Source organism: Leuciscus leuciscus, assembly GCF_965113295.1.
Source record: "Leuciscus leuciscus genome assembly, chromosome: 14".
Lineage (NCBI taxonomy): Eukaryota > Metazoa > Chordata > Actinopteri > Cypriniformes > Leuciscidae > Leuciscus > Leuciscus leuciscus.
In genome coordinates, this window is record NC_138738.1 from 26,663,043 (window position 1) to 26,780,237 (window position 117,195).

A 117,195-nucleotide genomic window follows, 5' to 3' on the forward strand; every position below is an offset into this window, starting at 1 on the left:
AAGAGGCATTTGCAACAACGCCTCGCTCTTTTAGATGCAAGCGTGTGTGACGTAAATATGAAAGGATATCGGCGCCGGATAGCACAGCAGGAACGGCAGAAGAAGCGGCGAGATGGCCGGCTTGAAGCTCGTCCCGCTGAAGGCTCTTCGACGGCGCAGCTTCTCCGGAGAACAGCGAGGTGAGTGTCCACTTCGCTGAAGAGTTGAAAAATCAGAGAACAACCTCACGGGCCTGCTTTTATAGCCTGTAGCCACGCCCATTCTGGCGGGACGTGACGCGCACGGGCGCCCGCGCCCTCATTGGTGCTTCGTCACGAGCAGGCCCTGGATAGGTTGCAGCAGTTGCTGCTGAGCAACCAATAGGTGCGCGAGTCGCTCTGCCTAGGTCTGCTTATGCAGCAATGCGTTTTAAACTAATGCAAAATTAAGGATAATTTTTGGCTTCTCTCTCTCAGGCGCTGTGAGATATGTGCCACACACACACAGCGACAACAGCCCGCACGTTATTCTCCCTCTAGCTTTTCACATAAAGGCATGGAGGGAGCTGCCGGGCGTGTCAGAATGGGTACTGAACACGGTAGAACGAGGCTATTCACTACAGTTCGCTCGCAGACCCCCTCGCTTTCGAGCCAGGGTCGAAACCACGGTGAACAGCGAAGTAGCACACCTACTTCGCGCCGAGATTGCGAAACTGTTAGAGAAACGAGCCGTAGAAACCGTCCCTCACACACTGAGCGAGTCAGGTTTTTACAGCAGATATTTCCTCGTTCCAAAGAAGGATGGCGGTCTCAGACCCATCCTAGATCTCAGACGGCTGAACAAAGCCCTTATGCAGAGATCGTTCAAAATGCTCACGACCAGTCAAATTCTCGCGCAAATTCGCCCGAGGGACTGGTTTATCTCTGTGGATCTGAAAGACGCATATTTTCAGATTCAAATAGCGCCCCATCACAGGCCTTTCTTGCGATTCGCCTTCGAGGGTCTGAGCTATCAGTACACCGTCCTGCCGTTCGGTCTGTCCTTAGCACCCCGTACATTCACGAAGTGCATGGATGCAGCACTCGCTCCCCTGAGACAACGGGGGATGCGAATACTGAACTATCTGGACGACTGGCTTATTCTAGCCCAGTCAGAGTCAGAGTTAATAGCGCACAGGGCTCTATTACTCGACCATTTACGGGATTTGGGTCTCCAAATCAACTGGACCAAGAGTTTACTGTCTCCCAGCCAGAGAATCTCTTTTCTGGGAACAGACTTAGACTCTGTGTCAATGACAGCGCGGCTGACGTCACAGCGCGCGCTGCAGATTCAGCGCTCAGCTGCAGCTTTCAGGACCGGCAGCATTTTTCCTCTCAAACGTTTTCAGAGGATGCTGGATCTTATGGCTTCGGCCTCGGCAGTGCTTCAACTGGGCTTGCTTTTCATGCGCCCGCCGCAGCACTGCGAGCATGGTCCGCTGGCCGCGTTCGCCTCAGGGTAACTCAGAACTGTGTCACAGCACTGAATCCCTGGAAGGCGGCAGACTGGTATCAGTCAGGAGTGGATCTGGGCATGACTTCGAGACGAAAAGTAATCTCGACAGACGCATCCAACTCAGGTTTGGTCTGTGGGCAGCCTCAGAAAGGCGCCTACACATAAACTGTCTGGAGATGAAAGCGGTCGAAAATGCCTTGAGATACTTTCTCCCCCTCCTCAAAGGCCACAACGTTTTGGTCCGCACGGACAACATGTCAGTGGTGTCATACATCAACCGCCAGGGCGGTCTCAGGTCACGGAGCCTTCACAAGCTGGCGGAACGCCTCCTCTTGTGGGCCCATCACAACCTGCGCTCGCTGAGAGCATCACATGTCCCGGGCTGCCAAAATGTGGGCCCAGACATGCTGTCCAGGGACAACGTTCCCCCCGGGGAATGGTCCCTGCACCCTCAGATAGCCCAGTTACTATGGGACATCTTCGGCAGAGCGGATGTCGACCTCTTTGCGTCGACGGAGAAGGCGCACTGCCCAGTATTCTTCACGAAACAGAGAGATGCGCTGGCCCACGACTGGCCCACACGTCCGCTCTATGCGTTTCCCCCGATCGCAATGTTACCACAGGTAATCAAGCGCATCAGGGAGAGCAAATGCTCTGTGCTCCTCGTGGCGCCGCTCTGGAGGAATCAAGTGTGGTTCTCAGAGTTGATGCAACTGACGAGCACGGCCCCGTGGCCGATTCCGGTGAGGAAAGATCTCCTCTCCCAGGCCAGGGGCGCGATCTGGCACCCGCGCCCCGACTTATGGGCCCTGCATGCATGGGCCATCAACGGGTACCCGCTGACCTCCCAGCGGCAGTGTTGAACACAATTACTCAGACTAGAGCACCCTCTACGAGAAGGCTCTACGCCTCTAAATGGTCAGTGTTTTCCGGCTGGTGCTCGGCCCGAAACTTAGACCCACAGTGCTGTAGCGTTACAGAGGTTCTCTCCTTTCTGCAAGAGCTTTTGGACGAGGGCAGGTCCCCCTCCACGCTCAAAGTGTATGTGGCGGCCATTGCTGCGTTTACAAAACCTTTGCATGGCCGGTCACTGGGTAGAGACGACCTCATTGTTAGGTTCCTAAGAGGAGCTAGGAGGTTAAATCCTCCTCAGCCCCCTCTGGTTCCAGCCTGGGACCTCTCCTTGGTCCTGGATGCCATGAAGGGCGAACCCTTTGAACCCCTTCAGTCCGTGGATTTGCGGTATCTTTCACTGAAGACCGCTTTTCTCATGGCTCTCGCTTCAGTTAAGCGAGTGGGTGACCTTCACGCGCTCTCTGTGAGTGCTTCGTGCTTGGAGTTTGGGCCTAATGACTCTAAGTCATCCTTAAACCGAGGCACAGTTATGTCCCCAAAGTGCTTTCCACTCCGTTCAGATCACAGATCATTTCACTGTCAGCTCTTCCGAGATCTGAGGGTGAGGACGATGTGAATTTTCTCTGCCCTGTCAGGGCGCTGAGAATATATGTCGAACGGTCTGATGCTTTCAGGCAGTCAGAGCAGCTCTTCGTTTCGTTTGGTGGCCGCACTAAGGGCTGTCCAGATGGATAGTTGACGCTATCGCTATGGCTTATAGGTCTAAGAACCTTCATTGCCCTCTGGGCGTCAGAGCGCACTCCACCAGAGGCATGGCCTCGTCGTGGGCGTGGTCTCGCGGAGTTTCACTCCATGATATTTGTATGTCGGCGGGCTGGGCCTCTCCGTCTACATTTATCAGGTTTTATAACCTGGAGGTGCCTGCCCTACAGGCTAAACTGTTGTCAGTCTAACATACTAGCTCTGTTCGCTCTCGCTGCAGATCGACACAGACTGTGTGTGGTTTGTGTTATACACAGGCTCCAGATCGGCAGACCAGGTCTTCCTGTCTGTGATCGATTTTCACCTGTCCTTCGGGTTCAGGTGGCTGACAGGCAGTGTTATCATTCTTAGTTCAGCCCACGGATGTACCTGGCTGTTCTACTGTATTAAGCACCCATTCCCACACTCTGGAATGGTTATCACTCCCTGGGCCCACCCCTCGTCGGCCCAGATATTACCACTTACGTTTGTCCCCGGGCACATGCCCTTGGGAACGTGCATGTGGACCTTCTCTAGCACGCACTGCGTTTTACATTGCTCGGTTCTCTCTAGATGAGGGAACGAGTGTTGCGTAACCCTGCCGTGCTTGTGCTACTTCTGGTTCGCTTCAGATTGAAAAACCAGAGAACAACCTCACGGGCCTGCTTTTATAGCCTGTAGCCACGCCCATTCTGGCGGGACGTGACGCGCACGGGCGCCCGCGCCCTCATTGGTCCTTCGTCACGAGCAGGCCCTGGATAGGTTGCAGCAGTTGCTGCTGAGCAACCAATAGGCGCGCGAGTCGCTCTGCCTAGGTCTGCTTATGCAGCAATGCGTTTTAAACTAATGCAAAATTAAGGATAATTTTTGGCTTCAGTATTCTCGAGAAAAGGGTTTTTCCCGTAGCGTAAGCTAGCTTACGCAACACTCGTTCCCTCATCTAGAGAGAACCGAGGTTACGTTAGTAACCGAGAGCGTTTTACCAAGTTCAGTTCTGACAAAGGGCACACAAAGATTGTAATTCGATTGAGAATGTAAAGAGTATTGCCAGGCAATTTCCGTTGACGTGCTCTTTTATTTTATGTGAAACTGGCATCAACAAGGTATTTTCGGTCACAGAACTGCTGCTCACTGGATATTTTCTTTTTTTCGGACCATTCTTGTGCGTGAAAATCCCAGTAAATCAGCTGTTTCTGAAATACTCTGACCAGCCTGTCAGGCACCAACAACCATGCCACATTCAAAGTCACATTCTGATACCCAGTTTGAACTTCAATTATTCATTTTTTTGTCTACATGCCTAAATGTATTGAGTTACTGCCATGTGATTGGCTGATTTGTGTTAACACAAGGTGAACAGTATCTAATAAAGTGGACTGTGTGTGTGTGTGTGTGTGTGTGTGTGTGTGTGTGCGTGTGCGTGTGCGTGTACGTGCGTGCGTGCGTGCGTGCGTGCGTGCGTGCGTGCGTGTGTGTGTGTGAGAGAGAGAGAACGGAAGTGATAAACTCTTCTGACTCTGGCCTTCTCTGTCCCTGGGTATCGCTTCTCTTTAATGGGGGGTAGATCATTCAGTGTGGTTGCACCCAAACTATGGAATTATCTTCCTTGGTCACACTGTTGTGTTAATAATGTATCTGAATACAAATAGCAACTCAAAACTTGTTTTCTGAATGTTATCATTCTTAAGTTGTGTTCTGTTTTTCTGAGTTCTGTTTTTCATTCAGCTTGATTGTACTGCTGTGTGCTGCCCTGTTTATGTAATGCTCTTTTACTGCTCTGTATTCTTGTTACTCTAACCTACTATTTTTTAATATTCTACTTACAAAAATTACAAAAAATTCGTACAAAATTAAAAAAAGATAAATTTACAATAAACTGGCAAGTGTCAGCTTTCCAATGAGATCATACTTGTGCTTTTAGTGTAAAGGGTTCATAAACTGTATCTGTTTTAGTTTGGGTATGCCATTTCTGGAGATTTTTCAAAAGTGGGGGTGCTGGCTAACAGGTTAACTGCAAAAGACTTTAAGAATTAAGGTGAAAATTTTGATGTGAAACCATCTGGAACCCTTTAGTCTCCAGTGCCACCATTTTCCAGAACTGTCTCACCAATCTCCAGAAGACAAGGTGTCGAGTACTCAAAAGGCTTTGCTAAAGAATTCTGAAAAATGTCCACTCACTTACAGTTTTTTTCAATTGCTAACATCCTTTTGTCCAATCTGTAGTCCCATTTTCAAAACTCTAAACACAATAAGCACAACATCTGTCTGCTGTGACCATACCATTAACACAATTCATGTTGTTTTCACACAAAATTAACACGTTTCTAGAATGCCACATTTTCTATATATATAAGCATACCCAATACCAAAATCATGGATCTTTATAGTCTTTTTTAATGCAGCTTGCCAGAAATGAAGACCTAATGTTCCAAACCATAGATACAGTATAAAGTCTCTACTTCTGCAACAATATCAGCTCAAAAGTATTGAAACAAATTAAAAAATATACTATATATTCAAACAGCTGATAAGCATTTTTAAATTACTGATCATTACAGTAAGAAATAGTTGATTCCAATCTCAATCAGAGACATAGCCAGGTGTTGAAGACTTTCCATTACATGGACATATACACAATAAAAAGGCACTCTTTGGATTAGTTTGTTCAAAGTAACACAGAACAACACAGAGGAGCAGAATAAGAAAGAAAATGTCTGGTCGAGGGAGAGGACTACACTGTTAAAAAAAACCCGTGAAATTTACGGTAAAAAAACGGCAGCTGTGGTTGCCAGTATTTTACCGTAAAAAATAAGGTAGCAACCTTTTATGTTTTACGGGATTTAAATTTACGGGCAAAAAAACACAATGTAAAAAAAAACCTGTGAAATTTACGGTAAAAAACATCAGCTGTGGTTCCCAGTACTTTACCATAAACAATACAGTAGGAACCTTTTAGTTTTCACAGGACAATCGTTATATTACATAAACCGATAAATGTTATCATTAAATTTCACTGAAGTATTAAAGTCTGCTTTATATCTTTGTAATATACTGATAACCATCATAATAACACAAGTGGCAATAAAGAAAAAAAAACACGATGATTTAAGTATACCATTAGTTTTTCACAAACTGAGGCACATGATAATATTGAGAAGGTGCACAGTGTCATACACACAAACACAAAACACCATCATGGTGACACACACACGACTCCAAATAATGCCATAAACATTCATTAAACAATATATGATGTAATATAAACCCCAAATGTATAAAACTGATAACAAAAACCAAGAAGAAACATAATTATTTAAATTAAATAGCATCAAATGTGAAGTGTCACACAGGGAATTCTGGGAATGTCCATTTAGAGAAACAACAGGAACAGAAAAAAGAGACGAGCAGAAACACAAGAACTACAACTGACTTCAGCCACAGCCTTAGATGAAATCAACTGAAGAGAAAAGAAGACATTAAATCTGTGAAGATCTCAGCAGAGGAGGATTAAACAACTCCACAAACAGCATTACCAGCTTCACTTATTACTAACCAGACTGACTTTATTTCTGTCAGACGTCTACAGTTCTGTTTGAGAATTAACAGAGGTTTAGATGTTGATGATTTATTGTTTCATTTGAAGTCACCATGATGGAGATCAGTGACTGCTTTAGTTCGGCTCTTGACCCTTGACTTTCTATCTTTAGTTTTTCTCTGCCTGCTGTAACTCTGTGTTTATAAGACATATTGATTATGGCTAGGAAATCAGAGAGAAAAAGAATCGTGTGATGGCAGTTGTGAATCAATGATGGCACACACAGATGTCACTGAACTCATTAAAATTCTTCTTTCTGACTTCGATTTATGTTGTTGGTTAGTGAATCTGCATAAATGGCCAGAATTTTTTATATAATATAAAGGATTTCTTAAAAGTTGTTTTAAAAGACAAATCATTCATTAAGGCACACACAGATGTCAAGATTCAGTCTATGCATTTCAACAATGGTGAGGAGCAGAAAATTCAGTTAGGAAAAGTCAATTACATAGACAATTCAGATCATAATTTATTCATACCGCAATGCATGATGGGAGCCATTAATGAGTTGTGATTGGTGGCAGCCACTGCAACATGCTTTATTATTGTCACCATTGTTGAGATTCACAGGCTGATTATTGATGTCTGTGTTTTAAATGAATTTATCTGAAAGTATTTTGATCAGAACAATGTTTATTAAATATTTTGAATTATAAGTACTGATAATCATAGGCTGAAAAATCATTAAACTGCTGCTAACAAGTTAAACCAAACTATCTCAATAAGTTAGCTTTTTCAGATCACAGCATGATTATGTCAAGACATAACCAACACTATAAGATAACATTTTACTTTGTTCAATTAACTGTTATAAATTAATAACAGCAGATAAACAATAGTAATTAAAGCTGCAAGCAGCGATGAAAGGGCCCTCGCACCCGTGCCATCGTCACTCGTTGGCTTTAGGAAGACAGAGCATGGTTGGGCAATGTGCTTTTAAGGAGGTATACAGTATATTGTAGTTGCTAGCATGTTTAGTATGTTTTTAGCATGCTTAGTACACAATAGGTATGTGGTTAGTACTGCATTACTGTGTTAACCAGTTCAGTTTCTGTTGGCAGTAGGTGGGGTTATATATCTGAATATTGCTTTGTAGATGTGTTCAGTGCAGGACTTTTATGAAGTATGTGAAGTTTGGGGCAGATTGGATATTGTATGTTTGAGTTACAACAACTTCCTTTAGCATTTCTAACATGCTTTAGAACTTAGCTATGTGTTGCTAGCATGTTTCTTGCATGTTACATATTAAGTTTGGGGCAGATTGGACATTCAGCAATGTGTTACAGCAAATTCCTATTTAATTGCAGCAATAGCATGCTTTAGCACTTAGCTAAGTGTTTGCTAGCATGTTTTAGCATGTTTCTAGAATGTTGTTAGCATGTTTAGCACTTGCTGGCACTTTTTTATATGTTATTAGGAGTCCACAACAGTGTTTAACATGTCACTTCCTGTTGCCAGCAGGTGGCGCTTTGACTGTAACTGAATATGAGCATTGTCATGTGTTCAAGACAGAACGCTTATCAAAAGTGTGAAGTTTGGCGCAGATTGGACATTGCCTTCTTGAGTAACAACAACATCCTGTTTCATTGAATTAGCATGCTTAAGCACTTAGCTAAGTATTGCTAGCATGTTTTAACATGTTTCTAGCATGTTTAGAAGTCAATGGCATTTTTAACGTTGCTAGAACGGCATCAACGTGTTAAAAATGACACTTCCTGTTACCAGTAGGTGGCGCTATTACTATAACTGAATATTCTCATGTAGATGTGTTCAGGCCATGACTCTTATCAAACGTGTGAAGTTTGGGGCAGACTGGACATTCCGTGCCTGTGTTACAGCAAATTCCTATTTAATTGCAGTATTAGCATGCTTTAGCACTAAGCTAAGTGTTTGCTAGCATGTTTTAACATGTTTCTAGTATGTTGTTAGCATGTTTAGCACATGCTGGAACTTTTTTTATATGTTATTAGGAGTCCACAACAGTGTTTAACATGTCACTTCCTGTTGCCAGCAGGTGGCGCTATGACTGTAACTGAATATGAGCATGGTCATGTGTTCAGGACAGAACACTTATCAAAAGTGTGAAGTTTGGCGCAGATTGGACATTGCCTTCTTGAGTAACAACAACATCCTGTTTCATTGAATTAACATGCTTTAGCACTTAGCTAAGTTTTGCTAGCATGTTTTAACATGTTTCTAGCATGTTTAGAAGTCAATGGTATTTTTAACATGTTGCTAGAACGGCATCAACGTGTTAAACATGACACTTCCTGTTACCAGTAGGTGGCGCTATTACTATAACTGAATATTCTCATGTAGATGTGTTCAGGCCATGACTCTTATCAAACGTGTGACGTTTGGGGCAGATTGGACATTCCGTGCCTGAGTTACAGCAAATTCCTATTTAATTGCAGTAATAGCATGCTTTAGCAATTAGCTAAGTGTTTGCTAGCATGTTTTAGCATGTGTCTAATATGTTGTTAGCATGCTTAGCACTTGCTGGCACTTTTTTATATGTTATCAGGAGTTCACAACAGTGTTAAACATGTCACTTCCTGTTGCCAGCAGGTGGCGCTATGACTGTAACTGAATATGAGCATGGTCATGTGTTCAGGACAGAACACTTATCAAACGTGTGAAGTTTGGGGCAGATTGGACATTCCATGCCTGAGTTTCAGCAACTTCCTGTTTCATGGCGAAACATCGAAATTTGTCAGGCCGCCGAGGACCCTCCCTTCGACGAAAACTCAAGATCTTCGCAATTTAACGTCGCAAAGGCCTTAAGATTACACTCACCAAATTTGAAGATGATCAGATTAAAACTGTAGGAGGAGTTCGTTAAAGTACGAGGCATGAAAATGGCAAAAACTGCACAAACATCTGAGAGGAAGTTGAAAATGGCTGACTTCCTATTGTGTTTAGGGCTACGCTCCAAGAGACTTTTTTGTAGGTATTAGGTCCTTACATGTATGTACCGAATTTCGTAAACGTACGTGGAACATAGCGGGAGGCGCACTCCGTTGAACTTTTATAGGTGGCGCTATCGAGCCATTTTGCCCCGCCCAATTCTGAAACCTATATCAGATGTAAATTTTCGCCAGTTCTGACGCGTGTGCAAAGTTTCGTGAGTTTTCGAGCATGTTTAGGCCCTCAAAAATGTGATTAAATGTACATTTCCTGAAGAAAATGTGAAGTGGTGCTTGCAGTGGCAAAACTCGCCACTGGGCAGATGCTAACACAATTAACATGTTGTGATACCATGATATACCACGTTTTAGCATTATTTACCACGATTTACCACATTCCAGCATGATTTACTATGATTAACATGTTGTTAGAATGATGCTAGCATGATTAGCATGTTGTTAACATGATTAGCATGTTGGTAGCATGATGCTAGCATGATTAGCATGTTGCTAGCATGCTTTTAACAAGATGTTAGCATGATTAACATTTTGCTAGCATGTTTTTAGCTAGATGCTAACATGATTAGCATGTTGCTAGCATTATGCTAGCTTGATTAACATGTTGTTAGCATGATGCTAGCTTGAATAACATTTTGCTAGCATTATGCTAGCTTAATTAGCATATTGGTAGCATGATGCTAGCATGATTAGCATGTTGCTAGCATGATGCTAGCTTGATTAGCATGATGCTAGCATGATGCTAGCTTGATTAGCATGTTGGTAGCTTGATGCTAGCATTATTAGCATGTTGCTAGCATGTTTTTAGCTAGATGTTAACATGATTAGCATGTTTCTAGCATGATGCTAGCTTGATTAGCATGTTGCTAGCATTATGCTAGCTTGATTAGCATGTTGCTAGCATGATGCTAGCTTGATTAGCATGTTGGTAGCATAATGCTAGCATTATTAGCATTTTGCTAGCTTGATTAGCATGTTGCTAGCATGATGCTAGCATGATTAGTATGTTGCTAGCATGTTTTTAGCAAGATGCTGTTGCCAGGTGGTTGCTAGGGTTTTCTGGGTGGTTGCTATGGTGTTGCTAGGCAGTTTGCTAAGGTGTTCTGGGTGGTTGCTAGGCGGTTGCTAGGGTATTATTGGTGGTTGCTAGGGCTTTGCTAGGCAGTTGCTAGGGTGTTCTGGGTGGTTAATAGGCCTTTTTATTCACCTTATTCCGCCCCGCCCACTTTTAATACTTCGCGCTTCCGCATTTTGTCATCCGACTTCCGGTAAACTGACACGGCACATCCGGTAGCTATTTCAGTAAATAGAAGATTGTTTATAGCTAGCTAAAACTTGACAAAAATGACAAATAACATTAATTCTGTTTTAAATTGGGAGCACGGAGAAAACTTGCGACGATCAGATGGTCTCATATTGTCCCATCCATCGTCATTGTTAACGTGGATAGACGATATGAAGAAGTGGCCTGAGGTAACCTATGGGGACATATTTAATTACTTCGTCCTGTCAGAAGGAGTTGATGGAGCAGCCATGAAAAACTATAAAAGTACTGAGGCATATCAGTATTTACACAGTGGGAAAGTGGGTCGTGTACTCTTACACATTGAGGGTGACTTTGTATTTTTAAAAGCAAACGTGCACCCCAGCCAGTCGAGCAGTCCACACCACTCTGCGTGGGTGCTAGTTAGCAGCCTGGGATCAGTGGAGACTACTGGATGTTCGTGCATCGCTGGTTTGGGAAGGTCCTGTAGCCACGCAGCCTCTATATTATGGAAGGTAAGACTATATCACACTCATTATTAGTATTTATTATTCATGATAATATCTTGCAACGTTCGAGTTGTTAACATAAGTATGTTATAAATGTATATATTTAGGTATATTAACATAATGTTTGTGACATACACAGCTGATGATGACCTGATGACCACCGGCAGGCTAAGTATCTTGTCAAATCTCTTGATTGTACATTGGAGTAAGGTAAGTGAATGGGGGCCAGGTAAGTACAGTGCATGCATCATTATTTTGCAATTTGATTTTATGATGGCACATTTTACCAATTCCAAACCACATCAATCTTAACAACTACTATTAATTGTGTATTTTAGATGTGCATAAATATTAAGCAGGTTTTCTTTTTGCACATATGAATAAAATGTGTTTTTTATATCACTTAAAATAATTACATACAAAATTAATGCTAATTATTACGATTAGTGTGGTTTGGAATTGGTAAAATGTGCTAGGAAAAAAATATGCATGCACTGAAAATGGAAAAGGAAATGTAAAGATACATTTGGTAGGTCTACATGTATAAGTGAACATTAAGTCTAATTACGCTATCACCTGATGTAAGGAATAAGGTAGGTAACATTACGTGTAATAATAATGAATGATTTTTAAATAAGACAACTGTGAAAGTTTTGAAATATCTTTTAAGTATTCAAGCTCATCAGTGCATATGTTTGGTCTCAGGTGGAAAATGTCACCTTTTCACACCACCGAGCCACTGATGTACTGACGTCAGAGGTAATGCCCAACATTGTCCCTCTACCTCCCACTCCTTCATTTTGCACCCAGGGTGAGCTGAGAGAGGGTCTCAAGCATCTTCGACTGCCTGTGTCAAGCCTTCTGCACAAATGTCTGAGTGCTGCTCAGACACAGGAGCCAGAAAAGCCTGCATCCTCCTTACCACATGCTGACCATGATGGCACCAACATCTGCCAGAGGTGCATGGTGTTTTATGACAGTTTCGTGGCCATTGATCTCTTCAAGCGTACAGAATTGGAGCGTGTAACTCTTGAACAGAGTTCCTCTCACTTGTGGCATGACTCTCGCAAAGTAAGAATCACGGCAAGCACAGCAAAGAAGGTCCCCAGCAGAGTCAACCCTCAGACCTTCCTCAGAGAGCACCTCTACCCCAGGTTCCATGGGAATGCGGCCACTTACCATGGCTTAGAAAGCGAGGCGTCTGCGATACAGTGGCTTGAGGGTTGCGGGTTCTCAGTCAGCCGCAGAGGCACAGTCGTGTGTGCAAGCGAGCCCTGGCTGTCATCAAGCCCAGATGGAGTTTTGAACTCGGAGGAACTGCTGGAGATCAAAGCCAAAGTGGCGAGACTCTGGAGGATCTATCAGAAGTCAGAGATATGATGTGAAGATGGTGGAGGGGACACCTCAGCTGCAGCCAAATGGTCCACGGGGCTTCTATGTGCAAGTGCAGCTTGGCATGTTCTGTACAGGGCTGAGGGCCTGTAAGCTGCACATCTGGGTTCCATCACAGCAAGTTCTGCTACAAGTCCCATACAATGAGCAATTCTGTGCCAAGACTGTAGATAGACTGAAAGCATTTTATTTTAAGTATATGCTCCCTCATGTGTCAGATGAGTTTCAGGCAGGCCGTCTTTTGCTATCCACAAGATACATGCAGCTTTGTAAATAAGCAGGAATGAGAATAATTAGGGTTAAAGGGATAGTTCACTTTAAAAATAAAATTCTGTCATCATATACTCACCCTCAAGTTGTTTTAAACCTGAATTAATTTATTTCTTCTGCTGAACACAAAAGAAGATCATTCTACAGAATATCTTCATGTTCAGCAGAAGAACGAAATTCATACAGGTTTAAAACAACTTGAGGGTGAGTATATGATGACAGAATTTTATTTTTAAAGTGAACTATCCCTTTAAGGATAGGATATTAGATAATTGGGGTGGGATGCATTTTAAATTGTTTGTGATTTTTTTTGTGATTTTGTGTTTTAGAAAATATAAATGATTAAATAAGTTTTATAAAATCACTTGTGTTTGATGTTTTCAGGAAGCTAGAGACACCTTCTACTGACCTTCATGTAGATATATTTCACCATTTCATTTTCATCAGTAATAAACCAAGATGGTATTCATGTACAAATTTGACATGACTTATTCCTTCTAACCAGAAGACTTAATTTAAGTTTTAAGGGGAAATCTACAGAGCTCACATTATATGGTTTTATAATAAATTACTGACAGGTAACATCTGCTCACACTGTAAGGGTTTATTAAACATCTGGTCACACTGTAAAGGTTTATAAAAATAACTATTCACAACAGGTAACATCTGGTCACACTGTAAAGGTTTATAAAAATAACTATTCACAACAGGTAACATCTGGTCACTGTAAGGGTTTGTTAAACATCTGGTCACACTGTAAAGGTTTATAAAAATAACTATTCACAACAGGTAACATCTGGTCACTGTAAGGGTTTGTTAAACATCTGGTCACACTGTAAAGGTTTATAAAAATAACTATTCACAACAGGTAACATCTGGTCACACTGTAAGGGTTTGTTAAACATCTGGTCACATTGTAAAGGTTTATAAAAATAACTACTTACACTATTTACACTGATTAGTTAAAGCAGAATGAAAGCAAAAAGTATAGACAGATATGGAACACACCTACAAATAAACATTTATTCATCCTCAATCTCAGAAATGATGTCGCTTCGAAGGTTGCACAGGGCTGCACAAATTCTTAGAATTTTATCAATTTTAGGGGTGAGGTTAATTGGAATGGTTTGAGACAGGACTTTGAAGTTTTTAAGTCGGCATATGACCCGCTCAACGTGGACACGTACATTGGCGATGCGCCTAGTGTTAGTGGTGTCTTCTTCAGAGAGTTGCATGCCTCTCTTGGTGAATGCTGGAAGGACAAGTTTCACCTTCCTTTCATAGAGGAGATCGGTAATGGTGAAGCCTCGGTCTGCCATTACTTCATCGCCTGGACGAAGGTATTCCAGGAACCCTGAATTTGCGGTTATGAATTTATCACTGCACCTTCCTCCATATGCTGGTGAAATGAACATGATCAGTCCACATGGTGCAATGGAGACCAGGTATTTAATGGTGTTCTGGCCGTAGTAATGGCTGTAGGACTCACCTCTCGAGTCAAGGTTGCGTGGCTTTTGAAGGGGTGTCTCTGAACAGTCGATCACACATGCTGTGTTTGGATATTTCTCTCTGAAACACTGAGGCATTGTTGCCTGGATTGTCTCCCTGGGAAGCCATGGTATGTAACATCTCATCTTCTCCTCCATGATGTCAAGCCAACACGAAATCACCTTGCTAACAATAGACTGAGACACACCAAACCTTTCAGCAAGATCACCCTGCAATAAATTAAGACGCAGCTTCATCAGAGTGATCAGGAGCTGATCCCAAGTGTGTAGCTGAAAGCTGTTGGTGTATGAAGGGGTGAGGTGCTCGGCAACTGAATGGAATGCATCCAGTGTCAAACCTGTGTAGAGCTGACAAAGGTGGTCGTTTCTCAGCAGAGTTATGTACAATGGCGCTGGCTCAATGCATTGTGTTCCCATTTCAGATGTAGATGGCTTCACGTTGAATTTAGATTTTGGAGTGTAGTTGTGGTCAGAGACAGATGGATCCTCCCATTGTGTTTCTGCATCACAGGTCTGGGGCATGTGGCTGTGATCATCCTCACAGTTGTCCACTGCATCACTAACGCTCATTGATGCATCTATGGAAAAAAATTAACCATGCAATTTTTTTAACATTAGTACTTAAATTAGATCATGAGATTTAATGTATGATGGACCCATAGTTACAGAGAACAGTGTGTAAAAGAGAGATCCATTAAAAACACAAGACAGTATACTTTAATAGGCACTTGGACAGTGGGCACTTTAAGTTTAGCGCCTTCCGCCATTGCCTCAGGTGCTCCTCGTCTTTAGGTGGTGGGTGTAAGTCGTACACTGCACCACAACACTCAGATCGCATCACATTGTGTTCGTAACACAGGTTGTTCAATTGTTCTCGCCTCTTGATCCAATTATTATGGCAGCCCTTAACTGAACATATAATACTCGACATATTGTTTACTTCTAGAAACTAGCGTACCGGTTGAAGTCCCGCTCAGCCGGAAGTAAGATGACAAAATGAGCGTAATGGCGCCGCCCTTGTTGTCATGGAAAATAAGGTGAATAGAGTTCTTAAAATCTTTAATAACGGGGCCGTATACACAAGCATGGAGCGATATCGCAAGGCTACGAGTGTGATATTGCTTTAAAAATAAAAAAAATACAAAGAAATGTTTTTTATTGGTTTAGGGTGGTTGCTAGGGAGCTCTTAGTGGTTGCTAGGGTGCTGTAACTGGTTGCTAGGGTGTGGCTATGAAGATTTTAGGCCATTACTTATTGGTTGCTTGATAATATAAATCCTCTGAGGGAGAGAGAGAGGGAGAGACGCAGGGGTGTCAGGCCCTTTGGAGTCTGTGTGTGTGAAAACGGCAGTTGGGATTCAAATGTTTTTAGAATGCCCAATGTTAACGAACATCGTACACCCGATCGCTTAGAAAAGTCATAGCACACCTCTCCTCAATGAGCCGGTCGATTTGACACCTCACTCAGGGGTCTGTGACAAACGGTGCGGGGCAAGTTACGCGCCAAACTTTGTGTATAATAAGTATTAACAATAACAATAGTGTTGCTTTAAAAAGCACCACTAATAAGAAGAATAATAAGTTTAGTGACAATAACACTAGTGTTGCTTTGAAAAAGCACCACTAATAAGTTTAAGTACAATATCAGTAAGTTGGCTCTCTCAAGCCAACTTAACTAGATGCGAAAGTTCGTCGAGACAAACTTTAAGTTGGCTTGAGAAAGTTTGGACCAGAAAGTTTTTTGCTAGGCGGTTGCTAGGATGTTATGGGTGGTCGCTATGGTGTTGCTAGGTGGTTGCTAGGGTATTCTGGTTGGTTGCTATGGTGTTGCTAAGCGGTTGCTAGGGTATTCTGGGTGGATGCTAGGCGGTTGCTATGGTGTTGCTAAGCGGTTGCTAATATATTTTGGGTGGTTGCTAGGGTGTTTCTAGGCGGTTGCTAGGCGGTTTGCTAGGCTGTTCTGGGTGGTTGCTATGGTGTTGCTAGGCGGTTGCTAAGGTATTCTGGGTGGTTGCTGGGTGGTTGCTAGGGTGTTATGGGTGGTTGCTAGGCTGTTTTGGGTGGTTGCTAGGGTATTCTGGGTGGTTGCTAGGCGGTTGCTAGGATATTTTCAGTGGTTGCTATGGTCTTTTGGGTGGTTGCTAGGCGGTTGCTATGGTCTTTTGGGTGGTTGCTAGGGTGTTCTGGGTGGTTGCTAGGCGGTTGCTAGGATGTTATGGGTGGTTACTAGGGTGTTCTGGGTGGTTGCTAGGCGGTTGCTAGGGCATTTTGGGTGGTTGCTAGGGTGTTCTGGGTGGTTGCTAGGGTGTTATGGATGGTTACTAGGGTGTTTTGGGTGGTTGCTAGGGTGTTGCTAGATGGTTGCTAGGGTGTTCTGGGTGGTTGCTATGGTGTTGCTAGGTGGTTGCTAAGGTATTCAGGGCGGTTGATATGGTGTTACTAGGTGGTTGGTAGTTGTCACAGATGGTTACTATCGAGTTTTTATAGAGTTCTTAGCATGATCTTGGCATGATTTAACACTTCACTAATCGCTATTAGCATGTAGCTATTCACTGCTAGCATGTGTAGCATGTTGGAAGTGCTGTTTGCTAGCATGAGTCAAAATAGCCAAACCTCATCTCTATACGATGTTCTGATACAGAGATATAGGTCTTGCTAAACGGTTGCTAGGGTACTCAAGTTTGGTTGCTAAGGTATTCTGGGTGGTTGCAAGGTGGTTGCTAGGATATTTTCAGTGGTTGCTATGGTCTTTTGGGTAGTTGCTAGGCGGTTGCTACGGTATTTTGGGTGGTTGCTAGGGTGTTCTTGGTGGTTGCTATGGTGTTGCTAGGCGGTTGCTAGGGTGTTCTGGGTGGTTGCTAGGCGGTTGCTAGGGTGTTCTGGGTGGTTGCTATGGTGTTGCTAGGCGGTTGCTAAGGTATTCTGGGTGGTTGCTAGGTGGTTGCTAGGGTGTTCTGGGTGGTTGCTATGGTTTTGCTAGGCGGTTGCTAAGGTATTCAGGGCGGTTGATATGGTGTTACTAGGTGGTTGGTAGTTGTCACAGATGGTTACTATGGAGTTTTTATAGAGTTCTTAGCATGATTTAACACTTAACTAATCACTATTAGCATGTAGCTATGCACTGCTAGCATGTGTAGCATGTTTAAAGTGCTGTTTGCTAGCATGAGTCAAAAGAGCCAAACCTCACCTCTATAAGATGTTCTGATACAGAGATATAGGTCTTGCAAAACGGTTGCTAGGGTACTCAAGTTTGGTTGCTATGGCGTTGCTTTGGAGCTGGGAGCTTTAAACTTAAGAAGTTTAAAGTGGTTTGAAGTATAAAGTAGTTTGAAGTTTATGATAGATAGATAGATAGATAGATAGATAGATAGATAAATAAGTTAGATTGATAGACACACACACACACACACACACACTAACTCGCTCACACACTCACTCAGACACGCACACTCAGAGTTTGAGTTTAGAGTTTATAAGTGTATAAATTGATGAGTTTAAAAGTGTACGAGTTTTTGAGTTTAGAGTTTATAAGTTTAAATGAGTTTAGAGTTCAGAGTTTATTCATTTATGAGTTTAAGAGTTCATAAGTCTATGAATTCATGAGTTTATTAGTTAATTAGTTATTCAATTTAAGTTAATTAGTGTATAAGTGTATTATTTTACAGTTTATTCGTTTAAATGAGTCTCATTGGCTAATATAGTATATAGAACGGCAGTTTGGTTTAGTCTTCAAGGTGTTTAGATTAGAATTTTTGTCGGTTGGAGAGTTTAAAAAAGTCAATGGGAGTTTTTCCGAGTTTTGATCGTCATTTTTAGGAAAACCGTAAGTCCGATCAGTCTGAAAAGGGAAAGCAACTAACTTCAGAACAGTTTGAAGGTCTGAGCCGAGTTTGGAGTATGTAGAGTTAAAGCTCTAGGAGGAGTTTGAGGCAACAGTTTTTCACAGAAGAATAATAATAATAAGTTTAAGTACAATATCAGTAAGTTGGCTCTCTCAAGCCAACTTAACTAGATGCGAAAGTTCGTCGAGACAAACTTTAAGTTGGCTTGAGAAAGTTTGGACCAGAACGTTTTTTGCTAGGCGGTTGCTAGGATGTTATGGGTGGTTGCTATGGTGTTGCTAGGATATTTTGGGAGGTTGCTAGGGTGTTCTGGGTGGTTGCTAGGGTCTTTTGGGTGGTTGCTAGGGTATTTTGGGTGGTTGCTAGGGTGTTTTGGGTGGTTGCTAGGGTATTCTGGGTGGTTGCTAGGCGGTTGCTAGGATATTTTGGGTGGTTGCTAGGGTCTTTTGGGTGGTTGCTAGGCGGTTGCTAGGGTGTTCTGGGTGGTTGCTAGGGTGTTTTGGGTGGTTGCTAGGGTATTCTGGGTGGTTGCTATGCGGGTGCTAGGATATTTAGGGTGGTTGCTAGGGTCTTTTGGGTGGTTGCTAGGCGGTTGCTAGGGTATTTTGGGTGGTTGCTAGGGTATTTTGGGTGGTTGCTAGGCTATTTTGGATGGTTGCTAGGGTCTTTTGGGTGGTTGCTAGGCGGTTGCTAGGGTATTTTGGGTGGTTGCTAGGGTCTTTTGGGTGGTTGCTAGGCGGTTGCTAGGGTGTTCTGGGTGGTTGCTAGGGTGTTTTGGGTGGTTGCTAGGGTATTATGGGTGGTTGCTAGGCGGTTGCTAGGATATTTTGGGTGGTTGCTAGGGTGTTTTGGGTGGTTGCTAGGGTGTTCTGGGTGGTTGCTAGGCGGTTGCTAGGGTGTTATGGGTGGTTACTAGGATGTTTTGTGTGGTTGCTATGGTGTTGCTAGGGTATTTTGGGTGGTTGCTAGGGTGTTTTGGGTGGTTGCTAGGGTCTTTTGGGTGGTTGCTAGGCGGTTGCTAGGGTGTTTTGGGTGGTTGCTAGGGTCTTTTGGGTGGTTGCTAGGATATTTTGGGTGGTTGCTAGGGTCTTTTGGGTGGTTGCTAGGGTGTTCTGGGTGGTTGCTAGGTGGTTGCTAGGGTGTTCTGGGTGGTTGCTATGGCATTCAGAGCGGTAGATAGATAGATACACACACACAGAATGTACATTTCCTGAAGAAAATGTGAAGTGGTGCTTGCAGTGGAAAAATTCGACACTGGGCAGATGCTAACACTTGTGATACCATGATATACCACGTTTTAACATTATTTACCATGATTTGCCATGTTTCTAAGATGATTTACTATGATTTACCACATTCCAGCATGATTTACTATGATTAACATGTTGTTAGAATGATGCTAGCATGATTAGCATGTTGTTAGCATGATTAGCATGTTGGTAGCATGATGCTAGCATGATTAGCATGTTGCTAGCTTGCTTTCAACAAGATGCTAGCATGTTTTTAGCTAGTTGCTAACATGATTAGCATGTTTTTTGCTAGCATGATGCTAGCTTGATTAACATGTTGCTAGCTTTATGCTAACATGATTAGCATGTTGTTAGCATGATGCTAGCTTGATTAACATGTTGCTAGCTTTATGCTAACATGATTAGCATGTTGTTAGCATGTTGTTAACATTAAGCTAACATGATTAGCATGTTGTTAGCATGATGCTAGCTTGATTAGCATGTTGGTAGCATTATGCTAGCATGATGTTAGCTTGATTAACATGTTGCTAGCATGTTTTTAGCAAGATGCCAGTGTGTTCTGGGTAGTTGCTAGGCAGTTGCTAAGGTGTTCTGGGTGGTTGCTAGGCGGTTGCTAGGGTATTCTGGGTGGTTGTTATAGTGTTGCTAGGCAGTTGCTAGTGTATTCTGGGTGGTTGCTAGGCAGTTGCTAGGGTATTCTGGGTGGTTGCTAGGCAGTTGCTAGGGTGTTCTGGGCGGTTTCTAGGTGATTGCTAGGCAGTTGCTAGGGTATTCTGGGTGGTTGCTAGGCGGTTGCTAGGGTATTCTGGGTGGTTACTAGGGCGTTGCTAGGCAGTTGCTAGGGTGTTTTGGGTGTTTGCTAGGCAGTTGCTAGGGTGTTCTGGGTGGTTTCTAGGTGGTTGCTAGGCAGTTGCTAGGCAGTTGCTAAGGTGTTCTGGGTGGTTGCTAGGCGGTTGCTAGGGTATTTTAGGTGGTTGCTAGGGTGTTCTGGGTGGTTGCTATGGTGTTGCTAAAGGCAGTTGCTAAGGTGTTCTGGGTGGTTGCTAGGGTGTTTTGGGTGGTTGCTATGGTGTTTCTAGGCGGTTGCTATGGTATTCTGGGTGGATGCTAGGGCGTTGCTAGGCAGTTGCTAGGGTGTTCTGGGTGGTTGCTAGGTGTTCTGGGTGGTTGCTAGGCAGTTTCTACGGTATTCTTGGTGGTTGCTAGGTGGTTGCTAGGGTGTTCTGGGTGGTTGCTATGGTGTTGCTAGGCAGTTGCTATGGTATTCTGGGTGGATGCTAGGGCGTTGCTAGGCAGTTGCTATGGTGTTCTGGGTGGTTGCTAGGCAGTTGCTAGAGTGTTCTGGGTGGTTGCTAGAGTTTTTTGGTGGTTACTAGAGCATTTCAAGACGTTGCTATGGTGTTACTAGGTGGTTGGTAGTTGTCAAAGATGGTTACTATGGAGTTTTTATAGAGTTCTTAAAATCTTTAATAACGAGTGCCAAATAGGCCAAATAGGCACAAGCATGGAGCAATATCGCAAGGCTACAAGTGTGATATTGCTTTAAAAAAATTAAAAAATAATAATAATTTTTTTATTGGTTTAGGGTGGCTGCTAGGGAGCTCTTAGTGGTTGCTAGGGTGCTGTAACTGGTTGCTAGGGTGTGGCTATGAAGATTTTAGGCCATTACTTACTGGCTGCTTGATAATATAAATCCTCTGAGGGAGAGAGAGACGCAGGGGTGTCAGGCCCTTTGGATTCTGTGTGTGTGAAAATGTCGGTTTGGATTTGAATTTTTTAGAATGCCCAATGTTAAGTCAATGGGACTTTTTTATGGAAGCAGATTAGTCTCAAATATAATTCACGCAAAAAACATGATTCACAAATGCATAGACAATTTCACATGCATGAAACCTAATTCACGTGCACACAAAAAAAATCCACGTGCGTGAAAAAAAAATATATTCACAAAAAGCAATTCACATGCGCAAAATAAAATTATATACTCATAAAATACATTTCACAAATGCAAAACACAATTTGTAGATATACAACTGTGCACAAAAACCTTTGAATGTTTAAAATGTACGAGTGTATTCTTGCATTTGAATGTGCAAATCGTCATTCACGTACGAATCGCCTTAGATATGTGTGTGTGTGTTTTTGAGACTTTGCTGGCAGCATAACACTCGTAACACAGAGCAGTCGTACTCTTTAGCCAATCAGATTTAAGCTTATCAATCGACCAATCAGTATCACGTGAGGGCGGGCCTACCTACATGTTACGTCATCAGCTTTCGACCAGTTCATGGCTGAGCAGAGGTAAGTGCAGTTAATCGTTCATTTCTGTGTTAACTGAAGTTAATAAAGTTTGAGATCAGTTGAAGCAATAGTTTATGAACTATTAACTGATGTAAGCAAGTGTTGTTGTAATCAGATGTCCCATATCGTGTCAAAAATGAAGAAGAATGATGCTTGTTTTGTTGTATGAAGGTACAGACAGCTCTCACAGTACAGCTACAATCAAGCTAATGATTGCAAAACAATCATCTATGGTCAATACCCATCGAGATTGTTCTTTAAATAGTGAATAGACCTATTTTAATGAGCACCCAGTGTTTTTGCCATTTGTGTATGATGTTAAATTATTATTAACACTTGTTTCCCTGCATTTTATCAGGATTACTCACCTTTGGTGTGACATCTGGATAGCAGTCACGAACATCTTAATTCATGTTGTTTCTTAATTCTCTTTTATACTTTTTTTTTTTTTTTTTTTTTATGTCTTAATTGGTAACAGTTTATTAAAACGTTTCATTAGTTAACATGAACTAATAATGAACTGCACGTGAACAGCCTTTATTATTTTTTATTAATGTTAACATTTACTAATACTTCATTAAAATCTTGTTAACATTAGTAAATGCACTGTAAACTAACAATGAACAGCTGTATTTTTAACTAACGTTAATAAAGATTAACAAACACAGCAACAAATGTATTGCTCATGGTTATTTAATACATGAACTAATGTTAACTAAGTTATTGTACCTTATTGTAGAGTGTTAGCAATATATTCAACATGCATTTCCTTATGTTTTGTGCTGTATTGTCATCGCAAGGTTTTTAAATAAGGTTTTTTATTGTCATCTTAAGGTCTCAGGACAATATTGTGAAGCATTAATTTTACTTTGCCTATAGTAAAATAGACAAATCTGATTTTATGCTGATGAGACAAAGGTACTTATCATAGAGAGGCAATTAAGATTATGCGACTAACCCCTAATTTCCACCAGATGCGGAACGGCTGCGGAACGGCTCCGCTGCGTGACAGCTCCGTGTTCCGTCGTCCGTCAATACCCACCAGGTCCGGATTTGTTGCGCAACGGCTGCGGTCATGACTGACAGCTGACGTCACGAGGCCCCATGTAATCTCGCGAATTCTGGTCTGATCGCGCGATATGTAGTTTCTATAAACAGAACTACCAAACCAATCACTTCTGCAATAGTTTTCCACGCTGCATCTTTTTTAATGTTGTCCTTATAAAAATGATGTGACGGGTCGTAGATGATGGGTTGATTCTGTACCTCAAATCAGCATTTCTTCATCCATCGTGTCAACGGGGTTAAAACTTCAACAAGCCTGTCTCCGCCCATTATGACGTTTTCAAGGTGTAGTGTAGGGAAATATGAGCGCGGTGTATTTTATTTTGAAAATTAAACGGATCTTTTATTTTGTTTCTGGCTGTTCTGTTTTGTCACTCGACTTCCTGTCCTGCGTACTCTGCCCTGTAGTGCTGCTGAGCGCTCCGGCATCCGGCAAAAATAGAAGCTCTGCGTATCTGCTACGGAGGGCTGCGGATTGCCGGAGTCGGAACGCAGCTGTACCGCATTCAGTGGAAATACACTCATTGACTTTAATGGAAACCTATTGACTCCGTCGCCGTGCCGGAGCCGTAACGCAGCCGGTGGAAATTGGGGGTAAGATTACTCAGTAAACTCTATTCAAATACCATCACTTAATTCCCCACGTCCTCTGTCTGCAACTCTTGTACTATAGGGTTTTAGTACTTTAAATATCAGGACAAAATCTTATATGTCCTAACAGAGAGGTCTACTGATGACCGGACTGAACACAATTCATTTTTTTACTTTTCACTTGATGTATTGCACTTATATTTATATACTCTAAAAGCAAAGTACACTCTGACTGGATCTCACAACTCCTGAAGAGACGTATATTTCTCTGTACTGAATATTGTGCTTCACAGTTTAGACTGTCAGTTCATGATCTTCATATGTAACAGGAACATTAATCATGATCAAGTCATTTTATATATTTTATTCCCAAAGGATTCAGAAACTTTCAAATTAATAAAACGTGCACATCAAATTGAACTATGTCTGAATCTTTTAATTCTTACAAGAACATTTAATAATGCATGCATAGCAAGGCTTTATTCCTAAAGTGTGTACATATAGTCCGCAGGAGACAAATTAATACAGTAACAATGCATCACTTTCAACCACTTGTTGAAACAACTGTCAAAATGGATGGCTTGCAACATGACTGTTTTCAAAGAATTACAGTAGAAATGGTAAGATCACAGTACTGGTTGTCTGCAACTTCATACATCATCTGTCTTGGAAATCTGAAACAATAAAACTACATAATATATGCAGATCAAAACATGTCTCCTATATATGCACGTCATTACATACATTATCATAGGTTGAATGTGTGGTGGACAGGACATGAAAATCCATCAATACTAAAAATAAATGTTTATATTCACATGTGGACTAAACAGCAGTTAATAAACTATTGCTTCAACTGATCTCAAACTTTATTAACTTCAGTTAACACAGAAATGAACGATTAACTGCACTTACCTCTGCTCAGCCATGGAGGATTCAAGATGGCGGAATGAGAGGTCTAACTTTTGCGGGCTCTGTATATTAGTTGTTATTTAGTTCCCAGATTTTGACATTCAAAGATGCAGCAATCATAATTTTCATCGGAAGTATTGTTTTTATACTTTTGGAGTAATTATCACTCGCACTGAAGGTTTTTTTTAGTTTTGTGAAGATGGCTGATGACAACTATAATCTGTTAGCCCTACACGAGGCTTGCGACGAGAGTGATTTAGAAGGCATGGATGTAGCCAGCTCAAAATCTACCAATCCTACTCACACGCCGATTGATAGCCCGCTCCCGAAAAGGTTGAGATCCGTGGAAGAAGGTGAAACTAGTATGGCTATTCTCAGTGCCTTACAACTGTTAACCAAAAAAGTGGATGAGCAGACCGAGCTGTTGAAAGGCTTTGATAAGCGTATTGAAGTTAACAAGGGCGCCATCTCTGAGAACAAGGTAGAAATCTCCGTGCTGCAGAAGAAAGTCGCTGAATTACAGTTAGTGAACAGCTCTCTCAAGAAAGCCCACGAGGAACAAGCTCGCTACAAACGAAGATGGAATCTGAGAATGATTGGTCTGCAAGAAAAAGACGGAGAGGATGCAAGAGAATTGGTGATTGGGATTTTAACCAGAGTGGTTCCGCTTTCTGTTGATCGGCTGCGAGACACGGTGGATGTTGTTCACCGTTTGGGGATCAAGAGAAGTGATGGCACGCCAAGGCCCATCATCATTCAGTTCGGAATGAGGAATGTACGTGATGATGTGTGGAGAAAGTCCAAGGACGCGAGAGTATGCAAAGATATGCATATTCGGTTCAAGGAGGACTTTTCCAAAGAAGACAGGGAAGCTCGGGCAAAGTTATGGCCGTTGGTTCAAGAGGCTCGGAAGAGGGGGAAGCGAGCGTTCCTTAAAGAAGGTTACGCTTTGATTGATAACCGGCGTGTGGACCCTGAATGACTGATTTAATGCCTTGTAGTCTAAGGTAATGTTTGACTTAATGACAATAGTGCTTTTTTGGTTGTTGCATCTTCTTTGTTGCTGAGAATTTAAAGGAACATATTCTTCTCGTTCCTGCGCATCGTCCTTATTGTTTGGTTTATTGAGACACATTCGATTTAATGGTGTTATCATTTCTTTCTTTAAATTGTAGGGGGCTAAAAGATTATTTAAAACGTAAGGCTATTTTTCTTTATTGCAAGGAGCAAAAGACGAATTGTGTTTTTTTACAGGAGACTCACTCTCAGGAAGTTGATGTTAAATTTTGGAAGAATCAATGGGGGGATTCAGTTTTTTTTAGTCATGGTACATCCCATTCTGCAGGTGTCATGGTTCTGTTTAATAGGCTGCCTTGTAATGTTTTATGCCACCTAAGTGATTCAAAGGGTCATTGGCTTATGGTAGTAATTGAACAAGGAGGTATTAATTTTATTTTGCTGTGTATTTATGGATATAACCAAAAAACGCTGAATAGAGAATTGCTTGTTTTTCTTAAGGAGTCTGTCAAAAAATGGAGAATCACCTATGCTGTTGATAGAATTATTTTGGGAGGGGATTTTAATTTGGTTCATGATCTTTGGTTAGATCGTTCTCCTCCAAAAGCTAATTGTCATTGTTATGAGGAAGTTATTTCAGATTTGATTTCAGAATTACACTTAACAGATTATTGGAGATGGAGAAATCCTCACAAATCACAATTTACATGGTTCAGTTCTTCTAATAAGGCCCAATGCTCAAGACTTGACTACTGGTTGATATCTAATAATCTAATTAACAACGTATCGAAATGTGACATTTCAGTTTCTCCCTTAACCGATCATTGTGCAGTTTTGTTATCCTTTTCTTTCCTTAAATCAGGTTGTGAGCGCAGTGTCATTTGGAAGTTTAATGACAGTCTTCTTGAAAATGAGGGTTTTTGTGAAAAGGTTAAAGAAGCTTTAAAAGATGTTAATGCAATGGAAACGTCACCCCTAAGTAAATGGGAATGGTTTAAATTTAATGTTAGAGGATTAGCTATAGAGATTGGTAAACAAATTAGCAAATTTAAAAGTATGAAACGGCTTGAATTGATAAATGAAATGCACAAATTTGGCAACAAAACTGATTTAACTATAGATGAACAGATTCAGTTAAATAATTTACAAGCGAAATTTGACAATTTATACTTGGAGAAGGCCAAGGGAGCCTTCATTCGCTCTCGAGCCAGATGGTTAGAAGAAGGGGAAAAAAATTCTTCGTATTTTTTTAATTTGGAGAAACAAAGACAAACTAAAAAGAAGATTCAGAAATTGTCAATCAATGGCTTAATTATTGAAGATGATAATCAGATTAACGAAGAAATTAGAACTTTTTATTGCAATTTGTATAATTCTAAATTCTCCGGTATTGAGTCTTCAATATTTTTCACAAAGATAAAAGAACTAAGAAAAGAGGAAATAGAACAGGATTTCAAATCATTTTTGGACGAGCCCCTTAAAATAGAAGAACTCGACAATGCTATTTTTATAATGTCAAAGGGTAAATCTCCAGGCTTAGATGGTTTATCGGTGGCATTTTATCAACACTTTTGGACAGACATAAGACTTTTGCTTTATAATGCTTTTTTAGAATGTATTTCTAGTGGCAACCTTTCACCTTCAATGAAAAGAGGCATCATTACATTAATCCCTAAACCCAATAAAGATCATTTGCTGTTGGACAACTGGAGACCCATAACTCTGTTATGTAATGACTACAAACTATTAGCTCATGTTTATTCGAGAAGGCTGGATAAAGGTTTGGCAAGAATTATTGATGAATGTCAATCTGCCTTTATAAAAGGTAGAAATATTCATAATCATACTAGATTAATACTGGATATTTTAGACTACAGTGACTTTATTAACACAGACAGTTATATTATGTTTTTGGACTTTTTTAAGGCATTTGACACTATTGAACATCCCTTCCTTATAGAATCTTTACGTTTTCTTGGTTTTGGAGAGGAATTTTGTAGCATTATCAAAATGTTTTACACTGATATTAGTAGCTATGTCTCATTAAATTCTGGTATGACTCCTAGTTTTATAGTGTCAAGAGGGATAAGACAAGGTTGCCCCATTTCTCCAAAACTTTTCATTTTGACTACTCAGTTATTAACATTACTAATTAATAATTCACATGATTTACAAGGTATTATTATATTTGATAAAGAGTTTAGGTTAAGCCAATTTGCTGATGATACATCTATTTTTTTAAAAGACAAATCTATGGTTGAAAAAACAATTAATATTATTCAAACTTTCTCCAAAGCATCTGGCTTAACTCTCAATTTAAATAAATGTGAATTACTTCCAGTTCATACGAGTGTGGATTCTACCATTAGTAATATTAAAGTTGTTCAAGAAGTAAAATATTTAGGAATCACAATATCTAAAAATCCAATTAGAAGACAAGATGTAAATATTGGCAATCGAATCATTGACACGGAAAAGTCTTTAAGTCATTGGTTAACCAGAGATTTAACAGTATTTGGTAGAGTTCTTCTGTCTAAAGCTGAAGGTATATCCAAATTATCTTATCCTTGTCACTCTCTTTATGTCTCCTCCAGCAATATTAGTAAAGCCAACTCTGTTTTATTCCATTTTTTGTGGAGAAACAAAACCCACTATATTAAGAGATCTCAACTAGTCAGGGATTATAATGAAGGTGGAATTAAGGCCATTGACTTTGAGGCACTAGTAGGTGTGTTTAGGATTAAGTGGATTAAAGAGTTTCTTTCTCAACCAAATTCAATGTGGTTCCACATTCCCAGAAGGTTGTTCAATAAGTTAGGTGGCCTGGAATTTCTTTTAAGGTGTGATTTTGAAGTTAATAAAATCCCTCTTAGAATGTCTAATTTCCATAAACAAATCCTTCTTTTTTGGAAAATGATATTTACACACAATTTTACTCCCCATAGATCCACACTCTGGAATAATAGGGTCATTTTAATAAATAAAAAATCATTATTTAGGAGGAATTGGTTTGAGAAGGGCATTTTATTTGTGACTGATATCCTTGATCGCAGTTGTAATTTCCTTAGTTTTGAGAGTTTCAAAGAGAAATATGACGTGGCTTGTACAACAAGAGAATTTGACAAAATCTGTAAAGCCGTTCCTCTTCCCCTTTTACAATTAATTTGTGGTACTTTAAAATATTACAGTAGCGAGCCTTCTCTTCCGGCCCTACTGATTAGTGGTCTAGATTTAGTTGATAAGAAATGTAGTAACAAGGTAATTGGTTTGGTGTTAAAATCCAAAATATATACAGATTTGAACAAACCACTGCCGGTTCCTGAATTTTTATCGCAGTCCACTATGATAAAGGCTGTCTCAAAATTTATTAGATGGCCTGTTTCTCCCAAAGTTAAAGAAACTCATTTCAAAATAATACGTAATATTTATCCAGTTGCTGAATTTCTTAAAAAGCGATTTAAATTCGTGGTGGACGCTTGTGTCTTTTGTGGAAATTTCGAGGAAACAGTGGAGCATTTATTTGTCCTTTGTCCGGTTACCAAAGAGTTTTGGAAAGATATAAAGGATTGGTTGTCTCTAAAAATAGATGGTGTTCCTTTGCTTGATACTGTTGAAATTCTGTATTTTGTGGATAATTTGGATCTGTCCGTATCGGACCTAATTAATGTGATCATTCTTCTGTGTAAATATCATATTCACTGCAGTAAATGGAAAAATTCTAAGCCGTCATTTAATTGTTTCATCAATGATTTCAAACTTTATTTTTCATCTCTCCAGAAAATTAAAATGTACAAGTCAGCCAAAAAAATACTTTGTGACATAACAGAATTTTTACTGTTTTGAGTGATGTACTGCTCCTTTGTTTCTATAGGTTGTTGTACAGGTTATTTTATAGCTCCCTTTTATTTATTTATTTAATTATTTAAAAAAAAAAAAAAAAAAATTTTTTTTTTTTTATGTGGCTGGTTTCGGTCCTTTTCTGAATATGCCCTACTGTAATCGTTTGTATTGTTTTGTTTTTTGTTCCTCTGCTAGAGTATGTATCTTGTTGTTGTGTGGTTCAATAAAAAAAAATAAAAAAAAAAAACCTCTGCTCAGCCATGAACTGGTCGAAAGCTGATGACGTAACATGTAGGTAGGCCCGCCCTCACGTGATACTGATTGGTCGATTGATAAGCTTAAATCTGATTGGCTAAAGAGTACGACTGCTCTGTGTTACGAGTGTTATGCTGCCAGGAAAGTCTCAAAAACACACACACACATATCTAAGGCGATTCGTACGTGAATGACGATTTGCACATTCAAATGCAAGGATACACTCGTACATTTTAAACATTCAAAGGTTTTTGTGCACAGTTGTATATCTACAAATTGTGTTTTGCATTTGTGAAATGTATTTTATGAGTATATAATTTTATTTTGCGCATGTGAATTGCTTTTTGTGAATATATTTTTTTTTCACGCACGTGGATTTTTTTTGTGTGCACGTGAATTAGGTTTCATGCATGTGAAATTGTCTACGCATTTGTGAATCATGTTTTTTGCGTGAATTATATTTGAGACTAATCTGCTTCCATACTTTTTTGGCCGCTTTTTCGTCCGCTGTGCAAACATCGTACACCTGTTCGCTTAGAAAAGTCATAGCACACCTCTCCTCAATGAGCCGGTCGATTTGACACCTCACTCAGGGGTCTGTGACAAACGGTGCGGGGCGAGTTGCGCGCCAAACTTTGTGTGGAATAAGTATGGAGGATAACAATAGTGTTGCTTTGAAAAAGTACCACTAATAATAAACAGAGCAATTCCAAGAGGGTCCTCACACCATCGGTGCTCGGGCCCTAAATATTAAAGTAAACATATAATGGTCTAGAGCCCAACTAAAGCAAACACACCCATCACCTTAATGGTAACTTACAATTTGTGATTTTCTTCTTCAGTGATTCTGCTTGTTAACATCAGGTGTCTTCAATAATGCTCAATCATCACTAAATTAATCACTTAATTATCTCCTCAGCCCTAAATGCCGCTTCATCTGAAAGCAGGTGATGGTGATTTACTACTAATCAAGGAACCGGCTTTACTGATGAGATGCGCATAACAATATCGCGATTTAAATCACCCAGCCCTAATTGGTCCGTGTACCTTTGGATAATTAGTTTTTTCGTTTTTGTTTAAAAAAACGGAAAAACGAAGAAACCGTTAGTTTATCGCATATTCAAACCTTCTCGTGGACATACAAAACAAGTTTCAGTATGGTCCATGTACGTTTTGATAGTTTGTTTTCCGAGTTGAAATGAAATAAGCAAAAACGAGAAAACGAGCCTTTATTCGTTTTTCGTTTTTTCAAAAAAACGAAAAATATGAGATTTCGGCTTGATTTTTCGTTTTTTGGTTCACGGTTCAAAAACGGATAAATGACTTCAAAATCCGTTTTGCACATGTGGGCGGTCATGAGACGCCCCTTTCACCCGATTGGTCAAGCAAATCTAAGCCTGTGACGTCATCAGTAGTTCCCCGGGTCTGTTCGACAAAATAATAGTCCTATGGCTCTGCGTATTCCGCGTCTTAAACTGTACAGGGCATGTCTAGAACGGGCTTTCTTCTGTGCAACTTAACCCGTTTCACATAAATATTTATATATCAGAAATATTAAATATTAATCTGCATCCAGCCGGTTTTATTTAATTGTGCTGTGCAGTGTTAAATGTGTGTGTGCTACGCCTGCGCTAGACAGCGGGTGAAGTTCAGTCAAGTATACGCAGCTGTCATAACTCTTCTTTTAGACAATACGCTCAGTTTTGACAAGATGTTATTGCAAATACTTTAATGCAAAACTGCTAATGGTGGTATAGGCTACCGATGAGGGTAAATCTTTTTTTTTTTTACTGTTACTATAATCATAGCTGCGAGAGTGAGACAGCGAGATGATTGACAGGTCGATAGCCTATAGCGGAGGAAAAAGCGCAAGATAGCCTATTTTGTTAGTAAAAAATAAATAAATATTTGTTTACTATAAGTGAGTTTGTCTTTGAAAACAATAACAACAAAACAATCAAATAACACTGAACCACAAACTGAGCGTTCATTTTAAAGGGAAATTTCCAAATATCTTTTATTTATCTGTTATAATGCTTTTGTTTTATGTAGGCCTGTTGCGTCTTAATCGTTTTGTTAATACATGTCTAATATAGGCTACTATGCGCCCCGGGAGTTTTTTTTATTGTAGCCTACTAGGCTATTTTATTGTTGTTGTGCTTCCATTAAAATAGCATTGAACCAATTCGTTATACAGCCAGCACTGGAGTTGTCTGGACCACTGGGCTCCCATTTGGGTCCCAGACTCCCAGTAGGTGATCCTGAATTAACAGATTGATTGAACGCATGTTCGCTTGAGTTGTTCAGTTTATCTCTGTCACCAAATTTAAAGAAACTGAGATTTTATTTTATTTTAAACAAATATTTATTTTCATGATATAATTAATCGGCTAATGTCCGTGACGCCACCTGTCTGAAGAGCATTTTTGAAACCCGCTTGCTTATGGCTGACTTGCCGCCACCTACTGGCGGTCTTTCATGTTGAAAGTATTGTTACATGTAACTTCATATTTTTCACTGTTGCATTTAATAGTCTCTTAGTATGCAATTGAAATTGCTAGAAAAATGCACTAACTGTGCCACCTTTGAGCTGCAAAAAAACTGTGTGTAAATACATAAATCCCATGTCAGATACAGATTTCATCAGACAGCCTATAGGCTATCTACAGCAATTTGTGTTGATTGAATATTAAGAAAGTTATGACATAGGCTATATTTCTTAACTTTCTTACAAAAACCAAATTTTACTGGACAATGTCTATTACAGTACAACATAAGGGTGATAACAGAGTGAAATGATTTAAGAAAAGTTTATTTTCATCACACTGTAATGTGATCAAAGATTTAAATATAAACTCTGTATGCAACACAGCATAGGCTACTACTATGCGTCACCTTATTCTGCTCTAAACAATGGGCGCCGCCATGACGATGACTCCGGTTGCCTACTTCCGGTTCGTAGAGATACCTGTCAATTTTGATGGACGTGTCTCTGTACGTTGTTAATTATTGTATATTGTTTTATTGTGTATTAAGGGGAATAGGCCTTACATCAAAATTGTCTCTCTTAACTGCGTCTGCATAAGTGATTCTCAGTTGTAGCGGGTAGGCTATATGCGGTGAGGTGAACCCAGGAAAAATTAGGCCCTTTTTAAAAATGTAGGCCTATAACCTAGGCCTATATTTTATATAAAAGTTTTAGGCCTATATTATATTATTATATACGTTTTTTTTTTGTTAATATATCTTCATTGGATATAATTATACAAAATACTAGTGAAAACGCCATCTAACAGAACATAAATTATTTATTTATTTACACTATTATCTGCTTATTTTAATTAACGAAATGTCAATCTTCATCTTTATAACAGAAGATACAATACAACAACATCTTAAACATACAGTACAATTAGCCTATCAGTATCCAAAAAATAAAAAGTAAATAATGTCAACTAAATATTTATTAGAGTTCCCATAGACTTTTTCTAGTCGACTAGTAGTCATTTATTTAAGCAATAGCTAAGTTGACTAATCGCACGTTTATATTAATTAAATACTGGGTGGAGGAATAGGCTATCCTATTCCGCGCTCAAGCACATGCATAAATCTTGCCGCAAAAGTAGGCTAATAAATGTTTCTGAAAAAATAAAGAGGCATTTTAATTGTTTATTAATAAACTACTGTTTTCTAAATCAGTGTCGGCTGCAAATATCCATACATCTTCGCTGTATGCAGATGCGCATTTAGAGAGAAATCCACATGGGTTACAAAATCAGATGCTTTCGATTCGAATTTGTTCATTTAAAAGTGTACATTTCAAGCTTTAAATAGGTAATAATTATTATATAGGAATATTCCTGTCTGTTAGGCAGTATACACTGTTTCAGTTCATTTCTGAGACGCACTCCAGTTCATTTCTGAGACGCACTCCAGTCCACGGAGATCATGAAAGTGTGCCTGATTGTTTTATTTTACAAAAGCACAACGTTTTCTTGTTATTGAGTTTACACAAATAAAAGTAGTTGCGAATGATGTAGGCTATTATTATTTTCAGTATAACCAGAAATTATAGAGTATTTTATTTTAAGTTGTTTCCACTGTTGATAGGAAAATGCAAGTTCGCGCCGGCGACTCCGTGCCATACAGTGCGCGCTCCACAATGCCACTCGGATATGCGTTAAAATCTTGTGTTTATTTGTAATAATCTTAGCCCTGAATTATTCTTGTCTAACCTGTATTATGACTGACATTTGCTTTTTAATTTACCCTCATCGGTAGCCTATACCACCATTAGCAGTTTTGCATTAAAGTATTTGCAATGACATCTCCTTGTCTAAAACTGAGCGTATTGTCTAAAAGAAGAGTTATGACAGCTGCGTATACTTGACTGAACTTCACCCGCTGTCTAGCGCAGGCGCAGCACACACACATTTAACACTGCACAGCACAATTAAATAAAACCGGCTGGATGCAGATTAATATTTAATATTTCTGATATATAAATATTTATGTGAAACGGGTTAAGTTGCACAGAAGAAAGCCCGTTCTAGACATGCCCTGGACAGTTTAAGACGCGGAATACGCAGAGCCATAGGACTATTATTTTGTCGAACAGACCCGGGGAACTACTGATGACGTCACAGGCTCAGATTTGCTTGACCAATCGGGTGAAAGGGGCGTCTCATGACCGCCCACATGTGCAAAACGGATTTTGAAGTCATTTATCCGTTTTTGAACCGTGAACCAAAAAACGAAAAATCAAGCCGAAATCTCATATTTTTCGTTTTTTTGAAAAAACGAAAAACGAATAAAGGCTCGTTTTCTCGTTTTTGCTTATTTCATTTCAACTCGGAAAACAAACTATCAAAACGTACATGGACCATACTGAAACTTGTTTTGTATGTCCACGAGAAGGTTTGAATATGCGATAAACTAACGGTTTCTTCGTTTTTCCGTTTTTTTAAACAAAAACGAAAAAACTAATTATCCAAAGGTACACGGACCCTAATTGAGCCTCCAATCAAAACTCATCAGTATCTCCCAGCATGCATTGCAGCAGGAATACATTATGCTGAATTGCCTTAGTATTTTCTTTTATTATTATATCTGCTTTTATTTTTTATGTTGTTTTTGTTGCAGCTTTTTAGTAGCTTGTTTTGTGATGTTCAGAGTTTTATCTGATTATTGTGTTGATTGTCACCGTTGTTGAGATTCATACACTGAATCTTGATGTCTGTGTTGGTTTAAATCACGCAGTAGTACAAAACCTATTTTCTACACTATGTATTTTTAAAGTTCTTCAGATTATCTGTTGCTCATTTGCAGAAATATTATACTCAATAATATGAAATATTTATTTTTAATATTATAATCAATATTATCATTTTGCTCAAAGTGAGAGATAAGACTCTTTATGAGGTCAGTGAATCAGGCCACAATATGACAATTATCTCATCATAAACCTGCCATCATCACCTGATCACATTTTCTCTCTGATTTTCATGCCATAACATTTGTGTTATATAATCACACAGCTAAGGCAGTCAGAGTAAATCTAAAGTTAAAAAGTCAGAGAGCCCAACTAAAGCAAACACTCATCTCCATAATGGTAACTTCAAACTTTATTATTTTCAATAAAACATCAATGTCTAAACCTCTGGTAATTCTCAATAATTAGATTACAGGAAACCACAGCTGGCAGGTTTTTATTTTAAATTTTTTATATAAAAGTTCAGTTCAATGTTCAATGCCATAAAACCTAAAATATTACTACCGTATTTTTTACGGTAAAGCACTCGCAAGCTGCTAGTTTTTTACCGTAAACTTTAGTTCAGTGCCGTAAAAGCAAAAACAATTATACCGTATTTTTTACGGTAAAGTACTGGCAACCACAGCTGCCAGTTTTTTTCCGTAATATTTAGATCACTGCCGTAAAACCTAAAATATTACTACCGTATTTTTTACGGTAAATCGCTTTCAACCAGCTGCCAGTTTTTTACCGTAAACTTTAGTTCAATGCCGTAAAACATAAATATTTATACCGTATTTTTTACGGTAAAGTACTGGCAACCAGCTGGCAGTTTTTCACCGTAATTTTTAGTTCGATGATGTAAAACTTTGTAAAATTAGTAAACATTTGCTACCGTATTTTTTACGGTAAGGTACGGTAAATGCAACGGTAAGTTTTTTTTTTACAGTGTACTTCCAAAATCCGTACATTTAACAGTATATTAATGTAAAATTACATGAAATGTCCCGTGAGAGCTATTACAGTTTTTCACTGTATATAGTAAGGGTACATACCGTTAAGGAATTAACTTTTTTTTTTCGTTGCTTTTTTACAGTTTTTTACTGTTAAAATTACGAACATTTTTAACAGTGTAGTTGGACCAGGACAAGGGAGAAAGAGAAGTAGGGGGAGAGGAGTAAGAATGTGTGCTGCTGTTCAAAAGGAGAGTAAGAGCTGTTGTCACGGATGAAATAAGAGCCACCATCATAGACCGTGTGATAAACCATGAGGCTGGTGAAAGAGTCCAGCCTATTCTCAGACGGTCAACCGTTGCTTCCATTATCCGGATTTTTCAACAAATCAACAGGTAAGTCATGCATTCCATGAGGGCTATCAATGCAGTTGCTATTTACTGTATTACAGTAACTGCTGGCCACCAGTAGTTACAAATACAAATATGTTGTATTTTTGTTCCTCTAAAGGACACAACAACTTCCTCGCAAATTTTTGGAATGAAAGATCAAAAGGATAAACGATGCAGATTTATTTTTACAGCCATCTTTGATCATATTTACTGGGGTGCCAATAATTCTGACCACAACTGTATGTGCTCAGACCCCCCAGTACTGTTCTTGCGCAAGGCGGTCTTGCAACCAGCCAACATGCAGCATATTTGCTTTATTCTGTGCTTTTATCATTGAAAATTGACTTGAGCTTGGAAGGGTGTGTATTTGCTTCCAATAATATGCAAAATGATTAGCAGGCTGTCACGTGTCAGTGTATGTTTGGACTTTCAGTTTGTGTTTTGATTTGTTCCTGTTTTCCTTTGTTCTTTTCCCACCCCTCCTTCATTTCAACGGATACTGTCATTATCAGTTCAATTTTATCACCTGTTTAGTCATCGTCATCTCACCTGTGTTCTGTTAATCAGAGTAATCTGTGTTTGTATTTAAGTTCCGTCTGTTCTGTCAGTCTTCGTCTGATCTCTGTTATGTTTAGTGTGTATTGCTACCTGTTCTGTGTTTAATTAAACCTTCATTCTTGGAATTATATCCTCATCTCCGTCTGCCTTCCTGCAACCACCCGTGACACAGGCTATGAAAATGGGCATTGTATAAATGCAACATCAGAAGTGTAATTTACAAAATATTTAATGTAGCCTGCATCTTATTTCACTGTAAAAACAACAAAAAACAATTCCAACTGCTATTTTGTTAGACTTACTGTATTTTAAAGGTTGAGTTAATTATAGGAAAAGTTGGGATTAAAAAAGAATGCAAGAATGTAAAGCCAACTTTAACATTTTGTTTGAGCACATGTCATTTTATACAGAAATGTAATATATGTAAATATATGTAAATTACATATATAATGTCAGTGCCCATGTATGTCTGCTGCCTATATGAGAATATATGCAAAATTCATATATGTAAAACACATAGACATATATGAAACATATATTTCAAAATATAGCAAAAATGGCCGTTTTCATGTAAGTGCCATATATTTTCCTGTATATGCACATAAATGTGAAATGTAAGACAATGTGTATAAATGTATTTTTAATACAATAATGCAGTGTTTTCTTCAGTAGCACCTCAATGCAGTACACGAGATCCGGGAGGCGGAGTTGGATCCAGATATAAGGGGTGGAGATTGGTAGGTTTAGGGGTGGGTTTAGGGATTAAGGGGTGGAGATGGGTAGGTTTAGGGGTAGGTTTAGGGATCAGGGGGTGGAGATGAGTGGGTTTAGGTATATGTAAGGTGGGAGGAGTTGGATCTAGATCCGACTCCTCCCCGTGGATTTCATGTTCTGCAGTGAGGACCATCTCGTTTTCTTTGTCATTTTTGACAAATACATCCACAAAGTACCATAACCATATGCCACAGCTTTAAAAATGCATCAGTATCACATGCATGTATGTTTACATACATTTATTAAATATGTGGAAAACAAATATGTATGTCACATATTTATACTTAATGTTGTCCATATATGCAAGAAACCAATACTATACTGTAATATATGCAGATATATGGTATCATATATGGATGAACTCAAATATTTTTTTCACATGTTTGGACACATAAATGTTCATATATGTTGCAGGCATATATTGTGGTCTCAGATAAGTCAAATATATGTATAGATATATGTCATGCTATTTAAAATATAATTACATATATGGCCATATATTACATTTTTGTATGGGGTATAATAACTTATGTCAAGTTTGGTGGTGAAGGTAGAATTCACTGAGCATGCTCAGTTTGATCACTGATTCTCAGTTCTGCAAAACCATTTGAGGCAAAACAGTTCCACCTTGCTTTTAACTGCCATTATATGATTATCACGGCTGGTTTTGACTTTTTGATGAATAATATTTTCATTTTTAATGTGAAATGTAAATAAGAAATGTAAATTTTGTAATAGTTTGGGTTTGCTTCTTATAAGAAGACTACAACGGACTGTTAGGACAGCTGAAAGGATCATTGGTGTACACCTCCCCAACCTTCAGGACTTGTACAATGCCAGAGTGAAGAAACGGGCAGGGAACATCATCACAGACCCCTCCCACCCCGGCCAAAACCTGTGTGCACTTCTGCCGTCAGGCAGACGTTACAGATCTCTGCGCACTAGAACATCTAGGCACAAAAAACTGTTTTTTCCCCCATGCTATCTCCAGCTTAAACAGCTAAAACAGCAATTAACACCTGCTGTATAATTCATTCAGTACTTGACAGAGAAGCAAGAGGGTTTTTTTGTGTAAATACATATACAAATTTTATTTATAGAGCTGTACACACAATGTACAAATCTGTACATAAGTCTTCTGTTTCAGATGTATACTAGAACTATTATTATTGTTTATTCTATTTATTTATGTTCTCATTTAAATGCCTGTTCTAATGTCATATATGTATGTATGTACCAAGAGTTCAGTTCAGAGTCCCAAATCTCAAAAACGCATGAAGAGGATGAGGACGAGGAAGAGCAAGGTGTGGAGAATGTTGTCAAGGCTGGATCTGCTTTAGGGTTTTTCCCTTTGCCTGCAGAGATGACATTGTCTGAGATGTGGAGAAACTCCTCCTGCCGGACCAACATGAAGACATGATGCTGAAGCAAAATAAAATCTCTCTCACTGACCTTGATTCTGCAGTTGCACAACTCTTCTGAGTGTACTTTACTGTAACATGCTTTTCATTTAGAATTTTTTACTGTAACCTTTTTGGCTTTTGCAGTTGGGTCACTGTATTTTCACAGTATGCAAGTGGTGAAAATACAGTATGCAGACCTACGACAGGCCTACTATTCAATATTTAGTACAATACTATACTTGCAGTGGATACAGTATACAATTTATTCATCTTACTACTGTAAGTTGTCATAACTATACTTTTTTACATAATTGCAAAATTTGTTTACTTTGTTACAATATACTTTTTTTCTGTAACTGCATGCCTTGGATTCTGTGTTCTCTATTTTTTTATGTAGTGTCTAATGAATGATCTGCAGTGTTTATTTTGACTCGCTGTGTGTACGATCTGATAGCATTGTTTGATTTTGAGCACAGATAAAATGTTTTTGAGGCAATTGTTTGATTTTGCCAGAAGAGTCAGAGGTTCAGTGAATGTGGTTTGAAAATTTGGTGCATGAAAGAGTGCATGAAATTTGCAAACAGTGTTTTACCTGAACTTGTTTAATGGTTTACAGGAAGAGTGATTCATTCGACAAATTGGTTTAGGCTATTGAGAATTTGGTTCAGAGAATGGGGGTTAGTGTTTTAGCAATTCAGAAAAACTGTAATCAAAAGAATTTTTTTTTTTGTTTTTTTTTTGTTGGTCTTTTCTCTCTTAGTTTAGAATGGAATACATCACATCCTGTCAGGCAGTATAATCTTGTCACACAAGCTGAAAAATGTAGATCCATCGAAGGATCTAAATTGGATCTGACAATTCCACAGTTCTAGGCATATGAACCCAAATTAGCCTCACAGACAAACCACATTCTCGTGTCACACGTTTTGCTGTAAAACCACGACTCAAGAACACAAGTGGCTACCAAATGTACCAAAAGGCCACCATGAAAATTTGAAAGACACAATCAGTTAATCTTTTTGTACAATTGTAGTTAAATGCATCATATGAAATAAGTGTGGTTTCAAGGTCATGGCCAAATAATCGTAATGTATAGTTTTATTTAATAAAAAATGCAGAAGTATTTCTGTAGTTACAGATGTCACGTGTTTCATCGCGAGATTTGGGTCTTGTGATCTCGGGTGAAGATGGCGGCTCCGCCTGACGAGCAGAGCTTAGAGTCCCGCATCAGTAAGTCAAACACATTTAAACTACAAATTAATTACCTTCTAATGTGACAGTGCGAATATCAAGGACATGCATTAGCCTAAGTTGATGCCTTGGCGCAGGCGCTTTGTTAAACGCAGATGCGGAGTGTCATGTTGTTGTTGGCAGTGGAGTTATTAGCTTGCTAACGACGATATACTAGAAGTTTCTGACACAGTTTTGTTTTTAGTGTGTTTTGTGCGTATATCTTTCCTGTTGTGGAGTGTGCGTTCTGTGATGGACAGGTAAAGAAGAGTTGAAAAATTGCTAACTATCTCTTTGTGAGTCAAAAGGGAGGAGTCTCGCAGACTCATGATCAATAAAATGTTGAATGAAGACATTCAATGACAGAACATTTTTTTATGCCTATATAATGTAAAGTCCCCATTTAAACCCTATTTCCGTTCTGCCTCCCAACATGTCAGTCAAGAAAAGATGATTCATTTGCCTTTTCCTTAAAGGGGCCATATCCGATCTACACTTTTGTCAGTTTTATGTTGCCCACTTGTGATGCAACTAGTAAAGATTACTTTCTCCAAAAAAGGTAATAATAATTAAATTAATTTTAAAAGAATACACAACGACCTTTTCTACCCTCCAACTCCTTTGAATTATTGTCTTGGACTCTACATCAATAACATTACAGATTAGGCTACATGTGCACTCAGTATTTATTTTTCTTTCAGAAGTTGTACTCTAATTAATAGATTTAATAACATCAAATCAAAAGTGATTTCTATTTATTGTCTTTAATTATGTCACTGGTCTTATTGTGAATGATTTATGATCCATGCACATGTTTTTTTTTTTACCTCGTATTAGGCTAGTCTTTAATAAAAATGTCAAAAGTTGTTCTTCCTGTGATTTGACTTCACTTCTCTCTGCTGATATTTGCAAGGTCAAACTGCAGTTATTATTGTTTGCTTTTTTGTCTTATAACTCTTGTTTTACAGTTCTTGTGATCTTTATGCATAGGCTATATGCTTGTCATAGGTTTGTATGTAGTTTTTTTGTGTGTGTGTGTTTCTGACTTTTTTTGCTTAACTGTTCTGTCACCTGTAGACAAAGCAACCAACCCTTTAAATCGAGAAACTGACTGGGAGAGTATTCAACTGTTCTGTGACCAGCTCAGCAATGAACCTGAAGGGTGCGTCAACAATTCAATCATTTTTAAACTTAAATGTATCTCTTAAATGTGCACAAAAAGGATCCTTTCACACGGAATGTGTTTTTGCATTTTACTGTACTGATTTACATTGTTTTTTTAATGTAAACATGCTAGACACGTCTTTGCATCTCACATTTCTAAACGCAAAACGCATTCTTTGTGAATGTTCCGAGAGACATTCCTGTACATATTTAGCAGGTTAAAAGTGCTCACAGAAGCCTCAAAGTATGTGAAATTTATGAATATGTATGTATTGTTGAGCAATTCATAAACCAAGGTCCACCCTCAGGGGTGTAATGTTGATATCTCACTAGCCTGTTTTCAGTCATTGTAAGCCTTAAACAGTAGCTCAATAGAGTGCTGCAGGGATGATGTCAAACTGGGAAGACTAATTCGCCTTATTAAAATAAGGCCTGTGGTAAACATAACTTGACATATTTGAATGTTTTCTTCTACAACGTAAACTGCACACACTCACACCCCAAACATTATCTAGTTACTTATTAGAAACATATGATTTTTTTTATTTTTCAAATAAAAATGGCAGCTTCTAAATTTGTGGTTTCAATATGGTTGTGTACAGCACTTGAGATTACTAGCCACTCAGCGTTTTCTCTGGCCACAGTTTTGTTGTTTTTACTTTTTAATAGGGGTGCGACGATACACTTATCACACGAGACGACACACGAGAACGAGACAATATTTTAACACTATTTTTAAGAAATCTTCAATGATGAAAATATATGACTGGAAAAATAGTATTTTAATCAACTGAGTCACAAAATGCAAAATCAAATAATCAGTCAATTATAATCGAGTAATCAATTACTATATTATAATCTGTTATTTTTTACTTTTTTTAGTAATTGGCAAATGTTTTCCCAACAATGTGAATGTCTCAGCAGTGCATTATTTGTTTGTATTCGGTGTATTTCACTGTGGATTATTTGGTAAATTTCGGCAGAGGCTTTGCAAACAGACTTTTACGATATGGATCTGCCAGCAACGCCACAAACATGTAAGTAGTCATGTTTATTCTAATGCCTGATCTGTGATCAGTGATTTCTGATGTAATTGTTCAAGTTCAGACAGATTATCTCTCAAAATATCATTCAATACTGTTTATGCATCAGTAAATCAAGCCAGTGACTAAACAATCAACTTCACGTCTTAGTAGGATGAAAATAATCTATTTAAACTGTGATTAAATTATATAAAGAAAGTGATCAAAGAACGCTCCCTTTCCAATTGCCCAAGCTGTCAATCAAACAGTGCGAGTTTATCTGGACACTTGCCAAAACTCGTTGAAATCAATCATCACAAAATGTCATGACGCTGTTACAATGTACAGTACAACAAAGCTTTTACTGTATTTACATCGTGTTTGCATTGTTTTTTGGGGTGAAAGCCAGAGGTGTAATTTCATACGCGATCAACTGACTGTCATCTGCTCAATGCTCATCACTGCAACCTTTCATGTGATTGGAATAGATCATTATGATCAATACTTATCACGATTCCTTAATCTCGATGGCTGTTATTGTAAAACCGTAGTAAAAGTTTTAGAGAGTTCCACATGTAATACTAGCTATTTCAAATGCAAACATGTCAGCCAATCACAGCAGTGGGCGTTTACACTGAAGTCTCACAGCAGACACGCCCCTTAAAACAGAGCGTTCAAATCTGAGGCTAAAATCAGGCTTGGAAAAATGCCTTTAAATTATGAATTATAAAATGTATAAATTATGAAAATTTTTGATGTTAAATCCATACTAACATTATAAGGGCACTCCAGGAAAAATAATCCAGTCTATGACCCCTTTAAGTTTACACAGAGATGATAACAGTATCTCTTTCAAAACTCGTTTTCGGAAACTAGCACTTTGAAACCTTCAAAGTTTGCGTTCTCCCTTCTCAGGCCACCAAAACGCTGTTGTCGGGTAAATTAACAGCCACAACGCATTAAAAGTTTTCTGATACTAATGATGACTAATAACTAATGATTTTTTCAATGGAAATATTTTTTTTTTTAAACTTACTTAAGCTAGACAATGACTTTCTTCATAGAGCTTCTGTACAGCCAAAACAATTGTTGTTGCATTAATTTCCTGTTATCACTGTAAAGCTGCTTTGAAACAATCTGTATTGTAAAAAGCACTATATAAACTTACTTTGCTTGACTTCATTGGACTTCAAAGTGATTAGTGGGAGTGAGTGTGGTACCGTACACGCCACTGCTGAAATCCACCCATATTTGGCAGGTTAGTGGGTGTTAATGTCAAGCCTTGGGTGTGTGTAATTTACATTGAAGAGCAAAATTTTCAAGTATTGTGAAGTTATGTTTACCACAGTTTATGTTCCTTATTTTACTCATAAATTGAAAAACCCTGTTATAAAATCCCCCAAAGAAAATCTCGAGGGAAGCATTGTTGAATTAGTCTTTCGGGTTTTGACGTCATTCCAGCAGTACTCTATACCTTGCAGAGATATTGGTTTTAATGACTAGAAATCAACTTCTGTCCTGTTAGTGGCAGTTGAGCGAGCTTTCATTACTCTTCTGAAGAGCTGACAAGGATTTAATTTTTCTTCAGCTGATGCAAAACCATATGTTGTTTGAGCACTGATTATTATACATGATGATAGATATGAATGGGTTGTTAAATTTAAACGTTGGGTTTACTTAAATTTAAATGACTCGTAAAATGAGAAAGTATAAGTAGGACCTTTTGTGTTTATACTGAATGTGATTATTTTTGTCATTGTGGCTGTGCATGGTCATATAACAGTACCAAAGGCAGAAACACACAATCACAGGGTAAAGTTACACCTGTCCTTAATTCAGTGAGCTTCACATGACAGCGAAACGTAGAGAAAGCCAAGTAGTCTGTCACCCTTCTGCCATTTTTTATCAATGTGTGACAGACCTCTGAAAGAAGAGACCTAAGGAAAACACATACGCTCAAACTTGAATAGGATCATAAAAATAAAATGTATTAGGATCACATATCTTACTTTTGTTGTAATAATTCAACATGTAAATGTTCAAGGATCCTGTTTTACAGATTGTTCTTTTTATTGTGCATTGTGTGTGTAGTCCACAGTTGGCCACCAGGCTTCTTGCTCACAAGATTCAGTCCCCTCAGGAGTGGGAGGCCATGCAGGCACTCATGGTAAGATTGGCATTCAGGGTGTGTCCGAATATGCTGAAACCTATTTTATTTGTACTTGATTTTTGCTTATTTGCTGCTGAATTTTGATTTATCAACGTATTGCAAAGATATAAGCCAATTAAATTGTCTGGTATCGCACATTTTGACTAATTGACTTGCTGAACGCAAGGTCTAATATGGAAGTGAAATAATGACAAATGTTTTTGAAACAAAAAAGCTTGTTGAATTGCACTACTTGAAAAAAATATGCATTGCATTAACCCTGCTTGCATTTTAATGCATTGTATTTTCAGGGCTTGCATTTTTATAGGCTGAAATTCAACATGGTTGTATATTTAAGCTGTGAATATTTCAATTCAAAACTTTTCACACATTAAAAATTCAATAATCCATATTCACCTTTCAGATTTCACTTCCGAAATGTTCATTCAATGTTCATCGAGTAGTGGAATTCAACAAGCTTTTTTGTTTCAAAAACATTTGTCATTATTTTACTTCCATATTCTAAACTTAATTAAAAAACTTGAACACATAGACAACAGGAGATTGTGAGGATGCACACACATTTTTGTCCAATTCTGCCCATAGGGCGTGCTACAAATAAAAACTTCAGAAATCAACAACCGTTTGATCAAGGAAAATGAAATTTGACACGTATCTTAAGGGCAAGTGGAAACCAAGCCATGAAAAATTTATCTATCTATAAATTACAGAAACGTCTGTCTATCTGTCAGTATGTCTGTGTGTCTGTTATTCGCATATCTCTCGAACCGTTAGTCCGATGGATTTCAAACTTGACAGGTGACTCGCTACGGGCACGAGTAAGTGCAGTGCCAAGTTTGACGTTGTTTGGATTAGAAATGCAAAAGATATCATTAAATATATCTGTAAAAGAAGCACTTAGAAGGTTGTGGTTTAAAAATAAACATTCTGACATAAACACTCTCTCAGCTACACTGTTTACTTCTGAATATTATATTTTATGCACAGCCATCATTTGTAGTAACCTATTCACAAACTGTTTGCTCAAGCGTAGCATTTTTTCGGAGTTCACTGTGTAGCCTGCTCCCTGAATCGTCGAGTTCACTGAGTAGCCTGCTCCCTGAATCGTCGAGTTCAGTGTGTAGCCTGCTCCCTGAATCGTTGCGCTTATTCATTTGTGGATGTTAACTGAATCTGTAAGTCACCTACGCTGTTTACTTCTGTATATTATATCTATCTATAAATTACGGGAACGTCTTTCTGTCTCTGTGTGTGTGTTATTCGCATATCTCTCGAACCATTAGGCCGATGGATTTCAAACTTGACAGGTTTCTTGCTACGGGCATGAGTAAGTGCAGTGCCAAGTTTGACGTTGTTTGGATTAGAAATGCAAAAGATATCGGTAAATATATATATCGGTAAAAGAAGCACACACTGGCTTTTGCTGCTCTAGCCGCTGGCCACTCCCCTCTCATACTGCACACTGAGTGAGCACAGCTGGCCCCTCCCCCTCTCACACTGCACACTGAGTGAGCACAGTGCAGGACCAGAGGCCACTCCCCCTCTCACACTGCACACTGAGTGAGCACAGCTGGCCACTCCCCCTCTCACACTGCACACTGAGTGAGCACAGCTGGCCCCTCCCCCTCTCACACTGCACACTGAGTGAGCACAGCGCAGGACCAGAGGCCACTCCCCCTCTCACACTGCACACTGAGTGAGCACAGCTGGCCACTCCCCCTCTCACTTTGCACACTGAGTGAGCACAGCGCAGGACCAGAGACAGAGAGGGTCGAAGAAAGCAGCGGAGCTTAAGTAGCGTTTTCTCAGAGTTTACTGTGTAGCCTGCTCCCTGAATCGTGTAGTTCAATTTTCCACATTTATTGTATGTCATTATGTCAGTATCAGTATTTGCTTTCTACCATGCACAAATAAAAATGTCACTGAACTTTTGCTGTGTAATTGTAACAATGAGCACTCAAATATACCAAACCAACAATTACTAAAAACGCACACAAAAACTGATTTTACACGGGCACTTTGCACTGCTCCCTGAATCAACGCGCTTATTCATTTGTGGATGTTAAGTGAATCTGTAAGTCAGCTATGCTGTTTACTTCGGAATATTATATTTCATTCTGGTGCGCTTAACGTTATCGCTAATGTGTAATAGTAGTCTATGCTGTTCACCAACTAAACATATCCTATTCAATGCGTTCACAGTCTCTTTCACGGGCATCATTATAGTTGCCTATTCACAAACTGTTTGCTCAAGCATAGCGTTTTGAGTGCTCAAGCATGAGCACTCAAACACACCAAACCTACAATTACTAAAAACGCACACAAAATCGGATTTTGCACGGGCATTTTGCACTAGTATTACAAATAAACAAAAATGCCCGCCAGGAGCCAATCAAGTTTCAGCAGCACTGTTTAATTTGAGTCAACCACAAGGTGATGCTATTATAGGTTACTTTACACTTTTTTTTCTAATAACTCTAGATCCATAATGACTAGAACAATAAATTAATATTTCCACTGAATCCTATCGAATGTTCCATTTATTCTAACCATCAAGTTTTTAATATTAGGGGAAGATTAACCATCCTGTTCTTTTTGTCTTAATCCTTTTTCCCTAAAGCATGTTTTATTAGATTGTGATGTTTCAACCGTTTGAGAAACCTTTTTAATCAGTTAATACTTTCAAAAATTTTTTTTTAAAGCTGAACTAAATATAGTTTTAGAGTTTTTAGCAAAAATAGATAGTAAAAACATGATATAGTTTTTTCTCGCTAGAAGCAATACATAATACATATTTTCTTTACATCTTTAATACATCTTAATCATTATTTTTTAAATGTTTTAAAATAGGGATGTCAAGGTAAAAGGCAAAGAATTTTGTTCATAATATTAATTATTAATTCATAAATGTCCTTACATTTTTGGGGAGTTGCACGACATTTATAACTTTGCCCCGTCATAAAAAGATCCAATTATCTGATATTTTAAGAGACTTATTGACCTTGACAAACAGCAGTAACATGCTTTTTTTTCTGCTTTTTTTATAAATGAATTGATGGGATATCACATCATTGGCTCATCTACAAATTTGTCATAATTCAAATGTTACTGAGAGTTTTGTTGACAGTTTCATTGATTCAGGGTGTAAATGTTCTGAATGAACCATACAGCTGATATTGAGAGATGATCTATCTACATTATTATTCTATTAGAAATTATTTAAATGTTTGTCACTGTGTGTTTGTGTCTTAAGGTTCTAGAAACCTGTGTGAAGAACTGTGGGAAAAGGTTCCATAATGAGGTGGGGAAGTTCCGTTTCCTGAACGAGCTCATCAAAGTGGTTTCCCCTAAGGTTTGTTTGGTCTCTGTGTATACAAATGAGCAATGTTGTTTAGTTTAAATTCACTCAAAGAATGTTAGTGTAATCACACAAAAAAATATCATAACATTGAACTTTTTTCATTTTGTTTCTTCACTGTAATGCATAATGCTGTGAATCCTTAACCACTGCAATTAAGATGGAATCTGAGCATGGGCAACAGCACTTCAATCTGTATCTTTAAGCAGTTCTGTAATTTGACAGCTAAAGTTATTTGGCCTATACATTTTTCATTTTCGGTGACAAAAAAAAGCAAAAATAAAGGTTACAGTATTAACTTATTTAACATTCAATGCACGTGCACGAAGTGTCAAACAAAAAGGGCATATCCTTATGAAAAGAAGAAAACACGAATATCGCGGTTGCTTGCATTCCTCCACGGTTGGCATGTCAGTATCGCAGTATTACAGTATAATACCACCTGTCAATAGCCGGGTTTCTATTACAGAGTTGTGCGATATTTTCTTAATGTCAATAAAAAAAAAAACTATTGCGAAATGACGCCGCTTCCATTAAAGGCAGGGTAGGCAGGTTTTTTCTAAAAAACTTTAGCCCAAATTTGTTTAAACTGTCTTTATATACCAATACATACCAATACATAATTAAAATGTAAGTACTCTGAAAAAGAGAGTATAAAAATCGAGTGTCTGTAGTCCTCTCAGGGCTGCAATAAACACAGCTACTTATTTCCATTCGGAACGAATATAATGATTGGCTGGGCGACTGTCACTCTCCCTCGCTACCATGGCTACCACCCCTGCTGCTACAGGAGCTGCCCACATGCGCGCACCCGTTTGACTTGAGGAGGGGAAGAGGCACGGAAGCTAGAAAGAATCACAATTATGGCAGAGAAAGAGCAGTCAAAATTCCCAGTGTCTGCATACAGTCAGCAAAGGCAAACAAGGCAAAAAAAGGAAGACAGTATTCGAAAAGGCTATTACCAAAAAGGCCTGTCCTTGAGCCGACGATGCGGTACTTGTCTCCGGAGTGTAGTCCTCATCAGAGCCAACAGTGCTTTCATTGTGGAAACTCTTACATGCAAAACACCGTATATGTTATGAATCTTACACGAAATTCACCTTCATCACAGTGTAACTGATGGTAATGGGAAAACGTGTATCAATGCAACCTGTTTTTAGCTTTGCCTTATGTTACTAGCTCGTTACTGAATCAAACTCAATATATTTTAAACTTTACCAGTATCGATATGCTAGCTTGATAGTGAGTACTAACAGCCATGTTAGTTGTTTATATTCATAATGATAAAGTTAGGTATGTTATTACATGTGATTCTGACATGATGTCACTACATGCACTGCGCTCCTCTCCGCTCGGCGCTGGCAAACGCGTCCTCCAGCTGAGCGGTCGGCATCGCGCTCATGTGTTTTGGGGGCGTGGCTTTGGAAGGAGCCCAGAAGGGAGGGGGTGGGAGTGAATGGAATAAGTAGCTGTGTTTATTGCAGCCCTGAGAGGACTACAGACACTCGATTTTTATACTCTATTTTTCAGAGTACTTACATTTTAATTATGTATTGGTATATAAAGACAGTTTAAACAAATTGGGGAAAACGTTTTTTTAGAAAAAACCTGCCTACCCTGCCTTTAACATGTTATGCGACTAAAACTGATTTTTTTCCTCTCATAATAAGTCATTACAAAAATCATGGCAGCGGATGTTAGTATGTTTATATCGCAGCCAACTGCACTAGCCAATGTTTTTTATCGAGGGAGACATTATCCAAGCATTAATGGCAAGGAAAGCACTTTACAGTGAGTATGTGTATTAATATAGGTCCTCAACGATATCATGGGCTGCTTCAATTAAAAATGTTTATGTGCAGTTGTAAGTTTACATACAGGATCTGCAAAATGTTAATCATTTTAACAAAATAAGAGGGATCATAAAAATTGCATGTTGTTTTTTAGTACTGAACTGAATACGCTATTTCACATAACAGATGTTTAAAACTGAATTAAAAATAATTTTTAAAAAGCTGACCCACATTTGTAGTACATAAAATCCAGAGGTGGTGTAAACTAATGTTAAGATTACCTGGCAAGCCACCTACACTTGATTTGTGGTACAAACCCCAGGTAATTTGTCAGAGCAGAGAGTTGTTTTTCCCCCTAATCTGCATACATCACTACATCCAACGATGACAAGTGTATGCATTTATTGCACATCCTTATTTGTTCAAATCTGAATAAATTGCACGAGGAACTCGAAGAACTGGAAAAACATGAAATCCAAAGAGAAAACACTAGAGCAAGAGTGTGATATGTCTGAGCTATTCCTTTAACTTGTATTGAATATTTCCTTAAATGTGATGCTAATTAACATAACTAATCAGTTATGCTAATTTGTTGGATTGTACATACAAACACAGCCCCTAAAGCATTTGTCAATAACTGTCCCTGTACCCTATTTCTGTTACAGTATCTTGGTTCTCGAGCCCCAGAACCAGTGAAGAAAAAAGTTTTAGAAATGATGTACAGCTGGACTGTGAGTTTACCAGAAGAGACAAAGATTTTGGATGCTTATCAGATGCTTAAGAAACAAGGTAACCTTATGTGCAGGGTCCTGATTTCTCATAACTGACGTACATATTTAGCTACGTCTCACATCTGATATTTGTATGTTCAATGGACATATTGACATTTGTGTTTTCATGAGTGCTTTTAAAAGTAACAGTAAGGAAACGTCTATATGTGTAAAACGATAACGTTCTCTTGTGGGACTCGCAGTGTTGATGATGTGGTTGTGGTTGTTAATACATTGGCTACATTGTTTATGTAACTGATCTGCATCTCTTTCCAGGTATTATTAAGCAGGATCCAGATCTTCCTGATGACAAGCCCTGTCCTCCTCCACCGCCTAGGCCCAAGAACGCCATCTTTGAGGATGAGGAGAAATCAAAGGTAGTTGAGATGCACTAATGCAGTTTAATTGATGATTAATGTTCTACTGTGATTGAAGGATTCAGGAGTTCAACCTGACATATGTGACATTGTACTTTCTTCCTCCAATTCAATAGATGTTGTCCCGTCTTCTGAATAGCTCTCACCCTGAGGACTTGCGGGCAGCAAACAAACTCATCAAAGAAATGGTTCAGGAGGTGAGCAGATGTGTATTTGTATGTCTTAGATATTTTATTAACTCTTAGGGGGTTCTTAGTGTCTATTTCCCAGAACAGCAATGTGCAAAAATGATACAATAACGCCAACAAATGGTCTATTCACACCAAAAGCAAAAGCTATATCTGTCACTCTGAAAAAAAAATTCATTCGAGTACAATAGATGCTGCAACTCAGAATTCACCTTTCAGAAGAACAGAAGCAGGAAATGCAATGTTCAACATTCTAATTTTAGCACACACAAAAAAGAAGAGTGGTCACAAAGAAGAATCACTCTGTGATGGAAAAAGTGGAAATGCAGTTGGCGTTTAAGTTGATGTTTATCAAAACAGGTCTGCAAAATGTGCAAATATATAGTGTTAAGAGCACTGACTGTGTTTACAGTGTCAGTTTTAAGGGGTGGCGCATGTAATGGAGAGACCTTGAAGTTGTCTTACATCACTGTTTTTGTGTTCTTTACTGTTCTTATGCATTTTAAAATGTTCTATGTGGAGTTTGCTAGTTTATATTTCCTGTTTTAGCTGAGTGGGCAAACCTACAAATCTGCAGGGGAACACTCATCATAGATAAATTATGGAAATGTTTGTGCAAAATTATGTTTTGGGTTTATCTAGGACTGCACGAAATTGGGAAAAAAACTGACATCATTTTACCAGATGGTTTGAATTGCTGTATTAGGAAAAAAAATCTTGAATGATTGGGGGTAGAGGAGTGAATTTGCAGAATAATAAACAAATTACAAGCATAGATAAATACAATAGAACAAAGATACAAATAGAAAACAGTGCTTTATGTTTTTCAGGTAAGTCTAACAGTATTCAGGTTCAGAAATTGAATAATCAAATGTAAATAACACTGTATAGACTTCACTAAATATAATGAATCTTTGCTACAACTACAAAAGGGATTTCTTTGATTCCCTTGTTTTGTAGTTTGATTAACATTAATGACCCAGACAGCAGCAGGAATATTAGGCTGCTATCACTTGTACGTATCTAATAAAATGATACTCATCCATTTTCTTTCTCAATTGTTTACGTTCACGTAAGCCAAAGAAAACGGAATTAGGTCTTCACGTACTCTACGCACAAACAGAAAACAGCGCGTGAGTTCTGCATTGTTCTCTTTAACGTCTTCTTGCACTCAAATGGTTTAAAATCGATTGAATGCTTAAACTGACAGGACATAAAACATGTGCAAATGATAAACACTTTGCAATTAATCAGAAAATCATGTGCGATTCAAACCATGGTGCCTGGTCTGTACAGATTAACTACGATCCCTGTACTTGACATCGCACATCTTGATATCGATGCTAAAATTATATATCGTGCAGCCCTAGTTTTATCTGTCCTTTTTATTGTATTTACTGAAGTTGTTTTTAACTCTTGTTCTTAAACATCTTATGTATTTATTAGGGCTGTCAAGCGATTCAAATTTTGTATCTAATTAATTACATCATGTTGCGATTTAATTAATCAGAAATTATATATTACATTATATATTATTATATATTACACGTCAAATTTGGCTGAGAAATTACCCCCAAAAGATCATTTAAAGTCATTATTGTTGTAAGAAAAAATTATGTGGACGTCGAAGATCTCAAAAATGAACTTTATTACAGCATAGCAGTGGCAAGGTGCACAAAGCACCCTGGGGTCACCAACGTCAGCAGGAACCCAGAACATCCAAATCTTAACTTTTATGTTACAGTTTACAACTCTTAATGTAAATGAAGTTGCTCTTGTTGTAACAGCTGTGGTCTGAATGTTAATGAAGTTGAGACACCCCATTGTCTGAGAAGGTTTTCTGTGTCCCACACCCAGTCCCATTCTACTATTGACTACCATTTGCTCAGGATGTGATCAACCCAAATGGTGAAGAAACAATATAACTTGACTTCCTTCATCTCTATGATAATTAAGCCATTTTGGGGATGAGCTCATTCTAAAATATATTTTGGAGTGGAATCTGGGTCGAGGCAGACTACAGTTTCTTACATTATTATAATAATAATAATTAATAATAATTAATAATAATAATAATAATTAATAATAACAATAATAATAATAATAATAATTTGTTACATTTATATAGCGCTTTTACTGAGACCTCAAAGCGCTTTACATAGAAGGGGGGAATCTCCTCAACCACCACCAATGTGCAGCATCCACTTGGATGATGCGACGGCAGCCATATTGCGCCAGAACGCCCACCACACACCAGCTTACTGGTGGAGAGGAGACAGTGATGAAGCCAATCAGTATATGGGGATGATTAGGAGGCCATGATGGACAGAGGCCAAGGGGCAAATTTGGCCAGGATTTGCCGGGGTTACACCCCTACTCTTTCTCGAAGGGCATCCTGGGATTTTTAATGACCACAGAGAGTCAGGACCTCGGTTTAACGTCTCATCCGAAGGACGGTGCTCTTTTGGCAGTATAGTGTCCCCGTCACTATACTGGGGCGTTAGGACCCACACAGACAACAGGGTGAGCACCCCCTGCTGGCCTCACTAACACCTCTTCCAGCAGCAACCTGGTTTTCCCAGGAGGTCTCCCATCCAGGTACTGACCAGGCTCAACCCTGCTTAGCTTCAGTGGGCAACCAGTCTTGGGCTACAGGGTGATATGGCTGCTGGCACTGACACATTGTGTAAAGCATCAAATAGACATTACAAAAACAACTATTTGTGGGTGAACAATTAGCCTAGAAATCTAGACGTGCCCTAGCGGCAGCAAATTTTATTTTGCAGCCAGGGTCGTCTATCAACTCTCCGTTGACTTCCGAGCTGGAAAAACCAAACTCTAGTCAGGCCAATCACATCGTGTATAGAGTTGGTGAGCGGGCTTAACATAATGACGGCAGTGTTGTGACGGTTCCGTGTGAATTTCCTGCTACTTGAAAATAAAGAAGATGGCTGCTGCTGCTGGCGAACAGCGGTCTTTCGAATCGGCTTTGGCCGCGACTCTGGATGACTTGGAGTTAAGCTTTTCTTTGAGAAAAGAACAAAGAACGGCACTAAAGTCATTCTTAAAGGGGTGGTTGATTATAATTTCACTTTGCAAAGTTACAATGCTCAAAGTTAAAAGCAAAGGGAGATATTTGCTTTTAAAGAAATCACTTTTTAAAGCTACACTGTGTAATTTTTTAAGTTGATTCTTAGCAAAAAACACTTTGTTCTTTCAAAATGATATGTGCTCATTAATGTGTAATTACTTCTACCATCTAATCAAGTATTCGCATAAGCATAGAATCTGCCATTTAGAATACATACGAGCGAGTCGCTCGAATGGCGGCAGCCATGTTGCGCCTCATCTTGAAAATACATTAGCCAAATAGGGACATACCTGGAAATTCAAGCTTCGCCTTTCGCGTTTTTACACTCAGTGGCACCGTGACAAATGTGAGGGGGAGAAAGTAATATTCAGTTGGTAGTCATAAACAATTTCACCGCAAGATGGGAGAAAATACTACACAGTGTAGCTTTAAGGACTACAACAAACGGCTGGTAGGGACTACATGACATTCCTCCAGGGTTAGTGACATCACCAACCCTAAAATGTACCTAAACCCCGCCCCCTGAACATGATTTATAGATTATCAAGACAGAATATGCTAATCAATGACTAGAATATAACTACACAAGCTACATAAATTCATCAACTAACCATTCAGAAACGTCCTGTTGTATTCTACATGTTGTCACTTCTTGAGTCTCGTCTCCATCATTATCTGAATCCGGTTTGAACATAAAAGGCTAAACGTTTTTGAAATTTTCAGTGCATGTCTGTGTGAGTGCAAGCTGTTGAAGCTCCGCCCTCTGTGCCGGGAGCAGCAGCTCATTTGCATTTAAAGGAACAAACACAAAACGGTGCGTTTTTGTTCACCCTCAAAAATTGACAAATTTAACATGCTGTATAAATATATCTGTGGGGTATTTTGAGCTAAAACTTCACATACACACTCTGGGGACATCAGAGATTTATTTTACATCTTGTGAAAAGGGCATTATACCACCCCTTTAAAAAAGGAAGATGTGTTAGAAGTTTTGCTGACCGGATACGGCAAAAGTTTAATCTATCAACTAGCTCCGCTGGTGGGAAAACGCTCTGGTTGGTTGTAGCACTATCCTATTGCGTGCAGAGGGAATTTGAAAGACAACCGTTTATCCCGCCCCTCGGATTGAGCCCTGCCAATGTTCCCAGACCCAACATCTTGATGTGGGTCTGGCTTGTCAGTCTAGGTGAACAATACCTTTTAATGTTGTTTTTTTAAATGAATATTTATTAATAAAGGTGGCGGTAAATGTCTTAATGAGTTATTCATTGAGTCATCCATTCATTCAATCGATTCGTTCAAACGGCTGCTTCATTCCTGGGTGAAGTAAATGCTTCTCTTTATGAATGGTCCGTTGAATTTTGAGTTACCCAATTCGTTCAAAATGTGGATTCAGAAATTAAATACTGCTGTGTGTTGCTCGTAGACTAACAGTTCTGCTTTGTCTTTATATTTTTATTGGCAAAACAGACAATATTGTGTCTAAAGTAAAACAATATTAACTTCTTATTTATTGAACTGTAAAATCAGTATTTAATTTGCACTTGTGCTATTCTGGACAGAAAAACAGAACTCGTTATTGCGCTCGTTACTCGTGTGATATATATAGCTTAAGACAAAAACTGAAATGGGGGCTATTTTTGCCCCATATCTTCAATTTTAGGGACATTCTTTTTGCATTCTATAGGCTCCATCACACAGTGTGTTGTTGCCCTGCATCATATTCATCATCAATCAACTGTATGAAATGTAAGATGACCTACATAGGTCTGGGCTGGGGCAAGTGCATTAAATTCGTTAATAATTTTAACGCATTATTTTTTACCGTAATAAATTAATCTAATTAGCGCACTAAATCGACAGCACTAGTATTTGTTTATTAATCATATGGTGAGGCAAGAGTTAACTTGGAAAAAAAATAAAGGTATGTTCCAATTAGTTTGAGTGGGAAATATGTGTATACAAGATGACTGTCACTAGTAGCAAGGGACAAGTGGACTGATTGTGGTTTTAGAGTAAATTTGAACAAGGTTATTGTAGCGCTGCTTGAGTGCAGTGAAACTCCAGCCTCAATTGCTGAAGAGGAGATTTTTATTTTATTTTGTCTTTTGTGGTATCATCCACATACAAAGTTTGTTAAAGGTACAATATGTAAGAATTTTATAATAAAATATCCTTGCCCTGAGGATGGTCGTTTGACCGAAAGCTTGGCTATTAAATTTGCTGAAAGGATTCAAGTGTGCAGACAGTTTTATTTATTTTTTGAGATCTTCAGTTTTGTTTGTCTGGCACCTTGTTGTTCGTGAGTGCGGTGTTACTCCTTCAAAATAATAAAATATCCCAAAATCACTTGCACAGTTTGATATTTTTCCTGCAGTTGTGTACTTACAATATCCCAAAAGTTCCCAAAGATTTTTAATTTCAGAGAAATTCCAATTTTAAATAATTGGCCGTCCCGGAATCCCTGTTCACTTGTCGCCTGTCACTGACGTAATATCCGCGTTATCCCTGGTTTCCGCTCGTACTGCCATAGTAACCATGGCGACAGACGTGGACAACAGCGTTATGTTTAGCGGCATGCTCACGCTGTTGTTGTTGTTTCGTTCAAACATTATGGATCATGGCAAGCAGACTTTGCGAAAAAAGGAGAACTAAAGCAAGGATCGATATCAGCGTGGCGTTTTCGAGATGCCGAGAGCTCCACGTCTGCAACTAACTTCGACTTGACAGAGCTCTTACATGTACTTTATTAGACAGGTGAGCAAATGTACATAAAACTAATCAATGTTATATAGCTCAACATGATGAAATGTTAGAATATGATCAGTATGTTATTCTAATGTTGATCTAGCTTACTGCTAGTTTCATACAGCCAAACTAACACACAGAATAACATAACTTTCAACACACTCAAATGCAGTTTAGTGTGATAGTGTAGAAACAGTGCTGCGTTACCTCACAAGTTTAATTTGTCTAATAAACTAACCTGTGTGAGTATTAATTCAGCACTTGCGGGTAGTTTGGTGAAATGAAATGTCCTTATTCCTTTATATCCGCGAGGCTCGCGGGACGCGCGTGTGGCGCTGATACCCGTCTCTTATTAGCAATCGCGCCCTGCTTCAAACCACAGTCATGATAAAAACATCAATGTATTCACTCATCCATAAACATTATTAGATCCTTCAGCTTGACGACAAGTTCCATAATTCCGCAGGAAATTTTGCGTCATCAACCTACGCCTTTGTTATTGTAAGAGGTTAGCGACCCCTAGCGCCGAAAAAAATTACATATTGTATCTTTAACACAAAAGTGTATGTTTTTTATATTATTTGAGCACCTAAAACCTGATCAGTTTGACAGAATTTTACTTAAAGAACTTTATTGAAAATGTTCTTATATTGAAAATGTTAATTTCCTGTCATCTGCCAGGTTTTTCCTAATATCTGTCATTATTAGCAGAACACATTTTACACATGGGGAAAACCAATTGTTTCGTCAATAATTCATGAAGTTCCATTCTTAAAATCGTAAGATTGTAGAACGATTAAACCTCAATGTATACTTAAGTTTGGATGCGCTTGACCAATGCGCACTAGAAAGTTTTATCCTTGTTCAGTGTCTACGCTATTTCTCTCCGGAAGTTATCAACGATAAAAATGTCTTTGTATTCTTTTAAACTAGAGTTGTAGGTATCATTCAATCCCCTCACTCAAGAACTCGTCAATGCAGGTGTCTAATGTTGTTGCTGTCTCCAGTAGTTTGTTGTTCTTCGGTCTTATCGGTTTCTTTTTTGACTATGAAACAATAGGCCTGGGCAGGGTTACTACCTTGTGAACTAACTAATTAGTGCAAAAAAACTCAAGGCACATATGTAAGCTGAGTGTACAGAGTATGCACGTTTAGACATCTGACTGCGTACACTAAGCTGATGATGAAATCTGAGTCACGCGCACTTTACGCTTACCCTAGCATATGCATAAAAACTTTTGAGTATACTTAAAAGTATACTTTTGATAATTGGATTATTATTTTTTTAAATGTTGAAAGAGTGTGTCTGTAGTTGCTCTGAGGATCTGCTGTGTAATGCTTACAGTGTGTTTTTCAGGATCAGAAGCGTATGGAGAAGGTGTCGAAAAGGGTGAATGCTATTCAGGAAGTAAAGGAGAGTGTTGGGCTTCTCTCACAACTACTGGGAGATTACAGCAAAGAGAGCAGCTCACAAAGCAATGAGGAGCTCATTAAGGTCAGTAACACACATGTCAGCAAAACAGCCTGTCATACCCCTTAAATGGCAGTTGTGGACTTATCAGAGCAGTGAAGACATTTTTTTTGTGTATTTATCTGTATTAAATAATTCTGTATGGTCTTTGTTGTGTCGTTGTAGGATCTGTACCAACGCTGTGAGAAAATGAGACCCACTCTGTTCAGACTGGCCAGTGATACTGAGGACAACGATGAAGCTCTCGGTGAGGCGTACAGGTCGAAGGGCAAAATCAAAAATTTCACAAATAGAGCCTATGAGTTGATGAATAGGGTACATTTCTGACACTGTCTTTGTTTATGTGTTTGTCTGCAGCTGAGATCTTACAGGCGAATGACAGCTTAACACAGGTGATCAATCTGTACAGGCAGCTAGTGAAAGGGGAAGAGGTGAATGGAGACACCATCAATACAGCCAGACTCCCAGGTACAGCACTGACACCAGCCGTGAACTCAGTGATGTCTAAAGATTTTAAAGGTGCTCTAAGTGATGTTGGGTGACGTCACTTCTTGTTGTTGTTCGAAGTATTGTCAAACAAAACGGAGGCTAGCTAGACCCTCCCTCCTCCTCATCCGCGCACTAACAAAATGGGCTTTCAATAAAACTTGGCTGCCTATGCAGTAGAAAGGCAAAATATTGTTTTAAAATCTGTGCTACCTGACTAGAGAAAACAAAGAAAAAAGGGCTGTTGTCTTCATGTTTGCCTAATACATAGGAAAGCAACACGACACTGGCATTTTGCCGTCCAAGGCCACTCCCATCAGTCTGCTATGAATACGCTTGACTATATTCAAATACTGCCTTTCTTTAGTAGGAAATACCTCTTAGTAAACTTTGTCATAAAAGTGTCGACTTGTTTTGTTCACTGGTGCAAGAATTCAAAGAGTAAAGGTTTATGGGATTGGGTTACTTTCGGTTTCCGTTGATGGGTCCATTGTGTTGTAGGCAGTGGCTGAAGGCTGCGAAGAATCGTAAATATGGAGAGAACGCTGCAATGGAAAATCTGAAAAACCTCAGTGTTTGTAGTCAACATTTCAAACTGGATGACTACGAACACAGTGTTTTATGCCAAACAGAGGGGGAAAAAACTGAAAGAAAACTGCCATTCTGTCAGTTCTGCCCAAAATGCCGTCGCATACAGATAAGAAAGCTGTTGCCATAGTGTTTAATTTTTACTATAATGCTATTTAAAGAGACAAAGTATGATATCATTTTCAATATGCTCTTACAATAAATGTTCTGTTAATAACCCTCTGTCGATCCAACTGTCCGCGGTAGGGGTTACAAAAATGCGAAAGTATAATCTGTTTTCACGAAAGCTAGACTCATTAATGCTAAGTCAAAAGTCTGCTGGATGACCCTTTTTCATTAACATTTACTTCTGATATTGTAACAATTCAAAGCAGGTTGAAAATCGGCAGTTACACTTTAATGGAGTGTCTCCGTTTGCTGTGAACCTTGTTCTATGGTTTTTAGAAATGATTGTGTAATAGAATGCCCACTAATGTGGGCATCATTTCCTATGTTTTTTCTAAAGTGTGATTGGATACTCTTGGTGTTCATAGGCAGCAGTACCGCTTTGTTGGACCTGACAGGACTGGACACATCCCTTTCAGCTCAGTCTTTCTCTGAATTTCCCTCTCAGACACCATCTTCACAGGAGCTGGGCTTCAGCCTTCTGGATGATGAGCTCATGTCCCTGGGTAAGACATCTGTGATGACATTTGTATTCTCTTGATATACTATGCCATGAATTCTCTTGATATTATATGGATTGTGAATTGAGGCATATGAAGGATTGCGTGAAAAGTTGGTGGACTCAACCCGAAAAAAATGACCCAAAAAAAAAAAAAAAAAAAAAAAGTCAAAATTACCTGTCCTGGATTCAGTGGTTTTCTTTTAAGAAAAAAAAGCCACCCTTTTTTGTTTTTATTGTCAGTGTTATGTTATGTACAAAAAAATGTTTAGAAAGAGTACACATTAGGGCTGCACAATTTCTCAGAAAAATAATCACAGGTAGGGCTGCACGATATTGGAAAAAAATTACATTGCGATATTTTTTTCCCAACGATATATATTGCGATATTGCGAGTCATCAATCCAGGCTAAAGTCAATAATTACTATTCCATGATATTAATAATTTCACTAATAAGCAAGCTTCATTACAAGTGACAAAAAGGTCACTTCATATTTTATTCCAAAATTAGAACATATTTCTGTCAGAATTCGGAGAACGTTCTACGCAATCCAACGTTTGTTTGTTCATTAGGCTATAATTCCTCAAAATAAGTCAAAAAAATCTTATTCTCTCTCTCTCTCTATTGGCGCTTTTCCACTACACAGTACCAGCTCGCCTCGACTCGGCTCTGTTTGGTTTTCCACTGTGTAAAAGTTGTACCTGTACCTGCTTCCAGGTACTTTTTTTCGTACCACCTCCGGCGAGGTTCTAAGCGAGCTGAGGCGATACTAAAATGTGACGTGAAAACACGGCAGACTGCTGATTGGTCAGAGAGAATCGTCACTATTCACTGCGTCATCATTGCACGCGCCAGACGGAGTATCCTGAATAAAAAACAGCAAAAACAAAAACATCCAAAAACAGCATACACTCGATTCCCTCCATTGTCCTGTGTGTGTGGGTAGCGGGTGTGTCTCGCGTAAAAGATTAAGTCACGTCAGTTTCCTGCGGCGTCGCTATGACGACCAGGTACTATTGTGGAGGTACTATCTGCAATGGAAAACGGAGCGAAAAGCGAGCCGAGTCGAGTCGAGTCGAGTTGAGCTGGTACTGGTAATGGAAAAGCGCCATATGTTTTCGGTGCTGATGCAGTGACGCGTTCATGTAAACGGCACCTAAAAGCTGTCACAAAGAACCAGCAAAAGTAATGATTATGAATATGTAAAATATTGCAATGAGACATTTTAATTGTCTATTAATAAACAAGTGTTTTCTGTGTCGGCTGCAAAGATGAAGTTGACGATAGCCTACTGACTCGCGATCTTCGCAGTAGTGAACGCGCCGGAGAGAAATACACATTTCATACGGATTACATCGTTTTATTTTGTTTTGAATGGTTCTGTTTAAAAGTAGAGATTTCTGTAGATAATAGATATATTTCTATTTTTTTTTTTAGGTGTGTGAGGCGAGTAGGCTACCTTATACGCTGAGTTTCGGTTCATGGATGATAGCTTAAGCTCCAGTTCAGGCGCTGGCGGCTCCGTGTCCTGATTATGTCTGCTATATTTACTTTTTATTTATTAAATCCAGGAAATTGGATAATGAAACACTGATTAAAATTAAGATACAATTAATACAAAACGAAATTCGCTTTAAAGAAAGGCTTTGTGCTATGTCTGTTAAGTGCATGAACACTGTGGCCAATTATAGATGTGCAGAAGAATAACTGCAGAAAGGAAACCCTCTCAAAACGATCTTTGTTCAGCACAAGCTCACTGACTGAGTTATACACTTTAGCAAATTTTCTCACAGGGCTCGAAATTAAACTTTTTACTTGATAGCACTGGTGCTATTGCACTCACCAAAAATTAAGGAGCATGCACCACAACTACAATTTATATATACAGTATATTATAAACAGATTTCTTTTAGTTAAAAACAACACCTCATTTTTTTTGTGAAATGAAAACAGTAGTGATGCACTGATCATGATTTTTCATGGCCGATTCCAGATTTTTTTAAGAAGCAAATGGGCTGAATCTGATTCCGTTTGCCAGTTTTTTCTTTATTTAAGCATATTTGTTTGTCGTTTATTTGCTCTTTATACTTTGGGGCTGTTGAATGCTTGAATCTGATTGGTTTACAAACGTTCTAAGGTGTGATTTTTATCAGTAAAACAGTTTAACAACTTAATTGCTACAAGACATTTTTCACTAGCTATGTAAAAACGGCTGTGTTCTTGGAGCAGATAAACTTACAGTTTTGCTATTAATAGAGACGCACACTGTTGAGAGATGCACAGACTTAGGTAATTCATACACGCTTAACTCTCTCTGTCTCTCTCGCTCTCTAATAATTGCATTAGTCTTCTATCTGTGGCTGAAGCCTCCGTTAATAGCTCTAAAATTGAGTTTTGGAATTAGCAACGGAGGCCTGGGAATAGATGCGCAAAAAATTTGTCCTACACAAAAGCGTTTTAAGGACAAAAACCTGACAAATGTCTTGAAATACATTATCTGAACAATGTTCTGAGGTGTTGTAATCGTAGTATAAGCTGAATAATTTACTTTGGGCCATTGAATTATTGAAAAATAATGCACACCTGAGGTGTAAGCATCGTGGCCGTATTACCACCTCTGGTGTGCATTATTTTTCTAATAATTCAACGGCCCATCGTCAATTATTCCTTACATAACAGGCCAAACTGGTCTTAAACAAAAAATATCTGTAGCCATTTTAAATGTTTTTCTTTAAGCATATTTAATTGATGTTTAGGCCCATTTACTCTATAACAGGCCCAACTGGTTTTAAACAAAAAAAATATCTGTAAGCATTTAATTATAGGATTTAAAAAACAGATTGGTCTGACTTTGGATTTGTTAAATTATGCTACATAAGTCATATCTACATAAAACAAAAACAGCAGACGGACTGAAGGAAAATGCAAATTCACTCTCTGACAGTAGGTGGCACTTATGGAACAGCAGCAATATAGCATTTCTTTGGGTACTGCTGTACACAAATCAGTGCTGTGCTTATAAATCCTACTTTATACAAAGATAAGAGTAAAAGAATCGGTTCCATGCAGAGATACATTCATATAACCCCCCACCCCCAATTCAATATTTAGAGCCCAAGCCCCAAAGGGGCAGAGGCTCTATTGTATTTCTTAGGATTATTAGGGCCCAAGCCATCTCTAGAAAACAGGTTGCACCACAAGAATTATTTGCACTCACACAAATGCTTCCAAATATATTTTGAGGTTGCACATACTAAATGTAGGGAGCATATGTGAACAAAAAGGTCACAATTTCAAACCTTGTCTCATTATAACCAAGTATTGATACGATGTAAAAAAGTGATTCATTGTGCAGTTTAGTCAGGTTTACTGATTGTACGGGAGTTTTCGAGAGTGCAAAACTCCGTTAACTCACGCTGAAATTAAGCGATTAACTGCTTTAGCCATAAATAAAGAGAGCACTCTTTGCTTGTTTTCTTTACATAATCTATTCGCAATTTGAATGAAACAAAATGCAACTAGACCGGAATCAATGGAACGAAACAACACGGGTCTTGAAGTACCTCGAGAGCTGCAAAGTAAAAAAATTTTTTTAAATAATCATAATTTCACTTTATTTCCCTTAATATTGTATTTGCGATTATTAATGTTGATTAAAGGAATTTGCATTAAAATATTTTTGTGGGGAGCAACTGCATGTCATATTCCAGTTCAAACCATTAAATGTATTTTATATTTAGTATGTAATGATCAACAAATGTATACCTGACTTTTGTTTGGGTGGCACTGGCTTTTGGGGGCTGTCTCAGGCCACTGGCCATTCATTCCTTAAAAGTGATTTTGTAAACTGAGCTTCAGTAGAAAGCTAATTCAGCAAAAACTTTGCACAGTAAACAGTAAGTGCAGTGACAACACCATGTGTGGCATAACATGCTCATGTTTGTAACTCTGTTTCAGGCTTGACTGAAGTCAATTCACCTTCCCAATATGGAGATGCTATGACGTGGAATACTTTTCAGGTGGGCATGAATTGACTAATTTATCAAGATTTGTTTTCAAATTGTTGTTGTAAGACGGTACACAAACAGTATGGAGTGCTATTCTATTAAGAGTACCAGGAATTATTTATCTTACCTACAGGTATTATTACATGTCAGCAGGGGCGGACTTTACCATTAGGCAAAGGTCGGCAATTGCCTTGGGCCCCGAGCTACCTTGGGGCCCCCAAATTGCCCTATTAACTTATGCTTAAGGTTTTTTTTTATTTTATTTTTTTTATTATATATTTCTAAAACTCCATTTGCGAAAAATGGCATCAAATCATTAGTGTCACAGACAGGAGGGGGCCCCCCGCCTCACTACATTGGACTATTCCATTATCTCACTTACTGCGCATCTGCGAAAGTGACAAGGCTGTGCCAAAAAACTGACGGAGAAAAAGAACTAAAGAAGTGATTGACAGACAGAGTGTACAGAGTAGTAGACAGAGTAAAAATGAAGCGAAGCTAGCTACCCAAGCGGTGCTGAAAAAAGGAGGAAGCGGGAGGAAAGCAAAAAGACCGTAAAGGTGCGCGGCGCGAAAGATAAACAATACGCAGTAACAGGAGGACTGGGAAATACACAAACAGAGCAGTCTAAACGCGAAAATTTTAAGTTTCAAAGTTACCCAAGCGGCTCAAATAAAAGAAAAAAGTGAAAAGACGCTGATAAGTATTTGGGAACGCTGCCAAAGATGACAAACTTTTTTACGGCTACTGTTGGGGATACAGATCAGGAACAACAACGTCCATTGCACAGAAAAATCGTGAAGCAAAGAGGACACGGAGATCGACAGACAAAACTGAGCAGTTTACTTATGAATCATGATATTTAAAAAAAATCTCAGCTCTCAGATTCTGTCAATTCTATTACGAAATTCAAACAATAAATACCGTTTTGCCGTTTTAATGTGACGTGTGACAGATTCCTATAGCGGCACGTGAACTGATCATCTATAGCTAATAGTAAATACGAATTAACAATGTTGAAAGATACAGTATAACTTACCGAAATGTATATTCCTCATTCATAATATCGATCAATAAGTGTTTTTCATCCGCGGAAAGAGGTAAAACAGCTGGAGAACAATCGTCACATAAAAATGACCTCAGGAAAGCCATTTAATTGGCTAGAAAAAAAAAGAGCTATAGAGAGTATTTGGCTAAATATGTGTACTATATTACTTATTTTAACCTTAAATTATACCAGCTGATTTTTTTTATCTTGTGAAACGTTACCTAATATTTATCCAAATGAGTCAATATTGAATCAAATCACAAGAATTGAATCGAAATGGTGAAATTTGTCAAAAAAAAAAAAAAAAAAAAAAAACATAGCTTAGGCTACCAGAAATTGTACCATGTAAACATTGTAACATGTTTCTGTTTAGGAGTAAAGAAGTGTATGCAGGGTTTAAAGGGGAGGTTTTTTTCTCCTCTCTAACCTTTACTTCCCCGTAGATTAGCTTTACCTGCCTATCCACCATTCAGTTGGTACATATTTTTTTCATTCTCTTTTAAAGATTGGATAGGGAGGGGCCCATAGCCTACCTACCTTCGCCTTGGGCCCCCGATTTGCTAAATCCGCCACTGCATGTCAGTAATCTCTCATTGGTGGAACCCCCCAACTAGCCTGTTTTAATCACAGTTTTAACCTTAAAGGCTAAATCTATGTAAGATTTTTGGATCAAAATATTCAAAAAACACTTGAACGATGTTATATATTTTGTCGATTTGTGTACTTACATTATCTCAGATGTTTCTAAGAATGTTTAAATTCAGAGAAATAAGCAGTTTTAACCAGAGCACGGATCGTGTCCGTACGTCACCTATTAATGACATCATACCTGCGTTACCCTGTGTTTTATTAGACAAGTGAGCAACTGGTTGGATATTTTCATCGACAGAAAACTCAACAGAGTTAGTCTTTTTGTTTAAATCTCGTTTTCTTTACCGCGAGTACCATATTTACCATACCTAATATCGATCTAGCTCACTGCAGTGTGCAACAAGTGTCTCATATAGAAGCCACTGAGTGAACGCACAGAGTAGCATTATAACAACTTTCAACTAGGGGTGACCCCGAATAGTCGAAGATTCGATGCTCCGATTGGAGGAGCCTGATTCGACTACCGATCTAACGGTCGAATCTTCGAAGAGGTGTTATGAAACGAGGATCATGCCACTTTGGCTATATAAGGGCGCTCAATGTCTGATTTCACATAGAACTACCGGTTTTCTGTCAATACGTTAATATTCAGCCTATTATGATAATGCTGTATATAAAAATGTGCAAAGAAAGAAGCTTTTAATAAATATTTTTTTAACGTGCGTGAATAAATCCAAACACCCCGTGACAGATTTAAGTTTCACTTTCAATCCGTGACCGACAGAGGAGCGTCTTGGCGGCAAGGATTTAAATCTTTAACAATGTCTGGGATGAGAAAATCTAAAGTGTGGATGTACACCATCAGAAAGGATATTCTCCAAGGCTGGATTTAGCATCAGGAAAACCATGATCGCACTTCTGCCGGCCAACGCTAACAAGTTGGTTTTCCACAGGACATTCTAAAATGCTTAACGTGAAAAAAGCTTGATGTGGCTTAATGTACACAGTACACACTTTATTAAGAAACCATACTATGTGCAGATAAGCAGATGAACCCAGAATATGAACGCAATGCGTTTTCATATTTTAATTGAACTATTTTAGGAGATTATGTCGTTAAACGTTTTTCACGTTAAGTGTTTTAGAATGTATTTTATCCGCGCGCACAATTTGAAAAGACTCCAACAGACACAGACAGAGTGAAAGACTGGATTTGTTCTCTCGATCAGGTAGGGTACAAATGATTTCAAAACTTTTCAGCCGGTTCTAATTTGATTTTTGGATGCTGTGAACATTTTTTGCTAAAAAGACTGCCGCTCCAGTTTAGCATTTATTGTTGTTTCTGCAGTTAAAAAGACAATTCTGGCTACTATCGTTATTTGAATAATTTCTTTATTTTTATTTTATTTATTGATCTGTCAGGGTTATCTAATCTAACTATTTGTGGCTTGTGTTTTGAATATATGTTCCCCTGCACTTTAGGCATTTTGCACACATTTGCTCCTCATCTTGTGACTTATTCTGATTTATTTCGTTTTGTATTTTTATTTATTAGAAAGGTATATTCTGTTCTAATTGAATTTAGTAAATTAATTGTTTATTTTTTCGGTGCATCGTTGTTGTGCTGTAGCCTACTTAGAGCCTGCTTGCACAGGTAATTTAGCCGATTTAATTTGATTTGCATGTGAAATGTAAATCCTGTCTGCAGTGTGGCCTTTCTGGAGTTATTTATGTTATTTCTTAGTTTTATTGATCCAAAATGTTTTTATACATTTTCTTCTATATCTTTGTGTGATTTTTCTGTACATCGCGGCTTTGAAATGTTAAAGCCCCGCCCCGTACACATGATTTGACTATGAAAATCCATAGTCGGGGACACCCCTACTTTCAACACACTCAAATGTATCTAATATGATAAAACAGCGCTGTGTTACCCCACATACTCATGACTGGAAGAAGCGGAAGCAGAAGCGGCGTCTGCAGCATAATAAAAGCTCCACTGCTCTTGAGCCGTGTGTTGTGCTTGTCTTATTAGCAATCGCTCCAGCGGCCTCGTTTCCGCTCCAACAGCTTTCGTAACGTTAATAAATCTTTAATGCATCCATGAATATGATTTCTGCCTGAGTTCCGTCGTATTCTCCACCGGCTGTAGAGGTGAAGATAACAACTCCCATGATTTCGCGAAATCAAGGTGTCATCAAGATATGCCTTTGTTTGTAATAAATGACCTCTAGTGGCGAAAAGTTACATAGTGTGCCTTTAAAATGTTTTGTGCAGTGATACTGAAAGATTTTTTTTTACTTTTGCAGATTTTTTTTTTTTATTAAATTTGAATGTTTTAAAATATATATATTTAATTGTTTGCCCACAGTATTAAATTAACATCAGCAGTATGACAACAGGATGTTTTTGCCCCTTCCTACCCCTAGTATCTGTCAGTGCACTGTGAATTGGCCTTTTTTTTTTTAAATCTGTTAACAATAAGGCTGGCTGCCTGGAGAGCAAATGCGCTCTGCTGGCACTGACGTTGCAACAACATACAGAATGCAGTTTGATAAGTGCCTACCTTAAGAGTGAATAGTCAACAACCAACCACTATTTGATTATAAAAATCCCTGGTCCACTGATGACTTGGGTAAATGTTATTTACCCAATATGTTATATACCCTGCTTACCATAACACTTCAAGGTTTTGTTTAGTCATCAGATTCTGTGGACGCTCCCGTTGCACCAGTCCCTGCAGTGCTGTTGCCAGTGGCAAGTGCTACCAAGACGCCTGTAACTGTGCCTGTGACATCCACTAAATCCCTAGATGAGTTGGATCTGTTGGGTAAGACCCTGATGCAGCAGTCTCTACCCCCAGAAAATCTTCAGGTCAAATGGTAAATGTATACCCGTTTCCATTTTTCCATTAATTTGGTGAAACATATTAAAAAGGTTGGGTGAAATGTATGGGACCCCATACTTAGCTACATGTCATATCACTTTCACTTTCACTTAAAAATGGTTGCTCTTAAGGCCTTTAATGTTTGCTTGTTAATAAATGCAAAGATTATGGAAAACTCAGGCTAATTTAAAATACATCAGGCTATATCAGTGCAACAGATATACATTGAAACTTTTTCAACAGGGACAAGCTTCAGTCTCAGTCCAAACCCACACTACGAGACCTTCAGATCAAGTCTGGAAACAACTCCGCTACAACCCCTAGCCCTGTTTTGGCCTTTTCCTCTGAGCCAGGAGCTCTGCTGAATTCACAGCTCACAGCAGGCATCACTCCAGCCTCTACCCCTCAGGATGACATCTCATTGGTGAATCTGACTGTGCCCCTGGAGTCTATCAAACCTAGTAAGACTTAGGGCAGACTGTTTTAAAAGTAGTAGTTTACCTAAAAATGAGAATTGTCTCTCCTTTTTTTTTTTTATCACTCATGTCATTTCAAACCTTGTACGTAAAATCATTTTAAAGAATTTGGCTGGTTGTTCTTTTCCATGCAATTACAATCGGTTTCCTGAAGATCTTTAAAAAGCCTTAAAATTACTTAAATTTAGTTTCAGAATTTAAGACTGTAGAAAGTCTTGAGTATCTTAAATCTAATTTAAAAAACAGATATTTTGCAAACATCTTAGATTTGGTAAAGGACAGACAGGAGACAATTCACATAAATTCATATCACAGAGTTAAAGGAATAGTCTTAAAAATTTTAATTCTGTCATCATTTACTCACCCTCAAGTTGTTTCAAACCTGTACATACATTCTTCAAAATATGTCTGTACTGTACAAGAAAGAAATTCATAAAGGTTTTAAACAACATGAGGGTGAGTAAATGATAGAATTTCCATTTTTAAGTGAACTATTCCTTAGCTATTAGCAGAATATGGAGTGTAGCGACAGAAATGTTCTCCTGCCCGTTTTTTTCTCTCTAGTTAAAGCCTGCTTTACTATAAACTACAAAAAAATTAACAATTTTGAGAGTAATCAGTTCTGTAAAGTAAACCTTTAAAATTATTTGTGACTGAGTCACATGATCTGTTTATGTTAGGAACAAAATCATTATCCACCGAAAAGCATTACGTCTGCCCTAGCTCTTTGTGGTGTGTGTTCATGACAGAAGTAGAGGTGAGCGAACTGTTCTATTGTTCGCTCAATCAGCAGCTTGAAATAAAGGAGAATTATCAATTATGAATTATAAACACAAAAAAACGCTTAAATGTATTCCTTCAGCACACAAGTCATATGGACTTCTTTTATGGGTCTTTTGTGTTCTTTTTGACGCTTGAAAGCCTCAGTCCGCATAGGGACTAATTGTATGGAAAAAAGTGACTAGTACAGTTTTTAAAGATGTCTCGTGTGTTCCATGGAAGAAATAAAATTATATGGTTTGGAATTACATGAGCTTGAATAAATGTTTAACCGTCCGTAGTGTGTTGTGTAAATTGTGATGATGTTGTGGATGCTTTTTCTTTTTGTTGTTTGTTTTAAAGTGAGGATGTGTTGACCCATTTGTTTTGTTTCTGTGTTTTATTGCTGTTTAGAATATCAATTAAATTGAAGATTTATTTAAAGATTCCTTTTTCTCTGTCTGACCTCACAGGTAGCTTGTTACCCGTGACAATCTTTGATAAACTCAGCCTGCGAGTTTTGTTCCATTTTGCAAGAGACTCTCCACCAGCCCGGCCAGATGTTTTGGTGGTGATAATCTCCATGTTGTCGTCTGCCCCTGTGCCCATCACAAATGTACGATTCCAGTCTGCTGTTCCTAAGGTAACTCTATCTATACATGTGTCTCCGGTAAATCTCTAATGAATTTTGTATTAAAGCTGTATTCTATGTATGTGCAGACTATGAGAGTGAGGTTGCAGCCACCATCAGGATCAGATTTACCTGCCTTCAACCCTTTATTGCCCCCTGCCGCCATAACACAGGTCCTGCTTTTAGCCAATCCTCACAAGGTAAATAAACTGATAGAATCATGCAAAAGTTGGGCTGCAACAGTACATATATATTGGATGCAGAAATAGAACTTTCAGTATGTACAAAAAATGACACATTTTGGAGCACTAAATGGATGTTGTTAATTCCTTGGGAAGAGAGATAACATGCCCAAATAGCCAAATCTACTGGAAATAGAGAACAATTAATGCACCATCCGTTTTTCCTGTCATCCTTTGGCTAGCGTTTACATTATATGATGACACTTAAATGCTTTTAAACCATTCAAGACAAAAGAAAACACGCTGTCTGTCAATGTCGAGTTTTTTTCGCGCTTGTACGAACAATAACACACAATTATGCCAAAATGTCAGTTTTGTTGAGTGTCCTCATAGGAGCAGTCTTAAATGAGTTAAAGTCTTAAAATGAAAGTAAAGAGTTGTGAGAAATTGTGACTCGTGTGAGATTCGCATGCAGTAGCCTTCTGTCTGTCATTAATGTTAATCAAAGAACAAAGCTAACCGAGAAAATTACTCACTGCTCTTGACTAAAGAACTGCTGGGGGTGCTGACGATCACGAAGAGACAGAGAGAGTGCACATTGTAGCTACTTACATCTACTGTGTTTACGCAACGGGAATACTCGGCTTGGCATTTTTGAAATGTTTATTTGGCCGTTCAGGCGCGCAACCGAAGACAAAGACTACTATGTTGCGCTCGGAGCGCGTGCGCAGCATCCTGTCAGTAGAATTCAGTTCTCTTTCGCGGCTTATCGTGCTTTTAATATTTCTTTTCAATAGCACATCCTGCTCTTTTCTTTCTCATTCATGTTTTGTTATTAACTTTACATAATCGTCAACTTAAATCTGCGCGGATTATCAACAATACGATACATTTATAGGACATAAAGGGTCTCTGCGGCAAAAGTGAAAGTACCAGCGGCCAACGGGTGAAATGTTTCTCTTTGCACAGCAAAGCACCCGTTTCAATAAAAGGATATATTAAAGTTTATAAAGCCTACTTTTACATTTTCATTGCTGTTTTAAAATGAATTTCGCCATCACCTTAAACAAGCTGCTCTGCTTGAAGTTACAGGAGCTGTAACTGTTAGGTTACCACAGAAACGTAAGCGTTTGGTTGATTGCTGTGGTGACTCGTGACACTCGCGAACAGCACTGAACACACACGTCTTATTTTTTTTATCGTTTGTTGGTAAAGGGTGAGAGACCTTGCGAGCCACACGAGCCATAGGTTCCCAACCACTGGTGTACACACGAAAACGAACTGCCGTGAGACTGGGCTGGTCTGACAGGGTGGGGGGGGGGCGTGGCATCACGATGGTGGCTCTCCATCGTGATGTCGGTCAGCCATCACGATGGACGATGATATCGTCCATCGGCACAACCCTACTTCATTCATAAAACGATGCCATTAAACTAATATTTAAAATATAATGCTTTGTTGTTTCTACATTAATTTGGAGATTAACTGTGAAATTATTACATTATAAAATATATTAAAAAATATACAAATTTAAGTGTTTTTAATGTGATTATTCTAGTTATTTTTTTAATCGATTGACAGAACTTATTTTAATAATAATAAATATAATATAAAACACAAATTATAATATATATATATATATAAATATATATCATTTCGTTTAATTTAAAAACTCTATATTTTAATATGTTTTAATCAAGTAATGATTATTAATAAATAAAAAAAGTACAAACTGGAACCAGTGAAGTAAACGTTAAAGCAGAAATAAGAAAGCTGCAAACTGCTTCTCTAATTCAAACTCACTAGCTCCCGCTCTCTCGCGTGCTGTTGGATTTTGGGAAACAGTGCCTCAGCGAGTGTACATCAGATGTACTCCAGAAATCAGAGTGCATTGTGGGTACAAACCAGTGAACGAATGTAGGGAATGTAGTTGTTCACTCAGTATTCGGACGCCTCTACAAAATGGCCGACACCCGATATAGTGCACTATATGGTGGATAGGGAACGGTTTCAGACACAGCAACAGAACGCTTGCTGTTTTATGAACTGCTTTAAGCCCCATTCTCAAGTTCCCATTGCTGTCGCTCTAATGTTATAACTGCACGTCTGGCCATATCTATAGAAAATACAATCACAAGTGATATATAAAACTAAGATATCATTCTAATTTGTCTAGGCTCAAAAGAATAAAAAATAACATTATTCTGTTGGAGAGTGTTGTTATATTAACCACAGCAGTGCTTAGTGTATTAAATCATTAACTAGATTAACAATCGATCTGTCAACAAATTAAAGTCACTCGTACTGTCAAAAATTACTAAAACGTCATTCGAATTTAACAAATAATCAGTTTTCTTGTCCCTAATAATCAACAGGGGAAACTGTAATATGAATGCTCCAGTGAAAGGAATGGGATCATGTCGCTTTGTCGCAGTGTGAATGGGGCTTTAGCCGCTCTCACGACCGGCGTGGACAACATATCTCAAATGGAGCACAATTTTTCAGCTTTCCAGCTTGGAATAAAACACAATGGTGAAATTGAAACTATAAGTTAATGAAAATAAGCAAACAAAATGGGGGTTTATAGTTTGTATTTTTAAAGATATATTACAGATTAATAATTTCTGAACCACTTGAATTTATATTTGCTACACCATAAATAATATATGATAATACGTCTGTAAATGTTACTTGTGGTATCTCGTTGAGATCACTCTCAGTGTTCGTACAGTAGTGCTCCTTTGCTTCATTGTTCAGCTTCTCTCGATAAATAAACTTGTACTTGTTCCATTTAAGTCTAGTAAAACTTATTTGTATAGCATTTTCACAATACAAATCATTTCAGGAATGCATTACAGAGGGCCATACTGTTACGTTAACTCCTAAAGCTTTAACATTATGAAATTAGGGCGATATGATGTTAAATGTCGATTAAATAAATGATCCACTGGCTGAGATTAAGCTATATTGAATTCATTATTTTATCTACCATCACTTTAAGAGAGCATGACATTTGTTTTCATTGTACGCTCCTTTGTTGTCCAAAAATATGGTGACCACTACCTAGAATGCAATGACGTAAATTCCCATTCTCTGTATAGTAAGATCAGTAAACCACCCATAGGCGGAAATCGCGGGGGGGTCGGGGGGGTCAGGACCCCCCCTATCTGAGGGTTGTCCCCTCCTAAAAATAGAATTAAAGTATGTGTATTGTAAATAATATAATGATATATACTTAAAATAATTGTTTAAGTAGTAAAATAATAAAAATGCAAACGGGGCAACAACAAAAAAAAAACCAGTGGGAGAGAACAAGTTTTTCTGTTGTGGAACTCCAGTAAGTCAAGGCTATTTTATTCACTCTAAACCTTGGATGAAGTGATTATTTTCTCTTTAATACAGATTATGCTGCGTCATTAATAAATCATGACAAATTTTTTTATGATAACCAATGTAACGTTAGTCCGCCTCGCTATGTTGGCGATTATAACCTTGTTTTATACAGTCTGTGCGTTTACCTACTAGATTGTTTAAAACTGTTCCCTCACACACACACACCCATAAAGTGTACGCATAGGCTACACTATGTGTAGTCTTGTAGATTACACAAGGGTGCGCATTTACATTTTCACACTTTCACTGTGTGATTTAGTCCGTTTATATCGTTTAATATAGTTAATCTAATATAATATCACACAAAGAGTGCAGTTTTTCTCCAGATATTAACATGATAATAAATGTGATTTAATAAATTGATAATTGAAAAGTTTGCTTTTAGACACCATATTGCCTGTTTTAACGAAAATAGTTCAAAACTAAGCCAAAGCACTGTATTTGCGTCTCTGAGAAACACACAAGGTATTTCCTTACTGAATTATTAATCAGCGTTTTGAACGAATCAGTTGAATCTCAATGACTCACTCATTAACAATGAATTGCTGCCACCTACTGGCGGTTTTAATTTCACATTTAAAGTATCTTTTCATGTTTTAAATCATTTTATATATCAATATTCAACGTTCTCTTACGAGAGGTCTCTCGTACTGCGTAAGATATCTTACGCTAGGGGAAAATCCTTTTTCCGCGAGATATTGAAGCCAAAAATTATCCTTAATTTTGTAATAATGCAAAACGCGTTGCGGCAGCATGCAGACATAGGCGAGGCAGCTCGCGCGCCTATTGGCTGCTCTGCGGCAACTGCAGCAGCCTATCGAGCGAGGCCTGGCGTGACGCCAGACCCAATCAGGGCACTTCGCGCCCGCTGCGTCACGTCCCGCCGAAATGGCCGTGGTCTAGGCCTATAAATACCGCTCGCAGGCAGCTATTATCTGATTTTTCATCCTTCAAGCGAAGCACTCAGCTGGAGCTGGAGAAGAAGCCGCGCCGTCTGAGAGAGAGCACCTTCAGCGGGACGAGTCACTGAAGTCGCTGGCCGCGCCGCCTTCCTGCCTTCCTGCTGCGCTTTCCGGCGCTTATATCCTTTCTGATTACACTGTACTCTATTTGTGTGTGTGTGTCGCCGCCGCGACACACATTCTAAAAGAGCTAGCGTCTTTTTAAAGATGCCTTCCTGCGGCTCGTGCAGAGCCACACTCAGCGACGGGGACCGCCACGTGGTTTGCGTTTCCTGCCTGGGTGAGGAACATGCAGTTATCGCGCTCGCTGACGGCGGCTGCCCTCACTGCGAGCTGATGGCAATGGCGACTCTGAGGACTCGCCTAGCCTTCTTCATCGAGACTGCTCCCCCGCCCGCCGCGACGTCGCGCCGTAAAAAGCGCCGTGCCCAGCGGGCCCCGGAACCCTCCCTCAGCCGCCAAAGCTCGCCGGTTCGCCCGCTTGCTTCCCCGGCTTCGTCAGCCTCGCTTCCTGACGGACAGCGGCCGCCGTCTGCCGCCGCTTCCGTTGACATCGTGGATGAGGAAGCCCTGCTGGGAGAGGATGATTCCTGCTCTATCCTGGCGTCAGGCAGTGAGGATTGGGCGGGCTCTGAGGACCCCACGCCCCCTGCCCGCACGTCGTCAGGCAAGAGAGCGTCCATCGAGACGGAGCTCATGCGAGTACTCGCACAGGCCGCGGCGAGCCTCGGCCTCGAGTGGTCTTCGCCTGAGCAGCCCGCTCACAACCGGCTGGATGGATTTTTCCTGCCTGGGGAGCGTGCTTCGCCTGCGTCCAGACCGGCGCCTTTTCTTCCTGAGTTATACGAAGAAGTCGCCAAGTCCTGGAACGTCAGGCAGTGAGGCACTATTCGGCTAGAGTGCGTCCTGCTATTTCTTTGGCATTCTCCGCTGTTGACGATGCCAAGAACAAAGGATACCTTTCGCTGCCGCCGGTCGAAGAGGCGATAGCGGCCCACTTATGCCCGCCCTCCGCTGGACGGCGTGCTAAGCCGGCCCTACCCTCTAAAGCTTGCCGCACGACGTCAAGCCTGCTCCGCCGCGCTTTCTCCGCCGCCGGGCAAGCTGCGTCAGCGCTGCACACCATGGCAACGCTTCAGATCTTCCAGGCCGATCTCCTCCGTAAGCTGGATGAGGAAGGACCTGACGCGATCTGCGTGCCGGACTTAAGGAGTGCCACGGACCTCGCTCTCCGTGCTACTAAGTCTGCAGCGCAAGCCATTGGACGGAATATGGCCTCTCTCACCGTGACTGAGAGACATCTTTGGCTGACACTCTCGGAAATGGCCGAGTCTGAGCGCACCGCGTTCCTCGACGCCCCGCTTTCCGCCACAGGCCTCTTTGGATCCTCCGTCAAGGATTTCGCGGAGAGATTCGCAGAGGTACAAAAAGCGTCACAGGCTATGAAGCACTTCCTCCCGAAGCGCTCCAGCTCTGCAGCAGGCCGTGCGAAACCGTCTGCTCAGAGCTCACAGCCACAGCCACCGTCCACTGCCTCCACTTCACAGCGCCGCCAGGCCCGAAGCGCGAGACCGCGCTCCCGCTCATCCGGTCGCCGCCCCGCCGTGCGTGGCCCGCGACCTAGGATTACGGTGAAGCCCGAGGCCCCGAAGTCGTCCTAGCACAGCTAGGAAAACGACGGTGTTTAAGTCCCGCTGCGGCCAGACTCACACCAAAGCTATTCGCTCGTCCAGTTCCAGCAAATGTGACTGTTCCAGTGTTTTCTGCAGCCAACAAGTCGGTTCTGTCACCCGCTTGCCTGCACACAAATGCCGTTTTCGCGGCTACCCAGATAAATCCCCAAAAGAGTGTATTTTCTGGTGTCCCGGCCACGGCCGAAAGGTCCCATACGGGGACTGAGGGAGGTCTGGGAGGATTCAGTCTCTTTCGCCTTTGGGTCTTTGGTGTCAGATTTAGTCATCCGCTTCCTTAGATGGGCTAAGAGACTGAATCCTCCCAGACCTCCCTCAGTCCCCGTATGGGACCTTTCTACGGTTCTGGAAGCCATGAAAGGTGCGCCATTTGAGCCTTTACAGTCAATCGATTTGAAACACCTGTCTTTCAAGACGGTGTTTTTGCTGGCTCTCGCTTCAGTGAAGCGCATAGGGGATCTACACGCGCTCTCTGTGAGCGCGGCGTGCATGGAGTTTGGGCCTAATGACTCAAAAGTTATACTCAAACCTAAGCACGGTTATGTTCCAAAATCCCTCAACACACCGTTTAGGGCGCAGGTTATCTCCCTGTCAGCCCTACCGGTCCCTGATGAGGAAAGAGACGCGAGCCTCCTTTGCCCAGTCAGGGCATTACGAGCTTATGTGTCTCGCTCGTCTGGTTTCAGACAGACGGAGCAGCTCTTTGTTTCGTTTAGCGGACGTTCTAAGGGACTAGCCGCGTCGAAACAGAGCCTATCCAGATGGATAGTTGATGCTATAGCGCTGGCATACGCCTCCAAGGGCATGCAGTGCCCGTTGGGTGTCAGAGCGCACTCCACGAGAGGCATGGCCTCTTCGTGGGCCTGGTCAAGTGGGATTGCCTTGCAAGATATTTGTATGGCGGCAGGCTGGGCCTCCCCGTCTACATTTATAAGGTTTTATAACCTAGAGGTTCCCGCCCTGCAGGCCAGGCTGCTGTCGGTCTAAGTTTACCAGTATTATCTGACCTGATGCGATCAGCTCAGAATGCTGCGTCTACTGAGCACAGCTCAATGTTCGACAGTAAAAAGTAACAGCACGAGATGTGCCTGGGCAAACTGTGTAAGACCCACATTCCCCCATCAGTTCAGGCCGCACCCCGCCCTGTCTGTATGATGAAATTCGCGTCTCAGCGACGCTGCCATATGTGGAAGAGTGTGGCTTCGCCCCTCCCTCTTCCCGGACTCCCTGTGAGTTCCCTGAGTGATTGTGCACTATATGTACCCCGGGCTTTCGCCTTTGGGTCTTTGGTGTCAGATCTCAGCATGCACGGCGTTTTGCATTGGGTCCCCTAGCGTAAGATATCTTACGCAGTACGAGAGACCTCTCGTAAGAGAACGTACTCTGTTACTAACGTAACCTCGGTTCTCTCTAGAAGAGGGAACGAGTACTGCGTATCTTGCCGTGCATGCACACGCTCTGGTTGCTTCGATGATGAAAAACCAGATAAAAGCTGCCTGCGAGCGGTATTTATAGGCCTAGACCACGCCCATTTCGGCGGGACGTGACGCAGCGGGCGCGAAGTGCCCTGATTGGGTCTGGCGTCACGCCAGGCCTCGCTCGATAGGCTGCTGCAGTTGCCGCAGAGCAGCCAATAGGCGCGCGAGCTGCCTCGCCTATGTCTGCATGCTGCCGCAACGCGTTTTGCATTATTACAAAATTAAGGATAATTTTTGGCTTCAATATCTCGCGGAAAAAGGATTTTCCCCTAGCGTAAGATATCTTACGCAGTACGAGAGACCTCTTCTAGAGAGAACCGAGGTTACGTTAGTAACCGAGTACGTTTTATGTTTTAAACAAAACATTTTTTATGTCTGTGTAAAATCTAAATGCCATTTCAAATGCAGCTTTTGTGTTTCCTCTCCATTGCAAAGATTTTGTTGATACTTATTTAATTTGATTGGTAACAGCCCTATTGTGTCTTATTATTATAATTAAATTTAATTGAATGTATGAAATTGACACAAAAGATGATGCATGCATATATTTAGGTTTAAAAAATACATTTATAAAGGTAAAAATGCCAATGAAGGTAAAAATCTATTGAAACTTATTGGAAAAAAAATTTCTGTCACTGCTGTGAACTGACCGCCACACAGAATATGAAGAATATCAAAAACTTAAGGAGTCAGCAGTCCTAAACATGCCAAGTTACCAGCACAATAACACACTCAGCAAAATATTGTCTAATTATCGTTATCGATAAAATCCCTGAAAATATAGAGATCATTTTTTGTCAATTTCGCACACCAATGAAGAATATTTTGGTCAATTTAGTCAGCTTTTGCAATGAACCAGAGAGAAACTTTGAGAAGAAGGATAATGGCACGGTCTCCATGCTAGCTACACTAATAATAGTAGTAAGGCTTTCCTCTGTGTACACATATCCATAGAAAGTAAAATTTTGCCTGTATTATTGGTGTCCCCTTCAAAAATTGCTCTTTAGGAATATTATGTTTATTGTCCCCCCCAACATTTAGATGAAATTTATGCCCCTGAAACCACCAACAACTTTATGAAAAAACAAGCCCAAAGTCATAATAAGTGAACATGGCAACACTGTGGATGGATAGGTGATGTCATCAAACTAATTTCACATCACAGTTGCCACACGTAATTTCCATGTACACATACCCACAACAAAATGAGGACAAAAATCTAAATCATTTACATTTTATTTAAACTAAATTTTTTTTTATAAAATGTATTTAAACCTGAGATTTGGCCATGAAAAGAAGACTTGTAGCTGTGCCACCGTTTGTAACATGAATAATAATTTCAAGACAGATTCTTTGTTCTCTCTGCTGTACCAAACTGTGACCTCATTATTGAGGTATGTACTGAAATATGAATTGTGTACTGTTGCAGCCCTATGCAATAGTAATTAAAAAAATATATACACTACCCATCAAAAGTTTTGAATAATTAAGATTTTAAATGTTTTGAAAGAAGTGTCTTATACCCACCAAGGCTGCATTTATTTGATCAAAAATACAGTAAAAACAGTCATGTGAAATATTACTATTTAAATTGAACTGTTTTGTATTTATATATATTTTAAAAAGTAATTTATTCCTGTGATGCGAAATCTGAATTTTTCAATATAGGTCTTTGGAACTTACTATTCATCAAATCATCTTAAAAAAAAAAAAAATGTTATGTATCGGTTTCCTCAAAAATATTAACCAGCTTTCAACATTGATTTTGACTGAAAATAATGGCTGCTGAAAATCCAGCTTTAAAATCGAAAATTTCACAATATTACCGTTTTATTGTATTTTTGATCAAATAAATGCAGCCTTGGTAAGAATCAGACTGTTAAAAAATCTTTATTCCAACGTTTATACCGGTGGTGATGTGAACATAATTTGTCATAAGCTTTCCTGTAGCTCAGTGGTAAGAGCATTGCGTTAACAACGCAAGGTTGTGGGTTCGATCCCACGGGATTGCACATACCCATGTATAAATGTATAGGATAATGCAATGGAAGTCGCTTTGGATAAAAGCGTTTGCCAAAATGCATAAATGTAAATGTGTCAGTAAAGCTCACTAACTGTGCTGGTTTATGGCTTATGTCAGATGTGTGTGACCAACTTTGCTGCTGATTTGTAGATATTTTCTGATTACATGGCATTCCTTCATGTTCTAACCTATACCGTTTTTTTTTTCCTTTTGAAGGAGAAGGTGCGGTTGAGATACAAACTGACATTTGATTTAGGAGAAGAATCCCACGATGAGAGCGGAGATGTAGAGCAGTTCCCTCCACCAGAGTCCTGGGGAAACCTTTAAAGAAACAGACTGATTTCCTGCTAGTGGCTCCTCTGCTTCCTGGTGGCAGTTCATATCCAGACCATATCTCTCTCCTCTCCTTAATGTCCGGATGAGTGCTGAGAGGAGGCCTTTATAAATGAACTTGTTTTTTTTATTTCTTATTCCAGTTGTTCTAACTTTTTTTCTTTCTTTCTTGTTGTTGTTTTCGGCCCTTTTTGTATGAAGCTTTAAATGTTTGAAAGTAAGAGAGTTGAGTTTTGTGGTCATTTCTGACATTATTTCCACGTGTGAATTGAGATGCTGGAGTCTCAGTCAGCTGTAATGACAGAGCAGGTGAAATTTCGCTACTAATTGTTTCATTTTCATGGTGTTGATTTAATAGGTTTCCTGCGCTTGCACAGTTTTTATCATATTTCAGTTTTTTGTGTGTTCGATTGTATTGTCAGGCTGCATGTGGTTTTACTGGTAACACACCAAACTTGAATCAGTTTCTTAGCAAGAAATACTAAAACTAACTGATCTATATTACAAATCAAACAGCCCTTCATTCATTGTGATTTTTGCATCTAATTAATCATGATTGTCCTCAATCCTAAAATTGCCCTTTTTCTGTAAACTGTACTGCTCGAACTTCACGCTGATGTCTTGTTTATATTTACCGTACGTGCCTAATCAGATTTTCTTTTTCATGTTAATGTGAATATAGTCATTTTGTTTGATGCTTGTTTTTAATTGGTAGAATAACATCGGGTCGACACTTTTGTTTTTTTGAATCCTTGACGGTTCCACAGTTAGTCTGTTTTTTTTTTTTATGCAGTACAGTTTAATGAATACTATTTTACCTTTGCCATGCTTGTATGAGATAAATGAAGTTATCAGAAGAATTCTGTACTCAGATGATGTTAACAGAAATAATTGGTTGAATCAGAACACTGCGTCAGTTCTCAAACTATTGTAGTTTGTGTCTCCCTACAGTTAAGGGTCTGTGATGAAGCCAGCTGCATTCCAGATTATGTCCTTCCAACCTGAAAAAAGTGTAAATATTGGTATTGCTATTATGTACATTTGCCAAAAACGTATACAGAGACTAAACATATGGAGAAGTGAATGTAGTGCAAATATGTATTTAAGGGAAATAAAGTTATTCTTTTTCTCTGGGGTTTAAAATGCATGTTTTCAATAAAATTTTTTTTTATTATTAATCTTTGATCAAAGGTTGAACAAGGTATATAATAATCACACAAAAAAAATGTATAAGAGCGATCTGTATTTAACTCTTTATTAAAATCTGTAAAACAAAGTAATTATATAAAAAAAATGGAAGCTTTCCAAGTGGAGAGCTGTTTGTAATGTGTGATCATACAAAATAGTAATGCAATAATGCAAACAAACAGTCTTGAATGTTTGCATTGGGTATAAGTAAGGTTAAGTCGTGTAGTAATTGGTTAGTGCTATAAGGTAAGATGCAACGTGGTTAGCTTTTAAAATGGAAGTCACGTTAAAAAAGGGTTCGTTTCTAGGGTTTCTAAACATTTTCCATTTAAAAATTCCAAACTTTTAAAGACCTTCCAAATGATTTTCAGGCCATATTTAACATAAATGGTCCACACAGCATTATTTTTGTTAAATAGTACAGTCATCTGTAACTATTTTTATTTTCTGGTTTTCACTGGTTTTCTCAAAGTGATAACATGCGCTTGCATGATGAGAAGAAACCTAAAAATCTTATAACCTGCATATATTCACCTCTGACACATGACTTTGGTCCATGTAAATGTGGTTTGATGTTGCATGATCACCAAACAGAAAAGTTGTCCGATTTAGATTGTTTACTATCCTTTATCTGTTGCTGATTTGAATGGCACACGCATATTCATTTAGTGAAGTTTTAAAAGAGACTCATGGTAAAGAATTAATTCAGTCAGTCGTGTTCGACAGTCAAACGATCACTAAAATGTTGATATGAAAACATTGCTTGTAGGGCTGGTTATTGACAAATTTCACAATTTGATTTGATTTGGATTCTCAAGCTTGTGATTCAATTCTGATTTAATTCAATTTGGTATCGATTAATTGGTGTATGTATCAGGTAGAGTACATGGCAAATTTCCAAGGAAAAAAATGTCTTAACTAATTCTGTAAACTACAGGGAACCCCAGTTGATACATTACTATAATATTACAGGTTAAAAATAACTGGTTTGTATAGTTTACTTACATTTTAAATTATACAAAGGAAGTTTTTTTTATAATAATAATGTGATAATATAATTTTAATGGCATAATTATGTTTTGTTATTCAAACATACTTTAAATATTGATTAACATGGTAAGTAAAAATACAATGAATATGCAATAGTGCATATAATTAGCAAGATGCTCCTCTCTAGAGTTTATTTTTCTAGCTGACTAACAAGTTTATGGTCATTGAATGGCTTTTCTGAGGTCAGACACACCTGTCTGTAATTATTAAGTGCTCCTGAAGATCTTAATTAGCTGCTTCAGGTGTGTTGGATCAGGGTTGGAGATGAACTTTGCAGGAAGGTAGATCTCCAGGAACAGGATTGGCCACCCCCTGGTTCACAAGCTGTATTATTGACCTCTTTCCGCGGTTGAAACACTGACTGAACGATTACATGAGACTGATTTCAGTAAGTTGTACTTTATCATTCCTTCTGATGTTCATTCATGTTTATTTCATGCTGTAACTAGTAGTAAAGCGGAAGAGATGATCGGTTCACGTGTGCGCCATGCCGCCGCTTCGCTTGAACTGAACCACTTTAGCGGTATTGTTTGAATTTCATAATAAAATGGACAGAATATGAAAGCTGAAACTTATTTCATTTTAAAAGTAATAAAGCTCAAAGCTTATTGCGATTTATCGGATGGGAGGTGCTCTACAATGTTCTGTTCATTCATTAACTGAACGAACAATAATTGTAGTCAATAATTTTATACCTTTTATACCTCATCTTTGATCACCAAAATGATATATTTAAATGTTTTTTCCTTAAATGTATTCATGCCTTAAAATCGCTTGAATGTAACTCTACACCCTTGATTCATTTAGTATATGCGGATCGTGAATATGCATATTTTGCATGTTTGCAGGTTGATGACATTGAGTTGGCAGACATTGGCAGGAGGGTTTTCCAGGGTGTGTGGTTGAAGTTAGCAAAATGGCTAAAAGTTAGCAAAACTAAGTAATTAAGAAATCAATTAAGTATCTTTAATGAAACAAATTACACTGCTTTAAAAAACGTCAAAAATCATCATAAGTACTGACCAACTGTAATCAAAAGATGTATTTAGGAAGATACACGTTAAAAAAGTAGATAAAAACTAAACTATGACAAACTAAAGATGCCTCGTGCTTCAGGAGTATTGTATTAAACGAGAGGCCCTTCTCTCAAGACCCTGGACCACTGGCTTAAAGCTGCAGTCGGCAAGATTTTTTTTATCATATTCACTGAAACCGACACAACAACATCAATCAGCCGGTTTTAGAAAAAAACACGTGCTTCTACCTCCACCTAGAGCCTGTTATTTGTTTTGCAAAAATCCACCGCTCCTGGTTCTTTTGGTCCAATCAGCGCAGGCCTGTGTGAGACCTGACAGTCAATCACAGTTTGTGCACACGCCACAGATCCCCCCCTCCCCCCTCGCGCATGTTACAATATCACATGCACACGCCTGAAGTTCGCAGGTGTGTTGGATTGTACGAAGCGTGATGGCGGAGAGAAAATCTACTAACAAGCTTCCAATTCCTCTATTAACTCGGAGTACTCCATGGTGTTGATCGATGCTGAAGAGAGGGGCGCGTTCACAGAAAATCTGGTGCACACGCACTGACGAGCACGAACTCGATGGGAGGGTGTTCGGTGGTTGTGGGGGAGGGGTATGAGAGTTGTAAATATTAAACATTTTGTCCCCTCAATCAGCCAGGCTTGCCGACTGCAGCTTTAATTAAATGCAAAGCCATCCTTTTCTATGACAACACAAAAGAAAATAAGGAGCACACCATATTACACAGCTATATTCAAATGCTCCAACGCAGGGCAGGTTACTATTACAAAAAGAAAAGGTTTGAAAAGACAGCAATGCCTCTGGATGCTACTTTCTGGGAGGGGGAGGAAGGGGTGGTGGTGAGGCAAATGGGTATGGGCCAGGACCCATGAAGCCCATGACAGGCTGTGGTGGAGGAGGGAACTGTTGTGCCATGAGTGGTTGCGGACCCGGCCCAGGCTGAGGAGGAGTTGGAGGCGGCGCTCCAAACAGACCTTGGGGAGGTCCAGCCTGATCTTGCCCTCCCGCTCCCCCACCTGGATGTGAGCCTCCCCCTCTGGAGCCATACTGCCCCCCTCCTCCACCCCCATAGCTCTGGTATTGGTCACCTCCTTCACTGTTGTAGGAGGGTCCTGAGTTGTAGTTGTTTCGTCCATCCCTATTGCGATCTCTGTAAGAAGAAGAGGACAAACGGTCGTCACGGCTGCTCCCACCTGACCTTCCATCGCGGCTAAAGTTGTTGCTGCGGCTGCCCTTGTTCCCCCCAGATGCAGAGCTCATACGCCGATCACATTCGTCCTGGTACATCATGTTGGGGTTATTTGAGCTTGAGTTGTTGCCACGGTAACGCATCCTTCCACCTATGGAAGTAGCCAGTGAGAGGCCAGAAATTAGGCTAGAGATACGAGAATTTGAAATGTGAAAAATAACTACATAGTGCCAAACTAGACTGGGAATCTAGATCTCTCAAGGACATAAAACAAATTAAAATATGCCTGCCCAACTGCAGCTCATCTTGAAACTCTCACCTCCCCCACGGCCTGTGTCCACCAGCTGCAGTAGTTTGGGGTTGATGGCCTGTCTAGCCTCCTCAAGAACCCTGACCAGATCACGAGCCTGCCGAAGGTTCCCAGGTGTGAAGAAGGTGTAGGCTGTACCTTTGTTGGTGCTACGGGCTGTGCGCCCAATGCGATGAACATAATCCTCAGAAGAGTTTGGATAGTCATAGTTGATGACAAATTTAACATCCTCCACATCTTCATGGGGACAAGGTAATTTATGGAGGAAGAAAAAAGGTAGAAATTAGTGAAGTAGACAGAAGGAATGGACCATTGCCGAGTTTACTGCGATAGCAGTACTGGAATTATTCACTCATCTGTGTTTGGGATCTCTTCATGGATTTTACAGGCATGGCTTTGGAGTAAGTTTGTCTATCAGTAATCTTTCAATAAGACAATTGGCACAGATTTTTTGACGTTTTGATGAAGTATGCTGTCATCAACAGTCATAAATATCCAGGTGTTAATTAATATATAAATGTATATATAAAACTAGTGATGCACCGTGAAAACTAGTGATTTCTTTTTTTTTTTTTTTTTTCACATTCAAAGGACATTTACTGTTGAATTTGAAAGCTCAGACTTAGTTTCATTTCAAAAGTAACAAAGCACAAAAGTTACTGTGATTATTGGATTGTTTGTGCACTACAAATAATGTTTAGTGAAGTTTTGCTAATGTATCAATGGAAAAAACTTAGACTAAATGATCGCAGTCCATCAAAATTAAAATCTTTAAAAAACTAGAAATTTACATTGTCATCCCAGCCCAAGTTATAGCTTATTCACGTTGTGTACACAAAATAAACACTGGATTCATTTAAAACACGCCATCAGAAGAGTGCTAATTAATGCACCGTTTCAGTCAATGAATTCTTCCCTCCAAAACTGAATTTCGGTAGCTGAAATTTCAGTGCATCACTACAATATTAATCATTCAGATAAAGCTCTGTCTGTATTCAACCTAAAGACAGGGTCTCACTAGACGATTTTTCAGTCGATTTCCAATGGTCACAGGTTTTGGAAAACAGCGTTCGCATCATCCAAACGAACTGAACGCTGATGTCAAACAAAACCAGGTGCGCACCAAAAAGTGCTAGTGTGAAAGCACCTAACAGAATAGTGCGAATAGTTTTTTTTTTTTTAATGCCTGTTTTCAATCGACTAGTGAGAAACCACCTTTAAGGAGACCAACACTATACAGTTAAATAAATAAATAAATAACTTGGCTTTGAGTACTCACCTAGTATCTTAAGTATTACATGAACTATCAATGTAAATTAACAATATGATTCAGTTTATATTTAAGACTATTACTTGCTGTAACCAGCAATACTTTAGGTAGCATTAAAGAGGAGAAATGTCAGGAGTTCATTAAACATAAGGTGAAGTTTTTTTTGTTTTGTTTTTTTGACACATCTTAAAAGTCTGTTTCTTATTACAGATTAAAAGGGGCTCTAACAACACTGCTATTGACCCTAAAAGAAAACAGTCTCCTTTGGAAAATGATAATGATAGTTTATGCTATTTTAGATATCTAAAGAATGCAACGTGCTAAAATGGAAATACAGTCATGTATAATAATGACCTAATATACCATGGCACTTACCACACCCATTCAAACAAACTTAAAGGACATTTGCCACACTATGGAAACAGTTCTCATGAACAGGGCAGTGACTAGGGCATGATCAGGTACTTACCCTAGGTTAGGTTACTCTTGGCTGGGATCAGTCCTGGGTCCCGTGGAGCGGCCCAAGAGGAAGAGGTTAATGTGGGCTCACGCGTTGAGCTGCCCCCCCTTCACCCTCGGCCCTGCCCCAGCAACGCCAGGCGGGAGCAGAACCGGCTCTGCCCCAGTTCTCTCTCTCTCGCTGGGTTGTAGGGCCTCCACAAACCGGACCGGACTGTATCCAGCATTCTTAACTTTCTCTCTCCCTCTCTCTAGAACTCTGTGGGCCATTCAGCCCCAAATCTATCTTAGGGGCAGACTTTCCTGGAATCTAACAGAGCCCTGAGGGGGCCATAGTATCCTTTTGAGATTTTTTTTTATTTTTTTTTTTTTATGGTCAATCCAGATTTTGAAGAAGAAAAAAAACAAACAAGAAAAGTAAGCTAGTTGATGCCGCTAGCCCATAAGACTCTAGATAAATAGGGGCACAGCTGAGGGAGTTTATCCATATCAAGCCCTGTGCTAGTGTCTGGTAACATGGTAGAGGGAGGCCACTGTGTCAAATTAGCACAGCATGTCTGGGCTGGCAGTTAGGAAGTCAAAAATCCTGAAGGGGAAAAAGAACAATAATAGTGTAAGACTCTCTAAAATAACCCAAACATACCCAGACAAAACAAATTAGCAATTTCTAATATTTTTGTGAGGTCATTGTTCACCCAGACATGAATGATTCCAGAAAGAAGTTTTGCACAAAATAAAGTAAAAAGTTCTGACCAACTCTATTCTGACCATGACTACGGATTAACATCTTCCAAGATAACAGGACACTTGTACACAATTTGTTCAGGAAGGAGACTGGCATTAGGACCCAGGGAAGAGGAGGGAAGGATAGCAGCTCCCCTAGATCCGTGCTAGGGTCAACAGCGAGCCGGTGAGCCCCACATGTGCGAGGATTTTTACATTAGTAACAAGAAACAGACAGCACAAGTTTATCATGTTTGGAACAGCTTGCTTGTGGAATTTGGAAACTGACAAAGCAGCCCACCAGTCAGTCACCGTCTGCCCAGAGTCCTTTTTACCATTAAATGTGAACTTGACAACGTGTCAATAAATATCTTTTCTTCCCAGCCTTCACTTGTTTTGAGCAAAATACATAAAAGAGGAAAGGACAAGGGTAAAAAGATCAAACCAAATGTTCCCAAAATGTATTTGATGTTTTTCCAACTGTAAAGAGAGAAGCCATTAAGGTCTGAACCAAAATAATCATAAACAAATAGTAGAATTCTAGGTACTGATTTCTAGGTGTTGAAACTATAGATATAAATTTAGGTTAAAAACTGTTATTAATGTCTATCCTCCTCCTAAAGTCTGACAACTCTTAACCTGAAAGCATATTTTTTCGCATTCCACTTCATATTGTGGGCAGTCCATATGACAATTTTCCTCCTCAGCACAATCCGCAGATGTCTGTGCACACTGTCTAAATGCAGCCCTATTTTTGTATCTGTGGAGACTTGTGTGCAGACAACAGCACATGTGCAAGCGATTTGAGCGGTTAAAAAAAGAAAGGTCCACTAGATGCTCAAGATGAAGTAGAATGTGGAAAATGAAATGGACCCTTCAAGTACACAAAACACTTCTCTGTTCGTCAACTGCACAAAAAGTAAAAGGGGCGTTCACACTGATACAGATTAAATAACTGGATGTTGCCAAATCTCTGTGCGGTTGTGTTGATGAGAATTCCTACTTGACTATCTATCTGTAGTCTCAGGTAGAGGATCACAGTTCATTTTTAGGAAGTTGAGTTCTACTTAACTTCATTGCATTGCCAAAAATCACACAATGATGGAAACCTTCAATTCTCTCAGAAAATGAATAGCATGGCCATTAATGAGGATTGTCAATGGTTGTCAATCTGAACACTCCTTCACCTTCTCTAAATTCCCCCAAAGTGAGGCATGATATATGTATTTGTCATATTTTATTTTCACGTCTATAATATCTTCATTATTTTCTGTAGTTTTGAATCAATGTCTACTGTGAAAAGCATTATACAAATACTTTTCACTTGATATATTTGAAAAAAAGTTCACACTTGACCGGTTTGGTCCAATTAAAACAAAAATGTATCACTTTCTTTTTTGGTCCGGATCAAAAGAACTGAACAACAAGTGTGAACACACTCTAACGGTACGTTCACACGGGGCGTCAGCGTCAATGCTTGACGGAAGGCGTGGCTGAAGTTTGGCACTGACGCCATGGTCATAGCAGCGTCAGCCAATGAATTTATCCTCCGTTTGCTGCTCTTGAACAGGATGAACGTGATGAACGTGATTGGCTGCCGCCTGGCTACTGTATTTGCATAGAGCGATCCTGATTGGCTGACGCTTCCGTCTGCGGCGCTTCACTGGCGTTGCTAGCGGCAGAAGTTGAAAAATTCTCAACTTCTGCCGCGAGCAACGCCAGTGAAGCGCCGCCGACGGATCCACAATTCTTTTCGGCAACGCTTGACGTCACCCATTCAAAGTCAATGGGAAGCGTTGACGCTGACGCCCCGTGTGAACGTACCGTAAGGGACATGGGACTTGGCTGTGTGCATTGACCAAGTTTCATTGTTACCAATAAGATATGACATTAGTGCGCTTATTTATCGATCAACATTTAGGTGTCTGTCTGACATAATTACTTGAAAAAACACTTTGATTAGCTGTTTGCAGGGATGCAAACTCCTAAGGTGTGAAAAAGGTCAAACAATTACATATCCGAGGACATGCTTCAGTGGGAATTTCTCATGAAAGAATACGTTTCTAGCAAACATTTCAATTAATTTTAATGATTTAATGTATTTTAGGTTAAAGCTATTATACTCAAGTTTTCGGGTCTCGCAAAAGCGATTTTGCTTTCAAAACATAAAATTTCTCCCCAAAAAAGATGAGCAGTTTGCAGCCCTGTGTTTGTGTGAATAGGAATGACATCTGCTTAACCAGTGCATCTCTATGGGCACAAAGTGAGCATTCCACAATTATGTGACAATGTTGTACATGTCAAAGTGTTGTCTATATATTATCTACATTATTTAGTGGTGATCAGATAATCATTCTGTTTAGAATTTTAGACAAAAAAAAAATTTGAAACTGTTCTGAATGAGTATCAATTATCAGACCATACCCAGACCCCGTGATGCAACGTCAGTAGCGATCAAAATTGGAGCTTTTCCACTGCGGAACTCTGGAAATACATAACACACAGCACAACAAAGTGTCAGGAAGAAATGTGACAGCCTGCTTCAATAAAATGTGAAGCTTAAAAACTTCACCTGACAGTACCCAGTCCCTCTCTGGTTGGCTTTTGTCACCATGAATACACATTGCAGGCCACCTGAATGAAGACAGAACACACATTGCATCAGCATACTATATGATTTTATAAAAACCTTTAAGAGGGATTATAAAGATCTCTCACCCATCTCTTCGCATTCTGCGAGTCAGTTCATCACAACGTTTCTTTGTCTCGACAAAGATGATGGTTTTGTTCTCCTTTTCAGCCATGATTTCCTCCATCAGCTGAATCAGCCTTTGAGCACAAACATTTCTTTGAAACATTTTCATCTTGATTTATACATACAAATAGGAAAGTAGACCAACACAAATCGCAATGACTATAATAAAAGCTCAATCAATTTCATGTCCAATACTTCAGCTCACTTGTTGTCTTTTTCATTTTCCATGCAGACATCCACTATCTGCAGGATGTTGTGGTTTGCGCTTAGTTCTAGAGCTCCTATGTTGATTTGGACATAGTCATGGAGGAAATCTTCAGCCAGCTGACGCACTTCTTTAGGCCAGGTAGCACTCCACATGAGAGTCTGTCTGTCAGGCTGAAGGAAACAGGAACAGCAGCAAACGTAAAAGATTGAGCTTGATATGTATTCAGAGGAAAGTGATTATGGGTAGCAATCTTAAGCACAGGCCAGGACAAATTTTTTTGAGTGCATAATCATTGCTGATTTAGATTCTCAGTCTAGCATTGCTGTGTGTGTAATGTTAACATCCATGAACTGTCAAATTCTGTTTCAAGTGAAAACTGGAGACTGTTTCACAAAAGGACAGAACTTACTCTAATTTGGTCAAGAATTTTGCGGATTTGGGGTTCAAAACCCATGTCCAACATACGATCAGCCTCATCTAGCACCAGGTAGGTGCAACGGCGCAGGTTGGTTTTTCCTACCTCCAGGAAGTCGATCAGACGGCCAGGTGTGGCAATGCAGATTTCAACACCTTTAGGAGGTCAAACAATGTTTATTGAAAGAAAAGCCCTTAACTATTCCTGATTAATTTACTTAGAAAATATTCACAGTTACTATTACACTAGTCCAGGAAAAGGGTTGAGAACCACAGCTCAATCCAGCTTTTTTTCTACACCCCATGACGCTTTGCATGACTTATGGGAGTATCTTCCATTGAACTGTTAACAATCAGAAACCGTCAATGAACTTGTTTAAAGGGATAGTCCACTCTAAAATTAAAATTAAGTCATCATTTACTAACCCTAGTGGTGTTCTAATGCTGTATGCCCTTCTTTTTTGGGGACCATAAAAGGAGAAAAAATGGCATATAATGGCAGTGAATAACAACTAGCATCAAGCTTTTTAAAAAAGACACAAAAGTATCACAGAATGATGTGTGACACGCCATGTGACACGTGCCGTATATTCCAAGTGTTCTAGGGGTATATGATAGGGTTTGTTAAAAAAAAAAAAAAAACTACTACTGTCCACAGCTAAAACTGTGCACATTCGTGAGACTCTAATAGCGCCGCAGTTCACTCCATCTTGCCCAGAAATAAAAAACGAGTTGTGAGAAATTAAGATTAATAAATGCGCGACATGAAAAACAACGCCTAGAAATCCCCAAAAAGTACCGTCCATGTAAAGATTCACGGACCAGAACAACGTATGTCTGATGACAGTCAGAATGACAGGAGACAGTGAACATAAGTGTTGCATGAGATCATTCAGTGATACTTCTGTATCTTTTTTTAAAAAGCTTGATGCTGGTCGCTTTTCACTGCCATTTATATGATAAGCACGAGTGGGATTTTTTTATTTTTTTATTCTCCTTTTGTGGTCCAAAAGAAAGAAGGGCATACTGCCTTGGAACAACAATAACACCGACAATTATGACTTAATTTTAATTTTTAGATTGAACACCCTTTGAAGCTCTATAAATGCAATATGCATTTTCAAACATAAATGGCACCATAAAGTCATAATTACTGGCAAACGCTGCGATTTACTTGCATACATTTATAACCCGACAACACTGCATGTTTAAGAGTAAAGCATGGCACTATGTTCTTTTACACACATGCAGCTCATGACATTAGTGAGCTCACTAATGTCACTCTTTCAGTGTCTCGGATAGGCTTGGTTCGTAGGAATTTAATGACTAATAAAACGTTCTCAGAATAATCATGATTCAATTTTGAGCATTAAAGGGATACTTTACCGTTTTTTCATATTAAACTATGTTATTCCCTTAACTAAGACGAGTTGATACATACCTCTCTCGTCTCAGTGCGTGCACTAAATCCCTCTGTCTTGCGGCGAAACTTTGTTAGCCCAGTTCATTTAATATGGGCCAAGCAGAGAAGCTACCAAACACCTCCACGTTTTCCCTATTTAAATACAGTTACTCGCGAAGTGTAACTCGACCTAGAACGGTGACACAAAACAAAACGTTGCGCTTTTCTAAGCGTGTAAAATGGATAACTATTTTGTATGGCGGAATACCATAGCAAGTGCTTACAAGCTCTCTGCTTGGCCCATATTAAATGAACTGGGCTAACAGAGTTTCGCCGCAAGACAGAGGGATTTAGTGCACGCACTGAGACGAGAGAGGTATGTATCAACTCGTCTTAGTTAAGGGAATAACATAGTTTAATATGAAAAAACGGTAAAGTATCCCTTTAACAATAGGTAAACTGTATTTTTTGTTAGTGTGTTGTAGATGTTAGTCAGTTTCCATACCTCTTTCTAAATCTCTGATCTGTGGACCTTTAGGGGCTCCACCATAAACACAGGTACTCTTGATTCGGGATGATTTGCCATAATCATAAGCCACTTGCTGCACCTGCTGGGCTAATTCACGAGTGGGTGCTAACACAAGACACTAAACAGAACAGAAAGCAGGAAACGGAAGGATTGAAAAATGTACTAACAAAGCATTATGGATTCATTTTGCATCAACAACAGTATACCATTCTGATTCTAAATCAGTGCCTAATTCTACTTATTGTGGTAAAAGTTGTATGCCAACTTACGATGGGCCCATCCCCTCTCTCTGGGTATGGCTGATGGTTAATGTGCACTATGGCAGGCAACAGATACTGTGGAAAACATTGAAATAAGTAAACATGAGTATACTTGGAATGGGTATTGCAGGTATGTGTGTTTTCAGTGCCGGCCCGAGCCTTTAGGGGGCCCTAAGCAGAATTTGATTTGGGGGCCCCCTCCCACCACGCAGAGTCACCTGTGCTTGACGATTATTGACACAATGTCACGCTATAATGTTGCATTATAAATTAATACAATGAGGTTATGTATTAATACAAAATAAATACTTAATAAAAAATAGATACTTAAAAAAAAGTTTTTACTTTTTCTTTACTTTTTTACTAACTCTTGGAAACTTCTGAAAACAAACTGTCACAAAACATATAAAAAAAATTATTTGCAAAATATCCTCCAACGTTTTGCAAAACTTTGCAGTTTGAATGATGTCTTGTAGGAACATGACGGAGTATGTTTTTATGTTTCCACTGTTCGATCGCGCCCGCCACACACACACACACACACACACACACACACACACACACACACACACACACACACACACACACACACACACACACACACACACACACACACACACACACACACACACACACACACACACACACACACATTCCAGCTTTGTCATCTTCCACTGTGATGTTTCAAGCACATTTTTGCGCGTGTGAAGAGGATGATTTTTTCCCGTCGATATTGGAACGTGAGTGAAGTACAAAGCCTATGATAAAGAATAGTTTACCATCCAAATCCATCACGAATGTTGAAACATTTTGATTCTAATGAGAGAGATACGTGAGCCCAACGCCGCTTACTTTCACTTTCGCTTTAAATTATTTCGTTTTGGCTTGTTTATAGTTATTTTTTTTATTCTTGTTCTGTTCTGAATATCATTACATTTAAAGGATAAATCATTGATCAAATCAAATTTTTGTGACATGGCTTAACATTACCGTGACTTTGCGCACAAATTGTCTATGCACGCGAGGTTATGCGCATGACTCAAACACTGGCAGACACAGCAGCAGTTGTAGGCAGGTATACTGATCATGAAATCAGAATTTTCTTGTCTTGAATTATTAATCCTTTCATTCATTTATGTCACTTGTTAAAGTAAATTAATATGTAAAAATATTAGTTCGCTTATGCCTCGGGCCGGCCCTGTGTGTTTTCACTGGCTGTTGGTTGTAGATGTAGGTCTCTTACAGCCAGTGTTTTTCCAGAGCCAGTCTGTGCGATGCCCACCATGTCCCTGCCACTGAGAGCCAAAGGAAAACCTTGAGCCTGGATAGCAGTGGGCTCCTTAAAGTTCTGCTGCAGCAGCACTTCCATCACATATTCTTAAAAAACACAGAAACAATACTCAATATTCTTATACGCAACCACTGCTCTACAAGACCAGAATATTTCAAAGAGCTCTTTTAACATAACTGAACAAAATTACAAAGCAATTTAGTTGTGGGAATTAGGCAGCAGAAGCAATGAGGAAAAAAAGAGTCACAAATTCAGACTCAAATTTGGCCAAATGCAGTTTAAACGCAAATCTTAATTAGCCTAGATAGGTGCACAAATATGTTAAATATAGTAAAGAATTATTTTGTAAAATAATGAAGACTAGAGTAATCACCTTTTTCCTGACCCTCTGTTTCCTGTACAGAGCCTATGCAGTTTTCACGTTAAACATGCATGTTGTGCATACACAGCAAACAAAAAATTTATAAGACAACTCATTATTCCAGAGTCGTATAAAATATTTGTTCAAAATGAATGAATTGTTCATGAACGACCCATCACTAGCAGAAAATAATACAAGAAGAAGAAATTACATTAGTAAGTGTGTTTCCATCACGGATAAAAAAAAGAATAAAAAAAAAAAAAAACTTTTTCAACACACTCATGTGAATTAAACTCACGAGGGAACTGAGCTTGATGGAAGTTGGTGACAGGCTTTGGACAGCCGGAGCCTCTGACGGTGATCTCTTTCCTCTTGCGATATTCTTCAACATCATACTATTAAACATACAAAGATAAATATAAATAAAAGCAAAATGGTAGACCGAAAAGTTCACTATATTGATTTACCAAAATAACATAGTCAATAAGGTTTTTGCTGTAAATTAATTAATGAATTAATATGTACGGAAGCCCATTTCAGACTCAACTTTTTCTCTTTTTCTTAGTTTATTTATTACCTGACTCATGTGATGAACCTCTGGGTGTTCGCTGTAGAAGTTCTTCTCAAATTTGGGCAGCTGGTCCAGGTCCCATTTCTTCTTCCTCAGCCGATCTCCTGGATTCCCAAACTTCTTAGGTGGAGGTTGGACAACTCGACTTGATCCAAAGCGAGGCCTGCGAGAGATACATTTCTTTAACTTTGAATCCTTTTCCTGGCAGCTATAAGCACTGTTTGAGATAAGTGTATACTATGGAAAAGTAGCTAAATCTGTTAACTGAAACCAACATATTAATTGCCTAATATCTAATATCCAATTAAACTGATATTATTAAATGTTTTAATACACACAAATAAACAAACATCAATTAAAAATAATGGCTCACCCTCTGTCCCGTCCTCGATCTCTGTCTCGGTCTCCATACGAGTTACTTCCTCTCATTTCCTTTACCCTACTACAGAAAGGTAAAACCCCAGAACGAAACGAAGTAAAGCCTGTCCTAACGTTACCTGGTTTGTAGAAATGTATTTTTCTGATAAGCGTTAGATTTGTAAAATGTTTAATGAGGGTGTTTTAGACAAGGTTAGTGTGTAGAAAATCGGCAAGTATCTCCATACAGCATGAAAACAGACTTTTACAAACAACACACCAGCGAAAAATACACCAGCTTTGAGTTAGACAAACAACATATTCGTGCGTACTCGGTTCTGTAAAATGTCGTCTGCCACTAAGCAACTGGACCCGCCCCGTTTAATGTCGTAGAATTTTGTGCGTAGGGATATATTGTAAGTACACAAACAACGCAACGAAACCTGCGTAGTGTGACGATGAATTCGCGTAAGTGCGTAAAAAACGGAGGTAAAAACAATGGTGAACCTAACGGATTTGAATATCTAAAGGAGGCTTTATCCAAATTAATTGCGCGTTGGATGACTGGACGAACTAATTTCGTAGTTTAGATTAATATAAAATAATTACAAAACTGTTTTATAGCAGTCACAACAAAAGATAGGACTGTACTGTTGCTGTGTCCGAAACCGTTCCCTATCCACTAAATAGTGCCCTATATAGGGTGTCGGCCATTTTGAAGTGGTGTCTGAATTCTGAGTGAACAACTCCATTCCCTACATTCGTTCCCTCGTTTATATCAACAATGCACTCTGGTTTTGAGCGTACACCCGATGTACACTCATTGAAGCACGAATTCCACCGTGGAGAGGACCGAGCGCGAGAGTTTATAAGAAAGATACAGTGTGCAGCTTTCTTAATTCTGCTTTAACATTTATTTCGCGCTGTTTCTAGTTTTTACTTTTTATTTATTTTTTATTAATCATTACTTCATTAAAACATATTCATATAGAGAGGCAATACTATATTGATGAAATTTAAAATTAAATGAAATTATATAAATTGGGTAAATTGTGTTTGATATTATTAATCATTATTAAAATATAGTATTTAGGCATTAACCCAATATAATGTGTTTTACTATCAGCAAGTGTTTTACTAATTTGTGGCTAATTTATCTCACAACACTGTAAGGAAGAGATTATCATTTAGATTATTTAAAAATAAATAAAAGGTAGTTTTTTTGTTGTTTTTTTACTAGCCTCTCTGAGCGCAAAACGCTGCTAAAATACTTTATTAAAAATAATAAAACATAAAATGATCTAATGTTACACTCGCTAATGTGTGTTTTTATTCAGGTTAGTAATAGTAATAATGATTATGAACACCAAATTAATCTTTATTGTATAATGAAACAACAAGCTGGCACGGAGTATGTATAATTATAATATAAAGTCATTATAATTAATATTTTCTAAAGTAAGTTACATGTAAGTATTACTACATGTTTCTGGCGACAGCTCCAGCTCTCCGACTCTAATTGTAAACGTCGTGTAGGGGTGAATTAAGGTTGATTGGGTCACTTTTTGCCATTGAGATGACTGGGTAAAAATGTCCCAATCAACCTGAATTCACCCTTGTATACCAGCGTCCGAATTCACTCACCAATGCTGGGAGCCTGCGACCGCTGCGACCCATACTACGCCCTAAAAGTACTGTTTTTGTGACGAAAAAGTGCATACTTAACAAAAGAGTACACAAGCTTCTCTGTCGCATCCTGACACCGTAAACTGGCATGTCAATCATCTTGTCACAGTTAAAATCTTCCACATTTCATTTCATTTCATTTCATTTATGTCCTACTGTATCGGAGAGAAATGCAGTAGCACGTTGATCTGCAGTCGGGTCTTCATGCAGAGAACTCTCTTCATATTAATGCATAATGATTTAAAAGTTATGGACAAATGGATCTTTATAAAAGTCCACAATGTTATTGCAGATCAAATAACACGAATAACATTAAATCAATATTTTTATCAGGTTAAACTTAGATTATTAATAGTCACTCAAACCTTTATCTGGTTGCGCATATCCGCCATTATTTTATTTTTTACACTTTTTACTCATGTCTGTAGTTTTGAACTGAATCCGCCTCCAAAGTGCAATGGGTTGTGGGCAGTATTAGCTGTTATAGTGTGCATGGATCCATACTTCGAAAATCCATCGGAAATAGTAAACTTTTGACATACTCTTTTCAACATATTATGCTTTGGGACACACTTATTCTAATCTCACTATTTAGGATGGATATTATGGACATTGGGACACAGGGTTAATTTCATTCACTGCTTGCTGATATAGAGTCCACTCAAATGCCATACACCAGTGGTTCCCAACCACATTCCTGGAGTCCCCCAACACTGCACATTTTGCATGTCTCCTCAGTGAAACACGCCTGATTCAGGTTATCAGCTCAAAGATCTAGACAAAGGAGACATGCAAATGTGTTGGGGGGCCTCCAGGAACGTGCTTGGGAACCACTACCATGAATGAGTGAGTGATTTCGGACACAGCTGTTTCTTATTCCTTAACCACAAACGGTTGTAGTTAGTCAACAGTCAACTGCCCAGTGAAAAGTCACAGATACCATGTTACAGCGATGTTACGGTCACGTGTGACAAACAAGTTCGTCCGTTCACGTGTAACAAATACTAATATTTCAATAACATTTGACCTGAGACACAGGATGTATTGATACATCCTGTTTGATTAATCTAAATTACAATTATGCGTTGTTTTTTGGTCCTACAAGACCTGTCTGTTTCAGTGGTAGAAAAAAAAAATGAAAAGAAAATGAAAAACACGTTTGAGACATTGCTAATGCTACAGCATTGCTGTAAAAGCTGGGCCGTAATGAATATATATGTAGCCTACTCATGGGAAATTCCAGAGGCAACCCAACCCATAGCACATAGAATAATTTAGCTAAGAAATGCAGCAAGACCCTGACAGAACTGAGGCTTGATGAGTAGCACTGCATCCTCATAACAAGAAGGATCCTCGTTTTAAGTCAGGTCTGAGCCAGAAGGTCTTTCTGTGTGGAGTTTGCATGTTCTTCCCAAGTCTGTGTGGGTTTGCTCTGTGCGCTCCAATTTCCCAAACAATCCAAAGACATGCAGCATATGTGTATTAGACTCTAAATTGTATAGTATAGATGTGAATGTCAGTGCAAATGTGTTTGTGTCTGTGTATGAGCCATGTGACTGGCAATCTGTCCAGAGTGTCCCAGCCTGCGACCCGAGATACTAGGAAAGGATATCCCTCCAACTGTCAGTCTGCAATGAGCGAGGGATAGAGAGGAGGTGCTCTAAAATAAAACCCTGCCCTCTATTCAATGGACCCTTTTCACATTTCCGGGTTTCTCAGAAGCGGAAGTCATCATAGTTGGGTAAACTTCTATTGCAGTTAATCAGAGACTACATTAAATATACTTTTCATGTTCCAATTTTCTCAAATAACAAAAGAAAAACTCCACAATAGTTTTTTCACAACTTTCAAAAAGAGGGAAAAAAATTGAGAGATTGATAACGGCAGTCAGAAGAGAGAAAGATGTAAATTTTCCCGTCACTCCCACAGCCGCTGTAATAGAAAAACCCTCACTGCAGCGTTGACTAGTTTCTTGTAATTTGATGCATAGGTAATATAATATAAATGATAGTGTAATAAATGTACATAAAAAAATAAAAAAATAACAAAAGTTTTCAGAATTTACAATACTGATGACCGTTAAAACATGTCATCAGAGTCTGTGAAAAGGGTCCAACAAATCAGTTGCAACTTCTGGTTCATGGGGACTTTAATGAAGCTGCTTCATTACTATAATACAGCAATAATTAGTTTTGGAGCTTAGCATACTAAAAAAGAACACTAAAATAATAAACTCCACCTACACTATAAATTCTGTTTACAACAATACGTCCATTCTAGTATGAAAAATGGTAGATAAATGGTCAATTCTCAAATACCTTCTGAATAATTATTGAAAAATTATAATAACCATAACTTTGTGACAGTGTGATAACTTTTACTTTGAATAACCAATAGTCAAGAATAATAATGAATCTTTGAAAAATTCTACTGCTCAAATATTGTTAAAATGAAAATTTGCGTTATTGTGATGTTGGATCTGTCTCTTTGTTACAGTACATATTTTTTCATATAGTCACAAATGCACATGAACAAAACACTCAAAACAATGTAATAAGGCAATACTGGACAGATTTTATTCTTGTGGCACATGCTTGGATAATGTTTATAAAGAAGACAAAACAATGGTGGAGCAATGGCAAAACAATACACTTCTTAAGATCAATATAAAATCTTTAAAACAATCAAACAGTATCAGTGCAGTAAATAACAGTGTCAGATATGTTTACCTGAAATTGTTTTGATGGCTAGTCAAGCATTATTTCACAGTCTTTTAACCTATTACAAACTATCTAAAAACAAATGACAAAGTGAAATATCATAATAAGTGAAAAAAGTCTGCTGTACGGAAATGACTCTCTCAGAGCTTATGTACAGTTAGACATTTACAGGTACCATGTAAAACTAGGAGACTAAAAATTAAGTCTGCAGAGTAACTAAATTTACCACATGATTTGATTTCATTTTCCTAATTGCCTGAACTAAAATGCAATCCATCCGTTAATACAAACAAAACAAATGTAATGACAATTTACTTCAAGGTTGAACTGAAATGGTCTTTAGCTGCCACTTTAGAGCACTAAAATGCAATCATCTTTTTTTGTGCACTATATGTCCAGTATTTTATCAGTTAGTATTCAACGGTGACACACTTAGTCTTCAGATACTCATTCAGAGCTTCTTGACCTGTTGGGGAGAAATACAGTTAAAAGTATTTCTTTAAAAAGAAATACCTACTCAAATTTATCAAAACAATTATCATTCACATTCACACAATCTTACCCAAATCTTTGCCAAAGCCAGACTGTTTGAAGCCACCAAAAGGAGCTGCCACGTCAGTCTTGTTGTAAGTGTTGATAAACACAGTGCCGGCTTGAAGTTTTTCACTCACATACAGAGCCTTGCTGATGTCGCGTGTAAACACACCTGATGCTAAACCATATTCTGTAGCATTAGCCCTCTGCAGTACGTTGTCAACATCTCTGAATGAGGGAGATTGGGGAAAAGGCAGTTTACAATGTTGCTTTTAGTCATATTACAATAAAAAAAAAAAAGGAAAAAAAGCATGAAGTATACAGTTAAATCCACTACAAATCATTCATCATTGCTGGAAGCTGAGTTTATATAGATTGACTGTTGTGAGACAATCAGCATTTTAGAGGTTAAAGTAGCTTGTTTCTACCAACCCATTGAATTTGGAGATGATCATGACGGGCCCAAAGGACTCCTCAACAGCAATATACATGTGATCCTGCACGTCACTGAAAACAGTTGGTTCAAAGAAGAAACCTATAGAGATGGAAAGCATAAGCAACTTTGCACTTTTTTTCCCCTCTAATGCATATGCTCACACACTCTCCTCACCTGGACGGTTTACTTGTTTCCCTCCACACACTAATCTTGCTCCTTCTTTGACCCCTTTTTCACAGTATTCCACTAGTTTGTCCAGATGGGCTTTGTGGTTCTGTGGGCCGTGGTCTGTGGAACGGTCTAGTGGATCACCAATCTTCATCTTCTTTATTTCACTAACCTACATAGATGCAGTTATATGATATGAGTTTTTAATTATGAAATTGTGAGTTATGAAATGATCACAAATAATTATCTTGGTTAAATTATTTTAAGAGGTTTCACCACTCATCCAGATTGTATGACTATACTTTAGATATAATATTAAAGCTATATCACAGTCACAAGAGTGTGTTATGACTATATATCAGAATAGCAAAGATTCAGCTGTAGGTAAGGAATCAAAAGGAATATATGTGAAAATAGACATTCAGCTTAAGAAGTTATTAAATCTTCATGTATGTTTATTCCTTACCACTCTTTCCACAAAAGTGTCATGGATAGATTCCTCAATGAACAGTCTCCCTGCTGCAATGCAGTTCTCTCCCTTATTAAAGAACACAGAGCTCATACCCTGTAGACAAGAAGTGTGTGTGGAGGGTACATAACATGTCTGAGATTACAACATTACTTCGATAAACAAAGAATGTATTTTTAATATGATCATGCAATCATGGTACTGAGGTAAACAAACCATTCTGACAGCCTTGTCCAGATCACAGTCATTAAAGATGATGAGAGGAGATTTCCCTCCTAGCTCAAGTGAAACCTTCTTCACATTGCTGACTGCACAGCTACAAGATAGACAAGCATTTCTAGGATTCCCAACTTTTATTTAAACCTAAATTATTTGTAATTAACTTAAATGAAAGAAATGCTGTAAGCATAAAAAAAAATATTGAAAGTGTTTGTATAATTTATTCAGAGTTATTAAGATAAAAATATAATTAGAATAACTACATTAAAATATGTGCCACTATTTTCAATTTGTGGCCCAAATGTGACATCAAGACAAAATCTACAAAACTCTGAAAAGAAAACAAGACAACAGTCACAACCTTTTAAAAGAGATGCTCATTCACCTTTTCATTATCTGTTTGCCAATCTCAGTGGAGCCGGTAAAACCCAGTTTTCGAACATCAGGGTGGTCAGACAGCCGCTGACCAACCAGAGACCCTAAAATTGACATATTCAATAAATATTCGATTCATATATAAGCAGACAGCCTTAAAAACAGCCAAATTCATGTTTCAAATTCATGCGCAAAGCATTTACAATAGTGATACTGAATTACATACAAAAAAAGTATATCAGTATATGAATTTTGTTGTGTATGCTTTGCGTGTATATGCACCGGATCCTGGTAGTATGTTCACCACGCCCTTTGGAAACTTTGCCAGTGCAGTTAATTCCGCAAACTTGAGAGCAGTCAAAGGTGTGACCTAGAATTTAACACAGAAACAATCACACAATCCTTAATTTCTGTTCCAAACATTGTTTGGAATAAAGATGCCTTGTGCATGTTTGTTTAATATTAACCTGTGCAGGTTTGAGCACCACAGTGTTTCCAGCTGCCAGGCAGGCTGCAGTCTTCCATGCCAGCATCATTAATGGATAATTCCATGGAATGACAATGGCACACAAACTGAACATAAACAAGCAAGAGCTAAATATTCTCAGCATTCTATCCAGATATACAAAATACATAGCAATTAAGGTGACTTTTCACGGTGAGGTTGGAGTTTGAGTATTAATTTTTATAGGGAGGGTTGATTTTACCCAATTGGCTCTTTCTTGGTGAAGGTAAGGTTTCGATTAGGCCGAGCCTGGTTGATAGGAATAGTGCAGCCCTGTGGAGAAAAAAAATTTGATCTTTCAGACACACACCAGAAATGGCTCATTATTTTTATATATATATATATATATATATATATATATATATATATACATTTTTAAATTTTACTAAAACAGTAGTTTCCAATCATATACTGTATAATAACAATAATATTCTTTTTCAGTTTTGTTCTGGGATAATAGCAGCTTATATTAAAGGGATAGTTCACCCAAAAATGAAAATTGTGCCATTTAGTCACCCTCAAGTTGTTCCAAACCTGTATGAATTTCTCTCTTCTTCTGAACACAAAAGAAAATATTTTGAAGAATATAGCTGCAAGCAGCCATTAAGGGGCCAAGCACAAAGAAGGCACGACAAGTCACTACTGCATGGCTGGGAGCATCAGACCAACTGCAACAATGAGCATATTAAGATGATTTTAGGCAAAATGCCTGAAAAATCAAATACAATCACTAATAATGTGATTTAATGTTTTATCACTTTTGACCAATAGGTGGTGCTGTGACCAAATTGATGTGGTGTGGTCAAAGTAAGGTGACAATGACATGTGCAAAGTTTGGTGTCAATATGCCAAAGCAGAGATACAGCCTCAAGAGTCATTTTGGCATCATGCCTCAACTTTGTTGCTTCGGTATACGAAAAAGGTTATACTCAAGAGACCAGTTTTATGCCAAAGCGTTCAGAAGTTATAAGCAAAAAGAGCCTAACCACTAGGTGGCGCTGCACTGAAACTGTGCAGATAGCCTCAGGACATGATTGTCACAACACATCAACAAAGTTTGGTCAGAATACATTCAATCGTTGCGAAGATATAGCCTCATGTCAATTTGGCAGGCACTTCGTCGAATTCGTTCGCACATTATTCGAGAACTGTTTGCCAAATCAATTTGAATTCCATAGCTTTTTGTCACCATGGTCTGAAGATGATCTAGTAAAAAAAAATTGAAAATCGGAGCAACAGCCTAGGAGGAGTTTGAAAAAGCAGGTTTTTCACAAAATTCAAATGACGGAAAATGACATCATAGGAATTTGCAATCGAATCGTCATGAGCCAAGGAATCAGAAAAAAAAAAGGTGACCGTTCAGACTGTCCTCTATCTGTGTGCCAAATTTCATAACTTTCCCGCAAGCGGTTATATGGGCTGCCATAGACTTCCAGAGCAGAGGAATAATAAGAAGAACGCCAACGGATACAATAGTTGCTTGGCCACTAAATATGGATAACCAAACAATTGATGGGCCCCACTGACTTCCATAGTATGCAAAAAAATACTATGGAAGTCAATGGGGCCCATCAACTGTTTGGTTACCAACATTTTTCAAAATATATCTTCTTTTGTGTTCAGCAGAAGAAAGAAATTCATACAGGTTTGGAACAACTTGTGGGTGAGTAAATGATGACAGAATTTTCATTTTTGGTGGAACTATTCCTTTAAGGAATCCTCTGGATTCAATACAAGTTAGGCTGAATTAATAGAATCGAGAATTGGACCCGCAACCTTTGGGTTACCAGTCTGACTCTCTAACCATCTGGCCATGACTAAATGTGATACTTATAGGCCTGGTTTCACAGACAGGGCTTAGATTAAGCCAGGATCAGGCCTTGGTTCTATAAGGACATTGAGTAGCTTTTAGAAACGTGCCTTAGAAAAAAAAAAAAAAACATTACTGGTGTGCATCTTGAGACAAAACAATGGCACTGACATATTTTAAGATGTGTCAGTGCAAGTTACTTTCAGTTAAAACAGCTCAAACATGCTTTTTAGTCTGGGACTAGGTTTAAGGCTTGTCTGTGAAACCAGGCAATAGTTTATAAAACCAATTGAATGTTGATTCTTTTAAAACTTGTGTATTATTTGAGCTGTTAAGTTGTTCTCATCATTTGTACAGTCATTTTAGGGTTTTATTGTGTTGGTATGAAAATTAAATCTAACCTTACACAGAAAAGGTTACTAAGTTTAGTACTTTTTTTCCACACTAAATTCATGTTATGCATATCTTTTACATTTTGTTACTATATCTTTGAAACTGAGTATTTTAATATTGGCTCCATTCAGTTTCATTGTAAGCGCCTCACTGTAAACCATATTTTTGCTGTTTTTAAAGAAAACGAGGGACCATTTTTGTGGTAATCGATACTAAACCTGGAATATGTCTAAAGATTTTTGCAAAGAATAATAAGAGGGGCCTTAAATCTTTAAACAAGGTAACTAAAGCTTGAAAAAACAGAATATATAGGCTGCTTATAACAGATTATCCTAAATATAACACTGTGGTATACATCACAATTGATGGCTGATAGATAAATAAATATTCTAATAAATAATATAAACAGACACAAGCAAACCTGAATCTTGTCACACCACCCAGCAAAGTATCTGAATGTCTGGATAGACATGCCAATGTGTGTTTTGAGGGCAAGAGTATAGACCGCTCCTGAGTCTATGGACTCGATAGTGGCCAGCTCTTCCTGATGCTGCTCCATCAGATCAGCCAGTCTGGAGAATGCCCACATACACTACACAGTTATTTTCAGACCGATCTGATGAAGACACTTTAATAACATGTGTATCGCTTGCAGAGACAAATAATCATCATCCATCACGTATAGTTGTTTATTTCCTTTCTGTTGTCATCTTTGTTGAATTTCTTGATACAACTTTTTGCTAGCATGGACTGAGCAAATATGATCGGAGTTCTATAAACATAAATGCAAATAAATAAATAAACATAAATGCAACAGAACTCATTGGTTTGGACGTAAAAACCTGAATAAAGAGAAACAAACTCGCACATATCTTGATGGGCTAAGCTTGAATGTTTACCATGCGTTTACCATTTCTGTCAAAATGACGATTATGAAGATTTGGAATTATTTGTCATTTACTACTTAAATTCTGTAAATGATGAACATTTTGGGTAACGAAACCAATGTTTAACCTGCAGTGTTAAAATATAAAATGCAATCAATTACGTACTTGTAGAGTAGTTTGCCTCTGTCTCTGGGGTTCATCTTGCCCCACTCTCCCTCCTCAAATGCTTCTTTAGCTGCAGCCACTGCCTTTTCCACATCAGAGATCTGAGCTAAGGACACATCACAGATTGCCTACACACAAACACAAGCTGAAATTGAGCATGTGGAAAAGATAATGCAGAAAAGTGGAAAAGTTTGTCGATTATGTACCTGTCCATCGGTGGGGTTAATGGTCTTATAGGTCTTTCCCCCTTCAGCATCTACAAACTCGCCATTTATGAAAAGCTGGTGAGGGATCCGGATTGTCATATTGTTCAGCTTCTTTTCTACCTACAACAGACATGCAGATACTTAAATAGAAAGTACAAAATTAGAAATACGCATTTAACAAAAAAGCAGTATACAAGACAATTTAACTAATCAACAAAACATTTTCATAAGCATTCAGTCAGTAGCCGGCAATACATTCCAAAAATTTGGCATGTCTACCATTGTGTTTGAAATCCAGACCTACGGTATTTCTGATTAAAAATCTTTGAAGCATTATGAAGCATAAAATATGGCAATGGAGACTCCAGACTTCTAAGTAGCTTATTTCTTAAAGAAAGAATCGAAAAAATTCCACTTTCAAATATACAACAATTTGTGCCCTCAGTTCCCAAATATTGAGTGTTGTTAAAAGGAATGGTGAGGTACCAGAGGTAAACATGCATAACATTCCCTGTTTTGTGTTTTTTGTTATATGGACTTTTAGTTTGCATTTTGCCCCGTTCTGTTCCTGTTTCTTGTGCCATGTTTTGTAGTACCTTTGTTGATTGGTCTCCCAAGTGTGCCTTGTTTTCTTGTTACTCTCGTTAGCCCTGTCTGTATATAGCCCTTGTGTTTGCTATGTTAGTTTGTCAGTCGTTTCTCGTGGATCCTATTATTCAAGTTTTCTGGCTCTTTGAGTTCCCCGTTTTGTTAAATAAATATATGCCTGCACTTAGTTCCACACCTCTGCCTGCCTTCCCTGTCCCCCTTCGTGTCACAATAATCTTCTGCCCCAATGGAATGTGGGAATGTTGAAATGTGTTCCCGACATAAACTTAGAATGAGTGTACACTTGAACTTGGAAAGTGGGCTGTTTAGTGTGTTATAAAAATAATGCAATTAATGCAGTAATTTCCAAGGCTTTCTCAGGATTTTTCTTCATCACACAGTGAAAAACCAACATGTAGGATAAAGTGTACTGTAGTCTGTCTGGCTACCTGGTTAGCTAGTCTGGAAACTGTGATTGGCTCATTAAATCAGTTATGGTTCTTTTGATCACTCCACCCAAACTTGGATAACTGTGGCAATTCTAGAGCTAATAAATGCAACTGAGTGGCACAGACCATTTATTAGTATAATCTCATCTTAAGTTTAAAACAATGCCACTATGTAAATATTATTCATATACTATATTTGGTATTATAGTATATATTGTATTATTAAGATAATTGCGTATAGCATATGGAACTGTAAAATAGCTACAGCACTGATGGACATGTTGTATAAGTAATAATCTGTAAAATGCTGAAACAGTGTCATTTTATTTTTATATATGAAATCTATATGTATTTTTTTAATATGAAGCAGATGACAGTTAACAGTGTTCTACCTGAAACACATATGAAATGTAGTTTTCAAGCCAGTGCAAAAATAAACATAATAATAAGCTACTATCCATTTAACAGGAGCAATACTAACATAGTCTACGTTGAACTCGTCTTCCTCATCCTCTCCTCGCAGCTTCCTCACACACATTTGAATGAATTCTTGAAAGCTTGTTGCCATGTAAACGTCCTCATTCTGCAACTGCAACTGTTTCGCCCTTAACTTTACCTCTTCCACCAGCCTACAGTGTGAAAATAAGAAAAAAAATCTTTGAATTATATAAAGGGAAAAGTGAGGAAAATAATGTATATTTACATGCATTATATATCATAAGAATTAGAAAATGATACATGCTCACATAATTACCTGACTACATCCATCGAGGCAGCACCAGACTTAAAGAAGTCAGTAGTGTCTTCAATCTTCTCTACATTAGTCAAAATACTCTTCCACACCTCCTGGACAAAAATGCAATAAATACTACATGAGTCTTCTGTCTTCAACACGTTATCTTTTAGAATAATTAAAAAAAAAAGGATTTAATATGGGTACAATGTTTGTAACATGCAGACACACACAAAGAATATTATGGTGACTATTAATGAATTGATTCAGATTTTTTTTTTTTTACCCTCATCTGCCCAGCAAATTGTTTTTCATCCTCAGAAAGTTCCACAGTGGAACTGACACCAGCTTTAAAATACTGGGATGCTGCAATCATCTTCCCATCCTCAAACTGCAGGTTCTTCACAAGCAACTAAATACATAAGTACAAACACACTTTATGTATAAATACACATTCACATGCATCTACAATCTCAGGAAAAATGGTTTTCAACATACAGTATTCACACTAGTCCATATTGCATTGGTTCACTATCAGAGGTGTAAAATACATGGGGGACACGTTCCTCTTACTTTTAATAAAACAACAACATTGCATTATACATTGCATTTAATTAGGTAAAATGTGCAAACTTCAAAATTAAATTCTAGCATGATTTACTCACCCTCAAGTCATTCTGTATGACTTTTGTGTAAAACACAAAAGAAGCTATTTTAAAAATGTCTAAGTGTTTTTTGTTCATTCAATGAGAGTCAATGGGGTCCAATGTTGTTTTGGATCTCACTTTCATGGTATTGTCAAAAAGTTTAAACAATCTTCATAATATCTTTGTGCTCCACAGAAGAAAGAAAGTAATATAGGTTTGGAACAACAAAGGTGCATAAATAATGACATTTCTGGGTGAAACATCCCTTTAAGGTTTTAGGGCCCAAGTACATTTACATTTATGGCCATTACCATGTGGGCTAGAATTCTGCTGAATCCTTGAGTTAAGAAAAAAAAAATGTATAGCTCAGATTTCATTATCATCTATAAAATATATTTAATCTGTATTTTTTTATTTCCCCCCAAAAATTACTTTTTCAAAGTATTCCTAGGCTACGTGTCCAGTTCACACAAAATTTGGTACAGATCTTCTACAGACCCTCATGACAAAAACATATCAAAGGCATTTTGATTTGGTACTTCATTTCTAAGATTTGATCTAATTCATTTTTCAGTTGTGGTGACAATTTAAGTTTATCAAGCGACGAGAATACTTTTTGTGCGCAAAACCCCCCCAAAATAACGACTTTATTTAACTATTCATTTTGTTCTGTGTGGGCCTCTGAGTGAGTTCACATAGTGTAACAGCGCAGTGCTTCTGTGTTAGGCTCACGTAGGCTCACTATTGGCCGACACTAGTCATGTGTGTGATGCGCGTGACGTACAACACAGAAGCGTTGCGCTGTTACACTACGTGAACTCACTCAGAGGCCCACACAGAAGGAAATGAATAGTTGAATAAAGTCGTTATTTTTGTGTGTTTTTTGCGCACAAAAAGTATTCTCGTCGCTTGATAAACTTATGGTTGAGCCACTGTGGGCCGGCAAGTTTCAATAACATAGAAGCTTATGGAGAAGTGAGACAGCTCTTAGATTTAATCAAAAATATCTTAATTTGTGTTCCGAAGATGAACGAAAGTCTTACGGGGTTGGAACAACATGAAGGTGAGTAATTACTGATAGAATTTTCATTTTGGGGTGAACTATCCCTTTAAGAAAAACATATTTTGCAACTGTGCCATCTGACACAGAAGCAATTGTATCCACAGCATCAACAGGATATATTCTTTAGAATTTGTATATCTTAATCGTGGTCTCTTCACATGTGCTTGGGCTGTGATGATTGCAGCTTGCACTTAAAGGGATAGTTCACCCAAAATAAAAATAAACAATTAAAAAACTCTATTCCAAAAATAAATAAAAACTGATTCCAACCTGTATGACTTTCCTTATTGTGTAGAACATGAAAAAAAAATATTTGAGAAATGTCTGTTTTTGTTTAGTTTTTTTTTTTCCATACAATGGAAGTCATATGTCACCAAAACCTATTGGTTACCAACATTCTTCAAAATATCTTCTTTTGTGCACAGTAGAAGAAAGAAATAAAGTGAGTAAATGATGACGGAATTTTCATTATGTATGTTTAAGTTTTTGCCAGTCCTTTTTATTAGCACAGTTAAAGGAAAATCTGTAGCTAGTTTAGCAAATTTAAAAGCATAAAGTTTCTCCAAATCCTTACCGTTTTGCCATCATTCCCAAAAAGAACAAGGCCACTTTTGGTTACCAGACCGGGTCGACTTGCTCCAGGGATTTCCAGAGGTTGACCATTGCTGGAAGAATGGTCATTTTCCAACAGTGTTGATCCATAAAATGACACATTCTACCAAAAGAACGAAAATAACACTGTAGCATTTGACTAAGAGTGTCTACATGTCCGGTGTGCTGTTGTGTGTGTTTAACAGTTAGTTAAAACACTCACTTTGCTGTCAATCTCTGCCCAGGCTCCAGGGACTCTGTCATTCCCTCTGATCCAGTTATGAATGGCTTCTGCTGGCTGGTTCCAGTCAATCTATGCAACCAACCATAGACGGTTGTTGAAATGTTGTGTACAACAATTAGAATCAAACAAGCTATACATCTATATATTGACTGTTGTGCAGTGCTGGAGAAACTCCACCTTTGAATTTTCTTTCTTCTGAATACACTCATATGTGGCTCCTTCCTCTGGTTGCTTGATTCTCTGAGCTTTACCCGCTGCAATTAACCTGACTGCCTCCACCTACAGTAAAACAAAAACACACAAGAATCCAAAGGTGCCCTCCTATACAACAACTACGTCCAGAAAGTATCTGGACTTCAAATCCTACTTTTCCTACATTAAAACAATGACTGATATGCTGTTTTAACTTAATGGATAGCAAACTATGTTTTGCAATATAATGAGGCTGTAGATGTTTCTGCAATAATCCACACCATGCCTTTGACTCCCTCTGGGAACAGGAAGCGTTTGTAGATGCTGTTTACATTGTCGTTCGGCTCAACATCACATTCTCTTTGCAAAAGAATTGGTCCTGTGTCCAGTCCATCATCTGCCCAGAACACAGTAAACCCACCCTTCTTATCACCATGAATCAGAGTCCTTAGAGAAATACATACAAAATAACAAACAGGAAATTATGTTAAAGGAACATCATTTTACATAATTTATATTACATCCTCATGCCGTTTCTTTCAGTGAGACATACTAAGCTTCAAAAGGACATCAAATATGATAATATTTAAACACATAAGTGCCATAAAAGTATAAAATATGACTAATGCGCTACATAATACGTCTTCTGAAGCTAAAGCTAAATTTAATGAGTCCATATATTCAAAATGAACGTTTTATTGCTTTTAGTCTAAACATTCTAAGAGTCAACAAAGTTTACTTTCGGGAGATACATGTTTTTAAACTTTTTACTCTGTCTTTCCTGGGAATATAGTCCAGAAAAATGTATGATGATGTAATGCACTGGATACATTTTGTGAAATAAATTCTTTCAAGAACAAGAATGTATAAAAAAAATTAAAATACAGACAACTGTGATAGTAGTGTTGATGCTAACAGCAGACAGTAAAAACACACCAATGGCCTACTTATGATACCCACCTGCCTCTCATTAGATCTTATTATAATACTTCTTATTATAGTTACCACACATATACGCGCGCACTCTCTTAAAAAACATAAAGAGAACACACACATACTGACCAGTTAATGGCAGAGGCACCTCTGTGTCTGGGTAGCAAGGAGGGATGATAAATAATGGAGCCGTGTTTTGGATGATCTATCACTTCCATAGGGATAAACTGGGAGCAGAAAGGTAGAACATTCAGTTCAGCACCAACTGCCTTATACTGATCCACTACCTCTGTGATGGCCTTTCCCTTCAGCCTCCAGCGGGGAAACTTGAACACCGGCACGCCATCTTTCTCTGCCTCGGTCGCTGGGGACAGTTTAAAGATTTAGTTTAATTCTGTTTAATTTGTGTAACCATGAAGTTTCCTCAAACCATCAGATTCATATGCGCAAAAAGAACAGTGCCGTAGCAAAACCAACATCAAAGAACGCCCTGCAAGAAACATGCAATTTTATATTTCAACCACAGATGGCGATAGAGAGGCCAAAGTTCCATAGCCATGCTATTTAACGACCTGAAATAACCCTGTCTTCATAAATAGGTCAAATGATTTAATATTTTAAGAGACTTATTGATCTTGACACATAGTCCTGAGTTTTCTACTGCATGTTTCTACATGTTGGTCACACCACATGATGTTTTTCAAATATTGTCATTCTTTTAATGATCAATTCTTTTTCATTATGATTAGTTGAACAGCTTTATCACCCAGACATTTACAACTTTTTGCCCCCACAAAAATATCAAAGTGAATTTTAACTCAGAAAATAAAAACATACCATAAATGAGGTGCATTCAACTCATTTTATGTATGAATTAAAAATTTGTATAGCTTTTTTATATTATAAATCAAAAGGACAATATAATAAAAGCCTGTTCATACCAATAATGTTTGGTGCAAAAGCAGAGCCATTGTTGTTACATAAGAGTGTTATTACTGTCCATTTTTTTTTTGTTGGTCTAAACAAATCTCATGTGAAAAGCACACCAAATTTTCATGGCGAATGTTTGTGTTGGTGTAAAATAAAATAAAATAAAGAGAATGGGAGACTTACCAAGTGTATCCACTTTTCCATCTTTGTCAGGAATGGTGAACACACCAACAATTGTGTGGCCGTCCTTCTTCAGTTCTTTATACACTTCTTGTCCAAAGAGACTCTGGCCAATCACGGCAATCTTCATCATAGATATTCACTGATATCTAAAATAAAAGGAACACACATTATATTGACAACTCATACTACTATTATAAAATACTATCATTACTACAAATGGTAGAATATTAGAATACATTATGAAATAGTTACATATAAAAAGACCTCTTCCGCAAGCAGTTCATTTAACCATAAACAAATATACTTCCTATAACTTTTTTTTTTAAGAAAAAACTTTCTGCATTCTACTTCTCTTGCTTGTTTACTTCTCTGTCTTAATATCAAAACTTGTCATTTAAAAAAGCTGCCTCGGGTTCGAGTCTCCTCCAAGGTCAGCAAGCCAAGTTTAGTTTACGATTAACCTTTAAGGCTGAATGGGCAGGCGAACTAGTGAAATAATATATAGCGCTAAAATGTCCAGCTATTACACCCAAAAATAGAAATGCTTGAACTTTTATTGGTATCTAAAATGATGGTATTGTAACAGCCTTATTTCCAGCTACAATAACTCTATTGTGATATTATTATCATGACATAAAATTATCATGTACATACATCATCATGTAATAAAATTACTATGATATAAGATTTTGGTTGTTTAAAGATGCACTTGATTCTGTGTGACTTTTTTTGCCTTCAAAGACCTATTATAGGGTAAACAAATAGATTTGTTTGTGAACGACAAACTGATGACTGCTGAGGATAAAGGGGTCATTCAGTTCAGCATGTTAATCAATCTTTTGCATCAAGTAGCAATGGGGTGGGGCAGAAGAATGATTCTTATTTATCGCGAAATTGAGCAATGATGTACCCCGTGTCCTCCTGGTGAGACGACTCGAATGAAGTTCAAGAAGTTAGCTAGTGAAGGGCATACATTTCTGAAGTGTATCATCGGATGATTCGCATCAGTGTAAGTTAGGCCTATTGCCGATTCGAAAATCGCAGTTTGCAGAACATTGCCTACAGTTACAGGACAACAGCTACTCGATGTAACGTTAACTTGAATGAGTTGGAATGTCGGACACGTCCGAGAGACCGGTTTTCTAATATCTATATCGCGAACTCTTCAAAACGAATCAGTTCGAATTGTCGAACCGGTTCAACTGGTGTACTGAAAAGAACTGGTTCAAAGAAAGATTCGATCCGTCTAAATGACTAGCAGCTACACCATGAAGGAACATTCCAAGCAGGATAAGTATTTAAAAATGAGTCAGGGCAAAAACTAAATATATATCAAAGCGTAGTGGCCAACGGAAAAGTTAGGATAGTTGCTTAACCCAAGTGAAGACCAGGGTCAAACAAAGTTCGATCAACGCGATACGCCCACCACAACAATCTAAAAATGTACGTTAACCTGACTTTAACTGCAGATAACGTGAAGCCATTTCATTCAGATTCATTCATCAGCTATCCCACAATTAAAGTTACAATTATTTTTAATGAAATAAACAAGAATTCTTGCAAGAAACAAAGAAGTTTCGCCAACACATTCATAAATCATAGGTGCGATCATGCAAATCTCTCCCCTTTTTTACACAGATTGTATAATGTATGCACAACACATTTCGCTAAGGCAAAACTAGTTTACGACTACACGACACGAAACTAGAGTGTGTCCTTTGTCAAGGGAAGTTGTCATTGCAAACACTGTTAGACTACCTGTACTAGATATTAATCGTATCATACCTTTGCACGTCCAGATCAGAGCTGTTCCTCTGCAACTGCAAGAAAGGAGGAATCAGCAGACACTGTTGCTATTTATTTCAGCACAACAGTATTGCAGGCCAGCGATCAGACTACCAATAGCGTTATTACAACCGCAAGGGGGAGGAACCGAAAGTTTCCTCTTCCACAGTTATATATGTTGAAATCATAGTGCAAAAACATGACAAGGGATAGGGATGCAAGCTTTTGTGTGTTTTTATAAGTTTGTATAAGAATAAGACAGATTATAATAGCAGTAAAATGTAGCCTGATAAGAATTTAAGGGCCAAAATAGGCTATAACTAAACTTGACTCTGTAAAGTTTATTGACCTGACAATCTGTCTGGGCAGTGATTCAGACTTGGCAATTTAACAAGCCTTGGATGAGGGAATTCTTGATTCTTTTTAGTCAAATATTGCATAATGTGATAACGTGAGATTTCCTGAAATGCAGAACACTCAAATTACCTAGAAGTTAGTTTTCAATATGTCTGCAATATTACCATTATAATGTAACTTTCCTTTGAGAAAATAGACTAAACAGTCTAAAATTATTGTATAAAAATTATGTAAGCTATTATATAGGCCTAATAGCATAATAAAAATATATTTGGTTAATACATTTTTCCCCCTCCAAACCTTGTGTGCCACAATAAATGGAGCACCTGGAAATGCTTGAGTAAAACTGTAACTGACATATTCTTATTTATATTGTATGTTTTTTAAGTTCACCTGAGTGATTACAGAGATCAAATCAAATGAGATGTTAACAGTGATATGCTTTATTGGCCCAATAACACAGTGAGTAGGATGGTTTAAGTCTCAAAAACTGTGATCAGATGGCACCTACATAAGTACAACTTAGAATACATGGCATCATGGGCTCAATCAAAATAAAAAATAAAAATTCAAATAAAAAACATAGAATACATGGCATCAACACCAACACCTGCCAGGAAGCTTCATGGTACTCCATTGAGTGACAATGATCCAAAGCACACATCAAAATCAACATCAAAATGGTTCACTGACCACAGAATCAAGGTTTTACCATGGCCATCCCAGTCTCCTGACCTGAACCCCATGAAACCTGTGTGGGTGAGCTTATGAGGAGAGTACACACTTCTGGAACTTAGAAAATGAAGCATCTGGAAAGTTCTGCACGTAGAAATGGTCTCAGATCTAGGAGAAGATTCAGAGCTGTAATTTTGCAGAGAGGCTGCACAAAGTATTAAATGAAAGAGTGCCAATAATTGAGGCATAAAAAAATAAATAAAGGTTAGGGTTACACTTCATTTTAAGGTGTCCGTGTTACATTATAATTATACTTTTAAGTACTGAGTAATAATAATTAACTACAAACAATTACTATAGGATTAAGGTTAGGATTAGGGTGTGGTTTAGAGTTAGTTGCATGTAATTATGCACAATTTATAGTAATTTACTATAGTAACTACATGTAACGTGTAACAAGGACACTGTAAAATGTTACAGAGATTACATTTTTGTGACCCAATGGGGCAAATAAATTTTTTCCATAGCCCGTTTTGTTCATAAATACCTAGGGTATTATTGAAGGGCACTGTATACTGCAAATGCAATCCCATTTAAATCAGTGAGCAGATGATGCAGTGGCACAATGCACACTTCCAGTTTAGATTATTTGAGCGATCTTGCATAAGAAGTTATATAAGTTTATAAATGTATTACAGTAAGTATGTGTCCACTGCCAAGGAACAATCTGTTTAATAGGCTACTATCCTAAATGCCAGAGATCAGAGGCATGTCTGCAAAAAAGTAGGGCATTTATCTTTAGTGTGGTCCAGGATTGGTTTCAATACAGGGTTAATATATGCATGATTACTTTAAAAAGAAAAAGTGCAAACTTTGTTAGTTACACTTTATTTTGATGGTCCCCTTAAGACATTCTCTTGATTATAATTAACATTGCACCTACAACTACCAGTCATTAAAGTATTAGAAGACTGACTAATATCTGCTAACACTTTATTTTGATGGTTCCCAACAGACATTATACGGACTCAACTGTAAGTAACTTTGCAAGTACATATCAACTTATTCTACAATTACCGTAGTTGTATATAACCTAATAAACCATAGTTTTAAGAATACCATGTCATGTTACCATGTCCAAAAGCCATGGTATTAATATTATATCATTCCAAAAAGCATATAAATACTAAAAACACCAGCATGCAGCACTTTTGCTAGTATAACACTTAACTTATATACACTAAAACATACATTTAAATATTATTTTGATTAAAATACTTCCTGTTTTGTTCAACAGCAATGTACAAACAGCAATGCCAATATATCAACATAGCTTGTACATGACAAACAGTACA

The 117,195-nt window shown here is 38.5% G+C and overlaps 3 protein-coding genes and 1 long non-coding RNA gene across 7 annotated transcripts; 1 reads left to right on the top strand and 3 right to left on the bottom strand.

The window, feature by feature from the left end:
• The first annotated feature begins 40,068 nt into the window (after positions 1–40,068).
• On the top strand, positions 40,069–81,652 carry gga1 (golgi-associated, gamma adaptin ear containing, ARF binding protein 1). 2 transcript variants are annotated; one of them, XM_082136841.1, is made up of 18 exons: positions 40,069–40,164; positions 41,242–41,326; positions 42,312–42,365; positions 44,442–44,517; positions 47,774–47,872; positions 50,337–50,460; positions 50,718–50,818; positions 50,935–51,015; positions 58,203–58,340; positions 58,482–58,563; positions 58,674–58,784; positions 59,924–60,061; positions 64,014–64,075; positions 68,403–68,584; positions 68,833–69,050; positions 70,298–70,467; positions 70,545–70,655; positions 80,401–81,652. In XM_082136841.1, exons 1-18 carry the CDS (start codon positions 40,122–40,124, stop codon positions 80,509–80,511), a joined length of 1,986 nt encoding a protein of 661 aa, XP_081992967.1. In that variant the 5' UTR covers positions 40,069–40,121; the 3' UTR covers positions 80,512–81,652. The 2 variants fall into 2 exon arrangements, with proteins under 2 accessions (XP_081992967.1, XP_081992968.1); XM_082136842.1 differs by lacking the exon at positions 42,312–42,365.
• LOC309474517 lies at positions 62,199–64,007 on the bottom strand. Its single transcript, XR_014197354.1, has 2 exons — positions 63,581–64,007; positions 62,199–63,493 (listed from the first exon to the last, which is right to left on the bottom strand). It is a non-coding gene; the product is annotated as an uncharacterized lncRNA (long non-coding RNA).
• A 2,047-nt stretch (positions 81,653–83,699) lies between the features above and the next one.
• On the bottom strand, positions 83,700–96,274 carry ddx17 (DEAD-box helicase 17). Of its 3 annotated transcripts, XM_082136838.1 has the most exons (15): positions 95,914–96,274; positions 95,547–95,703; positions 95,268–95,364; positions 94,982–95,014; positions 94,561–94,694; positions 93,327–93,392; positions 93,140–93,175; positions 93,034–93,091; positions 91,122–91,282; positions 90,710–90,882; positions 90,468–90,578; positions 90,322–90,383; positions 90,174–90,233; positions 85,307–85,534; positions 83,700–85,138 (listed from the first exon to the last, which is right to left on the bottom strand). In XM_082136838.1, exons 1-15 carry the CDS (start codon positions 95,967–95,969, stop codon positions 84,606–84,608), a joined length of 1,965 nt encoding a protein of 654 aa, XP_081992964.1. In that variant the 5' UTR covers positions 95,970–96,274; the 3' UTR covers positions 83,700–84,605. The 3 variants fall into 3 exon arrangements, with proteins under 3 accessions (XP_081992964.1, XP_081992962.1, XP_081992963.1); XM_082136836.1 differs by having other exon boundaries at positions 93,034–93,175; positions 95,914–96,273; XM_082136837.1 differs by lacking the exon at positions 94,982–95,014 and having other exon boundaries at positions 93,034–93,175; positions 95,914–96,272.
• Positions 96,275–100,137: 3,863 nt separating this feature from the next.
• aldh1l1 (aldehyde dehydrogenase 1 family, member L1) lies at positions 100,138–114,945 on the bottom strand. Its single transcript, XM_082190065.1, has 23 exons — positions 114,811–114,945; positions 113,024–113,170; positions 112,040–112,274; positions 111,259–111,424; positions 110,963–111,064; positions 110,765–110,854; positions 110,525–110,665; positions 108,527–108,652; positions 108,262–108,353; positions 107,989–108,136; positions 106,471–106,590; positions 106,265–106,392; positions 105,634–105,784; positions 103,212–103,282; positions 102,972–103,077; positions 102,787–102,874; positions 102,515–102,608; positions 102,127–102,226; positions 101,908–102,006; positions 101,448–101,613; positions 101,270–101,372; positions 100,866–101,065; positions 100,138–100,769 (listed from the first exon to the last, which is right to left on the bottom strand). The coding sequence occupies exons 2-23, from the start codon at positions 113,151–113,153 to the stop codon at positions 100,714–100,716; spliced, it is 2,712 nt and encodes a 903-aa protein (XP_082046191.1). The 5' UTR covers positions 113,154–113,170; positions 114,811–114,945; the 3' UTR covers positions 100,138–100,713.
• Positions 114,946–117,195: the final 2,250 nt, after the last annotated feature.

Excerpts from the sequence above, each read along its gene's own strand:
- gga1 (XM_082136841.1), top strand. The coding sequence starts at position 40,122 with ATGGCGGCTCCGCCTGACGAGCAGAGCTTAGAGTCCCGCATCA. Across the intron at positions 58,785-59,923 it reads CAATACAGCCAGACTCCCAG|GCAGCAGTACCGCTTTGTTG; the intron begins GTACAGCACTGA and ends TGGTGTTCATAG. Across the intron at positions 69,051-70,297 it reads CCTGGAGTCTATCAAACCTA|GTAGCTTGTTACCCGTGACA; the intron begins GTAAGACTTAGG and ends CTGACCTCACAG.
- ddx17 (XM_082136836.1), bottom strand. The coding sequence starts at position 95,969 with ATGAGAGGAAGTAACTCGTATGGAGACCGAGACAGAGATCGAGGACGG. Across the intron at positions 90,883-91,121 it reads AAATTCTTGACCAAATTAGA|CCTGACAGACAGACTCTCAT; the intron begins GTAAGTTCTGTC and ends TGTTTCCTTCAG. Across the intron at positions 90,579-90,709 it reads GAAAATGAAAAAGACAACAA|GCTGATTCAGCTGATGGAGG; the intron begins GTGAGCTGAAGT and ends TTGTGCTCAAAG.
- aldh1l1 (XM_082190065.1), bottom strand. The coding sequence starts at position 113,153 with ATGATGAAGATTGCCGTGATTGGCCAGAGTCTCTTTGGACAAGAAGTG. Across the intron at positions 108,653-110,524 it reads TTGGGAATGATGGCAAAACG|TTGCTTGTGAAGAACCTGCA; the intron begins GTAAGGATTTGG and ends TTATGTATTTAG. Across the intron at positions 101,066-101,269 it reads ATCATCTCCAAATTCAATGG|AGATGTTGACAACGTACTGC; the intron begins GTTGGTAGAAAC and ends TCCCTCATTCAG.